General features: G+C 45.2%; 1 protein-coding gene and 1 non-coding gene across 5 annotated transcripts; one reads left to right on the top strand and one right to left on the bottom strand.

Moving 5' to 3' along the window:
* Positions 1–505: 505 nt before the first annotated feature.
* PAPSS1 (3'-phosphoadenosine 5'-phosphosulfate synthase 1) lies at positions 506–86,896 on the top strand. 4 transcript variants are annotated; one of them, XM_038755157.1, is made up of 12 exons: positions 506–575; positions 15,541–15,655; positions 19,602–19,837; positions 27,707–27,845; positions 29,936–30,054; positions 40,322–40,435; positions 41,513–41,624; positions 44,334–44,539; positions 51,332–51,467; positions 61,023–61,291; positions 71,192–71,421; positions 86,101–86,896. In XM_038755157.1, the coding sequence occupies exons 1-12, from the start codon at positions 546–548 to the stop codon at positions 86,237–86,239; spliced, it is 1,845 nt and encodes a 614-aa protein (XP_038611085.1). In that variant the 5' UTR covers positions 506–545; the 3' UTR covers positions 86,240–86,896. The 4 variants fall into 4 exon arrangements, with proteins under 4 accessions (XP_038611085.1, XP_038611083.1, XP_038611084.1 ...); XM_038755155.1 differs by having other exon boundaries at positions 527–605; XM_038755156.1 differs by lacking the exon at positions 506–575 and adding an exon at positions 1,790–1,847.
* Positions 56,255–56,392, bottom strand: LOC119935914. The gene has a single exon (XR_005453511.1). It is a non-coding gene; the product is annotated as a small nucleolar RNA SNORA7 (small nucleolar RNA).
* Positions 86,897–121,896: the final 35,000 nt, after the last annotated feature.

The following is a 121,896-nucleotide window of genomic DNA, read 5'->3' as shown; positions in this document are numbered from 1 at the left end:
GCAATAAATATGTACAAACATATATACATATATACAGACATCATATATAAGACATCATTCCCCCTTTTAGACTGTGAGCCCACTGTTGGGTAGGGACTGTCTCTATATGTTGCCAATTTGTACTTCCCAAGCGCTTAGTACAGTGCTCTTCACATAGTAAGCGCTCAATAAATACGATTGATGATGATGATGATTCTGTCTTCCTAAAGGTTCTCGTCCAGGAGGACTTGTCCTATTCCTTTCATTATTCCCGGGCAGGCAGGTGTCCCTCCCCCAATTCCCCCCATCCCTGCTGGGGTGGCTGGAGGGGAGGGCCGCAGGGAAGGCGCATGCGCCGTATGCCCGGCTCCACCTTAAAAAAAAAGGCGTGGGGGGGGTGAGGTGGCGGCGAAGGCGCCTGCGCGAGTGATGGGCGGGGGCTCGGGCACGCCCCCTGGCGGAGCCTCCCTCCGCGGGCGCGGCCGCCGCGCGTGCGCACTCGCTGTCCGAGGCGGGCCCGGGAGCGCGCGCCTCCTCGCGGGCGGGCCCGGGACCGCGCCGCAGCCATGGACCTCCCCGCCGGCCACCGCAAGAAGGTCAAGCTGGCCGACCCCCTGCACGGATGGGTGAGGGGCCATGGGGGAGGGGGACCATCCTGGGGAAAGGGAGGGGGAGATCTGGGGTGGGGGACCATAGGGGAGGGGGACATCTGGGGGGCCTGGGAGGAGGGGAAGGGGAGATCTGGGGGGGCCTGGGAGGAGGGGAGGGGGAGATCTGGGGGGCCTGGGGGAGAAGGAGGAGAGGAGGGGGGACCTTGGGGGAGGGGGAGATCTGGGGGATCCTGGGGGAGAGGGAAGAGAGGAGGGGGGACCTTGGGGAAGGGGGAGATCTGGGGGGAGATCTGGGGGATAGGGGAGGGGGGATCTTGGGGGAGGGGGTGATCCAGGGGGCCTGGAAGGAGGGGAGGGGGGACCTTGGGGCAGGGGGAGATCCTGGTGGCCTGGGGAGAGAGGAGGGGGGGGGGCTTGGGTAGGAGGAGATCTGGGGCGCCTGGGGGAGAGGGGAGAGAGGGTCTGGGAGGGGAGGGGGGTTCTTAGGTAAGGGGAGATCCGGGGGGGAGGGAGGGGTCTGGAAGAGGAAGAGGGACCTTGGGGGAGGGGGGAGATCTGGGGGGCCTGGCAGGGGAGGGGGTGGAGGGGTAAAGGGGCCCTGGGGGGAAAGGGGGAGATCTGGGGGGTGGAGGGAGAGCCAGGGAGATGGGGAGGGGGAGACCCCGGGAGGTGGGGGTCCTGGTGGGGGGGACGACCCCGGGAGCCCGCTGTTGGGTAGGGACCATCTCTATTTGTTGCTAATTTGTACTTCCCAAGCTCTTGGTACAATGCTCTGCACACAGGATGCGCCCAATAAATACGATTGAATGAATGAACGAATGAAAAGGGGTGGGGGGCATGTCAACCCACTGCAATAGAGGCCACCAAAGCCCATGGGCCCAGTGCACCCCATGGTGGAAGGATGCGGGGCCATCGGAATCGGACCCTTCCCACCCTGCCATCCACCCTGCCATACAACAGGGGCAGGAGGAGGGGGCCCGGGGCCAGCCAGCCTGTACCAACCCCCTCCTTCCACCTCCAGGTTGGAGGATCAACCCCCTCCTCCCTGCCCCCTCCTCGCCCCCTCCTCTGTGCCCCCGACTCACAGGCCTGGCAGCCCAGTGCCCAACAAAGTGACCATTCAGAAAGCCGCCGCTCAGTACAGAGCCGCTTTGTGGCTGCGTGGCTGGAAGAGAATTCTGTCCAAACTCACACAAGGCCGAGACACCATCCATGGACCGGGGAGCTGCACGGGGAAGGATCAGTAATCCATCAGTGGTATTTATGGAGCACTTTATTCTGTGCAGAACACTGTACTGAGCGCTCGGGAGCTGCTTTGTGGCCGGTTTGCTTGAACAGAATTCCGTCCAAACGCACACAAGGTGTAGAGTTGGTCCATGGTCCAGGGAGGTTGACAGGAAAGGATCGGTAATTCAATCAGTGGTATTTATGGAGCACTTACTCTGTGCAGAGCACTGCAGTGAGGGCTTGGGAGCTGCTTTAATAATATCTGTTAAGCGCTTACTGTGTGCTGGCACTGTTGCTTTGTGGCTGGGTTCATTCATTCGATCGTATTTATTGAGCGCTTGCTGTGTGCAGAGCACTGTACTAAGCGCTTGGGATGTACAAGTTGGCAACATATAGAGACGGTCCCTACCCAACAGTGGGCTCACAGTCTAGAAGGGGGAGACAGAGAACAAAGCAAAATATATTAACAGAATAAAATAAATAGAATAAATATGTACAAGTAAAATAGAGTCATAAATACGAACAAACATATATACAGGTGCTGTGGGGAAGGGAAGGAGGTAACGCGGGGGGATGAGGAGGGGGAGAGGAAGGAGGGGGCTCAGTCTGGGAAGGCCTCCTGGAGGAGGTGAGCTCTCAGTAGGGTTGTTGGAAGAGTCTGTCTCCCCCTTCTAGACTGGGGGCCCGTTGTTGGGTTGGGACCGTCTCTATATGTTGCCTATTTTTACTTCCCAAGCGCTTAGTACAGTGCTCTGCACACAGTAAGCACTCAATAAATATGATTGAATGAATGAATGCTATCCAAACACACACAAAGCCTAGACTTGATTCATGGGCCAGGGAGGTGCACAGGAAAGGATCAGTAATTCATGGAGCACTTACTCTGTGTGTAGCACTGTGCTGAGTGCTCAGAAGCAGCTTTGTGGCTGGTTTGTTGCAAGAGGATGCTATCCAGATGACGCTCACAGGGCCTCGACTTGATCCATGGACTACGGGGGTGAACAGGGAAAGATGGAATTTGCATCACGGATGGCACCCCTCCCCAAAGCAGCTTCACAGATCGCCTCTTACCTAAAAGAACAACAAATGTGTTTTCGGAATGAGGCAGTGCATGCTGATTTTTGTGTTTTCCCCTCCCGCTTACACTTGCCTGTTGTCTGGGGACTGGTTTCCCTGATCCTTTGTTTCTTTTGGGTTTTCCATTGCTTAATGGCATCCTGACAGCTCTCAGTCCTGCCTGGTGCCTGTTAGGTGGAAAAAACAGAGGGAGGTAAGAGGGTTAAAAAAAAGTTCCATGTTCTTTGTTATGGCTCTCTCTCTTGGGCAAGGGCTGGAAAGCCAAAACAAGGAATGGATAAATTTCTCTCTTTTGTCGAGCCTCCGTTTAAGTAACGGGGGCATGTCCTTCTTTAATTGTTGATTCTTCCAAGCATCTTGAGGAAGGAAGGAGGAGAAACACACAACTTTCCGTTACGGACAGCGCCGGTGATGGGGTTTGTAGGGAAACAGCCGGAAATCTGTTTTGTTTTTGTGGTATTTTATGGTATTTTAGCACTTACTGTGTGTCAAACCCTGTTGCAACGTACAAGGTAATTAGGTTGGACACAGTCTCTGTCCCACTTGGGGCGCACCGTATTTAACCCCCATTTTACAGTTGAGGAAACTGAGGCCCAGAGAAGATAGAATGCCCAAGGCCGCACAATGAGTGATTGGCAGAGGCAGGATTAGAACCCAGGTCCTCTGACTCCCAGCCCTGTGATCTTTCTGCTTCTCTGACACGTGCTTGGTTAGAGTGAGCTTTTTGGACGATCAGTAGATTTGGATTTTCTATATTTGGATTAGAGTTTAGTCCGGTGGTCGGCAAACAGCAAGCGCTCAGTAAATACGAGTGAATGAATTAGAGTTGGGTTACACTTGAGTGCTTCCTCCGGCCAAGGAGACTGATCACACAGGGTACCCTGTGTCTTGACTTAATTTCCCGGAAAACTGGCTTTCCCATCCATGCCCCAGTACCCTGTTTGGGCTGGAATCAGCTTACATATCTTAGGCCTGAGGTGGCGGGTTGAATCGATTAGTTGGTTTAGAACCAAATGCAATTGATTATGCTTTGACAGCTCTCAGTCCTGCCTGGTGCCTGTTAGGTGGAAAAAACAGAGGGAGGTAAGAGGGTAAAAAAATGTTCCATGTTCTTTGTCATGGCTCTCTTGGGCAAGGGCTGGAAAGCCAAAACAAAGAATGGATAAATTTCTCTCTTTTGTCGAGCCTCCGTTTAAGTAATGGGGGCATGTCCTTTTTTAATTGTTGATTCTTCCAAGCATCTTGAGGATGGGGGAGACATTGGGTATTTTGGACAAACAGGGTCATTATTTAAAACGCTATTGGTGTTAAGTGCTGGGGTGGTTCCAAGAGAGCCGGGTCTGATTAAATGAATGAATGAGAAGCAGCGTAGCTCAGTGGAAAGAGCACGGGCTTTGGAGTCAGAGGTCATGGGTTCGAATCCCGACTCCACCACATGTCTGCTGTGTGATCTTGGGCAAGTCACTTAACTTCTCTGGGCCTCAGTTACCTCATCTGTAAAATGGGGATTAAGACTGTGAGCCCCACGTAGGACAACCTGATCACCCTGTATCCTCCCCAGTGCTTAGAACAGTGCTTTGCACATAGTAAGCGCTTAACAAATGCCAATTAAAAAAAAAAGCCAGGAGAAATAAGGTGACTTGCCCAGGGTCACCCCCCAGGCAAGTGGCAAAGCTGGGATTAGAATAATAGTAAGGGTCTTGGTTAAGCGCTGACTCTGTATCAAGCACTGTTCTAAGTCCTGGGGTAGATACAAGTTAATCATTCATTCGTTTATTCAATCGTATTTATTGAGCGCTTACTATGTGCAGAGCACTGTATTGGGCACTTGGAAAGTACAATTTGGCAACAAACAGAGGCAGTCCCTACCCAACAACAGACTCACAGTCTAGAAGCGGGGAGACAGACCCTGTCAGACTCAGACCCTGTCCCACATGGGGGCTCGCTGACAAAAATGGAGAACTGGGGTTGAATTCTTCATTTTATAGATGAGGAAACAGGCACGGAGAAATGAAGTGACTCATCCAAGGGTCACATAGATAAGTGCCCTCTCAGTCCCCTCCCCTTCCCGATAATCCCAGGGGCTGGGCTGGCCTCATCGCATCTCAGGGGGAATTGGACTAGAGTGAAGAGGAACCTGAAAAATGGGCCTGGAGCCATTGCAGGTGCCTGGCGTCCCCTCCGCCCAGCAGAGAGGGTGCGGAATGCAACCTCCAGCCCTGCTCTAGCCTAGACTTGCCTCGCTTTTACGCGGCAAAACTCATGCGATGTTAGCGAATTTCCAGAAGTGACTTCTGAAATTCGGGAGAAAACCTCAAAGAGGCAAGCATCAGTTATGAATCCAACCACCTCTGTTGCATTGTTTTACCCTCAGCGGTGAGTACAGTGCTCTGCGCACAGTAAATGCTCAATATATACCATTGATTGATTAAAATAAGGCAGGAAAAATTTGGAGGATGCTCCCCTTTAAGCAGAATCTTCTTGAGCAGAAGATATCGAATAGTAAAAAATATTTATTAAGCACCGAATTTGGGCAAAGTACTGTCTAGGTGCTGGGGGAAAAAGAAGAGGTAGACCCCTGGTCCCCAGGATCACACAATCTAAGAGTAAGGGGCAAGGAGAAGGGTTTGGTGACGGATGCAGGAGGAAAGACGATAACAAAAAAATGAGACCAGGCTAATGCTAAATACGGGGCCTAGTGGAAAGAGCACAGGCTGGGTGTCAGAGGGCCTGGGTTCTAATCTCATCTCCACCACTTGTCTGCTTGGACAATTTAACTTCTTTGCTCCTCAGTTCCCTCATATGCGAATTCATTGCCTTTCTCCCTGCGAGCCCCAAGTGGGACCTGATTATCTGGTATCTACCCTGGCGCGGAGTACTGCACTTGAGACATAATGCTTAACAAATACCTCAATGACCCTTCTTCCGTTATTATTGTTGGACAAGAGCAGTAGGGTGTTGTGGATGCAAGGGACAAGAGTTTCAGGTTCCTTGGCTCAGCCCAGCACTCACCAGAGTCACAGTCGCGGGGTTGGCTGTGACCGTCCTGTCGTCCTAAAAGTTGAGGAGGCTTCACGCTGTTGCTGGTTATTTGATCTGGAGCAGAGGCTTATGGAGTGGGGTGGGACGTTTAATAATAATAATAATAATAATAATAATAATAATAATAATGATTGTGGTATTTGTTAAGCGCTTCTTGTTCCTAGTCCCGTGCTCTGTCCACTACGCCATGAAGTTCCCACTCTGTACCGGGATTTGCTGGTGAAATAGTGAAGGCCAAAAGCTCTTTCACGGTTCAGTCGGCCAAGCCCTTGCAGAGAAAATGGCCACAGTCCATGGTTTTGATATCCAGATCGCTGACAGGTGGTGACCACCATGCTAGGAAAGGCACCCCCAAGTTAATCAATGGTATTTACTGGGTGCAGAGCACCGTACTAAGCGTTTTGGGAAGCACAGTATAACAGAGTTCTGGTAGACACAATCCCTGCCTACAACGGGTTTACAGCCTAGAGGGACCGTTCTGTCCTTTGCAAGGTACACTAAAGTGGGTACCCCCCCAAAAGAAAATCAGAAGTTACTGTTTTGCAAGTTGAGTTCAAATCATTTCGAAATAATCACCAGTAAGAAAACAAAACTGAGGTTTTAGCATGTAGTGTAGTATTCAGGGAAGTGTTGTTGACTTAAGTTTTTAGTGAATGGCCTGGCTGGGTGTGGAGCCCAGATTTAGTGTGCTGGTTGGAAAAGGGCACGCCTGTAGCCTTTATCTTTAACACATATGCAGTTAATTCGATTGTATAAAGTAAATCAGTGTAATTGTGGGCGGGTGGGAAGGTTCCCCAACACGTAAGCGGCATAGTGTAACAGATGGAGCACGGGCCTGGGAGCCAGACGGTCATGAGTTCTAATCCCAGCTCTGCCACTTGCCTGCTGGGTGACCTTGGGCAAGTCGCTTCGCTTCTCTGGGCCTCAGTTACCTCCTCTGTAAAATGGGGATTAAGACTGTGAGCCCCATATGGGACAGGGACTGTGTCCAACCTGATTACCTTGTATCTACCACAGCACTTCGAACAGTGCCTGGCACATAAGTGTGTTACAAATGCTATCATCATTATTATTAAGTGCTCCAGTCTTGTTGAGATTTGAATACTTATAGAGCTCCAACAATAAGGTTGTTCAGTCCAGACTTCCTGCTTTCAGTCTAATTAACAAGTGAAAATGTGACCTTTCTGTGCTTTTTTGTTGTTATTTCTCTAATAATAATGATAATAGTATTTGTTAAGCGCCATGATGGTAATCCTTCTCAGTGTATTTTCTTTGCTTTATAATGTGTTACAGGAGCAATGCTTTCTATTTTGCACCCAAATGGGTACTGTTGCAGTCTGCCTGGCCCTTTGCAAAACAGTCTTCCCCATCTCCCCTCCATCCAGTGGCTCTCAGTGGGCAGGGAACGTGTCTACCGATTCTGTTGTATGGAACTCTCCCAAGCGCTTAGTACAGTGCTCTGCACACAGTAAAGCCTGGGAGACTCACCTGTCTCCTCTTAGCTGCCTCCCTTCCCCTTCTCTTTCACTGAGCGCCAACTATGCGCAGAGCTCTGGGCCAAGCGCTTGGGAGAACACCAAGAGATTAGAATATATGAACCCTGCTTCGAAGAGCTCCAAGTCTAGCCAGGGAGACAGATGATCAAATGCATTACAGGTAGGGGCAAGGGAGAGAATATCTGAGCAGTGGACCAGAAAGGCTTTGGGGGCATAGAAAGTAGGGGAAATTGAAGATTATTATTGCGTCAGAGGTCATGAGTTCAAATCCCGGCTCCACCACTTTTCAGCTGTGTGACTTTGGGCAAGTCACTTCTCTGTGCCTGTTTCCTCAGCCGTAAAATGGGGATTAAGACTGTGACCACGTGGGACAACCTGATCACCTTGGAAACTCCCCAGTGCTTAGAACGGTGCTTTGCACATAGTAAGCACTTAATAAATGCCATCGTTATTATTATTATTATTACGATGATAGTCAGGGAAGGCTTCCACGAGGAGAGGGGTTTTCAGAAGGGCTCTGATGATGGAATAATAGTAATAACAGTAATAATAATTGTATTTGTGAATCACTTCGTCTTTGCCAGGCACCGTACAAAGCACCGGGGTGGATACAAGTAAATCAGGTTGGACTGTCCACCGGGGCCTCACAGTTTTAATCTCATTTTGCAGCTGAGGGAACTGAAGCCTAGAGAAGCGGGGTGACTTGCCCAGGGTCACACGGCAAAGAAGTGGTGGAGCTGGGGATTAGAACCCGGGTCCTTCCGAGTCCCAGGCCCTTGCTTTATCCAGCAGGCCTCGTGAGGGTGAGGAGGAGTAACTGCCGCCGCCACCACCACCCAGAGGGACAGGAAATAGGTCGAGTGAGGCTGGGGTGGGGGGCTTGGGTGACCCCGGGGGGGCAAGGTTCGGGGAGCTCTGCCTCGAGCCCCATCTGACTTGGTTCATTGCCTCCCTGCTTCACTCTCATCCACTTCTGGCCCAACCCTACCTTCTCCCTGCTGCTCCCGGGAGGAGAAGCCTTGTGGCCCAGTAGGTTGAGCCCGCAAGGCTTCTAATCCCAGCCCCGCCGCTTGTCTGCCGTGTGATCTTGGACAAGTCACTTCACTTCTCTGGATCTCAGTTAACTTGTTTGCAGAATGGGGATCAAGACTGTGAGCCCCATGTGGGACAGGGACTGTGTCCAACCTGATTAGCTTGGATCTACCCCACTGCTTATTACAGTGCCTGGCACAAAGTAAATGCTTAACAAGTGCCTTTCAGAGGCTCCTAAGACTTGAACCAGGATGGCACGCTGTGGGGGGGCAGACTCCTTGAAACTCTTCTGACGTGGGTCTGTCTTCACAAAACTTGGGGAAGCCCGTCGGATTGGTGTCCCGATCGGACCCTTAGGATCCCTAATTCAGGTACCTCAAGACCAGGGTCCAGAGCTCTAAATGTCCATGGGCTGGGACCAGAGGAAAAGCTCCAGTGCCACTTCACTCCTATGAGACCAAGGTTCTTCTGTCCATCCCCAGAGGAGGCCTGAGTGAGTCCTGAGGACCCCCTCTCCCACTGTTGCATGTCCAGTCTGCTCGAAACCGTACAGCCACAGCCCCCTGGCATCACACAGCTCAGGGCAGGATGGCCAAGGGGAGACTCTAACTACTACTCATTTTAAAAAAAACTGCTCAATGAATCTCTCCAACCTTGAAGCTCATCTTTCTAATGTGGACAGAGGACAAGGCCCAGACCTGCCCTGCTGTCAAGATGGAGCCATGGGTGGCACAGTCCTCCAATAGGGAGGGAGTTTCTTTGTGCAGAAGTGCTCTGGGCATGTTAACCCCTCCTCAAAAATCTCCAATGGCTGCCAGTCAACCTACGCATCAAGCAAAAACTCCTCACTCGGCTTCAAGACTCTCCATCCCCTCGCCCCCTCCTCACCCACCTCCCTTCTGTCCTTCTCCAGCCCAGCCCGCACCCTCTGCTCCTCTGCCGCTAACCTCCTCACTGTACCTCGTTCTCACCTGTTCCACCCTCGACCCCCGGCCCACGTCCTCCCCCGGGCCTGGAATGCCCTCCCTCCGCACATCCGCCAAGCTAGCTCTTCCTCCCTGCAAAGCCCTACTGAGAGCTCACCTCCTCCAGGAAGCCTTCCCAGACTGAGCCCCCTTTTTCCTTTCCTCCTCCCCATCCCCCCGGCCCTACCTCCTTCCCCTCCCCACAGCACCTGTATATACCTGTTTGTACAGATTTATTACTCTATTTATTTTACTTGTACAGTACATATTTTCTATTCTATTTTGTTAATGATGTGCATCTAGCTTTATTTCTATTTATTCTGATGACTTGACACCAGTCCACATGTTTTTGTTTTGTTGTCTGTCTCCCGCTTCTAGACTGTGAGCCCGTTGTTGAGTAGGGACCGTCTCAATATGTTGCCAGCTTGTACTTCCCAAGTGCTTAGTAACAGTGCTCTGCACACAGTAAGCGCTCAATAAATACGATTGAATGAATGAAAAGAAAAAAAGGGGGTCTTGGCAGATAGAAGATGGCAGCAAGAGGCTTAAAATAATTGCCATCTCTAAACATTTAGGCCCAAAACCTCTGACTGAGCAGACACGTCTGCAAGAAGACGCAGTGGCTTGGCTAGAGCATGGGCCTGGGAATCAGAAGGTCATGGATTCTATTCCTGGCTCCGCCACTTGTCCGTTGAGTGACCTAGGGCAAGTCAGTTGACTTCTTTGTGCCTCAGTTACCTCAGCTGTAAAATGGGGATTGAGACTTTAAGCCCCACATGGGACAGGGACTGTATCCTGCCCTATTTGCTTGTATCCACCCCATCACTTAGAGCAGTCAGTGCGTAGCACATAGGAAGCGCTTAACAAATACCATAATTGTTTTTATTCAGTCCTTTTCATCTCCGCCATCCTCTTAGCGTGGGAGGGAAAATAGAGGCTGCTTTTCCGATTGAGAAAAACAACGGCTTAGGAATCAGCATGTGGGCTTCAGGACGAGAATGCCAAGTAGTCGACGACAATAATGTATCTGTTAGCAGAATGGCGATGAGGTCGGTTACTTGCCCTCAGCTCTGAGAACTGTGCTGCCTTAACTGGGCAAAGCTTCTCTCTCTGGAGATTTGCTGAATCTGTTGTTTTAAATGAAGAAGGACCGCTCCTTCCAGTTATATTGCCGTGGCAGAATCCCAAGGGAAGTGAGTTTTGGGGGAGAAATGCCTTCTCAGGCCAGTATTCCCCTTCCCCTCAATAATTACCTTTTAAATCAAGATTCCTCATAGCAAACTGGCTGAGGCTGCAGGTGAAGAAGAAAAGCTATTGCTTTTAAGTTAAAAAAGTAATTTTCTTTCCGCAAAATGCCCCCGCCCGCCCCTGTGAGTTTGCATTCTTGAGATGCTTGGGTCTCAAGCGCTTGTTTAAATGGTAGGTCATCCGTAATATAGCAGCATGGCATAACTAAGAATACCACTCTGTCCTTGTTTACCTTCATTTGAAGTTAAGATTGTGATTTTTCTTGAGCTCCAAGGTCTCTGGAGTGTGCAACTTTGGCTTTTTCCAGTTGTTGTATCCACTGAATGTTCCCTTTCACGTTAGCATTGTTATTTCATTCTGTACCCTGGTGCAGTATTAAGTTGAAAAGTGGTATTTTTTGAGAGCAGTGTACCAATACTCGGGAGGTACAGTGGAAACACAAGACCTGTTCCTTGTCCACAAGGCACTTTCACTTGAATAGGGGAGGCAGACATAGACGTATCAAACATACACACGTACCCAAATGCTCAAGATGAGACTACAAAACACTTGAGTGTAAGAGATGACTAATAATGGTGTTTTTTAAGCATTTACTACGTGTTAAGCACTGTACTAAGCATTGGGGTAGATACAGGGTAATCGGGTCCCACATGGGAGAAGCAGCACGGCCTGGGAGTCCAAGGACATGGGTTCTAATCCCCGCTCTGTCACTAACCAGCTGTGTGACCTTGGGCAAGTCACTTAACTTGTCTGTGCCTCATCTGCAAAATGGGAATACACTACCTGTTCTCCCTCCTACTTAGACTGTAATAATAATAAAAATAATTACTATATTTCTTAAGTGTTTACTATGTGCCAAGCATTGTTTTAAGCACTTGTCTGCTTTGTGACCTTGGGCAAGTCACTTCACTTCCCTGGGCCTCAGTTACCTCATCTGGAAAACGGGGATTGGGACCCCTGACCTTCTGACTCTCAGGCCGTGCTCTACCCATTACGCCAGGCTGCTTCTCATACCTTTTGGCCCAGGGCACTTCCAGAACCCGTCTGACTTGTTCTGAAGTTTGTTTATAGGTTAGTTTCATGTTTCTCTTGCCGTCATGTGCACAGAAAGAAGCAAGTACTTTCAAGGGCTTTCTCATTAAGATTTCATAAATGTCCTCCTAGACTTATCTTACAGATTTGTTTAAATATTGGGGTAAAGTTGAGTTCCTGGGTTTGATGTATAAAAAGATAATAACCAGAGATTCAGATCACTCCACCCCTGCAAATGCTTGAGTCCATTTCCTTATTCTCAGCTGCTTTCTGTATCTGTAATATATTTTCCTGTCTGTTTCCCTGGCTAGACTGTAAGCTCCTGGAAGGCAGGATTCATGTGTACCAGTTCTACTGCATTGTACTCTCCACAGCGTTTAGTACAGTACTTTGCACCCAGTAAGTTCTTAATAAATAACATTAATTGACTGTAAGATAGTATACTACTACTTTGAATAATGGTCTACCATTAAAGCCCATTCAGAAATGAAATCTCATTATGTCTTAACATGAACGCTAGCAAATATTTCATAGACTTTTAAAGCCTGTTACAACTGCACCTTACCCTGTGATCTTTGTCACAGCTGAGTTGGCCTTTTTCGTCTGCTTTCGTAAGAGTCTGAGGCGAAGATGACATCATAAAAGGTTGGCTCACCCAACTAAGGAGTCCGTTGCCACAGTCGCCAGAATGCCGAATGGGGGTACTCAGGGCCTGCATAAGGCATGGCCTAGGGGGACCTGCTTGATGATAGCTGCCTCTTCCAAGGGGCTTTCATTTCTCCGACTCCCATACTCTTCATTTCCCCTACTCCCTTTCCCTTTAGCAGCATCTCTACACTTGGATCTATTCTCTTTAAGCACTTGTACATGACCCTTGTCCTCTCCCAAGTGTACAGCACTCTGCACATCGTCAGCCCTCAATAAATACGATTGATTGATTGATATTCACCCCACCCTCAGCCCTACAGCACTTAAGTATGTAACTGTAATTGATTTTTACACCCATCTCCCCCTCCTGACTGTAAGGTTTTTGTGGGCTTGGAACCTGCCTACCAACTCTTCCAGGCACTTACTCTGCAAGCAGTAAGCGCTCAGTAAATACCTCAAAGTGGTGCTTTCCCAAGATGTCAGACCCAGTGTCAGTGGGTAGGGAGATGGTGTAATAGTAGAGGCAGTAGTCGATCAGTTAATCATATTTATCGAGCACTGTACTGTGTGCTTGGGAGAGTACAATATAACAATATTACAGACACACTCCCTGCCCACAATGAGCTTACAGTCTAGAGGGAGAGACAGATATTAATACAAATAAACTATAGTTGTGTACTTAAGTGCTGTGGGGCTGGGAGGGGAGATGAATAAAGGGAGTAAGTCAGGGCGCCGTGGAAGGGAGTGGAAGAAAAGGAAAAGAGGGCTTAGCGAAGGCCTCTTAGGGGAGATGTACCTTCAAGCAAGGCTTTGAAGAGGGGGAGTTTGTCAGATATGAAGAGGGAGGGCATTTCAGGCCAGAGGCAGGACGTGGGCAAGTGGTTGGCGACGAGATAGAGGAGATTGAGGTACAGTGAAAAGGTTAGCATTAGCGGAGTTGTAGTAATAGCTATAGTAGACTTTATTGAGCTCCTGTTTGGTGCTGTGCACTGTACTAGGTGCTTGGGAAATAGATGGAATAACATGTTCCCTGCCCACAAGGAGCTTACAGTCTAATTGGGGAGACAAACAAATACAACTAGGAGCTCAAAGTAAATAATTTGATCTGTCATACATACACACGAAGGGGTGAATAAGATCCTGGGGCTCGAGTGGATTGGAGGGATGATATGATTCAGGTATTGGGAACTAATTGGGGAAAGTTTCTCGGCAGAGGAGGAAGAGGAGGAGGATTTGGGGGTGGGGTCGGAGGCGCTGGGATTGACAACTTCCAGTCCAGACCTCATTCATGTGTCTGCCAATTCTGTTATATTGTACTCTCCCAAGTGCTTAGTTCAGAGCTCTGGTCACAGTAAGAGCTCAGTAAAACCATTGATCGATCAATTGATTGATTGAATCTCCTGCAAGTCACCGATCAAGATGTTGGAGACCCTTTCTTTGCTCACAGTTTGTTTTTTTTCCAATGGGAAAAATGTATTGTCCTAGGAAAACTGAGCTCATCTGTGAAAATTCCCATTAGTCACCCCCTAAAAGGAGAGTTATCTGGTGGATGGTAGTTTGCCATGGGTCCAGACTGAAGGCAGCTCCCCGGGAGCCCGGTTTTGGGGTGTGGGCCCAAGGCGGAGGAATCCAATGCCAGCCTCGGGCCCCAGGATCAGGGACAAGGAGGTGGGTGGCTCGTTGCTTAGCTCCAGGACCTTCCTGGATCTACCCACTGAGAATCAGGCCCACGGAATGCGAGGACAGTCTCAGTCATCTAATTCTGCATCGTTCTCCAGTTTTCTGGGTAACTCGGTATAGCCGTCCCGGGCTCATCACTTACCTGTGGCTAAGACCTCTGGGCGATTCAGTGGGATTGATAGATCGGAAGAAAAATCTAGAGCCACCACCACCTGGCTAGGGGAACTCTGCTAACTGCCACTGTATCATGGCAGCCAAGCACGGCGGAATATGGGTCTTTTATGACTCCCTCATTGTTCTGAGGAAAGGCCTAGGCCTCACCAGTGGTAGTTCTCACCTTACTAAGCACACCACCGTCGCCACTGCTGCAGCTGGCGGCATGATTGGTTGGTGAAAAAAAAAAAAAAGGTGGGTGGGCGATGGGCTGGGAGCTTCCCGTCCCCTCACCCCCAATTGGCTTCCCTCCTGTGACTACCCCAATTGCCAGAGCCCTGAACTGTGGGTGCTGTGCGGGAAGGTCTTTGTTTTGGGGTCCCTCGCTCACTCTTCCTGGCCTTGGAGGAGACAAATAAGAGCCTCAGAATCCTCCAGACCGGGCAGGGCTTCTGGTCATGAAGTTAAATCAGGGGAGTACCACTTTGTAGAATCCCTGTCCCTCCCCCGCCCATCTTTTTTCTTTTTCCCCCTCCCCGTGGCAACTCTTAGCTTCATTTAGGGCTGGTCTTGGGAGTGGGGGAAAGGAGTTACAGCCTTCAAGTTCTCCCCTCGAATGACTTATAGTGGGATTGTCACGGCTGGCAGGTAGCACTCTCGTTGGACACTCAGAAAACAGCCGTCCTCACTCTCTCCTCTCCCACTGCGCAGAGCCTTGCTATAACAAATACGCAAAGGTAATCTTGGAAGCAACTTGATTGTCTCGTATCTACCGCAGCGCCTAGTACAGTGCCTGGCACGTAGTAAATGTTAAAGACTTTAAAAAAAAAAGTTTTAAAAAAAACAGTTGCTGTAACTTGTTTGGAGGAAAGGGCTAGTTTTGCTAGAACATGAGCAATGCCATTATTGGGTGAGTTTGATGATCTGTATCCACCCCCCGAATTCTCTGTCTTGCAGTACAGTGCCTGGTTCATAGTAAGTACTTAACAAATACCATTTTTAAAAAAACGGTACTGCTGTATGACATAATGTGCTTAGTAACTCTTTGTACTTGCACTAGCATACACTCAGATTTGCGTCAGGCGAGGTTGGAGATTTGGCATAAGGTCGTATTCTGATGTTTAGACGTAAAGATTCACCTCTCCAAAGGTGATTTTCTTCACCTCTCTTGCTCTAGGTGTGTGCACGGTTGGATGTATTGAGATGTTTTGAGTTTATATGTGAAATAAAATGCTCCTGAAAGACACTGCCTTAGTTCTTCCTTCTGAGTGTTCTTTAATCATAGCCCTCGGTATGCGAGGAGATGGGATGTTGGACTCTAGTGAGACAAGCTTATTCTCTTTATTGCAGGGGATGCAGAGAGCCACCAATGTCACCTATCAAGCCCATCATGTCAGCAGGAACAAACGTGGTCAAGTGGTTGGCACCAGAGGTGGATTTCGCGGATGCACAGTTTGGTTAACAGGTCAGGGGCAGTGGGGGGCCCTCAAAATCAACAGACTGGTTTTGGGGAGCAGGGTGGTCTAGTGCAGCCCCTTTCCTTTTCCCCTTAGCCTTTCTTGGTTGAAAACCCACCAGCTTCAAGCACAGGTGCGGTCACTGTAAAGATGGCAGGGTACCCTTGAGACTTCCCAAGTTTGGGAATCTTTGGCCAGGTGGGAATTTGGGAAACCGTTCACCCCTGTGCTTTCAGCGTGGCTTAGTGGAAAGAGCAAGGGCTTGGGAGTCAGAGGTCGTGGGTTCCGCCACTTGTCAGCTGTGTGACTTTGGGCAAGTCACTTTACTTCTCTGTGCCTCAGTTACCTCATCTGTAAAATGGGGATTAAGACTGCGAGCCCCACATGGGACAACCTTGCATCTACCCCAGCACTTAGAACAGTGCTTGGCACATAGTAAGTGCTTAATAAATATCATCATTACTATTCAGCGATTGGCTCATTTAGCCGTATGGAATATAGGTAGTCTACCGTTCTGTAGTACACCCTCCTGTACTTTTATTCACTTTTTTTTTGTGGGAGACGCTTAGGGCGGAGTCTGGTTTTGCTTGGCCCTGTCATTGGTCTGGGTAACTGGGAAGATAGACCCCATGTCTGGGAGAAGTCCCAGACGGGTGAGGGATTGCTGATTCCAACCTTACCCAGGGTTTCCCACAGCCCAGAAATCCAAAGCAGCAGACAGGCTCATTTTGGCTCAGAGCTCTGTTCTGATCTGTACACCGTGATCCTTAATAAAATCATTAGCAATCTATAGGAACTCAGTAGCCTTAGAAGAGCTTCTTGACCAGCTGAACATTTAAAGGGCTGCAATTGCAGGCTGCAGTTTGGAATGCACAGCCCTATGGCGGAAGAAAGAAGAAGGATGAGAAAGATCAATAAATCAAAGGGTATTAGTAGAATTTAATGTTTGACACTGTGGATTGGATGCTCATTCATTCATTCAGTCATTTATTGAGCGCTTACTATGTGCAGAGCACTGTAGTAAGTGCTTGGAAAGTACAGTTCGGCTACAGATAGAGACAATCCCTACCCAACAATGCTCTTAGGAGCGAGCTCCGTATTATATGTAAAGAGAAAATTAGAAAAGATATAGATATTAGAAATGTTAGAGATATTTTTCGGTTTAGTTGAATGTCCCTGCTTTCCCCACTTTCCAAAAAGCTCTTTTTGAGAGGGATTATGTATTTGCCATCTGATTCTGAAAATGGTTTTCCTGGAAATGTCACTGGGAAAGATCTACTAGGGTCCAACTTAAAAACAATTTTGAGGATTAATTGAATGAATATTTATCTAGAAATATAGTAACGACGTACTGAGAACAAGCACTTTTATCCAACTGAGATTCACGATTCTGTCGAGGAAGTGTTTAGGTGATTTTTTAAGGTGTTTGTATATTTTGCCAACTCTGAAGTATCTGAATAGATACTTGAGCATTTAAAAAAAAATTTAGCCTGGCTGTTTTATCCTCTGTCCTTGAATTTTTTTTTTTAATTAAAGGCATTATTGAGTAATGTAGCATTGAAAGTCGATTGATTGCTTCTTGAAATTGTGTATTAAAATCAAGGATGCCACTATCCCGGTGGAGGTGAGGATAAAAAGGGTTAGCTTAGCAGCTCTTTTGGAAGTCTGTCCCTGCCGTGGTCCGACCTTCCGTAGACCTTCACTTTGCCTTCGATTTCCCACCATTCAGGGGACAGGCTGAGGAACCTCGTCTTCGTGGCTCACGGCTCATCTTACCGGCCCACGGGCCTTGACTCTGGTGGCCAATATGGTTAGCCTAGGCTTGGGCAGCCCCAATTTGGCATGAACAACCTCTCGACTGTCTTCCCCTGTAGATTTTAAACTCGTTGTGGGCAGGGAACAGGTCTACTGACTCTAATAAGTGTACTCTCCTGAGAGCTCAGTGCAATGCTCTGCACACCAGAAGCTCTCCATAAATACAGTTGATTGATGGACGGACAAGACTTGAATTCCCTGGTCCTCAGAATCAGAGTTGATACCTGGGGAGGGAACTGGGGTAGTGCAGAGATTTTTATGGCCTATGCAGTGATGATGATGATGGTATTTGTTAAGCACTTACTATGTGCCAAGCACTGTTCTAAGCACTGGGATAGACACAAGGTAATTAGGTTGTCCCACATGGGGCTCACAGTCTTAATCCCCATTTTACAGATGAGGTCACTGAGGCACAGAGACGTTAAAGTGACTTGCCTAAAGTCACACAGCTGACAGGTGGTGGAGCCGGGATTTTAACCCAAAACCTCTGACTCCCAAGCCCAGGCTCCTTCCACTAAGCCACACTTCTTCTAAAGTGTTTGGGCTGCATCTTTCACAGGGAAGAATAAAAAGTTATCTAGCCTGGGACTTTCCCCTTTGGGCTGAAAATCCTTCTAGGATATTTTGTGGCAACTTTGTTGCCCTTGACCTTGGTTGGTAATTTCTGGTTCTCATAAGGCAGCACGGTGGAGAGCAGAAGGAATTTTAAGAAATAAGTATCAAAACCAAACAACTCCAAATTTCTGAAGATATTTGTTTTTTGATGTACTGCATACTTTTGTCTTTTTTTTCTGTTGCATAAGAGCTTACTATATGCCAGGCACTGTTCTAAGCACTGGGGTAGATAGAAGATGATCAGATTGGACACAGTCCCTGACCCATATGGGCTCACAGTCTTAATCCCCATTTTCCAGATGAGCGAACTGAGGCCTAGTGAAGTAACTTGCCCAGGGCCACACAGCAGACAAGTGGTGGAGCCAGGACTTGAACCCAGGTCTTTCTGACCCCCAAGCTCATGCTCTATCCACTAGGGCTGTGCTGCTTCCTTTGGCAGGGTTGGGTGTCCAATATCAGTAATAGTATTAACTGTTTACCGTGTGAAGATAACCATACTAAGCTCAGGGAGAGAATACAGAGGAGGGAATTAGACATCATCCCTGTGATATGTGGGAACTAATAGTAGTAATTGTATTTTAAATGCTTTTTGTGTCAAGTGCTGTGATAAATGCAATAAGATTGTCATGTAAGGGGCAGGGAGAACAGACATTTAATTCCCATTTTACAGAGGAGTATAGGGGAGACATAGAGAAGTTAGGCCACTTGCCCAGGATCACCCAATAGGTAAGGGCAGAGTCAGGATTAGAACCCAGATTTCCTGACGACCATACCTATGTTCTTTTTTTTAAAAGTAGTAGCAAAACCCATTTCCTGCCCTCAGTGAGGTTGTAGTCCAATGGGGAGGGATGTCGTTGGGTCTTGGATAAATACCAGCAAAGCCCTCCTTAACACCCCATGAGCTGTGGCGAGGGCTATTGCAAGGACCACCACGATCCAGTCTGGACCAGAAGGCGATGCCACCCAGCCACGCCCCAGACCCCATGGCTCACTGAGTCGCCAGCCCAGGTGGCATGATCCTGGAAGCTGGTCTTCGGAGACCTTTTAGGAGGTAGCAGCCCCATCGTGTTTAGGAGAAAATCCCAAAGGGAATATCTGGCTGTCTACCCATGGGCAGGCCTAGAGGGAAAATAAAATAAGCCCTTTGAAAGAGCAGTTAAATAGACTGAGAACCATTACCACAGGCATAAGAGAGTCTCTAGCGTGCGTCCTATTAAACCCTAGGAATAAAGGATTTTTGTACATGAAAATCCTAATCCTTTCCAAACCACCTCCAAAATCAATGACTGAGGTTGCTGCAAAATGAAAGTTTCATCGGTTTTAAGTTGTCTCTTTTGGGGTCGTTTAGGGGTTAGATCTTATCAAGAGCAGGGAATGTGGGTGATGAATTCGGCTGGGCTTAAGGGTTCCTGATTCTTCGATTGGATATCGGTCATCTCTGTTAAGCGGGGGAGGGCTCCTCCTCGGAACGTATGGCGGGTTTGTTAAATCTGGCTTGCACTCGGGTGGCGGTGTCATTGGCAGGTCTCTCTGGGGCCGGGAAGACCACTGTGAGCATGGCACTGGAGGAATACCTGGTGTGCCACGCCATCCCGTGCTACACGCTGGACGGCGACAACATCCGCCAGGGCCTCAATAAGAACCTCGGCTTCACGCCCGAAGACCGGGAGGAAAACGTCCGCCGCATCGCCGAAGTGGCCAAGCTGTTTGCCGATGCCGGCCTGGTGTGCATCACGAGCTTCATCTCTCCTTATACCCAGGTACCGTTCAGGCCCTCCTTTCTTTTGTTCGTTCACTCGTTCAGCTGTATTTGTTGAACGCTTCCTGTTTGCAAAGCACTGTACTAAGCGGTTGGAATGGGAGAGTATAACAATAATAACAATGATGATGGTATTTGTTACGTGCTTACTATGTGCCAAGCACTGTTCTAAGCACTGGGGTAGGTACAAGGTAATCAGATCGTCCCACGTGGGGCTCACAGTTTTAATCGCCGTTTTACAGATGAGGTAATTGAGGCACAGAGAAGTTAAGTGACTTGCCCAGAGTCACACAGCTGACAATTGGTGGAGCTGGGATTAGAACCCACGACCTCTAATTTACAAGCTTGTGCTTTTTCCACTAAGCCACACTGTGATCCCAGGTTGGGGTCGCTTTTTCAAGCACCGGCCTCTGACGGAGTGGGAAAGGTGAACTGCCCCTGCCTCCCGAGCCCCACCGTTCAGGGGTTCTCAGGGTGGAACCAGGCCAGTGACTACTCTCCCCGACTCTTAGGTCCTCAAAGAGGTTTTGGGAAGATGCCTATTTGAAATCTCCTTGTGCCACCTCCGCTCTAGACTGTAAGCTTGTTGTGGGCAGGAAATGCATCTGCTATATTGTACACTCCCAAGTGCTTAGTACAGTGCTCTGCACACAGTAAGCGCTCAGTAAATGCGATCGACTGACTGACTGACCTGGCGTAATCCCTGTCAAACCCTGGACGCTTTCCCGCAAGTGTTTTGGACCTAACTTCTCCTGTAGACGGTAAGCTTGCTGTGGGTAGGGAATGTGTCTGCCAATTTTGTTGTATTGTTCTCTCCCAAGCGCTTAGTGCACTGCTCCATGAATACCATCGATTTGATTGATGGATTAATTGATTGGAGGCGTTACTCAGTAGGTGTCTTTTGGCACAGGCCTCGGAGTCAGAGGGCCTGGGTTCCCATCCCAGTTCAGCCACATGTCTTCTATGTGACCTTGGGCAAGTCACTTCATTTCCCTGTGCCTCAATTACCTCATTTGTAAAATGGAGTGAAGAGTGTGAGCCCCATGTGGGACAGGGACTGTGTCCAAGCCGATTAACTTGTATCTGCCCCAGTGCTTAGAACAGTGTTTGGCACATATTAAGCACTTAACAAGTGCCCTTGTAGACTATGAGCCTGTTGTTGGGTACGGATTGTCGCTATTTGTTGCAGAATTGTACTTTCCAAGTGCATAGTACAGTGCTCTGCACACAGTAAGCGCTCAATAAATATGGTTGAATGAATTCAGTGCTTAGAACAGTGCTTTGCACATAGTAAGCTCTTCATAAATGCTTTCCACATAGTAAGTGCTTAATAAATGCCATAATAAAAAAGTATCACTATTATTATTATTATTATGCGAGTCACTTAATTACCCTGTGTCTCAGTTTCCTCATCTGTCAAATGGGGATTCAATCCTACTCCCTCCTATTTAGACTGTGAGCCCCATTTGGGACAGGGTCTGTGTCCAACAGTGATAATCAGGTCCCACATGGGACTCACAGTCTAAGTAAGAGGGAGAACAGGTATTGACTCCCCATTTTGCAGATGAGGGAACTGAAACCCAGTGAAATTACGCGGTTTGTCCAAGGTCACACAGCAGACAAGTGGCAGAGCTGGCATTAGAAGCCAGGTCCTGTGATTCCCAGGCCCTTACTCTTTCTGTGAGACCATGCGGCTTCTCCAGCTGTAGAACAAAACCAAAGCATTACTGCATTCCTCCCGCATCACAAGTGAATGCTAGACAAAAGTTAGCCTCGTTCTTCAAAACTCAGTTAAACCTGAGCTCACTGTTGCATTGTGTTTATGAACACATTGCAGAGGAAAGCCCTTTTTATTGTTGGCAAACTTCAATTTGAGCTGTCCTCCTCCTGACTTTTCCATCACTGTAGATGGCACCACCATCTTTACGTGTCTCACAAGCCCGTAACCTTGACATTATCCTTGACTCCTCTCTCTGTCAACTCACAGAGTCCATCCTTCTCTAAATCCTGTCAGTCCCACCTTCACAATATCGCTAAAATCCACCCTGACCTCTCCATTCAAACTGCTACCACGTTAACACAATCACTCATCCTGTCCCGCTTGGATTACTGCATCAGCCTTCTTGCTGACCTCCCAGCCTCCTGTCTCTCCCCACTCTGGTCCACACTTCCCTCTTCTGCCCAGATCATCTTTCTACAAAAACGTTCAGGACATGCTACCCCGTTCCTCAAAAAACTGCAGTGATTGCCCAGCCATCTCTGCATCAGACAAAAACTCCTCACCAAAAGCCCTCAACCACCTTGCCCCCTCCTACCTCTCCTCACTACTCTCTTTCTAAAACTCAGCCTGCACATTTTGCTCCTCTGGTGCTAATCTTCTCACGGTGCTTAGGTCTCACCTGTCTTGCCGCCGACCCTTGGCCCACCTCCTGCTTCTGGCCTGCAGTGTCCTCCCTCCTCAAATCTGACAGACAGTTGCTCTCTTCTCCCCCTCCCCCTGCCCCAAGCCTTATTGAAGGCACATTTTCTCCAAGGGCCCTTCCCAGACTAAGCCCTCCCCTTTCCTCTTCTCCCACTCCCTTCTGTCACCCTGATTTTCTCCCTTTGTCCTTCCCCCTTCCCAGCTCCACTGCACTTATGTACTTCTCTGTAATCTATTTATTTGTATTGGTGTCTGTCCCCCAATCCCCCCCGAGACTGTATGCTCTTTTTAGGGCAGGGAAAGTGTTTATTATTGTACTGTACTATCCCAAGCCCTTGCACTGTATGCAGTGTACTGCATACAGTAAGTGCTCAATAAATACTGTTGAATGAATGAATGAATATAGATATTTTTGTCACTATTATAAAAAAAAATATTAAGCACTTACTAGGGGCCGGGCACTGTACTAGGTACTGGGGTAGACAAGCTAATCCGGTTGGACACAATCTTTGTCCCACATTGGGCTCAAAGTCTTAAATCCCCATTTTACAGCTGGGGTAACTGAGGAACAGAGAAGGAAAACGACTTGCCAAGGTCAAATAGAAGATGCATGTTGGAATCAGCATTAGAACCCAGGTGCTTCTGAATCCCAGGCCCTTGCTCTTTCCTCTAAGCCAAGCTGCACCTCTACTGTGCTGCACTACTTCTCTATCGTGTCCTAGTCATTAGCGCTATTGTGTGCTCATTCTCAACATACTTGTCGTGTAAGGACCCTTATTGCAATGTAGTAGTAATATGGGAATAATTGTGGAATTTGTTAAGCTGTTACTATAGGTGAATGCTAATCTCTGGGCTAGATAGAATACAAACCAATGTAGTCCCTCTTCTGCATGGCAGTGAGAGAGAGAAAAAACAGGTATTTCACCCCCATTTTACAGTTGAGGATACTGAGGCAAAGAGAAGTTAAGTGATTTGCCCAAGGTCACACCGCATTGCAAGCGGCAGAGCCAGGTTTGAGCCGTGGCAGTTATTAAAGTTGGAGAATAGACTGGGTCTTAGGTTACTGAGTTCTGGACATGCTTTGTCCCTGAGAAAACAATAGATTTTGATCATACAGTGGAACACATCTGAAAGTAAAGCTAGATTAATTCTGCGATGCTTGTAATTGTTCAGGGATCGTGATTAAGCTACTTTCTATTCCCGTGATATTCTCAGTATTTTAACATTTCTCCATTTCTCTTTGCCACTCGGCTTCTCGGCGTCCCGTATTGTTCGGTCTCTCTCCATTCTCCTCTTGTTCTCATTTCATCTCCCTCTTTCCATCGGAACAGCAGTCTTCCATTTCCTTCTATTCCCCCCCCACCAGCCTCCTTTTTCCTGGGCCACCTCACCATCCTGATCTCTCCCCTCTGCTTCACTTCTCCTCCTTCCCTCTGACTGCCCAATAATAATAATAATAATAATAATAATAATAACAACAATAATAATAATTGTGGTATTTAAGTTTTTACAGTGTGCCAGGCACTGTACTAAGCACTGGGGTGGATACAAGCAAATTGGGTTGAACACAGTTCTTGTCCTGCAGTGGGCTCACAGTCTCCATCCCCATTTTACAGGTGATGTAACTGAGACACAGAGAAGTAAAGTGACCTGCCCAAGGGTACACAGCAGACAAGTGGCAGAGCTAGGATTAGAACTCATGACCTTCTGACTCCCAGGCATGCATCTCCAACTGTTTCCTCCTCCTCCTCCTTGTCATCTCCCCCTTCCAACCCTCTCCCCCGGCCTTTCTCCTTTTCTTTTAATTTTCTCGTTTCCTTTGGTCCACCTTTTCCTCATCACTCCTTCTTCCTCTCTCCTCTTGACTATGTCCTCTATTTTTCCACATCTCCTCTCTGAGCCTGCCTGCTCTTTTCTCTGTCTTCTAACCCCTATTCTCCGAGACCCAACTTGAACAGTACTTACTTGTCTTGCTACCCTTAGTTCAGATAATTCCATTCCGCTTTTCATTCACCTCTCCCTTCCCCTCCCTGCATCCTGGCCTCCAGACCTGGCAGGGTAAGAATCACCGGTGGGAATTGCTTTGGCTCATGGTCATCTGGAGCGCTTCCACGCAGCAGTTTGTTTCCAGGAACCTGGAATGATTGTTGGATGCCCTCTCGGCGTATCCGTTCAGAAGCCAAGAAAGCTAGATGTGACATGAGGTGGCTGCAGTTTCTGAAAGCAACTCGAGCAATATAGGGAGTTGTTTAGGAGTGATTTATAACACGTTAACTCTCAAAGGGTCAAACCAAAAAGTGCGTGTGGGCCATTTTGGATTTTTCCCAGAGTGTGACACTCAGCTAGCAAGAGAAATGTCCTGTTGGGAAAGGCCAAAAGCTCTAGGCTGCATTTCGGGGAGTTGGGAAGCTCGTAAAACAACCAAAGCAAAACATTGTCTAGTGCCATTCACGTCCCAAATCTTGGCTCACTTGCTTCCTTCCTCCTCCTTTTTATCCCTCCCTTTTTACTCCCGCTCAGTCACGCTTCGTGGGTGAATTGTGGGTGGAATCATTCCAGGTTCTCTCTCTACTTAGACTATGAGCACCACACAGGGCTGGGACTGTGTCCGACCTAATTAACTTGTACCTACCCCAGCGCTTAGAACAGTGTTTGACATGTAATAAGCACTTAAATTCCATTTTAAAAAAAGCACGGGGGGAGGATGGGCCAGCCAGTTTGTACAGCCAGTTTTCTTCTGACAGGGCTTGTGCTCTTGGAAGCTCAACATTAAGAACAACTCCCTCTGTAGCAGTCTCCCATTCCAATAATCACACGTACAAACACATATTCTCTTCTCTCCCTCCCTCCCTCCCTCTCTCTTTTATGACCCAACAGCACCGTGAAACAAGACAGGCTCCAGTTTTCAGATGAGCATTCTCTACAATGTTCTGCCAAAATGCAGAGTGAAAACAAGTGTGATGGTAGAACTGTGGGTATATTAGCAAAAAAAAAAAGAAAGCCCTGTGCTTTCCTTGAAGCGACATGTTGGACCGACAGAGTGTCACAAAGTTGCCTGGGAAGACAAGAGGAGACAGACACGTAGGGGAGAACAGCTTTATTTTTGGTGCTTCTTTGTAGGCCTGGCCGTCTTCCACTCCCGTGGGAGTTGGAGGTTGAAGCAGCTGTGAGTTGGAGGAAGACAGGGAGAGGAGGGTGAGGGGAACCAGCCCCCTCGCCTCCAGGTGCCTTTTGTCACCAACCCGTTCCTCCAGGAGACAACCGTGGAAGGCAAGAGAGGCTCCAAGGAGTTGGTTGTTCCTGTGCCTCGGATTTACTAGCCAGCTTCCCCTGGGGAGCCGTTGGAGAAGCCAGCTTCAGTGGGGCATCAGGCTGTTGTTTTCTGCTCTTTTTTTAGTCAGTTGTATTTATTGAGCACCTATGTGTACAGGGCACTGTATTAAGCTCTTGGAAGAGTACTAGAGAAAACTGTAACAGATGCATTCCCTGCCCACAATGAGCTTACAGTCTAGAGGGGGAGACAGGCGTTTAAATAAATTAAAAGAGATGTGGATTTGCAGATTAGTTAGGAAGCCATTCTCTGTGAGTGCCCCCTCATTTGTTCAAGTTGATGTGGAATTAAACTCTCCATTCCCGAGATTCCAACAGCTTTGGCTTCTGCGCCTTTCACACGTCCTGTGGCTTGTTATGAAGAAGGGCAACCTGGTGGAAAGAGCCCGGGCCTGGGATTCAGAGGACCTGGATTCTAATCCCGGCTTCACCATTTGTCTGACGTGTGACCTCAGACAAGTCTCTTCACTTCTCTGTGCCTCAGTGCAATCCGGGGATTCAATACTTGTTCTCCCTCTTCCTTAGACTTAGTTCCTCGTCTCTAACCCAACCCTTAGTACAGGGCTTGACTAAGTAGAAAGTGCTTAACAAATACAAGAATTATTGTCATTGTTGTTATTATATCCAGAGTCTGGTACTTCAGCACAAGCAAGCTTACTGTGCTTGTTTACCATCTCTCAGAGAAGTTGAGCGCTTCTGGCAATGTGGGATGCCAGATGATGTTTTGGATGATGATGGTTTACTGAAATCCAGATGTGTCAGAGCTGGTGCTGCTTCAATGCCACCTCCAACCTCTTAAAAAAATTTTCATCTTTCTCAACCGTCTTGGAACCGTGTGGGTGTTTCTGTAGCATCAGAGCAAATGCATGAGTGAGGTGGATTTATCACATGCTGGGATACTGATGCTTTGTCAAAGCTCAATCATCGCCTTTCTCGTGGTTGGAGAAAAGACGACAGCTTTCTAGGACTGGAAACGATGCAGTCAAGCGCTTTAGGAGAGTACAGTATAACAGAGCTGGTAGACATGTGCCCTACCCACAAGGAGCTTATGGTCTAGAAGGGGATCTAAATTGCGGATATGTGCTCAAGTGCTGTGAAGGTGGGGTGTATAAGGAGTACAAATATACATACAAGGGTGACACAGAAGGGAGATGAAGTAGGGGAAATGAGGCCTAGTCAGGGAAGACCTCTTGGAGGAGATGGGATTTTAATAAGGCTTTGAAGGTTGGAAGAGTGATCAGCCATTGGATGTGAAGGGGGAGGCAGTTCTGGGACAGTGGGACGATGTAGCTGAGGGGTCGATGTCAAAATAGACGAGATTGAGGTACGGTGAGTAGGTGGGCATTGAAGGAGCAAAGTGAACATAGATGAAAGTCAGTGAGGTAAGAGAGGAGGAGGTGGTCAAGTGCTTTAAAGACAACTGCAACGAGTTCCTGTTTGCAGAGGTTGGTCCGCAACTACTGGAGGTTCTTGATTGGGGAGACAGGGACTGAATGTTTTTTTTAGAAAAACGTTCCAGGCAGCAAAGTGAAGTATGGACTGGAATGGGGAGAAACGGGAGGCAGGGAAGTCAGCAAAGAGACTGCTGAAGTCAAGGTGAAATAGGATAAGTGAGCCCGTTGTTGGGTAGGGACCGTCTCTATATGGTGCCGACTTGTACTTCCCAAGCGCTTAGTACAGTGCTGTGCACACGGTAAGTGCTTAGTAAATACGAATGAATGAATGAATGAATAAGTGCATTGATCATCATAGTAGCAGTTTGGAAAGGCGTTGTGGCTCAGCTTAACCAACCCAGCCTCTCAGGATGTGGCTAGCTCTCTCACCGATTTGCATACAGAAAGAAGTCTCTTTGTTTCATGTTTCTCCTCTGAAAGATGATGATGCCTTCTTTTCTAATTGTGATATATGTTTAAGCACTTACTGTACATCACGTACTGTCCTAAACTCTGGGGTAGGTATGGGATAATCAAGTCAGACATCGGGTGGACACGGCTCTTGGAACCGTGAGGAAAAGCAAATCAGGAATATTGTTAAGCCCTGCAGAAATGCACAGCACTGAGAAAGCTATGTATTAGCTTTTCTTCCTGCCTCTCTGTGAAAGGTTTTTGTTTTCTTTAGGACCGTAATAACGCCAGACAAATCCACGAAAGTTCAAATTTGCCATTTTTTGAAGTGTTCGTTGATGCTCCTTTGCATGTTTGTGAACAGAGGGATGTCAAAGGACTGTACAAAAAAGCTCGAGCTGGGGAAATTAAAGGTAAGCAATCGGAGTTATTTATATTTTTAGTTTCCGGGTTCCTTCTTAAACACCATCTCTTATTTGCCCATCCTCTACTCTCTTACACACTTGACGACAGTACATTCTCGGGCTCTGTTACTTCATTAGATCGAGCAGTGATCCAACAAATTTCTTAATCGAGAGGGTGAATCATTTAGCCCCAGCAGAAGGGGGCACGGTGCCTATAATACTTTCAAGTTACTGTGGCCTCAGGGAGGTTTTGGGTTTAAGACATGTGCTCTCCTTTAGATATTGGGCTATTAATAGTCAAAACCCCTTGGCTGAGCATGGCCGATTATTAGATCCCTCTAGCAGATAGCTACAATATAGGTGGACCCGGTTTCTACTTTATACAGATACCTAGTTTTTAATTTTCTTTTATTTTTTTAAATGGTATTTGTAAAGTGCTTACTCTGTGCCGGGCACTGCACTAAGCACTGAGGTAGATACAAGCTAATCAGGTTGTACACAGTCCCTGTCCCACAAAAGGCTCACAGTCTCAATCCCCACTTTACAGATGAGGTAACTGAGGCACAGAAGTTAAGTGATGATGATGATGATGGCATTTATTAAGTGCTTACTACGTGCAAAGCACTATTCTAAGCACTGGGGAGGTTACAAGGTGATCAGGTTGTCCCACGGAGGGCTCACAGTCTTAATCCCCATTTTACAGATGAGGCCCAGAGAAGTGAAGTGACTTGCCCAGAGTCACACAGCTGACAAGTGGCAGAGCCGGGATTTGAACCCATGACCTCTGACTCCAAAGCCTATGCTTTTTCCACGGAGCCACGCTGCTTCTCAAGTGACTTGCCCAAAGTTGCACAGCAGACAAGTGGCGGAGCCGGGATTCGAAGCCAGGTCCTCCTGACTCTCAGGCTCGGGCTCTACCCACTGTGCCACACTGCTTCTCAAGTGCAGATCTGGTGTCAGTGAAACCTTGGAACTGACAGTTTCAGTGCTGCAAGGCAGACAGCCAGAATGGAGAAAAGGCTGAGTGATCCCACACCAACTGCCGGCACAATACTCAGATCCTCTGCATAGATTCTCGGTGAATTATGGAACCTGCTAAGGGCGACTGTGTCCTTGGCCCCATGCTAAGTTCTGGGGAGAAGACAGAATAAACTGACAGACGTCCTTGTCTCCTGGGGGGCTTCCAGTGGGGGTGGAGGGGGGCAACCATCTAGAAAAAGATAAATTGTTGCTAGTGGGAGAAGCGTTAAAGACATAGGAATAAAAACTAAAGGGCCAGATGGATGGTTGACCAAAGTGAGGAAGGAGAAGAACTGATGATCCTCGGTCAGATGGATAGTTGACCAACGTGCGGAAGGAGAAGAACTGATGATCCTCGGTCCTTGCTGTGAGCCCCATGAGGGACAGAGACTGTTTCCAACCCAATTCGCTTGTAGCCACCCCAGCACTTAGTACAGCGCCTGGCACAGAGTAAGCGTTTAACGAGTACCTTCATTACTATTATATTATTTTCCTCCAACCGGCCGCAGCTCCCTGGCATTTGAACAAGCCGAAGGCAGAGCTGTGTCTGATTCCCCACGGCTGGGATGGAGGGAGCCAGAATCCCGGGGTTCGCGGCCTCAGGATCGAGGCATATCGGTCATTCCCACTGGGGGCAGGGAACGTGTCTGTTATAGTGTTAGATTGTACTCTCCCAAGCTCTTAGTACAGTGCTCTGCACTCAATAAGCGCTCAATAAATTCGATTGACTGATTGACTTGCCCCAGTCCCAACCATTCACTCATTCATTCATTCATTGTCGTATTTATTGAGCGCTTACTGTGTGCAGAGCACTGTACTAAGCGCTTGGGAAGTACAAGTGGGCAACATATAGAGATGGTCCCTACCCAACAACGGGCTGGAGGCCAGGAGGTAACCAGCACCTGGTCTGTTTGCCTTTCTCAATCACTGGTATTTTTTGAGTGCTTATTGTATGCAGAGCACTGTACTAAGTGCTTGGGAGAGTACTACAGAGTTGGTCCACAAGAGCCCAGCCCACAAGGATCTTGCGTTTTAGAGGAATATATGTCAGTCTTTTTCCTTCCCCTGTGCCTTTATAGGTTTCACTGGGATCGACTCCGAGTACGAAAAGCCCGAAGCCCCTGAATTAGTGCTGAAGACGGACTCCTGCGATGTGAATGATTGTATCCAACAAGTTGTGGAGCTTCTGCAAGAAAAGGTAAGAGGTGGAGAGAGGAGGCTTTCCATGAAGCGGGACTGGTTCATTCTATGCAGGACAAGCCTTGTCACTTGAGCATGTGGTTGTTGTGTGCTAAATGATATTTCTTTGTAACAATCCTTCCTTGATTGAAAAACTTAGTAAATGAAACCATGGTCCAGGTAGCAGTAAATTGTGCTTCTTGCTTAATTCCATGTCAAGTTACCTTGTAGTTCTTTGTTTTGTTCCCATGTAGAGACTGCTTCTCTTCCTTCATAAGATATATTTTATTCTCGTACCCTTTGTTTAGTAAGTCAGTCATTTGTATTTATTGAGTGCTAACTGTGTGTAGAGCACCATACAAGGAGCTTGGGAGAGTACAATATAACAATAAACAGACACGTTTTCTTACCACAACAAGTTTACAGTCTAGAGGGGGAGACAGACATTAATATAAATAATCACAGATCTTTGTGGTTGAGATGGGAAATAAATAAAGGGAGCAAGTCAGGGCGACGGAGAGGGGAATGGGAGAAGAGGAAAGGAGGGCTTAGTCTGGGAAGACCTGCTGAAGGAGATGTGCCTTCAGGAAGACTTTGAGGGTGGGGAGAATAATGGTGTGTCGGATGTGAGGCGAGGAGTTCCAGGCTAGAGGAAGGATGTAGGTGAGAGGTTCGGTGGTGAGCTAGACAAGATCAAAGTACAATGAGAAGATTAGCATTAGAGGAGCACAGGATGAAAGTAAGGGAGTATCCTAAAGCCAGTATGTGTAAAGCAGTTAATTTCAGTTCTTTCCTTTAGGGAAGAGATTGCAAAATAGAGTGGAAAAATCAGGTCGCACTAGAAAACAGTGATTGCTCGTCATATAGCTAGAGAAAATCCATGAAGTTCTGATAGTAGCAGCAAGTTCTAGTGGATAGAATGCAGGCCTGGCAGTGAGAAGGGCCTGGGTTCTAATTACGGCTCTGCCACTTGTCTGCTGTGTGACCTTGGACAAGTCACTTAACTTTGTGTGCCTCAGTTACCTCATCTGTAAAATGGAGATCAAGATTGTGAGCCCCATGTGGGACATAGACTGTGTCCAACCTAATTATCTTTTATCTACATCCGTGCTTTGCACAGTGCCTGGCACATAGTTTGTGCTTAACAAATACCATTTAAATAAAAAGCCCACGAAAACCTTTTTTTGTTGTCCGACATGAGAATATTAGTGTGCCTCACAGGCACTTTGGAAGTCCCGATGGTGACTGAGGTGTGGGGGCCAGTGGAGATGAGTTTAGGAATGGGGGTGGGGAGGAGAGAGAGAGGAAGAAGAGAGAGGAGAGAGACATTGTTCACCTGTAGAATTTAGCAGTGCAGATGGTTGAGGTGGGAATAGGGGTGTGCTTGAAAACTAGTGGGACAGATGTGCAGGAAACTTAAGCATAGAAAGTTAAAGGATAGAAAAGAAACACGGGAGAGAGCGAGAAAATACATCCTTTCTTTAATGAAGGGCTAGTTCTTGGGATTTTAAATTAGCCCGAATAATGGATATTCAGTCCAGATCATACAAAAATAAAATAAAATAAAAAATCAAATAAAAAAAATTGGATATTGACGTTCCCAAGGTGTTTTATTTTTTTCTTTAAAAAAAAAATTGTAGGAAGCAATCCAATCAGGGCCAGAGGGGAAAGGTCCAAGGCCACCCTTGAAGCCCCTCACATCTGATTATAGAGCCTGTGGACGAAAGACTGTGCCCCGCTGTTTACTCGATGAGGATGGATAACAAAATGAACAAATACCATTCCAAATTTTAAAAAAATTTCATTGCTTAAGCAGAATAAAGGAACCTCTTCCTTTACATTTTCCCTCATACTTGTTTCTATCGAAACAAATTCCTCTGAGAACGTTTTATTTCACCCGTTACCTATTTTTTTTAAATAAAAGTTGCCTAGTCTAATTGTGGCCCTTTGTAGGAATTCAGACTCTTCTTCCCTTCAGCTTTATCCAACTGGGGGATTCTAGGCTACATGCAGCCTCAAGGATTCGGGTTAACTACTGAGGTGATCTGTTTAGTATTGGAGTGGTTGAATTTTTGGGAGCACCATTAAAACAGGAATGTTAAAGCAACTTTAGTTCTTCATCCATTTGAAGAGTCATTATGTTCAGTTTTACCATTGAAAATGACTTAATATGAAACCAGCTGGTTGTTTGTTACTGTGGTGCATTGCATTGAACCAACTTTCAGAGGATGGTCAAGCCTATTAGCATGTGGCATGAAGTGAGAACACTTCATCATTATTATAACACTATAATAATAATAATAATAGTAATTAAAAATTATGGTATTTGTTAAGCACTTACTAGGTGTCAGGCTCATTTCAGGAACAGGTGGATACAAGCAAATCAGGTTGGACACAATCCCTGTCCCATGTGGGGCTCACAGTCCCGAACCCCATTTTACAGTTGAGTTAACCGAGGCCCAGAGAAGTGAATTGACTTGGCCAAGGTCCCACAACAGACAAGTGATGAAACCGGGCTTAGAACCCGTGACCTTCTGACTCCCAGGCCGAGATTCCCACTATACCATGCTGCTATCCCTTCCCTCGTTTCCTTTCATCTCCTCCTTCCCATTTCCGCCCCCCCAAGTCCAAAATACTGAAGAGAGTTTTGGGGTAATCTTAGTAGCAAAAACTAGCTTGCATGTAGTATGATTGTTAGAACTGAAACCTGAATTCTTCACTGGGTGCAAGCAAATTCCCCCCTTTTGTCCCATGGCTGGAGTGCTGCTTTACTGGTCAATCAGTGGGTCAATCACTAGGGTCAGTGTCCACCTGAAATTTGAGAGAATGGGCTGCACTAAATCACCCATCTTGTAGGTGTAGCAGGGAATTTCTCATTTTCACTCAAGGGGAAATTAGTGATTCTTTTAGCAGAGGGAATTCTGTGGGGCAATTCAATCAGCCGGGCTCGCGTAATCCTGCCAGCTAGTTCCCTTCTCCAGGAAGAGGGTTTCCACTGTAAGTTCATCACTCAGGGGCTGTCACAAGACAAGGAAATCCTGGGTAGTTCAGCGGGGGTTTGGAAAGCAACCTAACAGTGTCTGACTGGACCTCTTGTTTTGGGCCTTGAAGTCCCCTGTGAATTGGAAGATTTCCTGGACACCAAGAAAAAAGAAAAGAAAAGAAAAGAAAACTATTATTTAGCTTAGTAAGCCACTGGATAGCACTGAGGTAACCCCAGTTTCGGTGGATCGCAGTTGGTACAAGCCGGAGACATGTCATCACGCACTAATTGCTGATGTGGTCGAGGGTCCTTAAAGCCCCCACCGTTCCTTGGAGTGGGAACAGGAGAAGGGAACCAGCTTACTGTTTAACCAGACAGCCAGGGAGTTTTATATAATAATTATGGAATTTAAGTTTTTACTATGTGCCGAACACCGTTTTAAGTGTCAGAGTAGATGCAGCGTAATCAGGTCCCACATGGGGCTGAGAGTCTAAGTCGGAGGAAGAACAGGTATTTGTAGATGAGGTAACTCAGGCACAAAGAAGTTAAGTGACTTGCCCAAGGTCTCAAAGCAGTCAAGTGAAGGAGCAGGGTTAAAACCCAGGTCCTCTGACTCTTCTAGGCCACAATTCTTCCCCAATATGACCAGTAATGATTGCCTTCCAGTAGTTCTTAATGCTAGAAAATGAGCATGATAATTGTTTAGAATATTCATGCATGCTTCTCTTGCCGTTTGAAGGGAGTGAAGTTGGTTGCCCTATTCAAGGGTGAAGATAATAACAACAATAATTGTAGTTAAGCCCTTACTGTGAACTATGCACAATGATAAGTCCTGGGATGAATACAGTCAGGTCAGACATCAAAGCAGCTTAGTCTTGTCCCACCTGGGGCTCACAGGGGGAGAGACAACAGGAATTTAATTCTCAATTCATAAACAAGGAAACTTGAGGCACTGGTCCAAGTGATACATCTGTTTGTCTCACATCAGACAAGTGGAGAAGAGGGATAAGCTCTGCACACAGTAAGCACTCAGTAAATACGATTGAATGAATCAGAAGCCGAGTCTCCTAGGCCTGCGCTCTTTCCACTAGGTCTGAAGACCATTTGTAAACCTGAAATAGGTTAGGAAGTTTGAAAGATGATAACTGAGGTTAAGTGGTTGCCTCTCGTATGAATACTCTTATTCCGAGATATGTTTTATTGTTTTGTTCCCTTGCCATTTTGATGTGGTAAATGTTATCTTTGCTAATAGCTGAACAAGTTCCATAAGGGTTCATGGTGGAAGATTGCTTTTATTTCTGTAGTCATTGTCCCTGGAGGATAAAGCTGATTTTCAGGGGCTTACATTCTATTTCTATAAATAAAAAGTCTTAGTCCTACATGTGAGTCTTAAAATTCCCTCTGGAGACTTTCAGTTTATCGGACAGTATATTTTCTAAGCTTTAACACATCCATCACACAGCTAGAGATCACCAAGGACATGAAAGATATTTTCCTGCTCAGTCGTGCCAGGGCTTGGAAGGGCACATGAAGACTTTCATCTACTCTCTGTTGTTTTCTCCCTGCCCATGCTCGGGGATGCCAAAAAGTCATTAAATTGTGTAATTCTCACTTAAAATCATTCTTTTTTCTGTGACTTTGAAGTTGGAGCCATAGCCCCCATTTGTTAGGTGAGAAGTTTATCTGAAGGAAGAAGCAGCTACAAGCAAAGGTCTTTTGGGGGAGGAGGGGGCGGGGGAACAAACAAAAACCTAAGTATACCATCACCAAACCCAACTGTCCCCAAGATTTTTTTTTTTTCTGAAATCTTTAACAGTGCAGAATGCAGATAATGCTTTGGAGAGAAAGCGAGAGACACTAAGTGCTTCTCTGTACCTGAGTTTCCTCATCTATAACATAGGGATTAATCAGTGGTATTTATTGAGCATTTACCCTGCAGATCACTGTACCAAGCATTTGGGGGAGCGCCATGCAACAGAATTAGCAGCCATATTCCCCGCTCGCTGCAAGCTTACAGTCCAGATGGGGAGGTAGACATTAATATGAATTAAGTTATTGATAATATGTAATAAAATAGCTGTTCTCCCTTCCATTTAGACTCTGAGCCCCTTATGGGACAAGGACTTTGTCCAATCTGCAGATACTAAGTGCTTGGCACATGGTAAGCGCTTAAATGCTAAAATTATTATCAGAAGTATAAATTCTGAGGGTTAAAATAAATTGCATAAGTGCCAGGGGTGTTCATGGAGTTGATGTGTCTTTGGCAGGAAGCAGCGTTACCTATTGGAAAGAGCACGGCCCTAGGAGTCAGAGGACGTGGGTTCTAATTCCGGCTCTGCCACTTGTCTGCTGTGTGACCTTGGACAAATCACTTCACTGGGCCTCAGTTACCTCATCTGTAAAATAGTGGTTAAGACTCTGAGCCCCATTTGGTCCTATCCTACTACCTTGTATTTATCCCAGTATTTAGAACAGTGCTTGGCACAGGGTAAGCGCTTAATAAACTCCACAAACGTTATTATTGTTGTGGATGAATTCGGGGAAGGCATCCTGAAGGAGGGACTTAAGCCAGGGGACAAGAGGCTGAGACTGAAGCCCACACAGGGTACGTTTGGATTTGGAAGGCGAGCCCTGCTGCCCACGTGGATGCTACTAAGCAAGCAACCCAGAATGTTTTCAGCATGGACATTTAAAGCAAACAAACAAAAAATTCCAGCAAAACCAACTCCTTCCCCTTTCCTCCCATCCACCTTGCATCACTGATCTCCTAACCCTGGGTCACCCCTACAGTCCACTTTCTCTGCTCCTGCTCAACCTGAGTGCCTCTGGCGAGTGCATAGCCAGGCATGGAGCTTAGACCTGCCATGTCAAATTCATTACTTATGGGCAAGGAACCTGTCTACCAACACTTGTTGCATTTGTGCTCTCCCAAGCGCTAGGTACAGTTCTCTGCACGCAGTAAGTGCTCAGTATATACCAGTGCTAGATTGAATGATAATCCAGGACTGTCTTCTCCTCAGCAACTCTTCCTCCTTGACTCCCATGCCTGTGACCCTCCACTAAGTAGTCTAAACTCTTGGTGATGTTACCGGTTACTTTGTTGGTCATCTAGAAACCATCAGGTGTGATGTTTGCCAAGTCCCTCTGCCTCCTCATCACTGCTCTACCACTCCCTCCTTTTTCTCCAACTTTCCCCGCTGTATCTCAGGGGATTTCCTTCTTTTTCCTTAAATCTGTGCTCCTCCCCACCCCCTAATATGCTCCACTGACCCTATACTCCCTCACCTGTTAAAACAGTTGCTCTCCCACTCCTTGCCTCCTCATCACTATCCTTGAACGCTCACTGGCACGTGATTCCTCTCCCCTCTTAAGCCTTTTTTAAATGGTATTTTTAATAATAATAATAATAATAATAATGATGACATTTGTTCCCAAATGCACTGGTCTAAGTGCTGGGCAGGGTGGGGGATACAAGGTGATCAGGTTGTCCCATGTGGGGCTCACAGCCTTCATCCCCATTTTACAGATGAGGGAACTGAGGGACAGAGAATTGAAGTGATTTGCCCAAAGTCACACAACCGACAATTGGCAGAGCTGGGATTTGAACCCAGGACCTCTGACTCCCAAGCCCGTCCTCTTTCCATTGAGCCATGCTGCTTCTCACTATGTGCCAGGCCCCTCATAAAGAGCTAGGATGGACACAAAGCAATTGAGTTAGATATAATCCCAGTCCCATACGGGGCTCTGTCTTAATCCCCATTTCACAGGTGAGGGGACAGAGACGTGAAGCGACTTGCCCACGGTCACACAGCTGACGAATGGCGGAGCCGGGATGAGAATCCAGGTCCTCCTCTGGACGCCCTTTATACTTCTCGATTTTGAGCAGATTCTTCGACTGAGTGGTGTGCACTCAGTACTTTCACTTCCCTTCTGCCAACTCCCTTCTTGTCCCACTCCAGTCAGGTTTTTGCCCCTTTGCCGTCATCGGCACTGCCCTGTCGGTTCATCAGTGACTTTGTCACAGCCTAGTGTGGAATGTCAATTTGGCATAGAATTTGGATGCCCCCTTTCTCACCTCTTACTTTTTAAATCTGCCAAAAGCCACGTTGGTCTTTTTGGAGGACAGGCTAGCAACTGTTAAGGGGCATATTTTATTTTTCTAACCCTCCAAGTGATCACTAGATGGCCTGCTAGTATTGCCTTGCAACTGGGCTTCACATGGCTTAAGAATGTCGACTTCGTGCTGCTGTTTTTAATCTAAAGTGATGTTTTAAATACTGTTTTTAAATCTACCAGGAACCCCAGATTTACGAGTGCAATAAATTATTTAAAGGTTTGTCTTTTTGTGCAGCGGTGGCTTAATGCTCTAAAATGGATTTTATGCTGCGCATAAGAAACAGGCTTCACAACCCAGTTTTTAAGTGTTGCCAAGGCAGCGTTGTTTGGTATTCACGCTTCGATGTATGTCATTTAGATAATAGAAATTTAATAGTTACATAAAATCTGAATAAGTCTTAACGTTCAAAGGCAAATTTGGCTCGAGAATAAAGTGTGGAAAGTAGAGAGGGAAGCTCCTCTTTTTAATGTGGGAATAGAATGGCTATTTCCACATACTTTTTTGGTTTAATAGCCATATCTTTTCTCTTCTGGGTGGAGGAAAAGGAAGTGAGCAAAGTAGGCTATGTGTAAAATAGCCCTCACATCTCTAAATTTCATCATCGGAAGTGTTTTTGTATTGTTCGTTGTTGTTTATGCTTAAACTAGACACACAAGGCTCTTCCTTCCAGAGCGTGTGTATTTTTTTTCTACCTCTCATTCTGATGGTAAAAACACCAGTTCACTCAAAACCCTTACGGAATGATGAAAAGATACGGCTTTGACGCTGGTCTCCCTCCGGGGGATTTCTTCCGGAATTTCTCAAGAGGTGGAAAAGGCAATCTCCCGGCCTAGCTGTTGTTGCCAAGAAACAGGCTCAGTCACCTTGCCGGAACCTCCAGAGCTGCGTACCACAGAAATCGCTTTTTTATGTCGTCCTCCTTCAAAGTTGATCGTCCACAGTCAGGAAAGACATTCAGGAGTTCCCCCAGGAGACTTTGCAGTTTGGCGTTTTACTCACTAGTGAAACGCTTTGTAGCTGTTGGGCTTCCGAGAATCGAGGTGAAGTCTTAGGCATGAAGCTATTTGCTACCAGTTTGGCCCACGATCTGTTTTTGTTTTAAGGGAAATTGCCTGAAATAAAGCTATTTTACGGGCCAGTTGGAAGGAACGTATTGTTTCCAATCACAGAACGTGTCTCTGGAAATCCCAGTGAATCCCAAATAAAAGTGAAGGCTCTTGTGTGGTAGGAAGTCTGGGGAGGCTGCGTGTCCCTTTGAGGTGTTTAATCAACCCTTCGGAATTGACCTAGTGGTTTTGTGATCCCTGGTGACAGGTTGCCGGCCAGTAGAGAATGCCAGAGGCCACTGAAACGTGAATGTTTTCCCCCCTCTTGGGATTCCCTCATTCTTTCTGTGTCTTCTCCTGTTGATGATGATGATGATGATGGCATTTGTTAAGCGCTTACTATGTGCAAAGCACTGTTCTAAGTGCTGGGTGGGGATACAAGGTGATCAAGGTTGTCCCTCGTGGGATTCACAGTCTTAACCCCCATTTTGCAGATGAGGTAACTGAGGCCCAGAGAAGTTAAGTTAAGGCCCAAAGTCACACAGCTGACAAGTGGCAGAGCCGGGATTAGAACCCATGACCTCTGGCTCCCGAGCCCGGGCTCTTTCCACTGAGCCACGCTGCTTCCTTTATGTGGCACCAAATGCCATTTCTTACCAAGTGTATCCTCATTCCATGTGTGTGGCTTTTACTGGAGTTTGTTGTTTTCCCTTTTTTTAGTCCAGTAAATGTCTCATTTATGCACCTCTCCAGAAAAACTTTTATTTGGACAGCCATTTGATATAAAAAGAATAGAAATCTTATTTGGAGCATTTTTTTAAATCCTTCAGAAGGCATAAGAATATTAGCATACCATTGGTTTCATTTTTAGCTTAAAAACCCAAGAATCATGAAGAGAGCATGCAACTGAAAAAAAACCCTGACTAAGCACAGGAATCCGCCTTTTTTTTTTCCCTAAAGAAAATTATTCTGGCATGAAAGCTTGGCTATGAAAAACAACACTTCACTGTTGGAGAATGTATTTCCTGGTGAAGACGTGAATGTTTTGTCAAATATGAAATGCATATTTCAAGTTTTGGCTAGTACTTCGGACCCTGATCCTATTATGTCTGCGTTCATCTGCCTGTGTTCCACATTTCCTGAATTAGTGCGTTTTAGTCTTTGCTTTTGTGAGTGATAGGGCACTGTTGAATCTAGGCACTGTGGAATAGGGCATTTTGTACTTACCTCTGCTTGTTTAGTTTCACCTGAGCACTGACTGTTTCCCCCCTGGGTTTTGAGGTATAGCTAGGCCCGAATGGATCTGTGAACATCTGTCGATTGGATAATGATAATAATGGTATTTCTTAAGTGCTTACTACATGCCAAGCACTGTTCCAAGCTCTGGAATAGATACAAGTTAATCAGGTTGGACACAGTCCCTGCCCACATTGGGCTCACACTCTTAATCCCTCTTTTTTACAGATGAGGTAACTGAGGCACAAAGGAGTTGTGTCCTGCCCAAGGCCACACATAATAATAGTATTGTTATTATTAGAGAAATTATAAGTAATAGTATTTGTTGAGTCTCCTGGTGCAGATCCCAGCCCTAAGCTCTTGGAAGCAAACAAAAGAGGTAGCAGACATGGTCCTTGCTCATGTGGAGGGAGGTGACGTGAAGTAATTACAAAAGACACCCAAAAGTGCAACTCAAGGTTGAGAGTGCACAAGGGCTGAGAAGAAAGGGAAGGATGTGATGTGGGGAGAAGAAAAACGAATCGTGGAAAGCCTCGTGAAGCGCCTGTTTGAGTGGTGTGTCCCATAGGCTGCTCTGAGTTTATCACAGAAGGCTGCGTGAATTCGGAGATGTTTCCTGAAGGCTTCCCTCGCTCTTGTAAATTCCATGTAACTGCCACTCTGGTGGGGAGCATCTGCTCCAGAATGTGCCACCTGTGGTGCCACCTGAAATTTTTATTCAGAACAAGCTGTGCGTGGATCAGTAAATGCGGGAAGAGTGAGTTATGTAAGCAGAACCAAGAAGGCCGCTTGTCTTTCGCTAGAACAAAAATGTCTTTTGCAAATGTTGTATCTACATTTCTATATTGTACATTTCTATGTAGTATCTATATTTCAATTGTACTTCTTCTTTGCTTCTCTGAAGGACATTGTGCCTGTGGATGCCTCCTATGAAGTGAAGGAGCTGTACGTACCGGAAAACAAACTTCAGCTGGCTAAAACGGATGCGGAAACCTTACCAGCCCTGGAAATTAACAAGGTTGGGACTTAGGTGTATGTCGTTTACTTCCCGAGACAACTTGGGGTGGCAGGGATTTGAAATCTAAATGTCTTAAGTCTCAAGACCTTGGAAGGAAGAGTTGGCAACTTCATCTTTATTATCAACGGTATCTAAGGTGTAGTTACTATGGATGGCACACTTTTCTCCGGCATGTTGGCCAGCATGTTCCGTGCCCAACAACAAGCCTGCAGCTTAGAGGAGATTGCTGTTGAAATCCGATTTCAACTTTGTCAATAAGGGACAGTGTAGCAAGCACATATGAATAAGAAAGAAATGCATACATTTATACCGTTTCCACTGCGTTGACTTTTATACTAGTCAGCGGATTTGGGGAAAAAAAAGATCACATTTCCAACTTCATTTTCCACAACGAAAAGCCAACGGGAAGTGTTGAAAGAACAGATCCTGTAACAGTTAACTGGTTCTTATGCTTTTCTCTATTGTTAATTTATGTTGTAATATTTGGGTCTATTTATGAACCTTGGTTGGCTTAAGAAGGTAACAAACTTTGCTGTGAATTGACAGCGTGGTTTGTTATAAACTTGCTGTCATTGGCTAGATTTGAGCCTTCTGGCTGGGAATCTCAAGTTGTTAAATGACTACAGTGATTTCTGTGATTGGCATGTTGTTTATCACCCATTTAGCATCCAGAAGTTCTGACGGACTATGCTAGGAGCACCGAGGATGGCCATGTTTTGTAATCTATGTGGAATGAAAAGGATGCTTTTCTTTTTTACAACTGGTTCTACTTAGAGGTCGTTTTGACCTGGGTAGTGGATCCGGGATGGAAATAATTAACAGCTGAATGTTGCACAAAGAATAGGGAAGAAATTCTTGTCCTCTTTCAATATCCCATTAAAGACTCCACCTCCCACTGTGGTGGTATGAGTGAGTCAGAAGAGTATATGTGGCCCTGCGCAGATTACCACCCTCCTGAGACGGTGGTAATGGCCGATTTAGAATCCAAGTTCTTATAGGTCACCAGGTTTTTGGGTGGAATTATTTTGCTGTGGGCTTTTTGATTCTTTTGTATTGACATCGTGTTTCCTCTGCTAGGTGGATATGCAGTGGGTACAGGTTTTGGCAGAAGGTTGGGCAACTCCACTGAATGGCTTTATGAGAGAGAGGGAATACTTGCAATGCCTGCATTTTGATTGCCTTCTGGACGGTAAGAAGCTTGATAACAAATGCTAAATAGCAAGATTAAGATCCACATCATTTTTGTATAAAATTGTTCAGTCTGTGTTTCCCCACTGTTAGGAACGTCCAGTGGTTGACCTTCCACCTCCGCATCAGACAGAAACTCCTTTATCATTGGCTTTTAAAGCGCTCAATCACCATGCCCCCTCCTACCTCACCTCACTGTTCTCCTACTACAAGCCAGCCCGTACACTGTGCTTCTCTAATGCAAGCCTACTCACTAGTCCTCGATCTCGTCTGTCTCACTGCCGATCTCTCGCCCACATCCTGCCTGTACCCTGGAATGCTCTCCCTCTTCGTATGTGACAGATAATCCCTCTCCCCAACTTCAAAGCCTTTCTGAAGGCACGTCTCCTCCAAGAGGCCTTCTGCATCATCCTGATTTGCCCCCTTTATTCCCCTCCTCTCAGCCCCACAGCACTTATGTACATACCTGTAATTTATTTATTTCCATTAATATCCGACTTCTCCCTCCAGACTGTCAGCTCATTGTGACCTGGGAACGTGTCTGCCAATTCTGTTAACTTGTACTGTCCCAAGCACTTAGTACAGTTCTTTGCCCACAGTAAGTGCTCAATAAATATGATTGATTGAGAGGAGTGATTTGGAGCCCAGAATCAGGTTTTATAATAGGCAGTCCGTGAGTAGGGGCTCTCAAGCATCTTATCGGTGGTTATCTCTGTCAACTAATCAATTAATGGTGTTTATTGGGTGCTTATTGTATACCTAGTGCTGTACTAAGCCCTCAGGAGAGTACAGTACAACAGAGTTGGTAGACACGGTCCTTGCCCACAAAGAGCTTACAGTCCAGAACGGGATGCAGACAGTAATACAGATAATAATAATAATAGTTCATAATATGAATTATAGTGGACTTTGTAATGAAACGTCAAACTTCATAATGAAATGATAATGAACTTCAAAATGAACTCCCTGAAGAGGGAGCCAAGGAAGGCCAGAATTCCTCTCTATTGTCCTGCCTCTCAGTTTGAATGATGGAAGATCTGATTTCATAATGGGGGAAAAGAAATCTTGCATCAGTAGCACACCAAGCTCATTAACAGGGCAAAGACCAGATTTCTCTTTGGAAGATGTTTTAAGTATTAGAGAGGAAAATTGCAGCTCTCTGTACTTGGGGTTTTCAACCTTTCTAACTCTTGTTTCCCAAGGGGTTGATGGAATGCCACCTGTGGGTTTTGCAGGACTCTCAGGCAGAAGTATATCCATCCTGGCTTAAGGCCAGGGAGATGGAGCTTCCTGGAGTAGCTTAGTATAAGAGCGAGAGCAATTGAGGGGGAGACCAAGATCAAGTCTCTCCCAAATCCTCCCACCTCCCCGCCATACCCCTTGACTTCCCTCAGCTGGGTATATCTCTGCTTGGGAAGAGGCCGGGTTAGGTGCTGACTTTTATTCTGAACGGAGAGGCCAAAAGATCAATCAGTCACTCACATTTTCTGAGCGCTTACTGTGTGCGGAGCACTCACTCTACTAAGGACTTGGGCAAGTACAGTGTAACAGAGCTAGTAGGCACATTCCCTGGCACAGTGAGCTTCTAGTATAAAGAAGACAGACGTGAATAAGATAGATAAATACAGTTTGGATATGTTCATAAATGCTGTGGTGACTTGGAGAGAGAGATTTCAAAGAGTTAGCAGAGGATCATTTTGTATGCTTTCCTAATACATCTATGATTACAACATGTTTCCTGAGCCTGCACAGACGGTGGGTTGGGCCACGGAACCTATTACCAAAGAGGAGCTCTGCCACTTGTCTGCCGTGTGGCCTTGGGCAAGCCACTTCACTTTTCCATCCCTCAGTTCCCTCATCTGTAAAATGGGGATTAAAACTGTGAGCCTTGTGTAGGACGGGGACTGTGTCCAACCCGATTTTCTTATCCACCCCAGTGCTTAGTACAGTGCCTGGCACACAGTAAGCTCTGAACAAATGCTACTATTCTTATTATCATTATTAATGTGTGCTTCCAGAATAATAACAGTGCAACAGGCCCCATGGGATAGTGAATACAATCTGTGCAGGTACCAGACAGACACAGGAAATATGCCTCAAAAGTACATGTATTATGAATGCGTACAAAGATATTTCTTTGAGCCTCCCTAGGTTCTGGCAGCTTCCAAGCCTGTCAGTTGTCTTGACAGTACTGTAATAATAATAATGATGATGGCATTTATTAAGCACTTACTATGTGCAAAGAACTGTTCTAAGCGCTATAAAAACCCTATGAAAATTTCATGATGCTGAAGTCGTTAGTCCCGGAATTCCGGGAGCTGCATGTGGCTCCCTCGCCATCGCAGACAGGACAGAGCAGATCATTGTAGGCCTAGCCATCTTCATCCAATTCTTCGCAACGGTGTTTCAGGGGAGACAGCCAACAGCCTCTAAATTGGTGTTCAAATAAGCGTTCAGGTGTCCCAGAAACTCTTTCAACTCAACGGCCTCCAAGCATTCTTGAAACAATCCTGCTGCAACTGCAATAGGCTGACAATTTTGCTGTAGAAGCATATGCAGGGGGAGAAATGCAAATGATTTCGAACAGCTTTACAGAGTCAACAGACCCCTCCGCTCTCAGAGCTAGAAGAAGGTCGCGATTATGTCCGGGCCAGTGTCTCCAAGGCATTCAGTAACAACGGCTCCATTTTATTTGTCCTCTGTCCCTCAGGGGGAGTGATTAACTTGTCGGTGCCTATCGTCCTGACGGCTTCCCAGGAAGACAAAGAAAGACTGGACGGCTGGACGGCATTTGCCCTGATGTTCGAGGGGCGGCGAGTGGCTATTCTCCGCAACCTAGAGTTCTTCGAACACCGGAAAGAGGAACGCTGTGCCAGGCAGTGGGGGACGACGTGCCCGGAGCACCCCTACGTCAAGGTCACTGCCGGGAGCCGTTGGGTTTCATTTTGATTCGGGGCAAAATCGACGCGTGTCAGCGAATTGCACTTTAGCTACCCACAGGATTGAGTTCTCAGCCGGCCGCACAATTGAAAATCGCAGGTGTCTTTTCAGAATCGAAATTGCCCTCTACCAGTCCGCCCCAGACCTGGTGGATCAGCATAATATTAATGATAATAATAACAATCAGAATGATAGTGGTGTTTGTTAAGCACTATGTGCCAAGCACTGTACTAAGCGCTGGGGCGGATACAGGTAATCCATCAGGTCCCATATGAGGCGCTCAGTCTAAGTAGGAGGGAGAACAGGTATCGAATCCCCGTTTTGCATATGAGGGAACTGAGGCTCAGAGAAGTGAAGAGACTTGCCCAAGGTCACACAGCAGACAGGCGGTGGAACTGGGATTAGAATCCATGTCTTCTGACTCCTTGGGACTTGTTCTTTCCAGTAGCCCACTGTGCTTCTCTTTCACGCCACGTGCGAGCTTGATATGCAGTGCTCAAAGAGTGCTTAATTTATCTGTGTGTCTCCACATCAAGGAGAATTTCAAACCAAGGATCTCGTTATCACTGGGGTCATATGCTACGCCGTTTAGCACAACTATGTACTCCCTTCTTTTTCTCTTTTGTCTAATCATCTGTTCTTCACTTGTGTTACCACAGCAGCGGGATTCACAGAAAGGTGAGACGTATTGAACAAGCCAGGCTTACAGAAGGATTTTTTTTTTCAGTCAGTCAATCATATTTATTGAGCACTTACTGTGTGCAAGCACTGTACTAAGCCCTTAGGAGAGCACAGTGTAACAGTAAAAAGACAGAAACAGCATGGCATAGTGGATTAAGCATGGGCCTGGGGGTCAGAAGATCATGAGTTCTAATCCCGGCTCTCCCACTTGTCTGATGTGTGACCTTGGGCAAGTCACTTTATTTCATTCATTCATTCATTCAATCGTATTTATTGAGCGCTTACTGTGTGCAGAGCACTGTACTAAGCACTTGGGAAGTACAAGTTGGCAACAAATAGAGACGGTTCCTACCCAACAACGGGCTCACAGGCTAGAAGGGGGAGACAGACTACAAAACAAAACATGTAGACAGGTGTCAAAATCGTCAGAATAAATAGAATTAAAGCTATATGCACATCATTAACAAAATGAAAAGAATAGTAAATCATCATCATCATCATCAGTCGTATTTATTGAGCGCTTACTGTGTGCAGAGCACTGTACTAAGCGCTTGGGAAGTAAATATGTACTAAACGTTTTCCAATGGCTGTTAACACTGTCCAAATATTTCCTAACATAGTGTTGTGATGACCCAGCCAAGAGGAAAAAGCCTCAATTTTATTTTCAACACAGTCTTATAGATGTCTCAACTATCTGATGCAGAAAGAAATATTTGATACCACCAGCATCTGAATCTTCCTTGTCCCATAGGAGGGCATTGGAGAATTTCATTGTTTGGAGAAAGTCTTGTAGGCAGATAACCTCTACCTAGTCAATGGGGAACAAATATCCTATGAATTGTACATACCAGTGTGAAAAAACAAGCAAGCAAACACACACTCCAGGGGGAGGGGCAGGGGGTTGGTAGATCAGACTCAAACTTACCCATTAATCGAACCTCCCCGATTTCTGCTCCTGCATATTCCCCTCGGAGCCAGGTTGCCAGCGGTCCCCGCCACAGTCTTCCCCACATCGCTTATTCTCGCTTGACAGCTTCGGGAGAGGAAGGGTGAATGTTAAGTTTCCTGTCGCACTCGGCTAAGTATCTCGTCAGCTAGTTCCTTCTGCGCAACACATCTTCATTGTCAATCTACTGAGGGTGGTACTCCCGGCAGGAGAGCCCGAGGGGAAAATCTGTGAAGGGCAGGCTCTTCAGGGCTGTATTTCTAGTGCTTTTACCTGCTCCGGATGCGTGGGAAGATGCGGGGGCAGAGGTTCTTGTCCGTCTGGGCCTCAGCTCCTTCATCTGTTAGATGGGGTTTGTGACTGTGAGTCCCGTATGGGACAAGGACTGTGTCTCACCCGATTTGCTTGTATCCACCCTAGCACTTAGTACAGTGCCTGGCATATAGTAAGCACTTAATAAATGCCATCATTATTATTATTATTATTATACCCCCAGGCCCTTACTGCTGATAATGTTTTAAAAGCATGCAGCAGATTAGGAGTGAAGTTTTACCTGCTTACAAAAACATGGCTGAAACAGTGTCTCCTCTCTAGCAGAGCACTGATATAGCTTTTTGACCCTGAGAAGTTCAGTATATTTTTCAGATTCTGAGACAGATGTTTTCTGTATTCCTCTCGCCAGACTCTAACATTCATCCATATTGCTAGAACCTCTCCTTGGTTTCCAAGGTGTATTTGTTAACAAAACCATCCATTTCCTGTGTTAAGTGAATTTCTGATCTGGTTATATCGTATGAAAATATTCTTTAAGCTTACCAGAAGCAACGGGGGTTTTATCCAAGTGCTTTGAAACTGCAGATGATGAAGTGAGTGCAAAATAGCTGCAGAATGAAAATAAGGAGATCTAAAGATAGGTCCCGAGCATTTCCCTAAGCTCTTCTGAATATACTCTTGTTCTCTGGGTCCGAAACCTTCTCCATTTCCTTCCCAGCTGCCACAGTCCCTGCTAGTGAAAGCCCTCTGCCATCTCTTGGACTTACCGTAGGACTCTGAGAACAACCAGAGCTGCAACAGGTCTTGCTGCCTTGGGTTTAAGCCTTTCTTGACTGCGCATGATAAAGTCTGTCGTATTCCTGCCACGGCAATAAGTCACTTTGAAGCCCTACTGAAATCATCTCTCCTCCAGAAAGCCTTCCCTGACTAACCTCTCATCTCCCCACCTTATTTTCCCTCCGTTCTCCATCACCGATGCACTTGCCTTCATGGCCATGCAATCAATTGGTATTTACTGAGTGCTTTACTATGTGCAGAGCATTGTGCTAAGTGCTTGGGAAGGTAAGACTTGACTACCCCAGGCACTTTGGTAATAATATTAATAATTATGGTATTAAGTGTTTACTCTGTAAGCACATAGGAAGCGCTTAACAAATACCACAATTATTATTATTAAATGGTTGAACTGATGCTAATGAATACCTTTCTAAACGGACACAAGTATGGAAGACTTGTAGCATCTCCCAGGGTACTTTCAGTCCAGAGGTACAGCCAATACAGAGGTTCAGTCCAGGGTCACACAGCAGACAAGTGGTGGAGTTGGGATTCGAACCCATGACCTTCACAGTGTTCTATCCACTACACCACGCTGCTTCTCTATTCCTGAAGCTATTCCTGATGCGGTCTCCTCCAAAGACTACCCCTCCTTTAAGTCATTTAGTTAATGATTTGATGTTAGGCTTCACATTAGGCATTCATTTGTTCAATCATATTTATTAGATGCTTATTATGTGCAGAGCACTATACTCAGCACTGGGGAGAGTACAATACAGCAATAAACAGTGACATTCCCCGCCCACAACAGACTCACCGTCTACAGTGGTGGAAGCAGACATCAATACGAATAAATAAAATGACAGATATGAACATAAGTGCTTTGGGGCTGGGAGGGGGAAGAGCAAAGGGAGCAAGTCAGGGGGATGCAGAAGGGAGTGGGAGATGAGGAAAAGTGGGTCTTAATCTGGGAAAGCCTCTTGGAGGAGATGTGGCTTCAATAGGACATTGAAGGGGGAGAGCATTACTTTAACAAATATTAAGCAATAGTTTAGGGATGTGTAATGTAACACTATACCGGCCATAAGGGAATTATTTTTCCAGAGGTGGTGGATCGCAGCTCAATTTGTAACAGGGAGGAGTCTGGGAAAATTGGGCCCCACTTAGCCACATTTTCAAGAAACAGATTCTGCTGTATTGCGAGATACCATCTGTTTGGGGATGAACAGGAGGCCAGGTTTGGGGTACAGGGGAGCAGGGAAGCCCCTGAAGAACAAGGGAAGAGAAAAAAATAAGGGGAAAAACAGGCGGGGAGGGCTTTCCACAGTAGTTTTTACTTAACTAGGAACCAACCCGTCGTGGTTGGTTCTGGAAAGGAGCCTAACAAATCACATGTTTCATGAGGAAAATACGACCCCACGAAACAGCCACAGTTTGGACAATGCTGATGTACTTATTTTTAGCTTTCAATGCAGGACAGTGGTATTGTGATTATAAAGCAAGCAACCATCATTCAAACTATTCTTCCCTCAAACAAGGGTATTGGAATACCTACTGTGTACATTTTTGTACTGTACCAAGTGCTTGTTTCCTTGACTATTGTATTTTCCCTTTTTCTCAGCACCCTCTCCCCTTCCTGTTGCCCCGACTCGCTCGCTTTGCTCTACTCCACCTCCCTGCTCCACTGCACTTGTGTGTATATGTACATATCTATAATTCTATTTATTTACATTAATGCCTGTTTAGTTGTTTTGATGTGTATATATCTATAATTTATTCATATTGATGCCTGTTTACTTGTTTTGCTGTCCATCGCCCCCCTTTTAGACTGTAACCCCTGTGTGGGCAGGGATTTTGTCTATTGCTGAATTTTACTTCCCAAGCACTTAGTACAGTGCTCTCCAAACAGTAAGCGCTTAGTAAATATGAATGAAAGAATGAATGAATGGTCACGATTCCGTTGGCAGGGAACGTATCTACCAACTCTCTTGTACTCTCCCAAACACTTAGTAAAGTGCTCTGCACACAATAACTGCATAATAAATGCCCTTGATTGATTGATTCAAGCTAGACACTAGACTCCATTACAGATATGCAGTAGTGTTTAGGGCCAATGTACAAATCAATGTGTCTGTTTCCACAGTTGAAGTTTGTGTGTTCCAACTGATAAGTAACAGCTTTAATAGTACTTAAAATGCTCCCTTGGGGAGTCCCGGGGGATATCATTGTAAATGGTGAATTATGCACTTCAATGAAAGTAATATGGTTATGTTTATTTCAGGGGGAGGTATTTGAATGATAAACACTTGTCAGTCAGTCGTATGTATTGAGCACTGACTGTGTGCAGAGCACTGTCCTAAATGCTTGAGAGAGTACAATATAACAGATATATTCCCTGCCCACGATGAGCTTTTAGTCTAGAGGAGGGAGGCAGTTATTAATAGAAATAAATAAAATTACAGATATGCTCATAACTGCAGGACTGGGAAGTGGGGGATGAATAAAGGGAGCAAGTCAGAGTGGCAAAGAAGGGGATGGGAGAAGAGAAAAGGAGGACTTAGTCAGGGAAGGCCTCTTGGAGGAAATATGCCTTCAATAAGGTTTTGAAGGTGGGGAGAGATTGAATGAATGTGGGTGAGAGGTCAATGGTGAGATATACGAGACTGAGGTACAGTGAGAAGGTTAGCGTTAGAGGAGCAAAGTGTGCGGGCTGGACTGTAGTAGGAGAATAGCAAGGTGAGGTACGAGGGGGCTAGGAGGTGGAGGACTTTAAAGCCAATAGTGAGGAGTTCAAGTAAAAGTACTCTAGTGCTCTTGGTTTGTAATTTAGGTGTGACAGTTGAGTCGGAGTCACGGCACTTTCTAAAAGCCCATCGTATCTTTGTACATCTAGGCAGGATTAATGAATAATGATTGTATCGGCAGATGGGTGTGCTATATGTGTGTGAGTCAGCTTGGAACCATCATAACTGGTGCCAGGTGTGAAATGTTGAACATTTGCTATGGCCTTACAGGGAGCCTTTCTGGGGAGATGATCAGGGTGCAAAGTTTAAGGTACTTTAAAAACAACTTCTCAGCTGGGGAGATGAAAGACGTCAAAAATGACAAAAGTATCCAGTTTGCACTTGTTCTTTCATCTAGCTTCTGAAGTGCTTTAATCCCCAGTCTTGGTGGGAGTGGGTTTTGGTGTATGTGCAGTGTTTCAATTCCTAATTTAGAAATTCTGGTGATAGATGAAGGAATTATATAAATAGGAAGATCTGTGTTTTTTTCAGGCGGGTTTATCACAACATAATTTAATTTGACCTTGATTGAAGCACAGTTTAGGTTTCATGTTTCCAATATTTCTGTGTGTGTCCTGTTTGGATTCCACAATGCAAACTTCCCAATGCTTAGTTTGTTAACTAGCAGGCCAGGGAAGCTTGGATTGTAAAAATACCGGTGGGTCTGTTACACATGAAAGAGGACAAAGATTCCAGGCTTTGCCTTGTCATTTGCCTATGGAGGCCTGCAAATTAAACTTCCACTGGGGGAAGTACTTTAATATTTACTGCTGCCTATTTACCATACGTAGCCTAACAATAGCACATTCTGTGTTACTTGGAAAAGAAACACACGTGCTTGCTCCAGATTGGCTTTGCTCACCTTTCTTCTTCTAGGGGCAAGGTTGATTCATTCCACATTTCAATGATTTGAAAAAAAAAATACATCATAGACTCCAGAGAGTCTGTAAGGTAACTTAACCCAAAGCAGCTTTCAGTAATCATGTGGATTTAAGTGCAATCCTTTGGATGTAAGCACAGCTGACAAACGCTTTCTGATCTTTTGTAGTGGAAAAATTTTTGTTCCCTGGTCTCCGCTATTTTTGGTTTTAAGCAGCATTCTTGCCTCGTCTCGTATTATACTGTATTATAAGTTATTTATTTATTCATATCAATGTCTGTCTCTCCCTGTAGACCGTAAGGTCATTACGGGCAGGGACCGTGTCTGCTGATTCTGTTGTACGGCACTCTCCCAGGTGCGCAGTACAGAGCTCTGCACATAGTAAGTGCTGAATCAAGACTATTAACTGGTTGTCTTCCCTTCTCCCCTAGATGGTTATGGAGCAAGGAGACTGGCTGATTGGTGGTGATCTGCAAGTCCTCGACCGTATATATTGGAACGATGGTCTCGATCAGTATCGCCTCACTCCCGCCGAGCTGAAGCAGAAGTTTAAAGACATGAATGCTGGTGAGTCCCATCCCCAGATCGCTACCGCCTTTCCCGCCGGAAGCCCGCGGTAAGGACGACGTGAAGCATCTCTCTGAGAGCAAGACCATCAGAGATGCTTTCTGAGGTCTGGGAGACCGTTAACGGATTCTCTTTAAGATCCCACGGTTTCAATCCAAAAATAGAAAGAAAGGTCATTCAGCTGAATGAGGGTGGAGAAAAATGAGGAACCAAGGGTTAGGAGGTTGAAAAGAAAGGAAGCTCACATAATCCAAAGGAGTTTGGCTTATGGTTTTGTTTTGGCAGAATTGTACACTGCGGGTTTTTGCCGAACTCCATGTGACAGGAGCCTTTGGAATCTCGGTTGACCTCCCATGTCAGGGTTCTGAAACTCCCACATGAAGTGGTCCAGTTAGTCCAGTTCGTCGGAGGCATACAGTTCTGTGTCCAGGAGCATAAATCACTTTGTAGAGGGGAGGGTGGAAAATATTGCAAGGCAAGCAGCATGGCCTAGTGGATAGAGAATGGGATGGGTTCTACTCCCAGCTCTACCACTTGTCTGCTGTGTGACCTTGGGCAAGTCGCTTCTCTTCTCTGTGCCTCAGTTACCTCACCTGTAAAGTGGGGATTGAGACTGTGGGCCCCATGTGGGACAAGGGCCTGTGTCCAACCCGATTTGCTTCTGTTCACCTCAGTGCTTATTATGGTGCTCGACACGTAGTAAGCGCTTAACAAATACCATTATTGTTAAACTAGATGGATGATGAGCTAGAAGACTGAAAGTGGGAGAGATTAGAAGGGTGAAAAAGAGTTTCTCAGATTCTCTCGTGATCGACCGGTATCCCCGGATCTATACTTCGCTGCTGATGGAGTCGCCCATCAGGTTGGATGAGGAACCTCAGTTCTGAAACTTTAACACCAAGAAGCTGCATTCTAAGTGGACTGTGCCACTTGCGTTCTCCTATCCCTGCCATCACGTGCCCACTGGGGCATGGAAAGCCAAGAGGGTCCAGGGCAGGGCAAGGGCACAGCACATTGTCAAGTTCTTGTGCATTCTTTACCCACATTATCCAGCTTCAGTCAAAACTGGGGTTCGAATTCTGGTCTCCTGATTCCCAGAGCAGTGCTCTTTCCACCCAACCGGCATTTTGCTGCCCCTCAGGTTTTCATTACGTGATTGGGCGGTAACACAGTTGAAGACTTAGGGAACCGCCTTCTTCCCAACATAAGTCCGTCCCGGTATAACGAGGGGCACATGTTGCCATGAGCCAGTGCAGGAAGGAACAGATGCATATGTGGGGAGAGCATCGAAGTGCGATGCTGCTTGCTTCCCAGCCTCTGTGTCAGCCCTACTGAACTGAACCGAACAGTTGTTCGTAGTCCTCTGAGGGTTTGCATCTTTACATTATCTTATTCAGAAGAGTAACAGTGAGTGTGAAGTGTACAAATTGTGTTGTAATAATAGTAATAATTGTGGTATTTGTTAAGCGCTTACTATGTGCCAAGCACTGTTCTAAGCACTGGGGCAGATACAAGATAATTAGGTCCCACATAGGGTTCACAGTCCAAGTAGGAGGGAAAACAGGTGTTAAATCCTCATTTTGCATGTAAGGGAACTGAGGCACAGAAAAGTTAAGTGACTTGTCCAAGATCATACAGCAGTTACAGAACTGGGGTTAGAATCTAGGTGTTGTGGCTCCCAAGCCTGTGCTCATTCCACTAGGCCAAGCTGCTTCTAATAATAATCATGGTGTTTTTTAAGCATTTACTATCTGCCAGGGACTGTACTGAGCACCAGTATAGATACTGAAGCAGCGAGAAGCAGCGTGGCTCAGTGGAAAGAGCACAGGCTTTGGAGTCAGAGGTCATGGGTTCAAATTCCGGCTCCGCCAACTATCAGCTGTGTGACTTTGGGCAAGTCACTTCACTTCTCTGAGCCTCAGTTCCCTCATCTGTAAAATGGGGATTAAGACTGTGAGTCCCCCATGGGACAACCTGATCACCTTGTAACGTCCCCAGCGCTTAGAACTGTGCTTTGCACATAGTAAGCGCTTAACAAATACCATCATTATTATTATTATTACAAGGTAATCAGGATGGGCACAGTCCATGTTTCGTATGGGGCTCACAATCATGATCCTCCGTTTTACTGATGAGGGAACTGAAGCACAGAAGAGTTAAGTGACTTGCCTGAGATCACACAGACAGTCAAGTGGTGGAGTTGGGATTAGAACCCTGGTTCCCTGACTCCCCCGGCCCGTTCTCTTTCTTCCTTTTTCGTAAATGAGTGACATGATAATAAACGCCTTGGTATTGAAATACGTTAGTCTTGATGGAATCTTCGAACGAATCCCATTAAATCAATGGCCACTATAAGGCGGCTTTCATTTAACTGGAGGATTTCAAGAATTCAGCCCTGCTGCCCCAGAAGATCTTCCCGTCCAAGAACATGAGGTTTCTTGCTACTAAAAAGCCTTTTGGGCAGTTGATCTGTGTGGAGAGTTTACATTGTTCTAACCCACACACCCCTCCAAATCATGCTGGCAGAGTTAGTCATCCACATTGCGGAGGTCGATTTCTTGCATGCCAGCAGGGAAAACCAGGCAGCCGAGAAGTGGTATGGGGATGTAGGTGATCACGGCTGAGTGAAATCTGTGCCGTTTGCCCTCGACCCTCTTCTTGTGGCTGGTTAACCCCCTGCCTGTCCCCGACATGCTCCGCATATGTCAGAAAACCCACCTTTCTGCCTTCTTGGCGCCTCCTCAACTCTAGCCTGTAAGCTCTCTGTGGGCAGGGAATGTGTCTGTTTATTGTTATATTGTACTCTCCCAAGTGCTTAGTACAGCACTCTGCACACAGTAAGCGTTCAATAAATACGATTGAATGAGTGAGTTCGGGGCCAGACGAAACATCCGCCATCTGCGGTTCCGCCTCCGTGTGCACTCTCAGTCCATCCCCGCGCATCCCTGCCTACAGTTGAGGGAATCTCCTTTCCTTTCCACCCGGCTCCCCTCAGCACCGTCGAGATGACCCCACCTTGAAATGAACGAAATCCGCAGTATGAGACCTCAAAGAAATTCGAGAAAGCTAGTGGCTGCGTAGCCGTTGCCGTGGGCTGAATCATGAGGAGAAATTCTGCTCCTCTAGCCACAACTCCGTACCGACTTTGGTTTTCCGCGTGTGTGCTACATATTTGTCCTTGTCCCTTTTGCTGTTTTAATGCGTCAGTGTTACGTCATTCCCCATGCGTCTGTCTCCCTCTGCACATGCTCCTAAATTGTGAGCCCCTCGAAGGGCAGAGTCCATTTTTAATTCCCACCTGTATTCTCTTTCCTCGGGCTTAGGGCAAGGCTCTAAACACCATAAGCACTTCATACTATTACGACTACTAAACAAGGATATTTTAAAGCAGTGTTTCAGGATAGACCGAAGAACATTTGTTGGGTTTTTGTATTTGATTATGTTTCGTGTATTGCAATTCATAGGTGAGAAGTGAGCAGGTAGAGAGTGAGTGTTTGTGCAGACCTCATCTAAGTAAAATAACACTTAGTAAAAATCATGGTATTGAAGAACTTACTATGTACCAAGCACTGTACTGTTTGTTCTATTTTTTTATGGTATTTATTAAGTGCTTACTATGTGTCAAATGCTATTCTAAGTAGTGGGGTCGATGCAAGATGATTAGGTTGTCCCACATGGGGCTCACAGTTCAAGTAAGAGAGGAGTAGGATTTAATCTACGTTTTACAGATGCTGAAACTGAAGCTCAGAGAAGTTAAGTGAGTTGCCCAAGGTCACATAGCAGACAAGTCGCAGAACCAGGATTAGAACCCAGATCCTCTGACTCGCAGGCCTGGGTTCTTAGGCCACACTGCTTCCCACCCATCTTGGGATGCATGAAAATGTCCAGTTGGCATTTTGGCTCCCATTTGGGGAACTCAGTAGAGAACTGGTCACTGTGATTTTTGGCTGAGTTTCTAAACACAAATAGTGATTTTGATAGGATTCCAGCTCCTTGAGAGAAAAGGACTGTTTTTCTTCCTCTAGTGCCGAGTTCTTAGGTCAGAGCTGTAAGTGGCTGGAGCTGGGCATACAGTCGGTCAGAGGTGCTAAGTTACTATTCTTGGTGTTGATTATTAAATGGCTTAAACTGAGTGATTTATATTAGGCTTGATCTCTGGTGGAATTTCCGGAGCATTTTTCTCCAAATCTGGAATTCCATTAGTATCTGCTCTGATTGAGCTTACTTCATGGCCTTTGAATGCCTATGGGGTGAACAAAGACTGTCCTAGCACTGACCCCACAGTCTTGGGGCCTTAGGGAAAGATAGAAGAGGTCTAGGGTGAGGAGGACAGGGCCGTGCCTAGGGTTGGACTGAGCCCTGGAATGCACCATTTCTCTGGTAACTCCTGAACCACATGTGAGGTTGGCACTGTTTTGCTTCTGTCTTCCCTTTCTCTCCCCATTGTCCCTTCTTCCTTGATCTTTTTCCCCCTTCTCCTCTCCCTATTCCACTCACAGCCTAGACTGGATATCACACTGGCAAACGTTTCAATTAATTTGTTTCCATCAACCTGTTATGTGCCTTGTCTTATGCTGTCGAGTCATCTCTGCCCCATAGCGATGCCATGGACACATCTCTTTCAGAACGCCCCTCCTCTGTCTGCCACTCATCTGGTAGTGGATCCATAGAGTTTTCTTAGTAAAAATACGAAAGTGGTTTGCCATTGCCGCCTTCCACGCAGTTAACTTGAGTGTCTGCCCTCGACTCTCTCCCATGCCACTGCTGCCCAATACAGGTGAGTTTTGACTTGTAGCAGGTTGACCTCCACTCACTAGCCACTGACCAAGCTAGGAATGGAATGGGTAGGCCTCTGCTCGACTCTCCCTCCTGTAGCTGAGACTGCTAGAGTACTGGAAACTCTCCAAATGCGACCCTGAGAGGGGCAACCTGGTACTTACTGAGCAACAAATAATGGTCATCTTTCCCCTTTTATTACCAATTGTCACACAGCTGACAGTTGGGGGAGGCGGGATTTGAACCCATGACCTCTGACCCCAAAGCCTGGGCTCTTTTCACTGAGAAACACTGCTTCCCCTGTAACACATAGTAAGTTATAAGTAAATAGTAAGTGCTTAACTAGTACCCCCCCCCCACAAAAAAAGTAAAAGTGTTCAGTTCCAGATCTCCTTCTAATCTTCTTCTACACCCATTCTCCTGAAGAACTCATTCACTCCCAGAGCTTCAATTCCCATCTCTTTGTGGTTGATTCCCCAATCTACCTCTCCAGGCCTGGCCTCACTCCTTCTCTGCAGTCTTGCAATTCCTCCTGCCTTTAGGGCCTCTCTACTTGGATGGTCTGCCGACACCTCAAATTTAAAATGTCTTAAACAAAACTCATCTTCCTGGTCAAACCTTCTCCTCCCTCTGACTCTCCTGTCACTGGACAATACCACCATCCTCCCTCTTTCGCAAGCCCATAACCTTAGCATTTTCTTCAACTCATCTCTCTCATCCTACACACATATTCAGTCCGTTAACAAATTCTCTTGGTTCTTCCTTTATATAATCTTTTTGTGGCTTAGTGGAAAGAGTGCAGGCTTGGGAGTCAGAGATCACAGGCTCTAATCCCGGCTCCTCTGTTTGTCAGCTGTGTGGCTTTGGGCAAGCCACTTACCTTCACTGTGCCTCAGTTACCTCATCTGTAAAATGGGGATTAAGACTATAAACCCCACATGGGACAACCTGATTACCTTGTTTCTACTCCAGTGCTTAGAACAGTGCTTGGCACATAGCAAGTGCTTAACAAATACCATCATTATTATTATTACTATTAGAAACCAATCCTTCTTCTCCAACCAAAGAACTGCCACACTGATCCAAGAACTTATATCCTGCCTCGACTACTATATCAACCTCTTCGCTGACCTTCCAGCCTCCTCTCTTTTCCTTCTCCAGTTCATACTTTAATAGTAATAATAATGATAACAATTATGGTACTTGTTAAGGGTTCACTACATGCCAAGCACTGTACTAAGCACTGGGGTAGATACAAGATGATCAGGTTGGCCACCGTCTTTGTCCCACATGGGACTCATGTCCTAGATAGGAGGGGGTAGGATTTAATCCCGAGTTTATAGATGAGGAAACAGACGAAGAGAAGTTAAGTGACTCGTCCAAGGTCAATTCGTGGAGCCAGAATTAGAACCCAGGTTCTCTGATGCCCAGGCTCTTTCCACTAGGCTGTGTTGCTTTCCCAGTTGGCTTCACTCTGCTGCCTGATCACTTTTCAAAAGAACTGTTCAGTCCACATGTCCCCACTCCTCAGAAACCTGCAAAGGTTACCCATCCTTCTCTGCATCGAACAAGCTACTTATTGTTGGTGTTAAGGCTCTTAATCAGCTCTACCCTCTGTACCTTACCCCACTAATCTCCCACTACAACCCAACACACACACTTGGCTCCTCTAAAGCCAACCTGCACACTGCACCTCGTCCTTATCCGTCTCACTCATGTCCTCCCTATAGCCTGGGTCTCCCTCCTTTTTCATATCTGACTCTTCCCCATCTTCGAAACCCTCCTAAAAATCACATCTCCTCCAAGAAGCTTTCCCTGCTGAACCCCTCATTTCCTCACCTATTCACCCTCCCTTCTGCATCTCTTCATATCACTGGGTCAGTCATAGTACCCCTTCTTTTTTCTCCTTCAGCCTCACATCACCCATAATGACTTTGCTACTTTGACACTCCCTAAACCCCAGCCACGCTCAGGTACACCTCTGTAATTTATTTATATTAATGTCTGTTTCCTCCTTTAGACTGTAAGCTCTTTGTGGTCAGGGAACGAGGCTATTGTTGTATCGTACTCTCCCAAGCACTTAATGTAGTGCTCTGCACACAGTAAGTGCTCAGTAAATACAATTGACCGAAGGCTTCCCAGGCTGATGCTGAGGTTACCAGCTCTCTTCTCTCCGGGGAAAATCAATCTTCTACCACGTGTGGCCGAAAACGGTTTCGAACATAACTTTTGATGCTGCGTCACCTTCTGGCCTAATTAGTTTTCTGGCCCCTGAAGAAGAGGACTTTGTGAGCTTCAAGGGGAGTCTTTCCCTGCTAGCCAGAGGCTTAGCCCAGTGCCAAAATGCAGGTTGACCAGGTAGCCAGAAGGGAAGGGGAACTTGTGGGATTGTGGGATTCCCCTCAAATAGCCATCCTGCCAGATGGTTGGAAGGGAGTGGGGAGGCCTCTGGCTAGAAAGGAGGGGTTCCTCATGGCCTGGAATCCCTAAACTACACCAAGAGTGGATGAATATTTCATCCTGGGGAAATTGTGGAAATAAAATTATTCACCGGTGGTAGTGAGAACTCCTGAAAAATCCATCTGAACTGTAATCTCGTTCCTGTCGCGGTTGGACCTGTCGTGGGGAAGAAAGCCTAGGTAGATAAACCTGTGGAACCAATTAGGCATAACTCTTGTTCCTTTTATCTCTTGTTACCAATCTCGCCTGGCAAAGAGTGTTTGTTGTTAAAGAGCCATATTTTTAATCCGCTTTGACTCGCTCATAATCCAAGTATTTACTTAGCGTGCTCCCGAGGCACATAATCTAAGTGCCCCGATTCTCCAGTGAAAAATCTGTTCCTCATTAGCTGGGGTGGACAGGGAAAGTTTGAATCGCAGCTGTGGAGGTCCCCGCCCCTCCCCTTCCTGCCCCCACCATCTTGGAAAAGAAAGGCCAGGGAGTTTTTCAAGGCCGAAGTGTGGCCCTGAGGGACCATTAGAGAGGTTAGGCTGTATTGCAAGTGAGAGGGTTGTTCTGATGTGGTGGCAGATTTCTGGAGAGTTTGTCGCCTTGGCTCTCGGCTGGAGGCACGGAAGTCATGTAGTCACACTAAGTGAATATACAAGCGCCATAAGCACCTGGTGAAATCCCTCCCATCTGCCCGGCCTGGATTTCATGGCACTTTGCAGCCATCCACCTGTGGCTGCCTCTCTCTTCACACTGCCGAGCTGGTTGGTGATGATGAGGGCCTTCTTCCTTCATGAACAATTTGGTGATTTGCTTTCTGGATCTCGTAGAAGACAGAATGAACCGAGTACCAGAGAAAATTCAAATCAACCCTTTTATCTGGTGTTTTTTGGGGGTTTGGTAACTGTTGGAAAATTGTGGTTTCTGCTACCAGGCCGGTTGGAGCTCAAAAGGCCTTGTCTGGTGTCCCTATGTACTAACCTCCTAGTGAGGAATTTAAAACCGTTCTGCAATTCAGGCTTTTGAGGGGATTTTTAAGGACAGAGAGCATATACTCAGAAGTGAATGGTTTCTGTTTGTCGCTGGCCTCCTGAGTATTTTCTTTGGGGAAGCATTAGTTGAATTTCCCCCTTTTGGCTGTGAGCTACATTTTTGGAATAAGTTCTAATGACAACAATCCTTTGTATGTACTAAGGGGAGTACGGAGAGCCGAGGGAGAGAACATAGCTTTGGGAGGAGTTAAATCACTTTGCTGATGGTCCAGATGTTACTTAAAGGTCTTGAGTGAGTTGCCTCCTAGCTTTACAGCACAATCCTTGGCTGCCGGGCATTGGTTCAGTTTGCTGGGCAGCAAGTGGAGCAGGAATTGTCGAGGTTTGGCCCTGGATGGTTGTGTTGATTTTCATTCATTCATTTGTACTTATTGAACGCTTACTGTGTGCAGAGCACTGTACTAAGTGCTTAGGAGAGTTCAGTACAATAATAAACAGACACATTCCCTGCCTACAATGAGCTTGCATTCTAGAAGGGGAGACATACATTAATATAAATAAATGAATTACAGATATGTACATAAGTGCTGTGGGGTTGGGAGGGGAAAGAAAATTTTCTGTACTTTATCATATCTCTCACCCTCTGGCCCATCGACCTAGAGCTTGCTACCAGTCGAAGGAGAATTAGGCCTCGAGCGTCTCCCGGCCATGTGAAAATTACCTTGAAACCTTCAATCAATCTGTCTATCAATGGTATTTCATGAGTGCCTACTTGGTGCACAGCACTGTACTAAGTGCGTAGGAGAGTACAATATAACCGTATCCAGAGTGTTTCAACCTACGTCCATCAAAACCTCACTTTCTGTGTTTTCTTTTGTTGCTGTTGGTCTGAATCTCCTTCCCCATGAGGTGTCCAATGATGATGTAGATGAGAGATTGAAAAGACATGTTTTCCTTACCTATAAATGATCCTGAATACCAGGATATTTCAGCGAAGGCAGGACGTTAACTGGTCATGATTGTTCGGGGGAAACATAGTTATTTACCATGAATTTCCTGTTTCATTTGTTTGTTATTCTAGCATGGTTCCCAGATGGTGTAATCCCAGCATCCTTTATAGTCCCCTTCTAGACTGTGAGCTCACTGTGTTCAGGGACTCCGTTATGTTGTACTCTCTCAGGCGTTTAGTACAGTGCTCTGCACCCCATAAGGGCTCAAAAAAGATGATTGATTGATACCCGGTCAGTGGTTTACCTGCCAGGCAGCCCTGAGGATGTATTCTCGTTCAGTGAGCGATTCACGGTGCCGACACTGAACATTCTCCTCTTCTTCTCCTCAGATGCGGTCTTTGCCTTCCAGTTGCGGAATCCGGTGCACAACGGGCATGCTCTGCTAATGCAGGACACCCATCAGCAGCTGCTGGAGCGGGGCTACCGGCGCCCCGTTCTCCTCCTACACCCCCTGGGCGGCTGGACCAAAGACGATGACGTCCCGTTGCCGTGGCGAATGAAGCAGCATAATGCCGTGCTGGAGGAGGGCGTCTTGAATCCAGAGACCACCGTGGTGGCCATCTTCCCGTCTCCCATGATGTACGCTGGACCCACTGAGGTAAGCGCCAAAAAAAAGGGAATTTCAGAAGAAACTCAGCATGGCCTCATGGAAAGGTCATGGGTCAAGGGAGTCAGTGGATGAGGGTTCTCCAACTACCGTGTGACTGTGGGCAAGTCACATCACCTCTCTGTATCTCAGTTCTTTCCTCGACAAAATGGGGATTCAATACCTGTTCTCCTTCCTACTGAGGCTTTGAGCCCCATTCATTCATTCAATTGTATTTACTGAACGCTTACTGTGTGCAGAGCATTGTACTGAGCACTTGGAAAGTACACTTCAGCAACAAAGAGACAGTCCCTACCACAATGGGCTCACAAAGCTAGAAGTGGAGAGACAGACATCATAACAAGTAAACAGGCATCAATAGCATAGAATAAAGAGACCTGGTTATCTTGTATCTTCCCCAGCAGCCAATACAGTGCTTGGCACGTCGTAAGCACTTAACAAATACCACAATTATTATTATTATTGTTATTACTATCATCATTATTAACTCTGTCATACCTTGTGACAGGCTAGCTTTTTGAGCGCGTAATATGCACACCCAAAATCACTTCAATCTTTTTCTTACCTTAATCACTTTCATCTCTTTCCCAAATATGTCCCTAATTCAGTTCCTAGACAGGCTTTCTTAGAAGCATCCGTGTCTACATTGTAGATGCATTTGAGGGAAGTTAAGGGGAAGAGGAGAGACCGAATGTTGCAAACTCTGGGACGCCTGTGGATTTTATCCTTCACCATACAAGGATTCTAATCCTGTATAGATACTAATCCTGTATAATTGGCCAGGTACTTGAATGTAACTTTTAGCCCTCCTTCACCAAGACCCTGTCTCCCAAGGTCATGTGATTCCCTCAGCTTTCTTGCGCTTCCACTGGCCTGGAATTTTCTCCCTTTGCAAATTTCAGACACCACAGCTCTCCCCATATTCAAAGTTCTCCTGAAATCCCAACCCCTCCAGTAGGCTTTCCCCCATTTAGTCCCAGCACACCAAATCATCTAAACCCACTAGCCATCTCTTGCCCACATGTATTTATTTATATCCTTCCTCAGCACGTGTGTGTGTTTATTTCAATTGGACGTTCACTCACTTGTTCTATCTGAAAATGTTTTGTCTTACCTATTAGTGTAAGCTTCTTCTGGGAAGAGAACATTTCACTTCCTTCTGTTGTGGTTGAGTACAGCACAACAGAGTTGGTAGACGCATTCCCTGCCCACAGTGAACTTAGAGTCTAGAGTTATTAGGACTATTGTTCTGAACAATAGATTCGTCAAATTAAAACTTTAAAACACTTTTAACTACCACAGACCTTTTTTTTTATATAAAGTATGCTCTCATTTTTTTGTACTATTTGGGACTGTTGAGATAGAATTTAAAATGCATTTTCTTTATTCTACTTCAGGGTAATTATATCATGCAAACATCGCTGCTTTAAATTAGAATTCATAATGTGTACCTCCTTTTGTTTTAATATTTAGGATTACCGTGTTAAAGGAAAAATATTCTGCTCAGAGTAAATTAAGACCCATATAGCATAGCATACAGAAATGAACATCAACTGTGCAATAGGGAACAGCCACACTCTTGGAGAGCACATGATTCAATGAATAAACTATGGAAAACTGAGAAAACTGAAGAAATCCATGGAAAGTGCACAGAAAAGAGACAATTGCCCCAGGGTCCGCCTAAAATCTCTTATATTGTTTACAGATGAAAGATGTGTTGCACATAATGCAACTTTTTATTTGAATATGGAACTAAAAGGAAAACATTTTTAACTGCTATATAAAGCCAACGTAGTAAATTTGGGGAATTATCTTAGGAGAAAATATCCTTACTATTGAAGATAGATTGTTTTCTTTTTAACTGTGGTAGTACATGCAGTGAAAGCAGCAGTTGGCCTAGTGGACAGAGAGCCTGGGCCTAGGAATCAGGGGATCTGGGTTCTAATCTTGGCTTTGTTGCTTGCCTGCTGGCAGGCGAGTAACACAAACAAATCACTCAATTTTTCTGGGCCTCAGTTTCCCCATCTGCAGAATGGAGATTCAATACCTGTTCTCCCTCCTATTCAGCTTGTGAGCCCCATGTGGAACTTGATTAGCTTGTATCTACCCCAGGGCTTAGTCCATGCTTGGCCTGTAGTAAGTACTTGACCTAGTAGATAGGCCACCACTTGTCTGCTGTGTGACCTTGGGCAAGTCACTTGACTTCTCTGTGCCTGTTGCCTCTTCTGTAAAATGAGGATTGAGACTGTGAGACCCACATGGGACAAGGACTGTGTCCAACCCGATTTGCTTGTATACACCCCAGCGCTTAGTACAGTGCCTGGCACACAGTAAGCGCTTAACAAATACCATTACTATTCTTATTGTTATTAAGGCATGGGCCTGGGAGTTAGATGTGGATTCCAGTCTGTGACCTTGAGCAAGTCACTTGACTTATCTGTGCCTCAGTTACCTCATGTGTAAAATGGGGATTAAGACCTGGAGCCCCAGGTGAGAAAGGGAGTGGGTTTTTTTTTTTGTTTCGTTTTTTGTTTTTTGTTTTTTTTTTAAATGGCATTTATTAAGTGCTTACTATGTGCACAGCATTGTTCTAAGCACTGGGGAGGTTACAGGGTGATCAGGTTGTCCCACGTGGGGCTCACAGTCTTAGTCACCATTTTACAGATGAGGTAACTGAGGCACAGAGAAGTTAAGTGACTTGCCCAAAGTCACACAGCTGACAGTTGGCAGAGCCGGGATTTGAACCCATGACCTCTGACTCCAAAGCCCGTGCTCTTTCCACTGAGCCACACTGCTTCTCACTGAGCCAAATTCCAACTGACTATCGTGTATCTATCTCAGTATTTAATACAATGTTTGGAGCATAGTAAGTCCTTAAAAAACGCTTAACAAATACCATGAAGGACCAAACAACAACAAAAAAAGCAACAGCAAAAAAATGCCACAATTAATCTTGTCTATACAGTAAAGCTCTAGTGGACCAGCTTTCATCTCGCCCAGTCTTGGTTTTTCAGTGAAGAAACTGGACATTGTTTTATTTTGGAAAGTGGCTTTATAATCTTTTGACCTGTCGGTGGGCCCGATTAAAGTTGTTTGGTCAACTGTGTAGGCCTGTAGCCAGTCACTTAGCACATCTCTTCCCAAATATTGGGTGAGTTGGCTTCCTCTGTCCCTGGGGATCCGGCCCAGAATGCCATCTCCTAGACCATGAGCTCGTAATGGGCAGGGACTGCGTCTCTTGTTGTATTGTACTCTCCCAAGCGCTTAGTACAGTGCTTTGCATACAGTAAGCGCTCAATAAATGCAATTGAATGAATGAATATCTTTGGATTTTTGACTGGAATCCCTGGAATTAGAGAGCCCGGCTGGATCAATCATCAACCTTCCTTTGGAATGTTGGCTCCTGCTCTCTGGAATGGCCCCCAGCTGGTTTCATTTCATTTAATCAAATCAGTCATTTGTATTTATTGACTGCTTACTGTGTGCGGAGCACTGTACTAAGCACTTGGATGAGTACAATATAACAATAAACAGACGCATTTCCTGCCCAGCAGTGATCCCTCTAGATCGGAAGCTCCTTGTGGGCAGGAAACATGCCGTCCAACTCTGTTTTAGTCTATTCTCCCGAGTGCTTGGTACAGTAAGCGCTCAATAGGTACAATTGATTGATTGATCGCCTACCCCGTGCATGGTGGGGAGGAACTTGAGACCCCCCAGAGGGACCCAGAGGTGCTCAGCTCTGCAGGACACCTCTGACAAGCTTCAGACTGCCCCTGCTGCCTCCACCATCTATTGGGTTCTAATCCTGGTTCTGCCACTTGTCTGTGTGTGACCTTGGGTAAGTCGCTTCACTTCTCCCTGCCTCAGTTACCTCATTTGTAAAATGGGGATCGAGACTGTGAGCCCCACATGGGACAGAGACAATATCCAACTCGATTTGCTTGTATCTAATCTACCCCAGCACTTAGTACAGCGCTTGGCACATAGTAAGAGCTTAATAAATACCATCATTATTATTCTGTAGTTTCCTCATCCCGCTGCCCAATATGGCAGCATTGTTATTATTATAATTATGGCTTTTATTCTGAGCTGTTCTAAACTCTGGGATAGCCACAAGTTAATCAGGTTGAACACAGTCCCTGTTCCATTTCGGGCTCACGGGCCAAGTAGGTAGGGCCCCATTGTACAGTTGAGGAAACTGAAAAGTTAAATGACTTGTCCAAGGTCACACAGCAAGCAGTTGGCCTATCCGGGATTAGTACCCAGGTCTTCTGACTCTAAAACCCTAGCTCTTTCCACTAGCTGACCCTAAACCTTAACAATTCATCATAAACTCATCCCAAAATCACATCTCAAAATCACTTGCTGAACACAGCCATTTAAGGGCTCTGTGGAGTCCTTATGAATTCCTATACTTCTTGCAGGCCACAACTTTTAAAAATTCCATCAGATGAAGAAAAATTTGACGTGTGATCGTCAAAGAAATCAGTGGCAGAACCAGCATTGAGCAACTGCTCTCCTGTAATAGTGCTGTGTTTTAATGTCCTAATGTCTCTGCATGGGACAGTTTGGGGAACCCCTAAAAATGGCAATCTGGTATGACATTCCTGTGAGACTCAAGATTCCACATCTTCCTGGGAGTGAGAGGACATGGGTTCTAGCACAACTCCACCATTGGTCTGCTGTGTGACCTTGGGCAAGTCACTTAACTTCTTTCTGCCTCAGTTTCCTCTTCTGTAAGATGGGGATTAAATCTTATTCCCTCCTACTTAGACTTTGAGCTCCGTGTGGGACAGGGACCCTGTCCAACCTGATTGTCTTGTTTGCATCCCCAGCTCCTAGGACAGCACACGTAGTAAGCACCTAACAAACACCATAATTATTATTAATTGTCAAGACGGACAGTATTTATTGTGCACTGCAGTTTATGCATTCCCTTTCCTCAAATGTCAATGCACCGCACTTACGAGTTTTCCTCAAATCTCCCCTCAGCCTTCTAGAAAGACCTTTTAGTAAAATAAAAGCATCCCGTAATTTATGCAGCATTTCCAGTGACGTCAGAAACAAAATTGCCGATAGTTCCTGTGCCAACTAATAAAAAACACTTCAACAAAGCACCCAGGGAAATCTTCCTTTAATCATTTTCTGTAGGTCATTTAGAAGACATTGGTACCAGATTTGTTACTGTAGCAGAAATAATTTTCAGAATAAGCAGCAGCTGTTAAGCCTGTTTGGTTATCACACTATGTACATGATTTTTCTGGTCTAAAAGATGAATGGAGAGGTTCCCCAGGCCTCAGGTTCGGATAGGGTTTTTTTCAGGTTTTCTAATGAAAAAGACTGTGTTGTGTAGGCAGTGGGGATGGGTTGCTGCCTAACCTTCTGGGAAAAGTTACCTGCTGTTGTTTGAGGAAAAGGAATTGTGGCTTTAAATCAGACAAATAACCCCGGTCAACGTACTTGGAAAAGTGAGTACATGCCTACAGAAGCATATTCATCCATTCAGTCATATTTATCGAGTGCTTACTGTGTGCAGAGCATTGTACTAGGCCCTTATGAGTTCGACCATCAGCATGTTGGTCAGTGAATAATAATACTAATAATGATGGCGTTTGGTAAGCGCTTACTGTCTGCCAAGCTCTTTTTAAGTGCTGGGGTAGGTACAAGGTAATCAGGTTGTCTCACATGGGGCTCACAGTCTTAATCCCAATTTTATAGATGAGGTAACTGAGGCACAGAGAAGTTAAGTGGCTTGCCCAAGGTCACAAAGCAGACAAATGGCGGAGCTGGGATTGGAACCCACGTCCTCTGACTCCCAAGCCTGGATTCTGTCCAGCCCGATTTGCTTGTATCCACCCCAGCACTTAGTACAGTGCCTGGCACATAGTAAGCACTTAACAAATATCATTATTATTGTTAGAGCCTGGGCCTGGGAGTTAGACATGGATTCCAGTCTGTGACCTTGAGAAAGTCACTTGACTTATCTGTGCCTCAGTTACTTCATTTGTAAAATGGGGATTAAGACCTGGAGCCCCAGGTGGGACAGGGAGTGTGTCCAACGTGATTATCCTGAATCTATCTCGGTGTTTAATACAGTGCCTGGAGCATGCTAAATGCTTAACAAATGCTTAACGAATACCATGAATGACCAAACACCAACAAAACTTTCCTCAAAGTGATTTATCGATCAGCTAATCATCTTGTTTGGAAACTTCAGGCTTGGAAGGTGGAGGTTTTCAATGGCCCCATTGAGTGGAAAGCTACCCAAATGGTGTTATCAGAATATTTCCAAATCACTGCCCTCTGAAATTCCCCAGTGGCATTGAATCTGCTAGCCCAACAAGGTAATGGAGCTGGGCTATCATAAAGGCAAGTGCTTTATATCATTTCCAGCTGCAGGGAATGCTGAAGACTTTTTTATGGCATTTGTTTAGCATTTACTCTGGGCTGGGTCGTAGTGGGAGCGGAGAGAGGATAGAGAGCTGATCAAGTGCCTTAATGGTGCTGGTCAGGAGTTTCTGCTAGATGTGGAAAGAGAAGGGCCAAACATTGGAGGTTTTTTGAGGAGTGGGAGGTGACCGGGAAGATGTGACCAGAACGATGCTGAGGAAAGCAGCTTGTGGAGGACTGAGGAAAATCTTCATCTCCCCGTCCCCGCTCCTTCCCTGGGCTACACTTTCAGGGAGAAGAGGCGGCTGGCCTCAGGCCAGCAGATTCCATTGTCTGCTCTGTGACCTTGAGCAAGTCACTTACCTTCGATGTGTTTCAATTACCTCATCTGTAAAATGGGGATTAAGGCTGTGAGCCCTATATGGGACAGGGACCGTGACTGACCCAATTAGCTTGCATTTACCCCAGCGCTTAGAATAATGCTTGTTACATAGGAAACACAGAACATTGTTATCATTATTAACGTCCAACTCTACAAAATCCATCCGACCCCCAAGAAGGGGAAAAGGCAGCTTCCGAGGAAGTTCAGTTAATCATTCGTTTCCGGGCTTTGTCTAATTTGGGTCATGATATTGAAGTCAAAAGGATAGCTGTTTCAGATAGGTCAGGGAATTCATTCATTCATACAATTGTATTTATTGAGCGCTTACTACATGAAAAGCACTAAGTGCTTGGAAAGTACAATTCAACAATAGAGACAATCCCTGCCCCAATCTAAACGACCTGTCTGTGTCCACAGCCCCTGCATATATGTTTGTACAGATTGTTACTCTATTAATTTTACTTGTACATATCAACCTGTCTGTGCGTGCAACCCATCTGTGCCCACAGCACCTGCATATATTTTTGTACCGATTTATTACTCTATTAATTTTACTTGTACATATTTACTATTCTATTTATTTTATTAATGATGTGCTTCTAGCTTTACTTCTATTTATTCTGATGACTTGACACCTGTCCACATGTTTCATTTTGTTGTCTGTCTCCCACTTCTGGACTGTGAGCTCGCTGTTGGGTAGGGACCGTCTCTATATGTTGCCAACTTGTACTTCCCAAGCGTTTAGTACAGTGCTCTGCACACAGTAAGCGCTCAATAAATACGATTGAATGAATGAATGAATTCAGAATTGGGGTTAAAAGATGTGGTTTCTTTATTGCTCTCAGTTGTTTGGCAACCCTCCCCCCACAGGGCACGTCATCTTTATCAGAGAAAGAGTGAATTTCCGTTAGGCAAGGAATTTGGAACTAGATTACAAAAGGTTCTCCTTCCAGCAATGAACTGGATGAATCTTTCATTGCAATCCAGTAAGATACACAGTACAATAACATTTTTTTTTTCCAGAGGAACTTTGATGTTCGGTCCTAGGAATACCAAAAATTTCAACTTTGAGAACTGGGGACATTAGAGAAGCAGCATGGCTCAGTGGCTTCACAGACTCCGTCCTCTCCTGTTTCTCCTCTTATCTCTCCCGCCATTCATTCTCAGTCTCCTTTGTGGGCTCCTCCTCCCCCTCCCATCCCTTTACTGTAGGGGTTCCCCAAAGGACAGTTCTTGGTCCCCTTCTGTTCTCTATTTACACTCACTCCCTTGGTGAACTAGTTCACTCCCACGGCTTCAACTATCATCTCTACGCTGATGACACCCAAATCTACATCTCTGCCCCTGCTCTCTCTCCCTCCCTTCAGGCTTGTGTCTCCTCCTGCCTTCAGGACATCTCCATCTGGATGTCCGTCCAGCATCTAAAACTCAACATGTCCAAGACTGAACTCCTTATCTTCCCTCCCAAACCTTGCCTTCTCCCTGACTTTCCCATCACTGTAGACGGCACTACCATCCTTCCCGTCTCACAAGCCCACAACCTTGGTGTCATCCTCAACTCTGCTCTCTCGTTCACCCCTCACATCCAATCCATCACCAAAACCTGCCGGTCTCACCTCCGCAACATCGCCAAGATCCACCCTATCCTCTCCATCCAAATCGCTACCTTGCTGGTTCAATCTCTCATCCTATCCCGACTGGATTCTTGCATCAGCCTCGTCTCTGATCTCCCATCCTCCTGTCTCTTCCCCGCTTCAGTCTATACTTCACGCTGCTGCCTGGATCATCTTTGTGCAGAAACGCTGTGGGCATGTTACTCCCCTCCCCAAAAATCTCCAGTGGCTACCAGTCAACCTAAGCATCAAGCAAAAACTCCTCACTCTCGGCTTCAAGGCTGTCCATCCCCTCGCCCCCTCCTACCTCACCTCCCTTCTCTCCTTCTACAGCCCGGCCCGCACCCTCTGCTCCTCTGCTGCCGCTAACCTCCTCACTGTACCTCGTTCTCACCTGTCCCGCTGTCGACGCCCAGCCCACGTCCTCCCCTTGGCCTGGAATGCCCTCCCTCCGCACATCTGCCAAACTAGCTCTCTTCCTCCCTTCAAAGCCCTACTTAGAGCTCACCTCCTCCAGGAGGCCTTCCCAGACTGAGCCCCCTTTTTCCTTTCTTCCTCCCCATCCCCCCAACCCTACCTCCTTCCCCTCCCCACAGCACCTGTATATATATATTTGTACAGATTTATTACTCTATTTATTTTATTTGTACATATTTACTATTCTATTTATTTTGTTAATGACATGTATCTAGCTTTATTTCTGTTTATTCTGATGACTTGACACCTGTCCACATGTTTTGTTTTGTTGTCTGTCTCCCCCTTCTAGACTGTGAGCCTGTTGTTGGGTAGGGACCGTCTCTATATGTTGCCAACTTGTACTTCCCAAGAGCTTAGTACAGTGCTCTGCACACAGTAAGTGCTCAATAAATACGATTGAATGAATGAATGAATAAGTAGGAGAGAGAACAGGTATTAAATCCCCGTTTTCCAGATGAGGTAACCAAGGCACAGAAGAGTAAAGTGACTTGTCCAGGGTCACCCAGCAGACAAGTGGCAGAGCCAGGATTAGAATCCAGGTCCTCTGATGCCCTCACCTGTGTTCTTTCCACTAAGCCACAGTTTCTCCTCCAGCTGGTGTCTAGGGGTGCTGTGTGTCTGACCTATCTCCTCGCTACTCCCAATCCCACCCCTTGGTTACGAATCTGCCTGGACTCTGGGAATGATTCTCAGACCTCCTGTCAGGATGGGAGGAGATATGGTTACTCAGGGCAAACCTCAAGAGCAGGGCTATGTCAGGGCTCCAGAATTCCTCATCCCATCTGCCAGAGGGAATTTACCATTTTAGGGCTGCCATTGCAGGTTTCTTTAAGTCAATTTCCCTGAGGAAAGTTGTCTTCAGATAATACTTTTGATCCGTGCAAACGAAGCCTTAATGCTGATGCTTAAAAAAAAAATCAATTCCCCTCGCTCCGGGTTCCCAGCGTACTAGATAATTGGTTTATAAACCTGACCCAAGAGGGTGGTAATGGAGGTCATACCCTCTTACGTGCCGGTGTTCCTCTGCAGGTCCAGTGGCACTGCAGATCTCGAATGGTGGCCGGAGCGAACTTCTACATCGTGGGCCGGGACCCCGCCGGCATGCCTCACCCGCGGACAGGAAAGGATCTCTACGAACCCACTCACGGGGCCAAAGTGCTCACGATGGCTCCGGGCCTGTTAACCCTGGAAATCGTTCCCTTCCGGGTCGCAGCTTACAATAAGAAAAAGAAATGCATGGACTATTACGACGCCGAACAGTAAGTGTCCTTCCCCTCCTTCAGCCCCTTCCCTAACCACTGCTGTAGGCCAGGCTTTTTTTTCCTCTGTAGGAATGTGCTGGAGAGACCGTCTCCTTGGCTAGGAAAACATAACTGGAAAGAGCCTCTCTGCACCTGCCACCATCAACGGTAGCTAAGTTTTCCCTTCCCCTGGGTCAAGAAGAGCAAGTAACCTGCCTTTTCTTTGGTGTAATCCATACTTTTTCCCTATAGGTTTTAGTTCCCAACTCTGTGTGGAAGGTCAGCTGATTTAATCGCATGCAAGTCCCAGAGCACGTGTGTGTGTTTAGGTGACTAAGTGGCAGAAATGCCGTTGATAACTTCTGTGTTTTGTTCAGTCTGGCTAGTAGTGCTCTCAAACAGCCTCCCTTTTAATCATTCAGAAAGCTAAATAATTACATCAGTTCTCATAAGATTTTCCAAAGATGAATTCTATATTAGTTCCAGGAGCGGCTCATTTTCTTGGAATTTTTCCTGTTTTGTTAGCAAATCTTAATAAGTTATGGCTTGGGAAACTTGAAAAACCTCCTTCGTTTCCTAACTTTTTATATTTGTGTGCTGAAATAGAATGAAGTTGATGGGAATATGTTGGAAAGTGATTAAAATTTTGTGGTGGGCAGATAGCCTTTGATGTAATGAAGAAACACAGTTATTAATTATGCACATATGAGGTTGTCTGATGTTTAATTAATGAAAGTCAGACCGTGCCAGCTTGGAAACAATTAATGATTTTATGGATATAACGTTTTCTGAACTAGGTATCTACGCAGGTTAAGGTTAAAGAAAGAGTAATTGCAACTCCTGCAAAGCTCAGCTGTCACATTTATTACTGGAGAGTATGCACAGTTGATATAAAAAATAGTAAGCATTTAAGTTATAAGAACTTAATGTGCTTCATATTGTTCATGAGCAATCACTCAAAACATTCAGTTTTAGGAATGAATAAATAAAAACCCATTCTTTCAGATGTTAGGAACAGGCTTATTAGTGGTAATTCTGGCATTATCCCTAACTGTAAAACTTAACCCTCCCCAGTTTTATACAATAGATCTCTCAATATATGGTGGTGATGGTGGTTGGTTTTTTTAAAAAAATTAAATACAAAATTATAATTACTGAAATGACATTAACTTGCAGAAAGCAGGTGGTCTTATTTCACTGTGTCTCTGCTTCCTCTCGTTTTCCAAGTTCTACCCTGTTGGCAGGTAAATCTGATGGCACAAGTTCCAGTTGGGAAGGCGTTTATGTTCACTGTCTTTCAGGAGGTGGAACTCCACCAGTCTTGTCTAATTAAAACAGTTCCAAGACCTGAAAGAAATTAAGCCAGACCTTTCAAAATCTGTGCATAATGAACCAAAACAGAACATCTGACCCACCGTGTTAATACTGTAATGAGCTACCGAAGTTCATTTGCCATCAGCCAAGGCATCCCTCGGGGACTGAGAGGACAATGGGAACGGGGAGCATTTTGTGATTGGATTTTTACCCAGTAGATTTGCCTTTTCGAATAGGGTGCCCCTCTGTACGATACAGTAGCCCACTCCACTGCAACCTAGATTTTGAGCTTTCTTGAGCACTTATGGGAGGAGATAGAGAAGATCCATGACAGATCTTTCTTTTTGACACATTAGACTAATTATCACTTCAGCATTTTTCATGCTTCAAAAAAGTTGGTACCCAATCATTGCAGGCTCTGATTGTTTCTCATTAGGACATTGCAGCGTCCCTTCCAGAAATAGTTTTGTTTTCATTTAATAGGACATTGTCACATTTTTCTCCCGCTTCAGTGGACATCTTTACTTAGTTTCAAAAGATTTTCAGGAAACCATTGACTCGTGATGGGCCAAACCCTCAAGCCGGCTTCAGTTTGTGTGCAGACCTCGCATATGCAAGTTCACACATGAGTATGATTAAATGCTGACTTTGAGGCCAAATTGAAAACTCCATCCTTTTTGGTTTTCCATTTCATTATAGCATGCGAGTTTTACCAGACTAGAGAGTAGCTCGCGGTAAAAATGTTCATTCAGATAAGTAACAACCAAGGTTGCTGGGAAACAATTTCTGGCTTAAATACATTTCTTGTGTGCTACTTGTACAGATTTTCCCTTTCCAAATATAGTCACTTCAGTGCACCTTCTCATATGAAGTTTTGTGTGAATGTAGTGATGAGATGGCCACCTTCTTAACTAGCCCAAGCATAGTTAGGCAGTGCAAGCTTTCTCATCAGTATATTATATAGTTGGTGAAATCTGAGCACTCCCAGAGAGTGTAAGACTGTGTGATGAGCTTTGGGGTGTGAGAGGAACATGTTAAAAAAAAATAGGTGTGTACAATATCCCTCCTTTTCCTTCCTAAATCCTCCCTTCCAGAGTGTGGTCTAGTGGGAAGTGCGTGGACCTGGGAATCAGGGGCCCTGAATTCTAATCCGTGGCTGTGCTAATTGCTTGCAGTGTGACCTTGAGCAAGTCATTTATCTTTTCTGTGCCTCAGTTACCTCATGTGTAAAATGGGGAGTAAAGCGTCTTCCTTCAAACTTAGACTGTGAACCCCAGGTGGGACAGCAATTTTGTCCAACATGATAAAGTTGTATCTACTTCAGGGCTCAGAACAGTGGTTGCTGCATAACTAAACAAATATCATAAAAAAAATGATCCTGGAAATATCCAACCTCGGCTTCACTGACACTGTCCTCTCCTCATTCTCCTCCTATCTCTCCGACCACTCATTCTCGGTCTCTCTCGTGGGCTCCTTCTCTGCCTCCCACCCCCTAACTGTGTGGGTTCCTCAAGGTTCAGTTCTGGATGCCCCCTTTTGCACTCCCTTGAAGAACTCATTCGCTCATATGGCTTTAACTTCCACCTCTATGCGGATGGTTTCCAAATCCACATCTCCAGCCCTGATCTCTCTCCCTCTCTGCAGTCTCACATTTCCTCCTGCCTTCAAGGCATCCCTACTCAGATGTCCTGCCATCTCCTCACACTTAACATGTCCAAAACAGAACTCCTTGTCTTACCACCTAAATCCTGTCCTCCCCATGACTTTCCCATCACTGTAGATGGCACCATTATCCTTCCTGTATCACAGACCCATAGCCTTGGTGTTATCCTTTCATTCAGTCGTATTTATTGAGCACTTACTATGTGCAGAGCACTGTACTAAGCACTTGGGAAGTACAAGTTGGCAGCATACAGAGATGGTCCCTACCCAACAACGAGCTTGACTCCTTTCTCTCATTCAACCCACATATTCAGTGTATCATTAAATCCTTCCTGACAGTTCAAACTTCACAGAATGGCTAAAAATCTCTCCATCCAAACTACTACCTCATTAATGCAAGCACTTATCCTATCATGGGTTCGAATGCCGACTCTGCCACTTGTCCGCTTTGTGACTTTGGGCAAGTCACTTCACTTCTCTGTGCCTCTGTTTCCTCATCTGTAAAATAGGGATTAAGATTGTGAGCCCCACGTGGGACAAAGCGTTAACCTTATATCTATCCCAGCGCTTAGAACAGTGCTCGGCACATAGTAAGTGCTTAACAAATACTATTATTATTATTATTATCCCACCTTGATTATCGATTATCTCTGGTTTCCTACTCCATCCCAGCCCACACATTTCTCTCCTGTAATGCCAACCTACTCACTGTTCCTCAAACTCACCTTCATATTCGGTTCCGGCCTTGAACTCCCTTCCCCCTCATAACCAATAGCCAGTCAGCCTCCCCACCTTCAAAGCCTTATTTCAAGCACATCTCCTTCAAGAGGCCTTTCCCACTAATTCCATATTTCATTCATTCAATCATTCAGTCATTTATTGAGCACTTACTGTGTGCAGAGTACTGTACTAAGGGAAAGTACAGGGAAAAAGAAAGTATTTCCTCTTCTCCCACTGCCTTCTGCCTTGCGCTTCCACTTGGATTTGTACGCTTTATTCACCCACCATCGTCCATACTGCACTTCAGAACAGATCTGTAATTTATATTAATACCTGTGTCCCTCTCTAATCCATCAGTCAATCAATCAATGGTATTTATTGAGTGCTTACTGTGTGCAGAGCACTGTACTAAGTGCTTGGGAGAGTATGATACAAAGAGTTGGTAGATATGTTCCTTCATTGCTTAGTTGAAAAATCCCGGGCTCGGGTGTTAGAGGTCATGGGTTCTAATCCTGGCTCCACCACCTGTCAGCCCTGTGACTTTGGGCAAGTCATTTAACTTCTCGGGGCTTGAGACTCTGAGCCCCATGTGGGGCAACCTGCTAACCTTGTGCCTACCCCAGCTCTTAGAACAATGCTTGGCACATAGCGCTGAACAAATACCATTATTACCATTACCCACTAGGAGTTTACATTCTAGATGGGGGTTAGACACGAATATAAGTAATTTATAAGTAGGTGCATAAGTACTGTGGTGATGAGGGTGGCGTGAATACCAAATGCCCAAAGTTGTCTTCATCTGGACTCTAAGCTCGTTGTGGGTAGAGAAAGTGCCTACTGGATCTGCTAAATTTTACTCCTCCCAAACGCTTAGTCTAGTGCTCTGCACACAGTAGGGGCTCAGTGACGGTGGGGGTGAATAAAGGGAGCAAATAAATAAACAATGAGAGATCACAAGGCATGCAATACAGTTCTCTACACTATATGCTCACTGAGAATAGCCAGCATGTCTACCAACTCTGTTGTGTTGTACTGTCAGGTAAGGCGACAAAGCTGGGGTGACTTCCAAGAGTGGGTGGTTTTGGAAGAGGCTGGGAAGGAAGGGTAGTTTGTCCACAGTCCAAGCAGGGGGAAATTGGGTAGAGGCAGGGAGAGGTGAGTATGAGGGATAACAATAATAATAATAATAGTAATAGTGGTATTTCTTAAGATTTAGTATGTGCCAGGCACTGAACTAAGTGCTGAGGGAGATACAAGGTGATTGGGTTGGAAACAGTCCCTGTCCCACATGGGGCTCACAGTCTCAATTCCCATTTTACAGATGAGGGAACTGAGGCACAGAGAAGTGAAGTGAGTAGCCCAAGGTCACGCAGCAAACAAGTGGCAGAGCCAGGATTAGAACCCGGGATCACACTGGCCCACGGACTACCTGGGTGATAGGGGTGAGCTTTCGGGGCTGGTTCAAGCTGATTTTCTTTTAATAAGGCTTTGAAGGTGGGGAGAGTGAAAGTCTGTTCAGATATAATAATAATAATGAAGGCATTTATTAAGCACGTACTATGTGCAAAGCACTGTTCTAAGCGAGGGGAGGGAGTTCCAGCCCAGAGGCAGGATGTGGAAAAGAGGTAGGTGCGGAGATGAGATCACGGTAAAGTGAATAGGTTGGCGTTAGAGGCATGAAATGTGCGGGCTGGGTTGTAGAAAGAAATCACAGAGCTAAGGTAGGAGGGAACAAGGTAGTTCAGTGCTTCCAAGCCAATGGTAAGGAATTTCTGATTAATGAGGAGGTGGATTGCAATCCCCTCTAGAGGTTCTTGAGGAATGGGGAAACATGGACAGAGTGGTTTATGTAGAAAAATGATCGGGACAGCAGAGTGAAGTATGGACTGCAGTGGGGAGAGACAGGAGGCAGGGAGGTCAGCAAGGAGGCTGATGCAATAATCAAGGCAGGATAGGATAAGTGCTTGGATTAGCGTGGTAGCAGTTTGGATGGAGAGGAAAAGGCAGCTTTTAGCAGTGTTTTGAAGGTTGAAGCATCAGGATTTGTTGACAGATTTAATATGTCCGAGGATAATGCCAACGGTCCTGTGAGGCAGGAAAGGTGGTGGTGCTGTCTACGATGATGGGAAAGTCACCAGGAGAACAGGGTTTGGGTGGGAAGATAAGGAGTTCTCTTTGGGACAGGTTAAGTTTGAGGTGTCACAGGGACACCCAGGTAGAGATCCCCTGAAGGCAGGAGAAAATGGAGACGGAGACGGGAGATGGAATGGAAATGGAGGAGGAGAGATCAGGGGCTGGAGATGTAGATTTGGGAATTATCTGCATAGAAGTGGCAGTTTGCAGTCATGGGAGTGAATGAGTTCTCCAAGGGAGTGGATGTAGTTGGAGAATAGAAGGGGACCCAGAACTGAGCCTTGAGGGACTCCCACAGTTAGGGCGTAGGAGGCAGAGGAGGAGCCCGTGAAGGAAACTGAGAAGGAGCGGCCAGAGAGAAAGGAGGAGAACCAGGAGAGGACGGTGTTATTGAAGCCAAGATTGGATAATGTTTCCAGGAGAAAGGGGTGGTCCACAGTGTCGAAGCCAGCTGAGAAGTCGAGGAGGAGTAGGATGGAGTAGAGGCCATTGTATTTGGCAAGAAGGAGTTTATTTGCAACCATTTAGAGGGCAGTTTCTGTGGAGTGAAGGGGTCAGAAGCCAGATTGGAGGGGGTTAAGGAGAAAATTGGAGGAGAGGAAGTGGAAATAGCGGGCATAGACAACTCGCTCAAGGAGTTCGGAGAGGAATGGTAGGAGGGAGATGGAGCAATAACTGGAGAGAACCATGGGGTCACAGGAGAGTTTTTCTAGGATAGGGGAGGCCTGGGCATGTTTGAAAGCAGTGGGGAAAAAGCCATTGGCGTGAACAGTTGAAGTTGGCAGTCAGTGAGGGAAGAAAGGAGGGGGCAAGTATTTTGATAAAGTGTGAGGGGATGGGGTGGGAAATGCTTGTGGAGGGCGTGGAGTTTGAGAAGAGGAAGGAGCTCTCCTTTTGAGATACTACTGGAAAAGATGAGAGAGTTGAAGAAGGGGCAGGAGGAGGAAGGGACTGGAGAGAAGAGCAGGGGAGATCACCTGTCAGAAGAGGTTCCCCATGATTTCTTCGAAGCTCCGAATACTTTTTCTGTATTCTTTCTCGAGCTGTCCCATTCGAACGTGAGCCCTGAAAAGACACAAGCTAAAGGCCATCTGCTGTCCGTCGTCTGTCCATGTGCTGATGTGAGGGGAGAGTCGCATGTGTAGACTGAGGATAGCGGATGTCTGTAAAATTTAAAAGGCTTCACAAGTGGCCCGGAGATGCTCTTCTCTGGAATCAGTCAAGATGCTGGCCACATGTAGTTAGTGTGTGAGTGTAAGACTTCAAGGGTCCCACAGTACACAGGCTCATGACACTTGTGAGTATTGCTTCATGGGATGTCTGTATGTGTGTGTACGTGTGTGTGTTGGAGAACTGAAACGCAGTCGACATTGGATACCGGCAGTTTCGTGCCAAACGGTTTGGGGACGGAAAAACAGAGATATGTTTGTGTTTCTTTTTTCAGGTGCCATGAGTGTTTTGTCATTAGTTATTGTTTTGAGAGACTACAATGTGCATAACTTGGAAAAATCAAACTGAAAAATGTCCTCGAATGACTTTTTTCCTTGTGCAGTTTCCAGGTAAATTCACTCCAGAGTTACTTTAAGAGGGCGCCAGGCATTTTTCTCTAAATTTCAGTTTCATTGAATTACTGCTCTTTATTTTTAACCCCACTGGAACGTTATCGATGGGCAAACATTAACGGAAAAAGTGCAGGCGTTTTCAGTTTTAAGGCTTCTCGAATCGTGCGTCTCTCCTGGCCAATCCGATGGCCAAGGGAAGGCAGAAGGGCTATGGTGTGTTGCTCAAGTAGAGCTTAATGGAAATTCCCCATAATTGAGGTGGAAATGAAAGTATGAAGCAGCCGAGAAATGTGTTTTCCTTAGTCCGGGTGCCGTAGGCTGAGCAAGAAACATGTGGAAACACAACCCACGCCTCGTGTGGCATTAAGGGCAGATGGAGTGTGAAATAGCATCGGCAAAAGAAATACCTGGGGACGTTGGTTCAGAAGGACAGTTTCTGAAGGAATGCAAGCAGATTCCTAGATTTTAGACCTTTTTTTTTAAACGATATTTAAGTTATGTGTCAAACGCTGTTCTAAGCGCTAGGGGTAGGTACAAGTTAATGAGGTGGGACACAGTCCCTGTACCGCAAGGGGCTCGCGGTCTAATTAAGGGGGAGAACAGGTGATCCCCATCTGGTAGTTGTGGAAAAAGAGGCACAAAGAAATGAAGTGACTTGCCCAAGGTGACACAGCAAGCAGTTGGCTGAGCCAGGATTGGAACCCAGGTCCTTCTGACTCACAGGCCCATTCATTCATTCATTCAGTTGTATGTATTGAGTTCTTAATAAGTGCTTGGAAAGTTCTCTCTCCACTAGGCCACACTGCTTTTCATTTGGGCTCAAGGAAGAATGAATTTTAATTGGGCTGGTTTGTTTTTTCCTTTCCTCAAAAAATCAGTACAGAGTCATCCAGTCCACTGCCCCTTTTGCATTGCCAGTGAGCATAAGCACTTTGTATCGGAATGATTTGGATATCTAACAAGCTATACATCGGTGTCCTTCTAAATGACTTTTGTGGGAGAGCATCACTGAATTATCGGAGGAGTGAAGTAGTATACAAGGCCTGGTGTATTTTACTGGTTCACCCGATTCTCAGCTGAACCAAGTAGGTCTGGTAACTAGCTCCTTAAAGCACAGCCGGCAGAGAGTTGGGGTCTCGGGAAGTCTTGAGCTAAGGAAATTTAAACAATCAATAGCCCTCACTCGATCCAATGCCAAGAGCCTGCGCGCTTAGGCCATTTGAAGGAGAAGGCGACAGAAATGCTTATGGAAGCCAGGTTGTGGCAGCCCTACATTCAGAAAATTGAGGAAAGTGTGGTGATTTCAGTGCTGAAGGGAAGCAGCATAGCCCAGTGGATAGAGCACGGGCCTGGGAATCAGAAGGACCTGGATTCTAATCCTGGCTCCGCCGATGTCCGCTGTGTGACCCTGGGCAAGTGACTTCACTTCTCTGGGCCTCAGTTACCTCATCTGTAAAATGGGGATTAAGACGGTGAGCTCCATGTGGGATAGGGACTGTGTCCAACTTGATTAGCTTGTACCTACCCCAGCGCTTAGAAGAGCGTTTGACACCGAGTGTTTACCAAATACCATCCTCATTATTATCATTATTATTATTTTTATGACCTGGAGGACCAGGTCAAGGTTTGAGATTTCCTTGAAAATAGTATGGAGAAGATGTCCAGTTTAGTTTGTACCTACGCCAGCGATTAGTACAGTGCCCGACACATACTGTTCAACAATTACCACAGTTATTATTAGTAGTTGTATAGAGTGGTTGGATTCTGATTATTTCTTTCCTTCATAATTTATTTTTTTTCATTACTCTTTAAGGAACCCTTCCTAAGGCATATCATGTATCTAGTAAGATGATGTGATGAATTCCTAAAATATGGAGGTGTTCTTTGTCTCATCTTCTGGAAGCATACTGATTTTGCCAAGACATACAAATTTAGCTCCCTAAATATGGGCAGCTGTCTTGCCTCCCTGCTAACCATGGAACAAGAAGAAATGGGCTGTAGCACGAAGGACTTAGGTGAGACAAATCACTTTCTGGCAGGGAGGGTTGCTAAGCATGAGAGCGGTGACAGGGATTACAGAACCTCCTTCTCTAGGACTCTTGAAGCAAGGGGAGAGAGTCTCATTTATCTGGCATGATTTAGGGTTTAGTCCTGCCTGAAGGTGAGGAAATGGAATTCACGACCCACCTCTCTTGTTTCCAGCTTTCTAGCCTTATTTTAGTCACTGTTTTTCAGACTTGCTGGATATATTTCAGCTCGGCTCGGTCGAATTCTATTCAGAACTTAGAAAAAATCACATGGGACAGGGGAAGGAGAGAGACTGAGACAGGTGAATATCACCTCGATTTATTTGTAGGAGTTTGAAATCCATCAAATGAGTTAATAACAACTCATTTCGTTTGGTAGGGTGGTTTGAAACACGTCCCCTTATTGTTGCAACTACAGTTTTCAACTACCATTATTCATAATAACAATGATGGCATTCGTTAAGCACTTACTATGTACGAAGCACCTTTAGTGCTTAGTAAGGATCATGAGGCAAGGAAGAAGAAAGTGAAAACAGTGCCAGTTTTTCTGTGAACAGCACAAGTGTAAGCATAACAATGGCGGGGGGGGGGGGGGGGGGGGGGGGGGTGTGTGTGTGTGTGTGTGTGTGTGTGTGTGTGTGTGTCTGGGCCTGTGTGTTCACATGCATAATGCGGTTTGAGATTGTGGATCCTGAATTGGTCTTTGCAGTATACACATCTCCAAGTTAATCAAGTTGGACACAGTTCATGTCCCACACTGGGGCTCACAGCCTTAATCCCCATTTTACAGATGAGATAACTGAGGCCCAAAGAAGTGAAGTGACTTGCCCAAGCTCACACAGCAGACAAGTGGCAGAGCTGTGGTTAGTATCCAGGTCCTTCTGACTCCCAAACCTGTGCTCTATCAACTAAGACACGACTTGAAGCGCTGTGTAGGACAGGGATTGTATCCACTGTGTTTCTCTTGTATCTACTCCTGGGCTTAGAGTAGCTTGGCCTAGTGGAAAGAGCACAGGATCCGGGTTCTACTCCTCGCTCCGCCAGTTGTCTCCTGTGTGACTTCACTTTTGTGAGCCTCAGTTAACCTCATCTGTAAAATGGGGATTAAGACTGTGAGCCCTCATGTGGGACAGGGACTGCTTCCAACCTGATTAGCTCGTGTCTACCCCTACACTTAGCACGGTACCTGGTACATAGTAAGCCCTTCAGCAGGACCCGAAAAATACCGCTATTATTCTTTTTGCTCTGCTAGATGTCTGCTGTATTTTGACTCACCCAGTGGATTTTTAAAAGCACACCTCAACTCCATATGTGTATGTACCTAGGCAGTAGGAAGTTTGGTAGGGAGGTTTGAAACACATCCCCTTATTGTTGCAACTACAGTTCTCAAAGTCGGCTTTTGCTAATAATTAGCTTTGTAAAGAACACATCTGTGGGCATTAGACTAGGACTGCTGTATAATAATCATGTCTCTTATGTAATTAACTGACTCTTACAGGCTCTCCCCAAAGAAAACAGTTGAATGCCAGAAGGATGTGGGAAAATACCTGTTTTCAATAAAGATTTGAGGTTGTTTTTTCTTGCAACATTGAAGTAACTATTGTGATCTGTACTGCTTTAACTGGCACTTTCTTATATTGCTATTATACTATCTCCTATGAAATCATTGGCAAAAATTGTAGATTCTTAGTGTCGTTCAAACTAAAAGTGCCATTTGGATTAAATCAACCTCTTGACTAAAACCGGTATTTACTTTATAAAACAATGCAGCTCTTTTTCATTTCTCCTAAGTAGTAATGTTAACAACTGGTTCATCTAATGGCCTGAGATGAACACAGTTAATCAGATACATTCACTTATTTTGTGTGTATGTTCTTGATCTTTAAGAATTATTGAGCCAGGGTAGTAGATCGTGTCCTGTTTTTTACGGTATTTATCAAGTGCTTATTATGTGCCAGGTACTGTATTAAACATGAGGGTAGATACAAGTTAATCAGGTTGGACGCAGTCGGTGTCCCACGTGGGGCTCACAGTCTTAATCCCCATTTTACAGATGAGGTAACTGAGGCCCAGAGATGTTAAGTGTCTTGCCCAAGTTCACACAGCAGATGAGTGGCAGAGCTGGGACTAGAACCCAGGCCCATGCTCTATCCACTAGACCACACTGCTTCTCCTGAAAAAGTCTGGTCTTTCCTTGATTTAAAAGCAATAGTTGGCCCAACCAAAATCCAATATTTTTCATGCAGTGGATTGGCTTTGTTTATGTTTTTTTAAAAATATTATTATGTGTTAAGCACTTACTGTGTGTCAGCACTGTTCAAAGTTCTGGCGTAGATACAAGATTTATCAGGACACAGTCCCTGTCCTGCGGTCTAAGTAGAAGGGAGGACAGGTATTGAACCCCCATTTTACAGATGAGGTAACTGAGGCAAAGAGATGGGTTAAATGGTTTGCCCAAGGTCACACAGCAGGCAGTTGGAGAAGTCAGGATTAGAACCCAGGTCCTCTGTCTCTCAGGCCTGGGATCTTTAGGCCAGTTGATGTTTCAAAATTGGAAAAGAAAAATGTCCTTTTTCATCTGAATCCCAGTCTTCCGTTCAGTCGAGCTGGTTGGAATAGGTGATATTGTACTGACATTTGAATGGGAAACACTGTAGTCTGTTATACCTCGAGGTGATTTTTTCTCACAGTTTTTGTTGCATATAATGTTCCGATTCAGCAAAAGGATGTTAAGTTCCACATACAGTCAGTTCCTAAACTTGGGAGTTGAGGGCTTGAATAATAATAATTGTGGGTAAGTGGTTACTATGTACCAAACGTTGTACTAAGATACAAGATAATTCATCCAGGTACAGTCTCTGTCCCATCTGGGGCTCACTATCCAGGTGGGAGGGAGTACGGGGATCGAAATCCCATTTTACAGATGAGGAAACTGAGGAACAGAGAAATTAAGTAACTGATCAATGTCACATAGCAGGCAAGTGGTAGATTAGAACTCAGGTCCTCTGACTTTCTGAACCCAGGCTCTTTCCACTAGGTCTTGTTGCTTCTCAGCTTGAAGCATCTCACTTTCAGAATAAGTTGTGTTCTTGGTCAAAACATCAGTACGATAGCACGATTTCGTCTTAACCTGAGGTTCTTCGAGAACTCACACCTGGATCAGCTCTAATTCCAAGACATAAATTGTTTCTTACAACACTGCATTGTGTTTCATCCAGAAAGACGTACGTTGGCAGAAGAATATTCCCCAACTTCTTAAAAGGAACATGTCTACCAACTCTATTATGTTGTACTCTCCCAAGTGTTTAGGACACAGTAAGCGCTCAATAAACACCATTGACCAAACGATTAAAAAATGCTCTGTCCCAAAATGTATAGTGAAAACATGTGTTCTAAGCAAACCGTCTGTACTGTGGATATATTCTAAGGTGACAACACTAAATTAAATTCCAAGGTAACATTAAAGATCCCTGACTGTGTAAAGGCAGCCAGTAGTAACTACTCTTCAGTAGCTTCATCTCTGGAAGGTTCAACTAAAATCCAAACTCAGTGGGCATTCTGCTAACACGAGTCCATTTATTTTGTTAGTATTTTGTTAGTATGTTTGGTTTTGTTCTCGGTCTCCCCCTTCTAGACTGTGAGCCCGCTGTTGGGTAGGGACCGTCTCTATGAGTTGCCGACTTGTACTTCCCAAGCGCTTAGTACAGTGCTCTGCACACAGTAAGTGCTCAATAAATACGATTGATTGAGTGGGGTCCATTCTGATTAATTTCATTAAGTCATATTTATTGAGCACTTACTGTGTGCAGAGCACGGTACTGAGTGCTTGGGAGAGTACAACAACAAACAGACACATTCCCTGCCCACAACGAGCTTACAGTCTACAGTGGGGGAGCATACATTAGTATTAATAAATAAATTACAGATATGTAAGTGCTGTGGGGTGGGGAGGGGAGAGGACAAAGGGAGCGAGTCAGGGCGACACAGAAGGGAGTGGGAAAAGAGGAAAAGGAGGCTTAGTGAGGGGAGGCCTCTTGGAGGAGATGTACCTTCAGTTAGGCTTTGAAAGAAGGGAGAGTCATTGTCGGATTTGAGTGGGGGTGGGGGGCAGGTTCCAGGTCAGAGGCAGGACGTGGATAAGGGGTTGGCAGTGGGATAAATGAGACTGAGACATAGTGAGAAGGTTAACATTAGAGGAGCAAAGTGTGCGGGCTGGATTGTAGAAAGAGAGTAGTGAGATGAGGTAGGAGGAGGCAAGGTGATTGAGTCCATTAGCAAGCCCCTCAGAGCAAGCAGTTCCTGCCAGTTAAAGTTCATGCAATTTTTCAACTGACTGTCTGACCTGATCGTCTTGAGCTTAGTACAGTGCTTGGCCCATAGTAATGCTTAATAAACACTATTATCATTATTATTATTATTATTGTTATTATGTGATGAACCTGATCTTGAACACTTTTTAAATGGTATTTGTTCCACGCTTATTCTGTGCCAGGCACTGTACGAAGCTCTGGGTGAGATACAGGCTAATCAGGTTGGACAAAGTCCACCTCACACGTGGGGCTCACAGTCGTAGTCCCCATTTGACAGCTGAGGTAACTGAAGCCCAGAGAAGTGAAGTGATTCGCCCGAGGTCACACAGCAGGCAAGTTCAGGAACCGGAATTAGAACCTCGGTCATTCTGACGTCCAGGCCTGGGCTCTATCCATTAGGCCACGCTGCGCTCTCTTTTCAAGTCCTTATAGGTTATATATAGTACCACCATACAGGTAAGAAAAACCAATGGATGGAGAACGTGGCTCCCCAATCCATCCCTATGCAGGAGAAACAATTTTAATCTGAGCTTGGGCAGGACGTTTCTTTGTGTCTGAGTCGGGCTCTGTGTCCTCTGCCTGTCTGGTTGTCCAGGAACATTCTGGTAGGTAAGAAATCCCGGTTTGTCCTCGTGCTGATCGAATATGCCAGCTGCATTTTGTCTTTGGGGCTAACAGTTTCCCAGATATGTTTTCAATCTGCTCTGGCTAAATTACATTTAGAAATTCAAAAAAAAAGGAAAAAGCAGTTTTGTATGTTTAAAACCATCTTTTCAGTCATTCTAGTAGGGTCTATGGTCGTGCACTGGGGCCACGTCTGTATCAGTACTTTACTTGGTGTGTTTGGAGCATCACAAAGAGAAGGAATATATGCATTTCAGAGCTAAGGACTCATAAAAATATTTTATTCTCTTTTCCCTCCCTCCCCTCTTCCCTCCTCCCCTCAATTTCCTCTCTGTTTCTTTTCAGCCACGAAGACTTTGAATTCATCTCAGGGACCCGCATGCGTAAACTGGCCCGGGATGGGCAGAAGCCCCCCGATGGCTTCATGGCTCCGAAGGCCTGGACTGTGCTGACAGAATACTACAAATCCCTGGAGAAGCCTTAGGCCGGCGTTCCCAGCTGCCTGATGCATGATTTATTTCCAGAAAGGGGACCACCCAGTCATTGCCACTCAGGATGTTTGGGACACACATATATATATATGTGTATATATATATATGTATGTGTGTGTGTGTGTGTGTGTGTGTGTGTGTGTGTAATGTGTGTGGGTGTACGGGTGTGGCACGGACCACTTCCTCGGAAACAGACCTTCCTTCCTAACTCGCCATCATTCTCGCCCTGCCTTGTGGGTTTTAGCGTGGACTGGCATCTAGTAAACTGCTGGTTTTAATGTCTCTTCTCCTGTTTATTACGGTTAATACTCCTTCGCTAGCATTTTAATATCTTGCCTTTTTATATCGTATTTATGCCTCTGTCCCATTGATTCTTTTTTCACCGCTGTTGCGTTGATCGTATCTACTAAAATCCAAGCTAAGTTTCTATTTCTGTCCTCTAACAGCAACGCTATTTGTAGCATATGGGCAGTTTTGCTTTCATAAGTCAGTGGCTGGACCCCTGTGGCAGTTGAGATTTTATGTCACTGTTACTATAATGCAACATTTTATGTACTGTCCCGTATTGGGCTCATAGAGCTTGCTGTTGTCATATGGAATCCCAGAATGAACTTCCTCTATGCAACGTAATTAAATGTTCTAGCTTCGTATGTGTCCTGCCTGTGATCTTATCCAGTGTATACACTCCCAAATAGCTGTGAACAATTAGGAGGCAACAGCGGGAGACACACAAGCCTGGGGAGGGAGGGGCTAGGGAATGGGTGGGGGAAGGCTAGGAAAGTTTGGGGGATTAACTATAACAGTAAATGGAATTTGCAGGGCGGTGGTTAGTGGTTTTTTACACTGTTTCACATCCACCTTCAATGCCAAATGTCTTCCCCTTTGATCGGAAAGTGAATAATGAGAACTTCTTCACTATGATGACAAACACAGTTTTACCTGGAAAGTCCACACGTGATAGCCTATGTTATTTTTGCACAATGTCAGCCATAGTCCCTATCCACCAGTAATCTGAGTTTTGGAAGAATGACCGAATGATCAAAATATGCTTGCATTTTTATGCTGTAAATCTGGGATGGCGATCTTCCACCCCAGAGCCCAGCCAGGGAATCTGGGGTCTGTAGAAAGGCAGTTGCTCAAAGCATAATGATAATGGTAATTGTGGGACTTGTTAGGTGTTTACTTTGGGCCAGGCACTGTACTAAGCGCTGGGATAGACACAAGGTAATCAGGTTGGACACATGGGGCTCATGGTCTAGGAGGAGGGAGAACAGGGATATTTTTCTTTTCTTTTTTTTTTTTTTGAAATGGTATTTAATAATAATAATAATAATTGGCATTTGTTAAGCGCTTACTATGTGCAAAGCACTGGTCTAAGTGCTGGGGAGGATACAGAGTGATCAGGTTGTCCCATGTGGGGCTCACAGTCTTAATCCCCATTTTACAGATGAGGTAACTGAGGCCCAGAGAAGTTAAGTGACTTGCCCAAGATCACACAGCAGACATGTGGTGAAGTCAGGATTCAAACCCATGACCTCTGACTCCAAAGCCTGTGCTCTTTCCACTGAGCCACGCACTTACTAGGTGCCAAGTACTAAGCACTCAGGTAGATACAAGATAATCAGGTTGGGCATAGTTCTGGGCCTCACAGTCTAGGAGAAGGGAGAACAGGGATTTTTTTTATTTGTTTGCTTTAATGGTGTTTGTTAAGCACTTCCTATGTGCCGGTCACTGTACTAAGCCCTGGAGTCCCTGGCCCACATGATTCTCACAGTCTTCATCCCCAATTTACAGACGAGGTAACAGGCACAGAGAAGTGAAGTGACCTGCCCAAGGTGTAACTAGGATTAGAATCCATGTCCTCTCCCTGATCCGTGCTCTCCACGAGGCCATGCTGCTTCATGTGGACATTGAAACTCCACTGTCAAGATGAGGCTTAGAGAAGTTAAGTGACTTGCCTAAGTAACAAAGCAAGGATCAGAACCCAGGCCTTCCAACTCCCAGGCTGGTGTTCTTCCCATGAGACCACGCAGAAGTAGCATGTGTTTATTGGGTGTGTGGCAGTAAACAGGGACTCCAACTCTTTTTTTTGTTCAAGAAGCAAGTAAAGTATTCTTTTCGAACAACTGAAAGTGGGGAGCGGAGGAAAAGGAAAACAGTGTTCCTCTCTGTTAAGCCCACTCTCCCTGAAAGAAGCATGCAGGGAGCTTTTATACACGTGGACAAACAAGTCCTCAGGCACTTGATACTTTCTTCCCTTTCCTCATCTCATCCAACAGCTAAGGTTGGCAGCTGCGGTGGGTTGGGAGAATCCCAGTGAAATCTTCTCGCTTCGAGTGGCTCTCTGCTGGCTAAGGAATTTGAACTGAACAGGCCCATTTGCAGAGTCATTGGATCCAGATGGAGTTCAGCCTCACAATGGGCCAGTCTTTTGATTTCACAGAGATAACTTTTATTGCAGTCAGTCGCATTTGTTGAGCACGTACTCTGTGCAGAGCACTGTACCAACTTTCCAAGCACTTAGTACAGTGCTCTACACAAAGTAAGTGCCCAATAAATACTGTTGAATGAATGGAGTACTTGGGAAAGTAAAATATAACAATATTTCAGACACATTTCCTGCCCACACTTCACTCCTGTAATGCCAACCTCAATCTCATCTATCTCACTGTTGACCTCTTTCCCGTGTCCTGCCTCTGGCCTTGAACTCACTCCCTCCATATCGAGAGCCAATTACTCTTCCCCCACTTCAAAGCCTTATTGAAGGCACATCTCTGTGAAGAGGCCTTTCCCGACTAAGCCCTTCTGTCTTCTTCTCCCATTCCCTTCTGTGTAACCCTGACTTGTTCCCTTTATTCATCTCTCCCACCATACCAATAGCACTTATGTAGATCTCTGTAATTTTACTTAATTATATCAGTGTGTGTCACCCCCTGTAGACTGTAAGCTCATTGTGGGCAGGGAGTGCATCAAATAGATTGTTATATTGTACGCTCCCAAGTGCTTAGTACAGTGCTCTGCGTACGGTAACTGCTTAATAAATACGATTGACGAAAAATACTCCCTCCCTTTCAAACTCATTCCTTCCCTTCTCAGTTGTCCTCCCTCAATCCCAAACTTGCCTCAGACAAATTCTTTTCCTCTTTTCCATTGTGATGCTTTTATTGGCTTTGGGATCAGCTGTGAGTCCTAAATCTGGCTCAGAGCCCATAGGCAAGGGGAAGGCTTTACGTCCCAGTGAGAGGTGATGTCTTTGAGCTCCCAAGAAGATGCAGAGAAGTAGTGTGGCCTAGTGGATAATGCCTGGGAATCAAGGACCTTGGTTCTAATCCTGACTCCACCCCTTGCCTGCTGTGTGACCTTGGGTAAGTCACTTCATTTCTCTGGGCCTCAGTTACCTCATCTGTAAAATGGTGATTACGACTGTGAGAGCGCTGAGCTCTCAAGTGGATCTTAGTTCAAGGACAAAAGCACAAACTCCTACTGTTAGGAGGAGTGCCATGGGATCTTTAATAAACTCACTGAGCAGAGAAACAGGATCTGGGGTTCTACAGGGGACTCATCAGTCTAAGTAAAATTCTCCTGTGTACATCTCTGTAAGGCCTGATTATTGACTAATGAGCCTGTGTGAATAACCTATTTGCTTTACTATTTGCAAGTTAACATGCAATTATTCCAAAGCTAATATGTCAATTCTGACTTTTTATAATTAATGGATCTTTGGCTAACTCCCAGATCCTTTTTTGAGGACAAAAAGGCTATTCTTTTTTCTCCCTTCAAAGAATGTTTTTTAGGTGAGCTTCACTGGATGTCATCTCTATTAAACTTTTTTTCGTATTTCCATTAGTGGAACAGTCTAATTGCAGTCTAATCAAAAAGGAGAATAGCAAATACCTGCCTGACTTCAGCACATTAACAGCGTGGTCCGGAATGCGACTATGTCCAACCTGATTAGCCTATTTCTTCTCCAGTGTACAGTACAGTGCCTGGCATGTAGTAAGCTCTTAACAAATACCGTAAAAAATAAACCCCAAAATAAAACAAAAAGCTTTCAGGAGGGGATTCCTCTTTAAGGTGAGTCATTGTCTATTCTGAAAGTAGGCAAAGAGCCTCGTCATGGCTTGAGAAAAGGGTAGATTTTTGGCATACAGTTAAGAACTGTGCTGTACTCTTCCAAGTGCTTACCACAATACTCTGCACAGGGTAAACGCTCAATAAATACTATTCGTTCAAAATGATGGAATAGGGCAAGTGTAAATATTATCCTGAATATTTAAGCTACAGTGATTCTCTTTTTTTGCATTTACAGGTGTGAACCCAAGTTTACTTCCCCCAGAAAGCAGGAAATGGTGAAATGTTTAGCATCAGTTGAAAAGGAGAATCGTCCCACCTTAAAAATAACAAGGCCCCTAAGACCCGGAGAGTAGGCAGTCGTGTGTGTCTGATTTTCCAGCCGTTAACGGGGTAGAATCCCATTCTCATTTAACGTGTTTCTCGTTTTCAGCCCTATCTCTGGCCATCAGAGGAAGAGAAGAAGCCCTTGAGCATGGCTTCCTGTGTTACCAACTGCCTCCACACCCACTTCTGCTTGCCAACAGGGCAAAGCAGAGCATAGTTGGAGGCCCGGTGATCCCCAGGGCTTATTAATTACATGTGGACATTGGGTGTGGGCAGGCATGTTTAATCAATAAGGCTGTTATGGCCAGAAGCCCGTAATAACGAGTCCAAGCTAAGTTTTGAAGAAATCACCCAAGACTTCCCCTGCCCAATTCAGCTGTGGAAATCAAGACCTGTTTTTATCAATCCATCAGTTGGAAGGCTCAATGGAAAAGGCATTATTGGGGGGAAAAAAAGAAAAGAGTAGAATCATACTAGGAAGGATTTTGTTTTAAATCTGTCAATTATTTTCAACTGCAATAATCAAGACCACATAATTGTGGCATAATCAACTACCGCAGGGGTCCAGCCACTGAATTATGAAAGCAAAACTGCCCATATGCTACAAATAGTGTTACTGTTAGAGGACAGAAATAGAAACTGAGCTTGGATTCTAGTAGATACGATCAACGCAACAGCGGTGAAAAAAGAATCAATGGGACAGAGGCATAAATACGATATAAAAAGGCAAGATATTAAAATGCTAGCGAAGGAGTATTAACCGTAATAAACAGGAGAAGAGACACTAAAACCAGCAGTTTGCCCTAGGATGTTTTTATCCGAGGGGACCAATCATTTGTAAGTAGAAGACCAATCATTTGTAAGTAGAAGTAGAAGGAAGTAGATTTGGGGATTATCAGTATTTTCTGGAGCGCTTACTGGTAACAGAGCTAGGGAGACTCTAAGTTGGAGCAAAAAACTGCTTCTCTAGAGCTGGCTGGGGTTTCAAATCAGTCAGTCAATTGTATTTATTCATTCACTCAATCATATTTATTGAGCACTTACTGCTTGCACAGCGCTGAGTACCATACAACAATAGTCACGTTTCCTGCCCTCAAGGAGTTGGGCACTTACTATGAGCAGAGCACTGTGCTAATCACTTGGGAGAGTACAAAACAATAATAAACTATCTTGTAACTTCCTTACTGCTACCAGTAAGCCCTTTACAAATACCACTGTTATTACTACTATTAATAATAATATCATTATCACAAATACAAACACACACAATGCCCCCAGAAGACATGCTGTTAAAAACTCTAGTCTGCCCAGACTTCTCAGGCCTGTATCTATTTCCCAGCTCATCCCTAGCCTACCTAGCTGTTGCCTCCCATTCTCCCTCTACAACTTATTTCCACCAGCTGCTCATATAACACCTATTACTCGTTCCTGTCAACAACGTACAGAGGTGACTATAAAATAGTCATATAAATATTTATTTATATAAAATAAAATAAATCCACCCCCCTACAAAAAAAGGGAAAGAGCCTGCCCGTCATCCTAGTATAATTACCAATCCAAGAACGGGGCAACATGAGAAGATAATAATGAGTGTGGCGTTCGTTAAGCACTTACTACGTGCCAGGCACTGTGCTAAGCAATGGGGTGGATACAAGTAAATCAGGTCGGACACAGTCCCTGTCTCATAATCCCACTCGCTAGCCACTGGCCAAGCTAGGAATGGAATGGGTAGACCTTTGCTTGACTTTCCCTCCTGTAGCCAAGACTGGTAGAGTACTGGAAACTCTCCAGGTGCTATTCTGAGACGGGGAGGAAAGATATCTGTTATTTATTTACTCATTTTTCCATTCTTTTATTCATTCAATCATATTTATTAAGCACTTACTGTATGCAGAGCCCTGTATTAAGCGCTGGGGAAAGTACAATACAACAATAAACAGTGGTATTCCCTGCCCACAACGAGCTCACAGTCTGGCGGGGGGAGGCAGACATCAATACAAATAAATACATTTACAGATTGTCTCCCTCTCCCTCATTATGGACAAGGAACATGTCTGCTAATTCTGTTGTATTGTGCACTCCTGTGCTTAGTACAGTGCTCTGCACATAGTAAGCACTCAATAAATGCCACTGATTGATTGAGGGTTTTTTTCAATGGTATTTTATCAGTGCCAGGCACTCTATTAATTGCTGGAGTAGATTTTCTTTTTTAGTGGCATTTGTTTAAGCGCTTACTATGTGTCCAACTCCGTTCTTTGTGCTGGAGTGGATATGAGCTTCTCAAGTCAGACGCAGTCCCTGCCCCACATAGGGCTCCCAGTCTAAGAAGGAGGGAGAATCAATCAATCGTATTTATTGAGCGCTTACTGTGTGCAGAGCACTGTACTAAGCGCTTGGGAAGTACAAGTTGGCAATGGGTATTGAATCCCCATTTTACAGTCAAAGAAACGAACTGTAGACAAGACAGTAAGCTCATTGTGTGCAGAGAATGTGTTTGTTACATCGTACTCTCCCAAGTGCTTAGTACAGTGCTCTGCACACAGTAATTGCTCAATAAATGTGGTTGATTATGATAGACTGACCAAGGCCCAGAGAAGTTAAGTGACCTGCCCTAGGTTACACAGCAAGCAAGATTAGAACCCAGGTCCTCCGACTCCCGGGTCTGTGCTCTTCCCACTAGGCCACGCCGCTTCTCATCAGTAATAAGAATTGGGGTTTGGGTGATTATCTTAGAAGTTGATTGTGCTTCCCTCATAATAATACTAATAATAATGATGCCATTTATTAAGCACTTATTATGTGCAAAACACTGTTCTAAGCTCTGGGGAGGTTACAAGGTGATCAGGTTGTCCCACGTGGGGCTCACAGTCTTCATCCCCATTTTACAGATGAGGCAACCGAGGCCCAGAGAAGTGAAGTGACTTGCCCAAAGTCACACAGCTGACAATTGGCGGAGGCAGGATTTGAACCCATGACCTCTGACTCCAAAGCCCGGGCTCTTTTCCACTGAGCCACGCTGCTTCTCTATAGATTGTTCCATAGATTGTGAACTCTGGGTGAGGCAGGGACTGTGCCTGGTTTGACTGCACTGCATCTATCCCAGCGCTTAGTACAGAGCCCTTCGCAAATACCGCTGTTTTATTATTGATTGTAGTGTGTAGAGCATGGGCCTGGGATCCAGAAAGTCAAGGGTTGTAATCCTGACTCCGCCATTTGTCTGCTGTGTGGTCTTGGGCAAGTGACTTCACTTCTCTGGGCCTCAGTTACCTCATCTGGAAAATGGAGATTGAGACAGTGAGCCCCACGTGGGACAGGGACTGTGTCCAACCTGATCTGCTTGTGTCCACCCAAGCGCTTAGTGTAGTACCTGGCACATAGTTAAGTGCTTAACAAATAGAGAAGCAGCGTGGCTCAGTGGAAAAGGGCCCGGGCTTTGGAGTCAGAGGTCATGGGTTCAAATCCCTGCTCAGCCAATTGTCAGCTGTGTGACTTTGGGGAATTCACTTCTCTGAGCCTCAGTTCCCTCCTCTGTAAAATGGGGATTAAGACTGTGAGCCGCGCGTGGGACAACCTGATCACCTTGTATCCCCTCCACCACTTAGAACAGTGTTTTGCACATAGTAAGCGCTTAATAAATGCCACCATCATCATCATTATTATTAAATTATCTGTGCCTCAGTTCCCTCCTCTGTAAAATGGGGATTAAGACTGTGAGCCCCACGTGCGACAACCTGATCACCTTGTATCCCCTCCACCGCTTAGAACAGCGTTTTGCACATAGTAAGCGCTTAATAAATACCACCACCATCATCATTATTATTATTAAATTATCTGTGCCTCAGTTCCCTCCTCTGTAAAATGGGGATTAAGACTGTGAGCCGCACGTGGGACAACCTGATCACCTTGTATCCCCTCCACCGCTTAGAACAGTGTTTTGCACATAGTAAGCGCTTAATAAATGCCACCATCATCATCATTATTATTAAATTATCTGTGCCTCAGTTCCCTCCTCTGTAAAATGGGGATTAAGACTGTGAGCCCCACGTGGGACAACCTGATCACCTTGTATCCCCTCCGCCGCTTAGAACAGTGTTTTGCACATAGTGAGCGCTTAATAAATGCCATCATCATCATCATTATTATTATTAAATTATCTGTGCCTCAGTTCCCTCCTCTGTAAAATGGGGATTAAGACTGTGAGCCCCACGTGGGACAACCTGATCACCCCTCCATCGCTTAGAACAGTGTTTTGCACATAGTAAGCGCTTAATAAATGCCACCATCATCATCATTATTATTATTAAATTATCTGTGCCTCAGTTCCCTCCTCTGTAAAATGGGGATTAAGACTGTGAGCCGCACGTGGGACAACCTGATCACCTTGTATCCCCTCCACCGCTTAGAACAGTGTTTTGCACATAGTAAGCGCTTAATAAATGCCACCATCATCATCATTATTATGAAATTATCTGTGCCTCAGTTCCCTCCTCTGTAAAATGGGGATTAAGACTGTGAGCCCCACGTGGAACAACCTGATCACCTTGTATCCCCTCCGCCGCTTAGAACAGTGTTTTGCACATAGTAAGCGCTTAATAAATACCACCATCATCATCATTATTATTATTAAATTATCTGTGCCTCAGTTCCCTCCTCTGTAAAATGGGGATTAAGACTGTGAGCCCCACGTGGGGCAACCTGATCACCCCTCCATCGCTTAGAACAGTGTTTTGCACATAGTAAGCGCTTAATAAATGCCACCATCATCATCATTATTATTATTAAATTATCTGTGCCTCAGTTCCCTCCTCTGTAAAATGGGGATTAAGGCAGTGAGCCCCACGTGGGAGAGGAACTGTGTCCAATTCGATTTGCGTGCATAATAATAATAATAATAATAATAATGGCATTTATTAAGCGCTTACTATGTGCAGAGCACTGTTCTAAGCGCTGGGGAATTTACAAGGTGATCAGGTTGCCCCATGTGGAGCTCACAGTCTTAATCCCCAATTTACAGATGAGGTAACTGAGGCCCAGAGAAGTTAAGTGACTTGCCCAAAGTCACACAGCTGACGAGTGGCGGAGGCGGGATTTGAACCCATGACCTCTGACTCCAAAGCCCGGGCTCTTTCCACTGAGCCATGCTGCATCCACCCTAGCGCTTAGTACAGTGCCTGGCACACAAAAAGCGCTTAACAAATATCATCATGATAGGGTGGTTTACAAATCTGAGTTTTCCTGGCGCAGCCCAGGGCGGGCTGGGATTGGCCACAGGTTGTCAGTATCGGCTACAGCCAGAACCCCCCCTGCTACCCAGTGACCTTGCAATCTTAATTTCCAGTTCATTAAATGATGCAATGGGATGTGATGCGGTGTGATGAGGGAGATTTACCGTTATACAGGGGGACAGGCAACTGGAAACGGCTGTCCTAGAAGAACGGGCTAAACGGACATTACACCCAAACAGTGCGAGGAACAGTGGGCACATTCCCAGGTAATTTTCTAGTGGTATTTTTAGTTCCAATCTCTGACCTGACCAATCCAATCAATTCCCCCTGGCCTGGAATGCCCTCCCTCTGCCCATCCACCAAGCTAGCTCTCTTCCTCCCTTCAAGGCCCTACTGAAAGCTCACCTCCTCCAGGAGGCCTTCCCAGACTGAGCCCCCTCCTTCCTCTCCCCCTCGTCCCCCTCTCCATCCCCCCATCTTACCTCCTTCCCTTCCCCACAGCACCTGTATATATGTATATATGTTTGTACATGTTTATTACTCTATTTTACTTGTACATATCTATTCTATTTATTTCATTTTGTTATTATATTTGGTTTTGTTCTCTGTCTCCCCCTTCTAGACTGTAAGCCCACTGTTGGGTAGGGACTGTCTCTATATGTTGCCAACTTGTACTTCCCAAGTGCTTAGTACAGTGCTCTGCACACAGTAAGCGCTCAATAAATACGACTGATTGATTCAAGGCCCTACTGAGAGCTCACCTCCTCCAAGAGGCCTTCCCAGACTGAGCCCCCTCCTTCCTCTCCCCCTCGTCCCCCTCTCCTTCCCCCCGTCTTACCTCCTTCCCTTCCCCACAGCACCTGTATATATGTATATATGTTTGTACATATTTATTACTCTATTTATTTTACTTGTACATATCTATTCTATTTATTTCATTTTGTTAATATGTTTGGTTTTGTTCTCTGTCTCCCCCTTCTAGACTGTGAGCCCACTGTTGGGTAGGGACTGTCTCTATATGTTGCCAACTTGTACTTCCCAAGTGCTTAGTACAGTGCTCTGCACACAGTAAGCGCTCAATAAATACGATTGATTGATTCAAGGCCCTACTGAGAGCTCACCTCCTCCAGGAGGCCTTCCCAGACTGAGCCCCCTCCTTCCTCTCCCCCTCGTCCCCCTCTCCATCCCCCCGTCTTACCTCCTTCCCTTCCCCACAGCACCTGTTTTACGTATATATGTTTGTACATATTTATTACTCTATTTATTTATTTATTTTACTTGTACATATCTATTCTATTTATTTCATTTTGTTAATATGTTTGGTTTTGTTCTCTGTCTCCCCCTTCTAGACAGTGAGCCCACTGTTGGGTAGGGACTGTCTCTATATGTTGCCAACTTGTACTTCCCAAGCGCTTCCCAAGTGCTCTGCACACAGTAAGCGCTCAATAAATACGATTGATTGATTGATTGATTGACCTTATCCTAAGAAGGTTGTGACCTCATAGACCTCTGGGTCTTTTTTATTGAAATCAAATGTCTACACCAGAGAGGTTAGTGGACGTCTCGAGGATTCCCCCTTCTAGACTGTGAGCCCACTGTTGGGTAGGGACCGTCTCTATATGTTTCCAACTTGTACTTCCTAAGTGCTTAGTACAGTGCTTTGCACACAGTAAGTGCTCAATAAATATGATTGAAAGAATGAATGAGGATTCTTGTGCAGGCCGTCTGTCCCCTCTGTCTTTCCCACATGCTTAGATTCCCCCTGTGATCTCCAGTGTCAGCCCTCATGTTTAAGAGAAATGATAACCCAAGGCCCAATGGTTGTCCCTGATGAGAAGCAGTGTGGTCTATGAGTCAGGGGACCTGGGTTCTAATCCCGGCTCCACCATTTCTCTGCTGTGTGACCTTGGGCGAGGCACTTGGCTTCTCTACATTGTAAGCTCGTTGCAGGCGGGGAATGTGTCTGTTTATTGATCTGTCGTACTTTCCCAGCACTTAGTACACTGCTTTGCACACAGACTGAACGAATGAATTCTTCGGGTCTCAGTTACCTCATCTGTATGATGGGGATTCCCCTTCTCAGGGTCACATCTGGAGAGTTTCCAGTCCTCTACAAGTCTCAGCTATGGGAGGGAGAGTCAAGCAGAGGCCTACCCAGTCCATTCCTAGCTTGGGCAGTGGCTAGTGAGTGGAAGACAATCAATCTGCTACAAGTCAGAACTCACAGGTGCTGGGCAGCAGCAAGGGAGAGAGTCAAGGGCAGAGACTCCAGTTTACTGCTCAAAAGGCGGTGATGGTAAACCACTTCTGGATTTTTACCAAGAAAATTCCATGGGAAGGTATTAGACATGGTCCCTGTCCCTCAGGGGGCTCACATTATGAAAATAAAAAAGAGACTTGTAACGCATACCTAAGAAAAGCTAAAGTAATAAAGCACTGAAATAACCAAAAGACAAATACATATATACCTTTGTACATATGCACACATATACGTACACAGATATATACATATACATACATACGCACAAAATAGCCAGAGGAGCAGAATTTAAGGGTCTTTGGCTTAAAGTCCAACCATCCCAAATGCAATCACCAGTCAGTGGTATTTAAGCTTATTATGTGCAGGGAACTTGTCCACTAATTCTGTTGTATTCTATTCTCCCAAGCACTTAGTACAGTGCTCTGCACATATTAAGTGCTCAATAAATATCACTGAATGATTTATAGAAGGCTTACTGTGTGAAGAGAACTGTATACTAAGACAGTACATTACAACATAGTCATTAGACACAATCCCTGCCCACAGGCAGTACACTGGGAAACAGATATTAAAATTATCACAGATAGGGGAAATAGTAAAATATAAAGCTATGTACATAAGTGCTGAGGGGCTGGGGTGAGTATCATAATGGTGAAGAGCTACACAGCCATGTGTTTAGGCAATGCAGAGAGGAAAGCACGTTGGGAAAACTAGGTTTGACTCAGAGAAGGGCTCTCAGTGAAGGTGTGATTTTGGGGGGGATTTTAATCATAATAATGATGGTATTTGTTAAGCGCTTTTTCATTCAATCGTATTTATTGAGCGCTTACTGTGTGCAGAGCACTGTACTAAGCGCTTGGGAAGTACAGGTTGGCAACATATAGAGACGATCTCTACCCAACAGTGGGCTCACAGTCTAGAAGGGGGAGACAGAGAACAAAACAAAACATATTAACAAAATAAATAAATAGAATATGTACAAGTAAAATAGAGTAATAAATACATACAAACATATATACATATATACAGGTGCTGTGGGGAAGGGAAGGAGGTGACTGTCATAGTATGCTCATACTATGGGTATGAGTACTACGAGTATATACTATGAGTACTATACATACTATAGTAAGCATAGTAAGCACTTACTATGTGTCAAGCACTATTTTAAGCATTGGGGTAGATACAAGGTAATCGGGTCGGAGACAGTCCCTGTTCCACCTGGGGCTCACAGTCTTAATCTCCATTTTACAGAGGAGGTAACAGGCACAGAGAAGTGAAGGGACTTACCCAAGGTCACACAGAAGACGAGCTGTGGAGCTGGGCTCAGAACCCAGATCCTTCTGCCTCTCAGGCCATTACTCTATCCACTAGGCCACGCTGCTTCCCAAGAACTGGAAAAGATGTCCACAACACTGCAGTTTACTGTCTCTCCTTAACATCCGTGCAAGGACCAGGGGACTCCAGCCCTCAGAGCTAATACCACTGCCCCCTGGACATCTTTTTATACCCTCCAAAACTCCTTGCTCCTCCCTAGTTCCGACCTGAAGGTGGGCATCCTCGCTTCTGACATCAACGGTCTCTGAGTTCACACGGGAGATAGCGGGAAGAAAGGTTAAGTTTTCCTGGTCCCCCTTCCCCTTCCTATTCAGTAGGCCACCACTCTCCCCACCTTCAAAGTCACATCTCTTCCAAGAGGTCTTCCATGATGAAGCCCTCATTTCCCCTAGTCCCTCTGCCTTCTGAGTCCCCTTCACACTTCAATTTTTCCACCCCACCCTCAGCCTCCCAACAATCAAGTTCCTATCCACAATTTATTTGTATTAATGTCTGTCTTCCCCTCTGTAAACTCCTGTGGGCAGGGAAGATGCCTACCAACTCTGTTGCTTTCTACTCTCCAAACTGCTTAGAACAGTGCTCCACACACAGTAAGCACTCCAAAAATACCCTTGGTTATAATGCAGTGTACATAGCGTTTCAGTGGGTGTAGTTTGAAACATATGAACTAACAGCCCCAGGCCCAATGAGAGAGCTCTTGGAGCAAGTTAGATCTCAACGAGACCTCGTCCCAGCTGGAATTTAAATCCGGTCCCAATCTTGTGACAACCCTCTAAATAACGTTCATGTAAATTTTCATGTCCGTTTTGAGGGTGGTCTAGGAAGAGGGAGCAGTGAGCAAAGACCAACAACCACTAACCCCCGTCTATCCTTTGACCCCTCAATCAATCACTATTATTGATTAAGCACTTATAGTGCACTGTACTAAGTGCTTGGGAGAACACAATACAGTTTTTTTAGAACGGTATTTGTGAAGCACTTTTTGTTGTTTGTTCTTTTTTTTTATGGTATTTGTTAAATGCTTACTATGTGCCAGGCACTATACTAAGCACTGGGGTAGGTACAATACAGTTTCTTTTTAAACGGTATTTGTGAAGCACTTTTTGTTGTTGTTTGTTCTTTTTTTTAAAGTATTTGTTAAGTACTATGTGCCAAGCACTATACTAAGCACTGGGGTAGGTACAATACAGTTTCTTTTTAAACGGTATTTGTGAAGCACTTTTTGTTGTTGTTTTCTTTTTTTAAGGTATTTGTTAAGTACTATGTGCCAAGCACTATACTAAGAACTGGGGTGCTTGGTATAAATACCATTTTTTAAAAAAAAACTGTATTTGAGAAGCACTTTTGGGGTTATTTTTATGGTATTTGTTAAGTGCTTACTATGTGCCAGGCACTATACTAAGCACTGAGGTAGATACAACACAGTTTTTTTTTTTAAATGGTATTTGTGAAGCACTTTTTGGGTTTTTTATGGTATTTGTTAAGTGCTTACTGCATGCCAAGCACTATACTAAGCCCTGGGGTAGCTACAATACAGTTTTGTTTTTTTAAAATGGTAGTTGTGAAGCACTTTTGGGTTTTTTTATGGTATTTGTTAAGTGCTTACTATGTGCCAGGCACTATACTAAGCAGTGGGGTAGATACAAGGAGCTTAGTGTATTGCCTACCACATAGTAAGCACTTAAAAAAAAAAGGAGCTCATAGTCTAGAGAAGGAGAATATCCCAGCATTTAGTACAGTGCTTGGCATATAATATGTGCCTAATAAATTCCACATTTATAATTGTTTCAGTCCCAGTTTTTCCTCTAGAAAACTGTGTGTAACCTGGAGAAAGCTAGTAAGCCTCTCTGAGCATACCCTTCCTCGCCCTAAAATGGGGATAACATCTGTGTCTCAATACTTCCCTGTGAGGCTGGGAGAAAAAAACAGCGTATGTAATATAAAAGCGAAGTAAATTTTTAAAAAGACTAATATCATTTAATTTTGATTTGAGCCTGATACAGTCATGTACAAAGCTGAACTCAATATTCCCATCAAATCGCCTAGCCCGAGAGGAGGAAAAATGACCAGAATAATGTGGAGATGCAAGAAGAGGAGCATAAGTCGGCAGGACATTGGTGCAGAATGCTTATGTTATATAGAGTATTTCATTCACTGCTTTACTGCGATCCAAGATGCCATCATGCATATGGACGTTGTAGGTGAATTATATACTTACAATGTGGGTGAGTTAATATCCCCGAGAGAATCTTCATTTTTGCATTTCCTGTATTCTGTGTTTAAATTTGCATCCTGGGAGCTATATTTCCCCCCAGTTTTCACATTTAATTTCCTTTTTTTATAAAATTGCAAATGGGAAAAGATAAATAAGGAAAAATATTATAGTTCTGCCTTTTAGAGAAGTTGACTGCAGAACAGCGAGCTGCACCCAGGCCTCGACGAAGTGATTTCCTTTGGCATTTTTAATGTGATTCCTCGAATGTGATGGAAAGCAGCCTGGCCTTAGGAGACAGCACAGGCTTGGGAGTCAGAAGGACCTGGGTTCGAATTCTCACTGTGCCAATGGCTTACTGGGTGACCTTGGGCAAGTCTCATGTGCCTTACTTTCCTCAACCGTAAAATGGGGTTACCTGTTCTCCCTCCTACTTAGGCAGGAACTGTGTCCAACCTGATTGACTTGTATCTACCCCAGTGCTTAGAACAGTGTTTGATACATAGTATTTGTTAGGTGCTCGATACTTAACAACAAATACCATTAAAAACAAGAGCATCCTGCATGTCTTTACCCCCCACCCCGCAATAAACCTCCCACAATTCACCATGGAGATAAACCTGGAAAGTTGTGATCCAATGGGAACCTTTTTTCCCTGAAGGTTTTAGTGACTAAAAACTGAGTGTGCTTGAAAGAAAACTCAAAAAGGTGTACGCTTGTGGCTTCGGGAATCCTGACTCAGGTTCTTAAGTCCCAGCTCTGATCTGCTGGATGACCTTAGGCAAGTCACTTACCCTCTCTGGGCCTTGGTTTCCTCATCTGTAAAAACTCCCCTGCTCCTCTCCAGTCCCTCCCATCTGCTGCCCCTTCTTCAACTCTCCCATCTTTCCCAGCAGTCAATGGAGAGGAAATCTGCACAACAGTTAGCACGCAACAAATACTACTGATTGAAGATAAAATTACTTGCTCTACCTCAAACTGCGAGTCTTGTGTGGGACAGGGCTTCTCTTATTTATAGTACTTGACAAGCATTTGCTCTGTGCCAAGCCCTGTCCTAAGCACTGGGATAGATATTAGTCAATCAGGTAGGACACAGTCCCTGTCCTGCATAGGGCTCAGAGTCTAAGTAGGAGGGAATAGGATTGAATCCCCATTTTACAGATGAGGTAACTGAGGCCCAGAGAAGTGAAGTGACTTGCCCAGGGTCACCCAGCAGACAAGTGGGGAGCTGGAATTAGAACCCAGGCCCTCATGCATTAGGCCACACTGCTTCCCTGATTTGACCAACTTGTATCTACCCCCATATTTATAACATAGTAAGTGCTTATTCATATGATTAATATCCAAATAATGATAATAACAGTAAAAGTACCAGGACTGGGAATAGGGGAGGTATCACTCTTTCTGGTGTCTCCTTCGCAGTGGTCACCTTTCCTTCTTTCAATCCAGATGGACTCCTTTCCACATCTCCTGGCTGGTCCCCTCTGGCAATGATTAGCCCGCCTCATCATGGTATGTTATCACTTTGGTGGAAGGACTTCACAATCCTACTGTAAGAGAAGAAGCTCTCCTAGAATGGTGAGCTCATTGTGGGAATAGGATGTGTCTGTTTGCTGTTATATTGTACTCGCCCAAGGGCTTAGTACAGTGCTTTGCACACAGTAAGCGCTCAGTAAATCCAATGGGATGAACAGAACCCCTTCAACAAGACCAAGGCCCAGGCTCAGGAGGGGTCCCAGCTGACAGCAGAACAGCTGTTGCGGTAACTGGTGATTGAGAGAAGTGTTTAAGGGTTTCCGCTCAGCTGTATTATATTACAACAAGGCAGGCCTGAGGCCACAGGGACCCTCCAATCTGTTTTTTCACTTTCCTAAGACGTTTTGCCTGGAGAGCAAACTTCAGTGAGCTTCCCTAAGCCTTCTCTGGGCTGTCAGCTTCACTGTTGGGCTTGGGCACTTGAGCACTGAGTTGAAGGCTATTGTCCCTGTTCCACCATGTATAGAGCAAGGGCTTGGGAGTCAGAAGGTCATGGGTGTCAATCTTGTCTGCCACTTGTCTGCTGTGGGACCTTGGTCAAGTCATTTCACTTCTCTGTGCCTCAGTTACCTCTTCTGTAAAATGGGATTGAGGCTGTGAGCCCCACGTGAGACAGGGACTGGTTTCCAACCTGATTTGCTTATATCCACCCCAGTGCTTAGTACAGTTCCTGGCACATAGTAAGCCCTTAACAGATGCCATAATTATTATTGTATACTCCATGCTCTATAACTTTAATTTACTTAAATATAATTTATTTATTTATATATATTAAAGTCTGTCTTCCTCTCTAGACTGTGAGCTTGTGTTGGGCAGGGAATGTGTCTGTTCATTATATTGTACTCTCGCAAGTGCTTAGTACACTGCTTTGCACACAGTAAGCACTCAACCAATACGGTTGAATAAATAAATGAATGAATATACAGGGCTCCACTTGGATGTCCCACTGACACCTCAAACTTAAAATGTCCAAAACAGAGCTCCTTTCCTTCCCACCCAAACCCTGCTCTCCTCAACTTTCCCCTAACTATAGACAGCACCCCCAGCCTTCCTGTCTCACAAGCTGATAACTTTGGCATTATCCTCAACTCATCTCTCTTATTCCACTCACATGTTCAATCTGTCACTAAATCCTGTCAGGTCAACCTTCACAACATTGCTAAAACCCTACTTTTCCTTTCCATCCAAAGTTAATCCAAGCACTTATCCTATCTTGCCTTGAGAAGCAGCGTGGCTCTGTGAAAAGAGCACGGGCTTTGGAGTCAGAGGTCATGGGTTCAAATTCCGCTCCTCCACTTCTCAGCTGTGTGACTTTGAGCAAGTCACTTAACTTCTCTGTGCCTCAGTTATCGCATCTGTAAAATGGAGATTAAGACTGTGAGCCCCCCTGGGACATCCTGATCACCTTGTAACCTCCCCAGTGCTTAGAACAGTGCTTTGCACATAGTAAGCATGTAATAAATGTCATTATTGTTATTATTATTACTGATTACTCTATCAGCCTCCTTGCTGACCTCCCTGTCTCCTGTCTCTTCACACTCCAGTCCAAACTTTACTCTGCTGCCCAGATTATTTTTCTACAGAAACACCCAGTCCAAGTTTCCCTACTCCTCAAGAACCTCCAGTGGTTTACCATCCATGTCCATATCCAACAAATGCTTTACCATAGACTTTAAAGCATTCAAGCACCTTGCCCCTCCTCCCTTACCTCTCTACTTTCCCACTACAACCAATCCCTGCACTTTTATCCTCTACTATCAACCTACTCACTGTACCTCAGTCTATTTTACCGCTGACCTCTTGCCCACATCCTGTCTCTGGCCTGGAATGCCCTCCCTCTTCACATCTAACAGATGATCAATCTCACCTCCTTCAAAGTCTTCCCCAACTAAGCTCTCATTTCCTCTTCTCCCTTCTGCATCATCATAGAATCTGAATTTGCACCCTTTATTCCCCCCTCCCTCAGCCCCACAGCATTTATGTATATATCCATATTTTAAAAAATTTATATTAACGTCCGTCTCCCCCTCCAGACTGTAAGCTTGCTGTGGGCAGGGAACGTGTCTACCAACTCTGTTATAGTGTACTCTCCCAAGTGCTTAGTACAGTGGTCTGCACACAGTAAGCGCTCAATGAATGCTATTGATTTATGGGATTAGAACTCGGGTCCTCTGACCCCCAGGCCAGGCAGATCCTCTCTAAGATCCTCCACTTGAAGACTGGGACTGGAAATCTATTCCATAGACATTCATAGGGAAATATAATAATAATAATCATAATGATTAGACTGTGAGCCCACTGTTGGGTAGGGACTGTCTCTATGTGTTGCCAATTTGTACTTCCCAAGCGCTTAGTACAGTGCTCTGCACATAGTAAGCGCTCAATAAATACGATGGATAATGATGGTATTTGTTAAATGCTTCTTTTGCATCACGCACTGTACTAACTGCTAGGGTGGATACAAGCAAATCGGCTTGGACAGAGTCCCTGTCCCACATGGGGCTCACAGTCTTAATTCTCATTTTGCAGATGAGGTCCCTGAGGCCCAGAGAAGTGAAATGACCTGCCTAAGGTCACACAGAAGACCTGTGGAGGAGCCGGGATTAGAGCCTTCTGACTCCGAGACCCGTTCTCTATCCACTGCGCCATGCTGCTTCTCTACCCCAGTACCAAAGAGAGAGGTAGCAGTGGCAGGTATTAAGTACTTACTGTGGGTAAAATGCAGTATTAAAAGCTGGGAAAAAAGTGAATGGGTGAGAATTAGGCACCTCAAGAGACTTGCAATCTAAGAGTAAAGTTGGGAGAGAAGGTTGGTGACAGACATTTATTTGGCAAAAGCTGAAACCATCAAAATTCCAGAACAACTTAAATGACTGGGACAAAGATAAACAGGGTAAGAGTATTAGGGCACTGTGGCTTGAGAAGCAGCGTTTCAGCTTCTTAGCCGCTGAGAATCGAAGCCACAGCAGTCAGTCACAGCTGCAGACATGGCCAAAAACTTCTCCAGAGGCTAAAAGGTTGAGAAGGCCTTCTGCTTCTAATTGCTGTGGTCTGACGGGTGACTTCTGTCCTCATTCCCAGGTGCAAAGTCCCACAAAGAGCAAAAACAGATGGCACGGTCACTTCAACCGTGTTCTTTCCTCTTAGAGTAAGCTCTTTTTTGCCTCTCGAAGAGACAAATGTTATGCATGTTTGAGTATACAACTCCATTTACTCAATCATATTTATTGAGTGCTTTCTGTGGGCAGAGCACTGTACCAAGTGCTTGGGAGAGTACAGTATAATAGATTTGGTAGACATGTTCCCTTCCCACGATGAGCTTACAGTTTACAGGGGGAGATGATTATTAATAGAAATAAATAAATTATGGCACTATAAGTGCTATAGCAGAGGGGAGTGGTGAATAAAGGGTGCAAATCCAAATGTAAGGGGACACAGAAGGGAGTGGGAGAAGCAGTGAGGCTTATTGGCAAGAATGCAGGCTTGGGAGTCAGAGGGTGTGGGTTCTAATCCCTGCTCTGCCACTTGTCTGCTGTGTGACCTTGGGCAAGCCACTTCACTTCTCTATGCCTCAGTTACCTCATCTGTAAAATGGGGGTTAAGACTGTGAGCCCTTGTGAGCCCCGGATTACCTTGCTTCTATTCCAGCTCTTAGAACAATGCTTGGCACATTGTAAGTGCTTAACAAATACCATTATTATTATTATTATTAAATGAGGGCTTAGTCAGGGACTAATTTATTTTAATGTCTGTATGCCCCATTACATTGTAACCTCCTTGAGGGCAGGGATCTTGTCTGCACTCTCTCCTATAGTCTCCCAAGTACTTAGTACAGTGCTCTGCAAGTAAACTCGTTATGGGTAGGGAATGTGTCTGTTTATTAATGTGTACTCACCCAAGCACTTAGTACAGTACTCTGCACATGGTAAGTGCTCAATAAATGCAACTGAATGAATGAATGAATGAATTGATCACTCAGTGGTATTTATTGAGTGCTTACCATGTTCAGAGCACTGTATTAAACACTTGAAAAAGTAATAATAATAATGATTAATTATGGAATTTGTTAAGTGCTTACTACGTGGCAGGCACTGTTCTAAGCCCTGGGGTAGATACAAGGTAATGGTGTTGGACACAGTCACTGTCCCACACAGGGCTCACAATCTTAATCCCTCATTCTACAGGTGAGGGAACTGAGGTACAGAGAAGTTAAGTGATTTGCCCAGGGTCACACAGCAGACAAGTGGAGGAGTCAGGATTAGAACCCATGACCTTCTCACTCCCAGGCCCATGCTCTAGCCAATATTCCATGAGTTTTGTGAGGGGTGAGCAAAAGGTTCATAAGAACTTTCCGCCCCTCCAAGCCTCCGAGGGACAGAGTGCGACTGGGTTGGAATGGAAGTGACCCAAGAGCAATAATGGGCATATCGCACTGGTCTCTATTCAGTTCAGGGCTTCACTTCACCAGCTTGTCTCCCCTTTGGAAAATGTCTAGTGCTTTGAAATTGTGAAAAACCATCAGGGAGTACTCAATGACAATGGCGATACTTATTTTAAAACTTTCTTCACTCTGTTGTGGTCTCCCAAGTGCTTAGTACAGTGCTCCGCACATAGTAAGCGGTCAATAAGTACAATCGATTGGACTTTTCTTCCATCTAAAAATGCCATTATTCTTGACTGTGATGGATAGTGAAATGACTGCTGTGGAAAGTATTTTTAACTATGACGGCATTTTCCTTTTATTTCTAGGTAAGAATGAATCAGATCTCCCTTATTTTTAAAAGAGAGGGAAAATTCAGGTACCTGGAAATTTGAATATGAATGTGGTACCACAAAATCTAATACTGTGCCAAATTGAATAATAATGATGGCATTTATTAAGCACTTACTATGTGCAAAGCGCTGTTCTAAGCACTGTGTGTGTCGCTTTCTGCAGAACCGAACTTTCAAAATGCAGTCTCCACGAACACACGAAATGAAATGCTCTGTCTTTATGCAGTCTGGTTTTTTTTTTCAAATAAGGAAAAGGACTTTTATAAATGTTATGTGAAATTTTCAGAGATAGGAGCTGAATCTGGCCCTAATAATACGTTTGGATAAAGAATGTGTATTTTCTATAAAATAGGCCTTTCTGTAATGATTCCTATGGGATACAGTATGGTTTCCAATGTATCTCAGTTTTCTCTGCTAAGAACTTCTCCCCAATTCCACCCTTTGGGGTGAACTTTTCCATGCCTGGTCCCAGCTCAGTGTATTTTATTTTTCCTTAAAGGAAAAAGATTGAGGGAAATTCCTTCAGTCATGTCTCTACTCCAAAATCTGTGCAAGGAGGTAAAATCACAGAGAGAAAAGAACACACTGTATTTTAGCTTTCCATCAGCCTAATTTTCAGAATGTGCCAGATGGGGAATAAAGCCTGCCCAGTCTGGATTGTCACTAATAATAATAATGGTATTTTTTAAGTGCTTACTCTGTGCCAAGCACTATTCTAAGCACTGGGACACTAACCAAAGCATTGATTGTTCTTCAGTGTATTATGGCTGGCATCTAAGCATGGGCTTGGGAGTCAGAGGTAATGGCTTCTAATCCCAGCTCCACCACTTGTCAGCTGTGTGACTTTGGGCAAGTCATTTCTCTTCTCTGTGCCTCAGTTACCTCATCTGTAAAATGGGGATTAAGACTGTGAGCCCCACATGGGACACCCTGATAACCTTGTATCTACCCCAGCGCTTACAACAGTGCTTGGCATTTTAGCGCTTAACAAATACCATCGTTACTATTATTATTAAGTAAGAGGGAATTCCAGGCCACCCAGGTCATTTTCTGAAACGGTTCAGCCCATGTTTCTCCACTCCTCAAGAACCTCCACCTCCCCAACTTTGATTACTGCATCAGCCTCCTTGCTGACCTCCCTGCCTCCTGTCTCTCTCCACTCCAGTCCATACTTCACTCTGCTGCCAGGATCATTTTTCTACAAAAACATTCAGTCCATGTTTCCGCACTCCTCGAGAACCTCCTGCAGTTGTTAATCCACCTCCACATCAAACAGAGATTCTTCACCATTGGCTTTAAAGCACTCAGTCACCTTGCCCCCACCTACTACATCCCAGCCATACACTGCACTCCTCTAACCCCAATCTACTCTCTGTACTCTTCTCCTGAAAACATTATCTAATTTAGAAGCTAATTTAGTTTCTAATATAGAGATCTTGTCTATCTCGCACCGATTTCTCGCCCCCATCCTGCCTCTGGCCTGGAATTCCATCCACCTAAATCTGAGATGATCACTGTCCCTCCTTCAAAGCCTTTTTTAAAAGCACATCTCTTCCAAGAAGCCCTCCCCAACTAATCCTTAATTTCTTCTTCTACTCCCTTCTGCATATCCCTTGCACTCCGATTTTCACCCTTTATTCACCCCTCCGTCAGCCCCACAGCATTTCTGTATAAATCCATAATTCATTGATTTATATTAATGTAAGTCTTCCCCTTTAGCCAGTAAGTTCCTTGTGGGTGGAGAATGTGTCTACCAATTCTGTTATATTGTGCTCTACAAAGTGGTTAGCGCAGTTCTGTGCATAGTAAGCACTCAATAAATATGATTGATCAATTGATTGAGAGATGAGACTGAGGTATACTGAGTAGGTTAGAGGTAGAGGAGTAAAGTGAGTTGAGTTAGAGAAGGAAATCAGTGATGTAATATAGGAGGGGGCAAGGTGATTGAGTACTATAAAATCAATGGTAAAGAGTTTCTGTTTAATGCAGATATAATAATAATGATGATAGCATTTATTAAGCGCTTACTACATGCAAAACACTGCTCTAAGGGCTGGGGAGATTACAAGGTGATCAGGTTTTCCCACAGGGGGCTCACAGTCTTAATCCCCATTTTACAGATGAGGTAACTGCGGCCCAGAGAAGTTAAGTCATTTGCCCAAAGTCACCCAGCTGACAATTGGCAGAGTGGGGATTTGAACCCATGACCTCTGACTTCAAAGCCTGTGCTCTTTCCACCGAGTCACGCTGCTTCTCTAAAATGGATGATGGCAACCACTGGAGGTTCTTGAGGAGTGGGGAAACATGGACTGAAATGACCTGAGCAGAAGAGTGAAGTATGGACCAGAGAAGCCCCACAGTTAAGGGGTGGGAGACAGAGGAGGATCCTGCCAAAGAGACTGATAATGAGCAGCCAGAGAGATAGGAGGAGAACCAGGAGGGGACAGTGTCCGTGAAGCCAAAGTTAGATAATGTTTCCAGGAGAAGAGGGTGGTCCACAAGGTAAAAGGCTGCTAAGAGGTAGAGAAAGATTAAGATGGAGTAGAGGCCATTGGCTTTGGCAAAGAAGAGATATCACTGGTGACCTTTGAGAGGGCAATTTTCCATGGCATCATGGAGGCAGAAGTCAGATTGGAGGGGATGAAAGAGAAAAGTAGAAGAAGTGGAGGCAGCGGGTTAGACAACTCACTCAAGGAGCTTGGAGAGGATTGGTAGGAGGGAGAAGGGGTGATAACTGGAGGGAACTGAGAGATCCAGGGAGGTTTTTTTTAGGATAGGGGAGACATAAGCATGTTTAAAAGTAGTGGGGAATAAGCCTTTGGTGAGTAAACAATGGAAGGTGGCATTTGGGGAGGGAAGAATAGAGAGAGAAAGTGGTTTGATAACGTACAGAGGGAAGGGGTAGAGTGGGTATGTTCTGAGAGAAAGCAGGAGCTCTCCTCTTGAGAGGCTGCTGGGAAAGATGGGAGAGTCAAAGGGACAGGAGAAGGGAAGGACTGGAGAGGAAGAGGGAAGGTTTTAGAGAGATCACATCTGATGGTTTCAATTTTCTCAGTAAAGTGCATGAGCTTTACCTAATACCTACCTAGATCTACCTAGATCCTGATAGATAGATAGATAGATAGATAGATAGATAGATAGATAGATAGATAGATAGATCTCACCTTCAACCTCTCACCCACATTCTGCCTCTGTCCTGGAACGCCCTCCCTCTTCTTATTAGACAAACTATCCCTCTTCCCACCTTCAAAGCCTTATTGAAGACACACCTCCAGGAAGCCTTCCCGGACTAGGCACTCATTTCCTCTTCTCCCACTCCCTTCTGCATCGTCCTGACACTAGGAGTTTCACCTTTTATTCACCCCTCCCTCGGCCCACAGCAGTTCTATCCATATAACTTATAGTAATATCGGTCTCCCTTGGGCAGGGAACATGACTATTAAATTGTTATATTAAACTCTCCCAAGCTCTGAGTATGTAGCTCTGCACACAGTAAGAGCCCAATAAATGTGATTGACTGACTGACTAAATAGGAGGGAAAGCAAGAATTGAATTCCCATTTTACAGATGAGCAAATGGAGTCACTGGGTAATTCCATTAGGCCATACTGTACTAATTTGGAGCATGATTTCACTTAGAGGACCCAGAGGATTATGATTTCCACTTAGTAATAGAAATCCCTGACCCTGTTTTTTCTCCAATTGAGCCTGAATCTGAGCCCTTGTACAGGGGAGAACAGGCTGTTTTAAGTGAGATGGGATGGAGAAAGGGAAAATAATAATGGTGATGATAATAATAATAATATATATTAAGCACTTACTATCCATCACTAAATCCTCAATCCATCCTTAAATCCTCAATCCATCCTTAAATCCTCAATCTGTCACTCAGTTCTCAATCCATCACTAAATCCTGTCAGTTCCACCTTTCCAACATCACCAAATCCTGCACTTGCCTCTTCGTACAAACTGCTACCATGTTTATCCAAGCATTTATCCTATCCCACTTTGATGACTGTATCAGTCTCTTTGCTGACCTCCCAGCCTCCTGTCTCTCCACTCCAGCTCATACTTCACTCTGTTGTCCAGATTATTTTTCTACAAAAACATTCAGGACATGTTTCCCCACTCCTCAAGAAACTCCAGTGGTTACCCATCCACCTCTGCATTAAACAAAAACCCTTCACCATTGGCTTCAAAGCACTCAATCACCCTGCTCCCTCCTACCTCAGCTCACTACTCTTGCTACTTTGTGTTCTACAAAGGGCTCAACGTCCAAGGCGGAGGGAGAACAGGTTCTAATCCCACGTGTTTTATCCCCATTTTAGAGATGAGGAAAATGAGACACAGAGAAGTTATGCGATTTGTCCAAGATCACACAGCATCCTCCAAAGGTGTCCAGTTGGGCCTTCAGGAACACTGAGAGATAGAGCACTCGAAAATCCAGTCAGATAAGCTGTTAGGATTCAGTCATGGAAGTGTCGCCATTGTCCCTGGAAGTCACTAAGGGAACGCTCATCCTGGCTACACAACTCTGACAACTTGGAAGAACTCGAGAAATGTAACCTTAAGTGTAATTAGTCTCTCATAAACTTTAAAAATAGCTTTTATTCAAGGGAGTTCTGGTTAGTGAATGGCTGATCGTATTTTTTCAGGGAGATGGGTCTCCGTATTTGAACGCTCTGGGATTTGGAATGCCTTTTGGAGCAGGGTCAGGACAACATAGGGAAACGTAGAGAATTGGGGGGTATTCTCTCTTTGGGACAAAGGGGATTATCAGGCAAAAGTAGCCGAGAGACCCCCGCTTTTCAGTATGCCTCGAGCTTCACTCCGACAGCTATTTTTCTGCTTTGTGTGGCTATAGTGGGACAACTTTCTACATTCAACGAAAGGGCTTCATCCCCACTTTTACAAACCAGATGGTAAAAACATCGATGCATACTTCTGACACCTCCAGGCACTCCTAGGCAGCTGGTATTAATGAATAACAATAGTCAGTGGAATCGTGGTATGGAGTTGCGAGGAAGGGATAATTTATCACCAGGAGTATTAGCGCTTACTAGGAAGGAACACATAGGGTTGGAAGGCACGTGCTATTTCTGCATTTCCTCTAACCGGGGACACCTGTACAGCTTAAGGCTACACGGTGCTGGACTGATTAGCAAGTATTAATTTTATTCCTTCTGATGGCAAGTCTGGGAAATGGGACCCTTGAATACCTTCTCTGATTGTTGCAGCTTTTTTCAAAGCTCCATCGCTGTCATCTGTCTCCTAGTCACCTTCAAAATGATGTCATTCACACGGGACCCGAAAGGCTTCACAGAGGAAGTTCACTTTCCTCTTTCATGCAGTTCCTCTCAGAGGTGTGTCATGACCAATAATTCTAACTTAAGCCGTGAAGGGAACTGCAGAAGGTGACACAGTTACAACTGGACCTAAAGCAAAGACATCCCTGCTCTTTGAGAAAGCTCACTATTAAGGCAAAGTCACATTCCAGAAAAGGAATTGGAGCAATTGACTCACTGGGGAAAATAGCGAGTAAAGAGACATCTCAGTTACAATTCTGCCGCACAAAGCAAATCCATAACGTTCCCCCGGGTAGAGTTTGTGCTTAAACTGGAGTTAGGCCAGAAGGCCTGAGGGTGGCAAAAAGAGAGTTAAATCTAATGACTTTGGGGTCCCAGGCTGTCTGTTTTTTATTCAGTTCTGCTTTTCTTCAGTCACATGACTTAAGTGCACATAATAAGAAAAGCAAGCCAAGCAGTGTGGTCTAGTGGCTAGAGCGTGGGCCTGGGAGTTTGAAGGATCCGGGTTCTAACCCCAGTTCTTCTTCTCTGGGCCTCAGTTACCTCATCTGTAAAATGGGGTTTAAGACTGTGAGCCCCACGTGGAACAGGGACTTTGTATCTACCCCAGTGCTTACAACAGTGCTTGGCACATAGTAAGCACTAAACAAATACCATAATATGAAGAGGGAAGGGGCTCCAGGACAGAGGCAGGATGTGGGTAGAGGTTATCGGTGAGATAGATGACATCAAGGTATAACGAGTAGGTTGGCAATAGAGGAATGAAGTATGCAGGGTGGGTTGTAAAAGGAGAACAGCGAGGTGAGGTTGGAGGGGGAAAGGTCACCGAGTGCTTTAGAGACTTTAAAGCACTCTAAGAGAGAGAGAATATATTAATATATGGCAGAGCTCATCCCTCCTCACTCTCCTCTTTCTCATTAGACAATGAGGAGGAACTTGAAATCACCAGAATAACCAGATTTGCTTCAGATTACTTTAATAAGAAGTGGCTGATAATAATAATAATGACATTTATTAAGTGCTTACTATGTGCAAAGCACTGTTTGAAGTGCTGGGGAGGTTACAAGGTGATCAGGTTGTCCCCAGGGGGGCTCACAGTCTTAATCCCCATTTTCCAGATGAGGTAACTGAGGCACAGAGAAGTGAAGTGACTTGCCCGAAGTCACACAGCTGACATGATTTGAACCCATGACCTCTGACTCCAAAGCCCTTGCTCTTTCCACTGAACCACACTGCTTCTGGATGTTCAGATGTTCATGGATGACCATTTCCAGGAAACCTATTCTCCTTAGATACACATAACGAAGAAACTTCACATTCTAATCATAAAGGACTAGATTCTTCTTTCCCCTGAAATGTTCTTCCTAAAATGGGTCTGCTGAAATAACTTTGTTCATCATAAAATTGCTTCAAGAGCAACATAAAGGTGGAAAAACAATGTTCTTTTTTAAAATTTTCTTAGTGAAGTGGGGAAGAGAGAGACAGAAAGTGACTGCTATCTTTTCCGTCATTATTCAGAACTTAGCAGGGACAGATGACTTCAAGTGGGTTTCAACCTCTCCTGTGCTTCTCTTTTAGAAGATATTTTGTGTTTGGTATAGCTTCAGTGTGTCTCGTTGAAACTCTTTGCCTGTAGCTTTTGTAAGCCCTGTGTGACTTATTCCATGTGCTTTTGATTCATTTATGCTCAAATCATGAAAATGTTGCTTTTAAGAGCTATTTGATTTCAAAGAATTCATTTTAATAAGTATTTAAAGTCTTGTGAGGAAATAAAATAGGATGCCATATTTTTCCAAGGACAAACAACACTCCGCTCCTCCCCCAGCCTCCTTACTCACCTCCCCAGCTCATAAAAAATCCAAAGCACTGAATTATTGTTCAGCTGTACAATTGGTTAAATATAAGCTAAATATACCATCCTTCACTGCTCCCAAACCACTGACGAGAAGGGAACTGAGGAACATCACAGGTTTTTTTTTTAAAGTCTTACTTTTTTTTTTTAATGGCATTTGTTAAGCATTTACTAGGTGCCAAGCCCTGTACTAGGTAATAATAATAATAATAATCATGGCATTTGTTAAGCGCTTACTACATGCAAAGCACTGTACTAAGTGCTGGGGAGGGTACAAGGTGATCAGATTGTCCCACGTGGAGCTCACAGTCTCAATCTCCATTTGACAGATGGGGTAACTGAGGCCCAGTGAAGTGACTTGCCCAAGGTCATACAGAAGACAAGTAGGGGAGCCGGGATTAGAACCCATGATTCCAAGGACCATGCTCTAACCATTTTGCCATACTGCTTCCCAGATACAGTTACTGTCTCACAACAGATGCCTATTTTTCTGCCTCATATTTTGGGTCATTTTTATCTGCTTGTCTCTCTCTTTGGATTGGATGCTCCTTGAGCACAAGGGTTGTTTGTGTCTTTTGCTTGTAAATCTGGAGGCCAAGAGGGAGGGGATGAGAGGAGGGAGGAGTACTGTCAAAGAGTAAATGATAAGTACCCTCTGTTTTTCATCCTAAAATTCTTCCAACTCCTCAGTTTGGAGACAGATCCATAAAGGCTTCAAGGTATTTTCTCAACTGGCTCTCCTTTTTCCCTCTTCGTGGAGGTTTTCCATATAGTTTAATCAACAGGAATTAAAAGGAGTTTCCTTTGCCGCAGGGCAAAAAGTTAGAACAAAGAACTCATGCCAGCTCTAGCCTTGGCCCTTACGAGGAACAACCTGTCAACACCCTGAAATAAGCTTCCTCCATCTGGGTTTCCCTGGAGGGGAGGTCGACAGCCCGCCTTTTGATATTCCAGTCCCGGGGCGGGGTCACATCCCTTGGAGTTTCCCAAATGCTTGTCAGTAAGGTCTCTCTTTTGCGATTTTCCCCAACCCGATTTTGCTTCATTCATTCAGTCGTATTTATTGAGCACTTACTGTGTGCAGAGCACTATACTAAGCGCTTGGGAAAATACAACAAAAACAGACACACTTGATTATATCTGCTCTAGCACATCGAACAGTGCCTAGCATACAGTAAGAACTTAACAAATGCCAAAATTATTATTATTATTAAGTGAATCTATTATCATTTTGTCCCTGGAATATCACTTGCTTTTTCCCTGCTGGCTCCCTAACTAAGGAGAGCACAGATCTGAAGCTCAGATAATAACCACGTGGAATTACGGAAAGGGGAAGTGCCTGGAAACTTTTGCCTGTGGCAGGAGAGGAAAGAGATGTCTTGTCTACCAATATCTACTGTGCAGTATTCTCCCAATCACTTAGTTCAGCGTTCTGTATGCAGTAGTGCTCAGTAAATACTACTGATTGATTGGCTGCATCCAAGACAGCCACGTGGAGGCCAATATCACCATGGCCACCATATAGACTGTAAGCTTGTGGGCAGGGAATGTGTCTTTTATAATGTTATATTCTATTTTCCCAAGCAATTAGTACAGTGCTCTGCACATAGTAAGGGCTCAATAAATAGAGCTGACTTACTTAATGGCACAACAGCGGCACTCTGCTATATTCGCCTGGGCCGTAAATGGTTTTCTGGTTTTTGTGTGTAAAATTCTTACTTACATTCATTCATTCATTCAGTCGTGTTTACTGAGTGCTTACTGTGTGCACAGCACTGTACTAAGCATTTGGGAAAGTACAATACAACAACAAAGAGACACATTCCCTGTCCACTTTCAATGACTGCTTAGTGACTGGTCAGGCTCAGAGAATGTGGATGCATTTTATTCACATTTCAATCAATCAATCATTCTTTGGTACTTATTGAGTGCTTATTGTGCATAATAATAGTAATAATAATGGTGGTATTTGTTAAGCACTTACTGAGTGCTAAGCACTGTCCTAAGCGCTGGGGTAGATACAAGGAAATCTGATTGTCCCATGTGATGCTCACAGTCTTAGTCCTCACTTTACAGATGAGGTAACTGAGGCACAGAGAAGTTAAATGACTTTCCCAAAGGGCCAGGATTAGAACCCACAACCTCTGACTCCCAAACCTGTGGTCTTTCCATTAAACCATGCACTGTTCTAAGTGCTTGGGAGACTACAATACCCTGGAGTTGGTAGACACAATCCCTGCCCACAAGGAGCATATAGAGAAGTTGGAGCTTATAGAAACAAGAAGCTGCATGGCCTAGTGGAGTCAGAGGATCTGGGTTCTAATCCCGGTTCTGCCACTTTCTCTGCTGTGTGAGCTTGGGCAAGTCACTTCTCTTCTCTGTGCCTTAGCTACCTCATCTGTAAAATAGGGATTGAGGCTGTGAGCCCCATGTGGGACCGGGACTGTGTCCAATCCGATTTGCTTATATCCACCCCAGTGCTTACCATAATAATAATAATTATTATTTCATCCCTTTCCTCCTCTCTCAGGGTAGGAACTGGAGAGTTTCCAGTCCTCTACCAATCTCGGCTACGGGAGGGAGAGTCAAGCAGAGGCCTGTCCCTTTCATTCCTAGCTTGTGCAGTGGCTAGCGAGTGGAAGGCAATCTGCTACAAGTCAAAACTCACCCATGCTGGGCAGCAGCAGCATGGGAGAGAGTCAAGGGCAGAGACCCAAGTTTACTGCGCGGAAGGAGGCAATGGTAAATCATTCGGTATTTTTACCAAGTAAACACTACCAGAATGATTGCATATGGAGGCATTCTGAGAGATGTGTCCAGTTTGGGTCGGAAGCAACTAGTCTGCATAAGACAAGACATCCATTTTCAGGAGGACACATGCTCTTTGATGCCACTCATGGAGACAAAATCCCAAGCCGGTATTTTGCCCGACTCAGTGTGATATTTTTATGTCCTGATGCTTGCAATCGCATCCTTTTTTTTAGCCAAGATCTGGGAATGGTGGCGAGCCCTAGGAAACAAGATTATAGGAATTAGGGCTGTTTTGGCTGGGGAAGAAAAGGCTAACGAGAAAATTAAAAACTCACTTGAAGCATGAGGGATTTTTATGAGGGTGCCCATGTTACTTCTCCATGTCTACAAGACAAAAGGAAATTAGTTTAGAATGAAGTGGGAGAGATTATGGTTGGCCCCAAAGCAAGGAAGTCTTGATTTTGGGGGTGATGAATTCTGGACTAGGTAACTAGGGAGAATGAAGAGTCTTTCTCCATGGATATCTTAAAGAAGTGAGCAGACTTTCATCTTTCGCGCATGGTTTATTCATTTGCTTGTCTAGAAGCAGGGAGAGGGACCAAGGTGAAAATTAGAAATCCTTTCCAGCTCTGGGGCTAATGTTAAACTGGAGGTCAGCAGTCAGCAGGAATAGCTGGCTTTAAATCCTGATCAGTTGAGATGTTCCCCCGTGGATCTTGGTGAGTCTGTGGGAGAGGTGGCTGGAGGGAAAGTAAATAAGGATAAATGAAGCCATATAGTGTTGGTGGGTATTGAGAGTATGCCTGCACTTAAACTTGACAGGGAATTACACCAGAATCCAAGCCATGACACTCCTGGAGAAGATTGACTACGACACCTTCCGCTTCCAACTAGCCGATCAGGGCCCCGACTGGCCCTCAGAATTATGTACCCCATTCCCACAACCCTCAAGGCCGAGGATTAATTATCCGTGTCATCACTGCAACCCGCGGTGGGTTCAGGACTCGGTGACCCGGTGGTTAAGATGGCTTTTAACCACCCGTGTGGTTTTGAGACCTTAGCTCTGTGGCGTTGACAGGCGTAAATTTGAATTAGGCTTCTAATTTGAAGTGTTTAAGGTTATTCTTGGGTGTTGTGTAAAAGACCCATAAATCTTTATCAGAAAAGTCCCATGTCATTTTCCAAGTGAGAAAACAGCTCCGAGGCAACGTCCCTAAAACCCTCAAACTTAGGAGCCATTCCTGGCCTTTCTCTTTGGCTGCCATTTGGGTGGGAAGGAAATCTCCAAGGCATCGGGGGCAGAGATTTCTGGAGATAATGGCACTAGTCTGAAAACTTCTTCTAAATTGTAAGCTCCCTCTGGACTGTCAGCTAATTCTGTGGTATTGTACTCTCCCAAGCACTCAGTAGAGAGTAGAGAAGCAGCGTGGCTCAGTGGAAACAGCACAGGCTTGGCAGTCAGAGGTCATGGGTGTCTGCTGTGTGACTTTGGGCAAGTCACTTAACTTCTCTGTGCCTCAGTTCCCTATCTGTAAAATGAGGATTAAGACTGTGAGCCCCATGTGGGACAACCTGATTACCTTGTATCTCCCCCAGCACTTAGAACAGTGCTTGCCACATAGTAATTTTATGAGAAGCAGTGAGGCTTAGTGGAAAGAGCCCAGGCTTGAGAGTCAGAGGTCATAGGTTCTAATCCCGACTCTACCACGTATCAGCTGTGTGACCTTGGGCAAGTCACTTCTCTATGCCTCAGTTCCCCCATCTGTAAAATGGGGATTAAGACTGTGAGCCCCATATGGGACAACCTGATGACTTTGTATCTCCCCCAGCGCTCAGAACAGTGGTTGGCACATAGTAAGCACTTAACAAATGCCATCATTATTGTTCTTTGCACAGAGTAACTGCTCAATAAATAGGATCAATCGATCGATTGATTGATAGTAGGGCCCTGTATGGCCCCTGGAACAGGGCAGGAAGGACTGGAGCCTAGCAAAATGGGCTGGGCCTGCATCTGTCGCCACACTTCTGGCCTCCTGCAACTCCATTCCAGATGTGGATTGGGTGAGGCCCACTGAGAGGTGGCCAGGTGCTCACTTCATGTTCTGGGCTGATGGCCGAGTGGATAAAACATGTGCCTGGGTGTCTGAAGGATCTTTATTTATCTTTTTATTCATTTATATTAATGTCTGTCTCCGCCTCTAGACTGTGAGCTCGTTGTGGGCAGGGAATGTGTCTGATATTACATTGTACTCTCCCAAGTGCTTAGTACAGTGCTTTGTACACAGTAAGTGCTCAATAAATACAATTCATAATAATAATAATAACTGAAGGCAGCACCCTTCCTAGTGTTTTGTCCAATGAAGCGAGCAGTGTTTTCCGACCTAGAGCAGCATGTTCTGGGAGAAAGAGAAGGAATCTGGCAGTCAGAAGACCTGGGTTCTAATCTCAACTCTGCCAGTTGTCTGCTGTGTGACCTTGGCCAAGTCACTTAACTTTTCTGTGCCTTAGTTTCCTCATCTGTAAGATTCAGATTCAATGCCTGTTCTCCCCATTGCTTAGTCTGTGAGTTCCATGTGGAACAGGGACTGTGTCCAACCTGATTAACTTCATTCATTCAATCATATTTATTAAGCACTTACTTTGCACTGTAATAAGTGCTTGGGAGAGTACAATACAACAATAAAGAGTGACAATCTCTGCCCACAACGAGCTCACAGTCTAGGGTGGGGGAGACAGACATCAGTACAAATAAATGAAATGACAGACTGAGTCCAAGACTGAACTCCTTATCTTCCCTCCCAAACCCTGCCCTCTCCCTGCCATCACTGTTGATGGCACTACCATCGTACCCGTCTCACAAGCCTGCAACCTTGGTGTCATCCTCGACTCTGCTCTCTCATTCACCCCTCACATCCAATCCATCACCAAAACCTGCCGGTCTCACCTCTGCAACATCGCCAAGATCCGCCCTTTCCTCTCCATCCAAACCGCTACCCTGCTCATTCAATCTCTCATCCTATCCCGACTGGATTACTGCATCAGCCTCCCCTCTGATCTCCCATCCTCCTGTTTCTCGCCACTTCAATCCATACTTCATGCTGCTGCCCAGATCATCTTTGTGCAGAAACACTCTGGGCATGTTACTCCCCTCCTCAAAAATCTCCAGTGGCTACCAATCAACCTACGCATCAGGCAAAAACTCCTCAACCTCGGCTTCAGGGCTCTCCATCACCTCGCCCGCTCCTACCTCACCTCCCTTCTCTCCTTCTACAGCCCAGCCCACATCCTCCACTCCTCTGCTACTAATCCCCTCACTGTGCCTTGTTCTCACCTGTCCCACCGTTGACCCCCAGCCCAAGTCATTCCCCTGGCCTGGAATGCCCTCCCTCTGCACATCCGCCAAGCTAGCTCTCTTCCTCCCTTCAAAGCCCTACTGAGAGCTCACCTCCTCCAGGAGGCCTTCCCAGACTGAGTTCCCTCTTTCCTCGCCCCCTCCTCCACCTCCCCATCCCCCCGCCTTACCTCCGTCCCTTCCCCTCAGCACCTGTGTGTATGTATATATGTTTGTATGTATTTATTACTCTATTTTACTTGTACATATTTATTCTATTTATTTTATTTTGTTAATATGTTTTGTTTTGTTGTCTGTCTCCCCCTTCTAGACTGTGAGCCCACTGTTGGATAGGGACCGTCTCTATACGTTGCCAACTTGTACTTACCAAGCACTTAGTAGTGCTCTGCACACAGTAAGCACTCAATAAATATGATTGAATGAATGAATACATAAGTTTTGTGGAGCTGGGAGGTGGGGAAGAGCAAAGGGAGCAAGTCAGGGTGATGGAGAAGGGAGTAGGAAAGGAGGAAAAGTGGGTCTTAGCAATAATAACAATAATGATGATGGCATTTATTAATTGCTTACTAAGTGCAAAGCACTGTTCTAAGCCCTGGGGAGGTTACAAGGAGATCAGGTTGTCCCACGGGGTGCTCACAGTCTTAATCCCCA

Source organism: Tachyglossus aculeatus, chromosome 12 (genome assembly GCF_015852505.1).
Source record: "Tachyglossus aculeatus isolate mTacAcu1 chromosome 12, mTacAcu1.pri, whole genome shotgun sequence".
Taxonomy (NCBI): domain Eukaryota; kingdom Metazoa; phylum Chordata; class Mammalia; order Monotremata; family Tachyglossidae; genus Tachyglossus; species Tachyglossus aculeatus.
The sequence above is the reverse complement of the archived record's forward strand: the minus strand, read 5'-3'. Positions and strand labels throughout refer to the sequence as shown.

Coding starts and splice junctions, on each gene's coding strand:
- PAPSS1 (XM_038755155.1), top strand. CDS start 546: ATGGACCTCCCCGCCGGCCACCGCAAGAAGGTCAAGCTGGCCGACCCC. Junction 606..15,540: donor CCGACCCCCTGCACGGATGG/GTGAGGGGCCAT, acceptor TCTTTATTGCAG/GGGATGCAGAGAGCCACCAA. Junction 61,292..71,191: donor TGTACGCTGGACCCACTGAG/GTAAGCGCCAAA, acceptor GTTCCTCTGCAG/GTCCAGTGGCACTGCAGATC.